At 48.6% G+C, this 144,179-nt stretch overlaps 1 protein-coding gene across 1 annotated transcript; it reads right to left on the bottom strand.

The window, feature by feature from the left end:
• Window positions 1–39,609: 39,609 nt before the first annotated feature.
• Window positions 39,610–95,474, bottom strand: LOC149353952 (uncharacterized). The gene is made up of 2 exons (XM_089575888.1): window positions 95,226–95,474; window positions 39,610–40,656 (listed from the first exon to the last, which is right to left on the bottom strand). Exons 1-2 carry the CDS (start codon window positions 95,472–95,474, stop codon window positions 39,751–39,753), a joined length of 1,155 nt encoding a protein of 384 aa, XP_089432014.1. The 3' UTR covers window positions 39,610–39,750.
• Window positions 95,475–144,179: the final 48,705 nt, after the last annotated feature.

Below are 144,179 nucleotides of genomic sequence, written 5' to 3'. Positions count from 1 at the left end.
CATGAAACTCACCGGAGCAGCCTTTGAGGACAAAGCACCGCGGTGCTCGATGGGTGGTTGGCTAACGGCCCTGCCAGGCTGAGCACTTTCCCCGACATACAGCCTCCGTGGACACCGACGTGGTGATCGGTAGCAGCGGCCGGCACCTCCTCCCTGACCCCGTGTTTGCTGTCAAAGCGCCGATACGAGACGACTAGGCCCTAAGGGACTCGGAGACCGGTGGCCGCTCAGCTGGCCCCTTCGCAGAGTCCACGTTGCGGCCACAGCTCCCGATACAGGAGCGTAGTCCTGGCCTGGCGGCGCCACGCCAACGAGATGTCAGGAGGCCCGGCGACACAAGCGACGCTCCGACTGAAGGTCCACGTAGAACGGTCTTTAAAGCGTCACTCTGCATGGCTACTCGCCGAGAAAGAAGGAACGCCCAGTGCAGTGTCTGCTTTGGAATCGCCGAATGCTGAACTAGGAAGGTGTTACGCGTACGGACGAGTGATTCTAATCCTTTTCTGGCTCCTCTTCTTCGTGGCGCTTGCGCAAGGTGCCGCAGTGGCAAGTCTTCGCGGTGCTCAAATGAGCGAGGACCTACGAAAGAGACGTGCTTACGGTAGAGAACATGGCGTAAAACAGTGAAAGTATATTTGCACAGTTTACCAACTATAATACCGGCCTCTCTACCGAAGATGAAATTGCGCACGTAATAATAGCACATCATAAACCTATCACGTGATCTTATAACAGTAGAAATCGGAAATTTTTTATGTTATTTTTGTTGCCGATATTATATTGTTGTGCTCTCTAGGATTGGCGCATACCTAAGACGGTGGTTTGTTCGCAAGAAGGAAGACTTAAAACGCTATATTTGCGAGCAGATTAATGAAGAACAACACAAAAAAATAACTTACAGTAAGCGAAAGCTCGTTGTCTGAACACAGCCACCGTCACGCACGCTGAACCACAAGCGTGTGCAAAGGTCACTGAGAAAGGCCAGAGAATGGCAGGGCGGTAAGCCGGGCTCACGTGATTTTTGGCTACGCTGCCGTTCAGAAACAAAAAAGGACCAATATAAAGACGTTTTGCCCGTTGGGCAAATTGCGAACTTTAGTTACAGGAGTGGATCGTCGTACCACATCGTCATCAGTAGCGGACTGTTCCCGTTCCCGCTACGGTGCGCGAACGCACGCGGGGCTCCAGCGTCGTCTGCTTTCATGTTCGAGAGCAGATAGACAATACGCTAGCGCGGCTGTCCTTCCGCCGGCTGACTCCGCAGTGGGCCTGCACAGCCGAGCTGTGCGTCCTCATCGCTTTAATGACACGAATAAGCAATTATGGCCGAATCTAAATTTTCCCCACATGATCGGCTTGCCCTGAATACAATGGTATAACATCGTTCCCGCTGCGAGTTGTTAATCGATTCGGTCTCGCCCCACCATCAACTGGCGGGACTGATAAGCATAGTTGGCAGACCAACCGCCTCTTAGAGGCAATGGTCCCGTGTCCAATCCGAGAACGTGGACTATTTCTTCTCCAAGCGCGAATTTCCCCTAAAATCTGTATAGCCTGACTCCCTTTGGGATGTTAAACACGATGAGACAAACATATCCTTTATAGCTGTATCGTACCGGTCGAGTGGACGCTAATGAGTAATTGCTCCGTAAGTAATAGAGGTTCCGTGAAAACGCTGGGCATCGTGGGTAAGTAAAACACAGGCTTCGATCGAGCCCTCTTAACGTAGCGCTGCGCCGTACATACCTTTTGTGCCGCATAAGAAATTAAAACGTGTAGAATGCACTGCGGAAAATGAACAACAGTTGTGTCCTTACGCATACGCTAGCCTTATACGTCAAACGATTAAAAGCTAAGAATTGCGTCGTTCGGAGATAAACCATATTTACACTCTAGAATTCTTCGTGCTTAGAAAGCGAGAGTGTCGCTGATTTCTCGCACCCTTGCTGTAAGCTACGTTTGTTTCAGCGGAAAAATCACGCTTCCTCACGGGATGCCTAACGTTCGCAAAGCGTTAGTGTAAAATACTGCATGTAAAATACTCATGCCGTCATTAAATAGCCAATTAGAAAAATTATCTTTCAATTATTTCTATGTTCAATCTATGTTCATCTATGTTCACCTATGCTCAAACACAACAGTGCGGGAAGAGAACGTAGCAAAGAATAGCTAGTTTTTTGGAAATTTGGAATGTGGTTTATAGTACAAGTAGTATGCAAAAATTAAGAAATCCCTCGATTGTTTGATTGGCTACTCTCACAATTTCGTACTTAACCGCTCGTAGTGCGTGCTTACGCACTGCTCCATACCGCCAGATCGCATTATGCGCGATGTTGCCTGGAACGCCTACGCCTTCACAAGAATACGTTTTCTCATGTGTATACTAAATAACAAGCGGGTTTGAAAGCCCCAAAAAGTGGCCTATATGCGCCTGCTCACTGTCGTCGCCTTTACAATCTTACCATGGGCCTGAAAGTTGTAAGAAAAAAGTTAATCATTTGTGTCCGTTGACGCACTTTTGTTCCATAATAACGTGCTGCTACCTATGGACAGCGTAGCTAATGAAAGTAGAAGAAGACGACGTCAGATTTTTTTAATATCGTTTAGCATTTGCATTATGAAATAATATCGAGTACGTAAAGTTGTTAGCTTTACCAGAAAATAAACTTATAAGCACGAAATTTGTTTAGTACTTTTCTGAAGAACCCAAGCACCGTTTAAGACAGTGCAAGATAAACTTTCAAAAAGCATCTTGCGCAAGATCACCTATCGAGTCCTACAACTAACCCTCTCATGTGCACTTTACCGCGTCATCACATATACGCTTGCAAAGAAAATTAAGGGGGGAATGTTGCCAGGCTTTACATGTAGGATCAAAGCTTAGGGCCACAATACGAATGCGAAGTAAAACGAATTCTAAATTTGAGTAGAACTTTTTAGTGATAATCGGTTACAAATATGGCACACTGCGACAGCGCGCTAGGAACGTTGCCGAATTTCGGACAGGGAAGGGAAGTGTAAAGCGGGAGAAATAAGGACAGACTGCTGAAAAACTGAAAATGTTTCGCTAGCACTCAGCGAACTTCGCAATTTATGCAACAATTCCAAATCTTCAGTTTTTTTTTTTTATAACCCAATCGCATCTCATCACCTTCAGGAGAAAAGTTGTGGAAGTTTAAAGAAGAGTCTTATACAGCAGTAAGTATACATGTCGCAACTATCCGATAATATTGTGGTGGAGTGCGCTGTGTAAATCGCCCTGGAATATGTCGCACACCCCTCCTAACACCGAGGGCCCCAGACCTCTCCCTGTCGACACGACAGTGCATCAGGTCATTCGCCGAAATCTAGGACTGTCCCCTGAGCATGGACCATTTGACTCTACCTCGGCGCCTGCCCCTCGACCAGTCATGCAAGGCGCCGCGTACTACACCGTCCAGAACCCACGGCTAAAAAAGTCATTTCACGGGACTCAGCTGGAAGACGTGGAAGATTGGCTCCTTCAGTTTGAACGTGTCGCCTCTTTTAAGGCAGAAGCCTTTAATGCCTCATCGTTGAAATCAGACGTTGTCGACAGAAATGTCACGCCTTTCAATTGGTCGAAACGGTCATGACGTCAGAGTGCGCGAATTTCAAAAGAGGCGAATTGTACTTTGACTAGTAACCATGCAACTAATTAAAGGGAGCGTATAGTAATGCTCGAAGTAAGTGGGAATGAGTTCAGTTCATTGCTAAATCGCTTAATTGGAGTAATTAATGTTTCTATTCAAGCTAGATAAATAAATATATCCGAGTAGGAAATTGGTCGAGTTCGGGAATCGAACCCCGGTCTCTGGAGTGCTAGACGAGCATGCTAACCACTCCGCTATGTCAGCTAGATGGTTGGGAATGAACAAAGGCGCGTCTAGTGAGTACGGTTGCTTCGTTCACTTCAATATTCCTCTCTTCCCGTTACATCGAGGTTCAGGTGTCCACCAAGGTATGCGAGACAGATATATTTCCTTTCCTTAAAAACCAATTTATCGAGGACCAAGGCGTAGAACCGAACGGGCGATGGCGTTCTATGGACTCCCTGGCAGCGTTGCAAGACGCTGTCGTGTTTCACACTTAGATGCGAAGCTTAACATCTTAACCACACATCAGTGACACAAGCAGCAACACCGCGCTTAAGGCTTTCGCCTCACCACAGTTTAGGTCAACAAAGTGCCCCCCTGAATTTTTTAACCAATGGGGTGACCCCGTCAAGCTGAGGAACGTTTTCTTTAGTTTAGAGGGCGGTGCTCGTACGTGGTACGAGAACCGTGAGGACAGTCTTTTATCACGGCATGAGTTGCGACGTCAACTGCTCGCCGTGTGCGTCAGCGCTGGTCGTCGGGAGCGAGCTGAACGTGCCCTGCAGTCCCGCATGCAAATGCCCAACGAAACGGTTACGTTGTACGTCGAAGACATGACGCGTCTCCTCCGACGGGCTGACCCAGCCAACACGGAAGCCAAAAAGCTGCACCACCTAATGCGTGGTGTTAAAGAAGAACTTTTCGTCGGCCTCGTGCACAGCCCCCCAAGCACTGTTGCCGAATTTCTAGCAGAGGCTGTCACGATGAAGCAGGTCCTCCGGCAGCGTTCCACCGCGTACGACCGGCCACTCCTTGCTGCTTCTGTTACGGAGTCTCTCCCGGCGTTAAACAGCAATGCCGACTTCCTCCGTGACATGATCCGCCCTGTCGTCGAGTGAAGAGCTAGCGAAGATCTGTGGTATGTCGCAGACAACAGCCAACTCCCTTATGGGCGTTATCCGCGAAGAGGAGCAGCAGGCTATCAGGCCTTCGTTACTACGCGGCGAACCACAGCCCATCCAGACGACTACTACCGTCCGACGTACGCTGCAGCTCTGCGACACCCTGCCCCAAATCCAGCGGCATTTCCACAACCCATCCAGACAGACTACTGTCGCCCGACATATGCTGACGCTCTACGACGCCCTGCCCCAAATGCACCGGCATTTGTTCAAACCCCGCTCGACGTCCCGCTACCCTCCGTGCAGCCAGTGGAGCACATCCCGAGTAGTGATCGACGATCCCTGCGCAGAGCATACGTCTGGCGTGGCCCCGACCGGCGGCGTTTGTGCTTCCATTGTTGGGAGCCCGGTCACCTGTTCCGTCGGTGCCCATGTCGAGAGCTTGGCCTGTAGGGTTTTTCCTCCGATGCGCCAAGACATCGATTTGGCCAAAGACGCCCTGAGGTTGAAGAGTACGTGACCCAGCTGCCCCTGTGCTCCATGGCGCGCCGTCAGTCCCGATCAACGTCACCTCGCCGATCATCATTTTCACGGAATTCGCAGAACTTCTCGCGAGCGACGGGGGATCGCTCGCCCAGCCCTCGCCGGGAAAACTGAAGACAGCGACCTCCGGGGGCATGGTCGCTGGGTATCGACGGTTTAAAGACCCCCTGACGCCGCCGACATCCGATGGTAGAGCTCTGACGACGTCGACGACAGTGGGTGAATTAAAGGACCAATTCTCACTGTACATACCCGTGCTTCTCGATGGTCACAGCATTAGCGTGTTGGTGGACGCACGAGCGGAGTATTCAATTATTAGTGGCAAATTGACTGCGCTTCTAAAGAAAGTAACGACTCCCTGCTCTGGCATGCAGATCCGACGGCGCGCGGCCATATCATTACTCCGCTTGGACATTGCACGGCTAGGGTCCAGATCACCGACTCGACGTTCATAGTGAGCTGCCTGGTGCTCCGCGACTGTTCTCGTGACCTGATTTTGGGCGTAGATTTTCTCCGTGAGAATGGTGCCATTATCGACCTGCGGAACGGAACCGTCACGTTTTCTACAGCGAAAGCCGACGACACCTACGACGTTCGTCAACGTAGCTCCGCCCTTCGTATTTTCATTGAGAGTGTTTTGATTCCGCCGTGCGCCAGTGTTTTTAAGGCGAAAACCTTTAATGCCTCATACTGTCGTTAGCAGCCGTGCCGGCAGCCGTGTCTTCAGCCGTGTCGACAGCCGTGTCGGCAGCCGTGTCGGCAGATGTGTCCGCGTTTTGACGGGTCTCCACCTAGATATGCGAGACAGTTACTGCGTATAATTGCTTTTCCTCAAATACAATTTTCCCTTTCTTCATTACGGCCCCTCTTTCTCTTTCTTCTTCACTCCCTCCCTTCCTGTACGGTGCGGTTCGGGTGTCCACCGATATGACAGAGAATTACTGCGCCTTTTCCTTTCCTCAAAAAGCACTGCATTCAAAGGGCAAGGCATCGCGCCGAACATGTGGTGGCGTTCCGTTCCGTGGACTGCATGGAAGCGCTACAACACGCTGTCTTGTTCCACTACTGTACGCGAAGTTTAAGCGTCATTAATTAGCAGTTAATTAGCATTTAGTCATTCATCAGTTATTAGCAACTAATTAGTAATTTTTCATTACGTCGTCATCAATTATGTGTTTACGCACCACTTTGACTGCCTATGTGTCACCAGTCATAGGCAGTATGTGGACGTCACCAGTGTCACATACGCAGTCAAAGTGGTGCGGAAAACGATTTCGCATCTACGCACTTTTGACAGTCAAAGTGTCCCCTGAATTTTTTGCAAGCGTTGAATGCGGTGATAGGCTACGTTATGGACCTGCAGTCACCGAGAGCAACATCTCCTTGCTACTGACACACGGCATTTGCTCGGCCCGAAGCCTTGTCCACCTCCATAACGGTCGGTCAGAGCTCCTGATTACCAATTTTACGAACTAACCTCTTCGGCTTTTCCGACCTACTGCCATCGCTTGGACCGACCAATTGGCAGATGTTACTGAGTGCTTTGCAACCGAGACCATGGTACAACCAGACACGTCCCTGGATCACATCGATATTAGCTGAGGGCTATCAGCGACTCAATAGCACGACCTACGCGTCCTACTACTCCAATACAAAACCTGCTTCGCATTCTCCTCGAAAGTGCTGCAAACGGCGGTTACGAAGCATCGAATCATCACTTTCGATGAAGCTCGCCCCTTACGACAGCCGCCGTACCGCATTTCCCCGAAGGAACGCGACGCCATCCAAACGCAGGTGAAGGAGATGCTTACAGCCGGCAGTATTCAGCCTTCTAAGAGCCCGTGGTCGTCGCCTGCTGTTCTGGTAAAGAATAAGGATGGGACATCGCTTTTGCGTTGATTACCGTAAGCTGAACGCCGTAACGAAAAAGGACGTCTACCCACTGCCTCGCATCGACGAATCACTCGACAGACTTCGCCGCGCCAAGTATGTTTCTTCGATCGACTGAAAGAGCGGATATTGGCTGATTGAGTTTGATGAACGTGACCGCGAAAAAACTGCCTTCATCACACTCGACGGCCTATATGAATTTAAGGAGTTGCCCTTCGGCCTTTGCTCAGCGCCGGCGACGTTCCAGCGCATGATGGACACTGTTCTGGCTGGCCTCAAATGGCAAACCTGTTTAGTTTATCTAGATGACGTGGTGGCGTTTTCAGAAACCTTCGGCCAACACCTTGAACGCCTACGGACCGTGCTGGATGCCCTGCGGTTGGCCGAGTTGACACTTAAACCCGAGGAATGCCACTTTGGCTACAAAGAGCTCAGGTTTCTCGGCCATGTTGTGAGCGCCGACGGTGTAAGACTCGATCCCGAGAAAACTGCCGCCGTAGCCGAGTTTCCTCGTCATACTACAAAGAAAGCGCTCAAGCGCTTCTTGGGTTTGTGCGCCAACTACCGCCGTTTCATCGCAGACTTCTCCAAGATCGCTGAACCCTTGACCCGTTTAACGCGTGAAGATACACCGTTCGTCTGGACTGCCGCGCAACAGGCTGCTTTCACAGAGCTGCGATGACGGCTGCGCACTACCGCTGTGCTTGCTCACTTTGACGAGGAGGCTCCTACCGAGATACACACCGACGCTAGCAATATTTGTCTTGGTGCCGTCCTCGTTCAACATAAAGAAGGCGTGGAACGTGTTGTCGCGTATGCGAGTCGCACACTCTCGCGCATCGAAATCAACTACTCCTCCTCAGAAAAGGAATGCCTCGCTGTCATCTGGGCCACGATGAAATTTCGGACTTATAACTACGGTCGCCATTTCAAAGTCGTCACAGACCACCATTCCTTGTGCTGGCTGACCAATCTCCGGGACCCATCACGCAGCCTAGCATGCTGGAGCCTCCACCTTCAGGAATTTGATTATACAATTCTCTATAAGTCCGGACGTAAACACGAAGATGCCGACACGCTCTCGCGCGCACCCGACGACCAAGCTGATGACAGCCCAGAGGACCACAATCGTTTCCTAGGCGCGATCAGCAGTTCGGACTTGGTGGCAAGGCAGCGTGCTGACGCTGACCTGCGGTCTGTAATGAGTCACCTAGAGGGTCATGCTTCCAACGTACCTTGACCCATTTCCCGCCACTTGCCCTCTTTTTGCATTCGCAATGGCCTACTGTACACGAAAAACTCACGTAACGTTGACCGGACCTACCTCCTAGTCGTGCCATTAGAGCTCCGCGACGACATCCTTTCCGCGTGTGATGATGAGCCCACCTCTGGTGACTTAGCATTTGCACGCACGATCGCTCGAGTGCGTCAGGCCTATTATTGGCCTAAACATGCTGCGACCATCCATCGCTACGTCAGAGGTTGCCGTGAGTGCCAGCGTCGTAAGTAGCCACCGCTAAAGCCTGCACATTTGCTCCATGCAATTGAACCACCTCACACACCTTTGGCCAAGTCGGCATTGACCTTCTGGGCCCATTGCCTGTATCACCATCTGGCAATAAGTGGATTATAGTTGCGACTGATTATTTGACGCGCTATGCGGAAACCAAGGCGGTGCCCCGCAGTACATCCTCGGAAATCGCGCATTTCTTCATACACCACATCATTTTACGACACAGCGCCCCGTCCTCCGTAATCCCCTACAGAGGCACCGCGTTTACAGCACAGCTCATGCACGAGGTGTTTCAGCTGAGTCACACGAGCCACCGCAACACTACTGCATACCACCCGCATTCAAACGGGCTCACGAAGCCGGAAGGCCTACAGACCAGGAGAGTGCCGTATAAAGTAAAATTCCTCTGTTTCGTGTTTAGCGTTAGGTATATCGGCAGTCATGGATGGCAATCGTTGACCGGCGAAAGCACACCACGCCTAAAACAAGCATTCAAAAATTCACTAACGCTTTGCGAACTTTAGGCATCCCGTGAGGAAGCGTGATTTTTCCGCTGAAAACAAACTTAGCTTACAGCAAGGGTGCGAGAAATCAGCGACACTCTTCCTTGCTAAGCACGAAGAATTCTAGAGTGTAATTATGGTTTATTTCCGAACGACGCAATTCTTAGCCCTGAATCGTTTGACGTATAAGGCTAGCGCCTGCGTAAGGACAGAACTGTTCTTCATTGTCAACAGTGCATTCTACACGTTTTGATTTCTTATGCGGCAATCAAGGTATGCACGGCGCAGCGCTACGTAAAGAGGGCTCGATCGAAGCCTGTGTTTTTCTTACCCACGATAAGCAGCGTTTTCACGGAACCTCTATTACTTACGGAGCAATTACTCATTAGCGTCCACACGACCGGAACGTTACAGCTATAAAAGATATGTTTGTCTCATAGGGTTTAACATTACGAAGGGAGTCAGGCTATGCAGATTTTAGGGAATCTTTGCGTTTGGAGAAGAAATAATCCATGTTCTCGGATTGGACACGGGACATTGCCTGTAAGAGGCTGTTGGTCGGCCAACTATGCTTATCAGTCCCGCCAGTTGATGGTGGGGCGAGACCGAATCGATTAACAACTCGCAGCGGGAACGATGTTAGACCATTTTATTCAAGGCAAGCCCATCATGTGCGGAAAATTTAGATTCGGGCATAATTGCTTATTCGTGGCATTAAAGCGATGAGGATGCACAGCTCAGCTGTGCAGGACCACTGCGGAGTCAACCAGCGGAAGGACAGCCGCGCTAGCGAATCATCTATCTACTCTTGGACATGAAAGGAGAGGACTCTGGAGCCGTGCGTGCGTTCGCACACCGTAGCGGAAACGGGAAGAGTCAGCTACGGATGACGATGTGGTACGATGATCCACTCCTGTAACTAAATTTCGAAATTTTCGCAACGGCCACAAAGGTCATTTTTTTGTGATTTCCTGTTTCTTAACCGCAGCGTAGCCAACAATTACATGAGCCCGGTTTACCTCCCTGCCATTCTCTGGCCATTCTCACTGACTTTTCTACAGGCTTGTAGTTCAGCGGGCGTGACGGTTACTGTGTTCAGACAACGAGCTTTGGCTTGTTGTAAGTTATTTTTTCGTGTTGTTGTTCTTCTTTAATCTGCTCGCAAATATAGCGCTTTAAATTTTCCTTCTTGAGAACAAACCTTCATCTTAGGTATGCGCCAATCCTAGAGAGCACAACAACATACTTTTGGGGACAAAAATAACAAAATATTTTCGATTTCTACGGGTATATGATCACGTGATAGGTTTAGGATGTGCTATTGTTACGTGCGAAATTTCATCTTAGGGAGAGAGGCCGGCATTGGAGTTGGTAAACTGTGCAAACATACTTTCACTGTTTTACGCCATGTTCTCTACCGTAAGCACGCCTCTCTTGTAGGTCCTCGCTCATTTGACCACCGCTAAGACTTGCCACTGCGGCACCTTGCGCAAGCGCCACGAAGAAGAGGAGGCAGAAAATGATTAGAATCACTCGTCCGTACGCGTAACACTTTGGGTATGTGCCATTCTGTCGTAGGCTACAACAACAACTTCCTAGTTCAGCATTCGGCGATTCCAAAGCAGACACTGCACTGGGCGTTCCTTCTTTCTCGACGAGTAGCCATGGAGAGTTACTCTTCGTAGACCGTTCTACGTGGACCTTTAGCGTCGCTTGTGTCGCCGGGCCTCCTGACATCTCCTTGGTGTGGCGCCGCCAGGCCAGGACTAGGCTGCTGTCTCGGGAGCTGTGGCCGCAACGTGGACTCTGCGAAGCGGCCAGCTGAGCGGCCACCGGTCTCCGAGTTCCACAGGGGCCTAGTCGTCTCGTATCGGCGCTGCGACAGCAAACACCGGGTCAGGGAGGTGGTGGCGGCCGCTGCTACCGATCTCCACGTCCGTGTCCACGGAGGCTGTATGTCGGGGAAAGAGCGCAGCCTGGCGGGGCCGGTAGCCAACCACCCATCGACCCCCGCGGTGCTTTGTCATCAAAGGCTTCTCCGGCGAGTTTCATGCAAAGAAACCAGAATCGAAAATCATTCGATTTCATCTGATATTTTGGTCACAATCTTATTTCTAGCTTCGTTATTACTATAACATGGAAGTGCAGCCACTGTGATAGTCTTGCCTGCGAGGCACTGGGAATAGCTTTAATAAATTAGAAAAATTAGAAAAAAGGTTGTGAAGGTATCTAGCGCATTATTCCAGTAATTAATGCCCCGAAGAGCCGTTTTGCACAGCGGTGTGGTCTGTACCAAGGATAAGGAGCGCTAAGATAGTAGAACAGACAGCTGTCGTTCTGATACCTGCAGTTTACCAAGCGCTTTGATGTGGCCACCTCGCTGCACGTCAAGGCTCGGAATACGTTGGCACGCCTAACAGGCCTGAAATGAGCTTCTGAACAACGTTGTTTTCCTGTGCGTGCATAATGCTACCTTTACACAGAATGGAAAGAACAGGAAATAAGTGTGGCCGCATATATCATACAGATAAGTTGGCTAGTCAGCATGTGGTGGCGTGGTGTAGTTGTTAGCGCGGTGCGATCGAGAGTTTTAGGTCGGCGGCCCGAATCCACATACTGTCGGGAGTTTTTATTGCATTTTTTGCTTTTGCTTGACTTTTTTTATTTTTCTACTTGTTTTGCAATACTGATCTCAATATTTGGACGAGATTTTGCAACGGACGGTCGGACATGACAGAGTCAAGAACCAATAATCAGAAAAGGATTAAGAACACACTGTAACCACGGTAGCCAATTCATTTTACCAAGCCATTAGGACTTCATTACGAAAATCACCAGAAAGTCTTGAGGCAATAATAAGGAAATAATTTCGAAAGTCACTAAAGTTTGTAAATAGAGTCGGTAGATGTTTTCTTAAGGGTGGTGTTCCGTCCTAGATTTACGCAGTGCTGTATTCCTAGTTGTCGTGAATTCCCGACATGCCCGATCAGCTACGCTCGCAGAAAGTACACGTCTTGGTGTTGGGAACCAAAATCTGTAATGGACACGGAACAACCAGAGAAACCGATGCTATGGTGTTTCATTCGTTAAATGCTAGTCTGGAGGACGGAAGATTCAGGTCAACCTAATCGAAACTGCGCGGCGGTTTGGCAGGCAGTCTTTTTAACCATGAATTTCAGCTTGTCTGTGCAGACTTCACTGCACTACTTCGCACTCCGCAGGACAACTCGAGCACTTCGGTTTGTGGCGTTTAACCAGCGCTCTTATTTATGGCCTATCTCGGAATGCTTGAAGACAGAGCATGCGGCGCACTTTGCAAATGCATATTTTCCTTTGTTAAGTGTAATGTTATGTTGGATGCTGCCGACATGCATGCCGATGAATAAGCTATGAGGGGCTAGTGGGACAGCTGCAGTGCGTTGTGGGCAGATTAGAGAAGAGTCAATGAGGTGCCGTGGACATTTGCAAAGGCGGAAAAATACAGCGGGCGCTGCGCATGCAATCAACGAACAAGACTAGGAGTGTGGAAACCGGAAGAAAGAAGTACTGAACAAAAGTAGCGCAAAAGAATTTTTTTTACAGCGCCGACCACCCTGACGTTTTCAATTTCGGGCATGACACCAGGACATGGCCACGCTGTATAGTCTAGGAGAAGTACTTTCGTATAGCTCTAGAGAGCATAAGGTCCTTTTAGATTATGTGGCAAAAAAAAAGAAGCTGACCATGAAAACGGATCAGTAAAAAACTGAGAACCAATAAGTGACAAGCGACAACCGATGAAATTTCAACTGGAAAACAATATGCCACGCGATGGCTTCGAGTTGTGAGGGATGATTTAAGAATGAGGAAGACAGTGCCTGTGATGCATCGTCAATGTTTCTTTTCGCTTCTTAGTGCCGGATTCAGAAGAAAAATATTGTCAATACTGGTAGGTTCTCTTGATTCTTTGTTCAAATGTGCAAAAACCTCCCACTCCATTCCTTCTGCTACGGTGAAAGCCATATGATGGTACTGGCGTTTTTTTTTACGACCACCATTAAGAGGTTGTGCTTAGGAGAATCCGGCTAGCGGATAGTTTTAATTTTTCGTTCACCAGGACATTGCTCTTCGGAAATATCTGAGTGGACGTGATTTATTAACGTGTGTATCAACGGGCCCAGGCTCCGCTGCCCGGCATACGTGGAGAGCGGCGTGTGTGTTGGCCTTGCCGAGTATTCACCCACGCCGAAGGCGTTATGGGCTGGGCCGTGCGCCGCCTATATCACCACCACCATTGCCTAGGTGCTCGCAGTGCTCGAACGGGCGCAACGTGGCGGAGCGGTCCCACGGGACTTGGCATACCGTGATCTCGGCTGGTTTGCCCCGCCCTCATGCGTGTGTGGCATTTCGCAGGCGCCTGCGTCCTTCTCATAATGACATTAAACTTACAGTGACAAACTTACGAGAGGGAACAAATGACAATTCTTCCACTCCGGCCAGCCTGGCGGCTCGTCAGCAGCAGTGGCTTCCCAACATTTTAAGGCGGAAGCGCTTAATTCCTCATCGTTGTAAGCAGGCCTTTACGACAGAAATGTCCCGCTTTTCAATTGGTTGACATGGCCGGGACGTCACAGTGCTCGAATTTCAAACATGGCCAGTGGTACTTTGGCTCCTCCTCCTCTATTTGTCGTCATTCGTGCGTGCGAGTCCGCTGAAACTGGAGGAGGGCATTGTGCTACCTGTCTCCTATTCTTGTCGTATTGGCAAAATACATTCTTCTTCCTCCTAACCCAGAGCGGAGACCAAACCATCTTCCTTGCCGGGGCTAGGCGTCTCTGAAATCAGCCACGCGCATGATCCCTCTGTACCAAAGAAAGTTAATTTTCTGCGACGGTCTCGTGTTAAAAATTAGCAGTTACTTAAAAAATATCAATTAAATAACGTTTATCACGATACCAATTTGTCTGAACACATAGCACTAATTGCAACCGGTGACTATGTTCGGCTTTTAGGAAACGGTAACTGTGAGCTACGGATGACGGCGTGGTACAACAACCCACTCCTATAACTGAATTCGGCATTTTACGCAACGGGCATAAACGCCAATTTTTTTTCTGACTTCCTTGTTTCTCAACCGCAGCGTAACCAACCATAATGTGAGCCTCGTTTACCTCCCTGTAGAGGCTTGTGGTTCAGTTTCCGTCGTCGTCATTGTGTGCAGGCAAAGATCTTTAGCATATTATAAGTTATTTTGGTGGCGTTGTTCTCCTCTACTATGCTCGCAAATAAAAATTCAGCGGCACTTGGACTGTCTAAAGTGCGTAGAGGCGAAAGCGTTTTCCGAACCACTTTCGCTGCTTCTGTGGCACTGGTGGCGTCACATATAATTGAGTACTAATTACTAAGTGATGACAAATCACTAATTAATGGTTAATTACTGATTAATGCCTGAATACTAATTAACTGCTAATTAATGACGCTTAAGCTGCGCTTTTAGGAGTGGAACGCGACAGTGTGTTGTAGCTCTGCCAGGGAGTCCACGGAACGCCACCACCCATTCGGCGCGATGCCTTGCCCTTTGAACGCAACGCTTTTTGTGGAAAGGAAATGGCGCAGTAATTCTCTGTCATCTCGGTGGACACCTGAACCGCACCGTAGAGGAAGGGAGGAAGTGGGAGTGAAAGAAGACAGAGAGGGCCCGTAATGAAGGAAATGAAAATTGTATTTCAGGAAAGGAAATGACGCAGTAACTGTCTCACATATCTCGGTGAACACCCGTCAAAATTCAAGGGGGCACATTTTTTACCTAAAGTGTGGTCAAGGGGGCACATTTTTTACCTAAAGTGTGGTCACTGTTGTGTGGTTAAGATGTTAAGCTTCGCCTCTAAGATTGGAACGCGACAGCATCTTGCAACGCTGCCAGGGAGTCCATAGAACGCCATTGCCCATTCGGTTCTACGCCTCGCTCATCGGTAAATTGGTTTTTGAGGAAAGGAAATGTATCTGTCTCTCATATCTCGGTGGACACCTAAACCTCTCCTGAAGGGAAGGGAGGAGGATGAGAGTGAGCGAAGACACCGTATTCACTACACGCGCCTTTGTTCATTCCAAACCATCGAGATGGCATGGCGGAGTAAGTGTAGTTTCTCTGAGAGATGTTCTCCGCAGTCAACCTCAGCCACCGGACTGGGTGGCAGTTATGGACAAATTGATCGAAATGAAAATGTTTTAATCCGTCGCCTTAGCCAAAGTCTGGCTAGCGACTTTTTATGCCTGCGCATGTATTGTTTTCCGGCAATAAAGGAAAAAAAAAAAAAGATGGCATGGCGGAGTGGATAGCATGCTCGTCTCGCACGCCGAAGACCGGGGTTCGATTCCCGAGCTCGACCAATTTCCTACTCGGTTTTGTTTATTTATATGGCCTGACTAGAAAAGTTAATTACGCTAATTGCTTAATTAAGTAATTAGCTAAGCTCAGTCTCACTTACTTGGAGCATCACTATACGATCCCTTGAATTCGTTGCATGGTTACTAGGCAAAGTACAATTGGCCCGTTTGAAATTCGCGCACTGTGAAGTCACGGCCGTTTCGACCAATTGAAAAGCGTGACATTTTCTGTCGACAACTGCTGCTTACAACGATGAGGCATTAAAGGCTTTCGCCTTAATACGTTTTAAGTTTTCCCTCTTGGGAATAATCTACTATTTTAGGTGTGCGCTATTCCTAGAGGGGAAACGACAACTTACTTTCAACGACAGAAATTACATGCAAAATATCCGATTTCTACGCGTATAAGCTCTTGGGACGGCTTTTTGTGGGGCAAGTTTTACTTGCACGATGGAACCTACAGGAAACAAGCCGGAATAGTAGTTTGTAACCTCTGCAAAAAATACCTTCACTGTTTTACACCATGTTCTCTGGCGTAGGTACGGCTCTTTCGTAGCTCTTCGATCGTTTGAGTGCCGCTAAGACTTGCCACAGCTCCATCTCGCGCAAGCGCCACGAAGTAGAGGAGGAAGAGCAGCAATTAGAATTGCTCGTGCGCACGCGTTGCGGCTTCTACGTTCAGGATTCGCCGATTCGAACGTAGACACTGCGGTGAGCGTCCCTTCTTTCTCGACGAGTGGCCATGTAGAGTGACTCTCTGCAGACCGCTCCGCCTGGACCCTCTGTCGGAGCGTCACTTATTTCGCCGTACTTCGCGACTTGTTCTCTGCGTTGCGGCGCCATGCCAGGACTGGGCTCCTGCCTCGGGAGCTGCGGCTGCAACGCGGACTCTGCGAACGGGCCACCTGAGCGGCCAACGGACCCCGAGCCCCACAGGGGCCTAGTCGTCTCCGTCCGGCTCTGCGACAGCAAACACGGGGGACAGGGAGGTGGTGCCGGCCGCTGCTAGCGATCTGCACGTCGATGTCCACGGAGGCTGCATGTCCGGGAGAGCCTCCAGCCTCGCACGGCCGTCAGCTGTCTCCCCATTCACCACCACGGTGCTTTGACATCCAAGGCTTCTATGGTGAGATTCATTCAAAGAAACATCAATCGCAAATTGCTCGATTTCTGGTGGTATTTTGGAGACGATCACATTTTTAGCTTTGTTATAACTTAACTTGGCAGAAGCGTCACTTAGCAAGTCTTGCCTGCGAGGCCCTTGGTATATATTTAAGAAGTTAGCAAAATGGAATTTCGTACTAACGTCTCTGGGTCTGCAATATGAGTTTAAAATAATTGGTGTCGGTGCAATGCGAGTTGACAAATCTGTTTTAGTGGAATTGATCTCACATTTAATTATTTCATTTTCGCCCCGAGAATGATCACCTCCCATGTTGTCTTTAAATTTTGTTTCGCCGTCGCAATTTGTGGTGATGGTCCGAGTGTTTCTGGTGGGTCCTGGCTCCTGAAGGCTGTGAGGTGGCTGCGTGGCTGATGGGTGGAGGCTTGAACTCGCCTTCGCTTTTCCGTTCTGCTGCTGCATCGGCTTTTTATAGGTGGATTCTCCTAGAGGAGTTGAGATGGTGGGTGGAGTGAAAGCTACCGAACTGGGCACATCGTCCTCTGTCGTCGCTGATACAATTTCCAGGGCTACACATGCTCGCGGAACCACGACCTTATTACTATGCTTCTCGAGCCGCCTAAGCTCGACCCTTCTTCAGGGCCTCATTACGGTTCGCACGACTGGCTCCTTTCACGAACTCATCCTCGGTAAGAGCCCTAATTGCATCCCCTTCATGGCATTTCTCTGGGCGTTCGATGCGCTCTTCTGCTGTCTCCTCGGCACGCCGTCTACGCTTGGTTTCATTCCAGCGCGCAAGTGCCATTAACGGCCCATCATCTTTCATAACGGTTCGCCTACTGACCAACCAACTGCCTCTATATATAAATACCCCCACCGGGCGGCTAGATGACGTCATACCAGATAGCGCCCGAACGCTCTTGCCGATGGCGAGCGCAACGGTTAGGTGACGTCATACCAGGCGGCGTGGCGGAGCGGGGAAGCGCAGGTGCAGTGGTTCCTGGGCAACGGCTCTTGCGGCGGCTCCGGCGGGCAGCCATCCGCCTTGGGGCAGCTGCAGCGATGGACATACGGCCCAGGTGGGACCACGCTCGACGATGCAAAGTGGCTGGCGTAATGAAGCTACCACCTTCATAATGCGTGCACACGCACGCAGGCATTCAAACACACGCGCCTCCTAGGCACATATATATGCGCCCCCCCACACACACACGCCTGCACACACATGCAGACACGCGCGCAAGCGCGCACAAAGAACCACACGCAAACACTCGTGCACACGAACACGAACCCACACACAATCGTACACACATAGACATGAGCGCAAACATGCACCCACAGATACACTTGCGCACAGGCACACACACACGAACACACACACGCAGTGCCACACACACGTCGTTCACACGCAAACACACGCGTTAACATAAACCCGCGCACACACACGCAAAGAGATAGACACATACGCAAAAACACATATGTACATAAGCATGCACACACTCACACATGCACACGAAAGCACGCAGACATAGACACACGCGCGCACACAAAAACTGGTGCTTGAGCAAGCGTTGCCAATTAAAACTTCTTCTGAGAAGACAACTACAGTAATCATGTTTAGAGGAATGTTTGCTGATGGCGACAGCTTGCTTCCCGTGTGCTGTGCGATGTCAGTGCACGTTAAAGAACCCCAGGTGGTCGAAATTTCCGGAGCCCTTCACTGCGGCGTCCCTCATAGCCTGAGTTGCTTCGGGACGTTAAACCCCAATAAACCAAACCTTTAGAAATGACTGCTGCTTGTTTTGCACGCCGCATCAGCAGTTGGTGGCGCATATCTTGCGGCCGCGGGAAGCACCCAGGCCCATCGGGGATTCTGTTTTAAGGAATTCAGTTTTAGAGCTCATACTGTTGTGCTGCTTTGGAGTGGTAGTTTTGCTTTGGTGGTCTTTTGAAGCCACAGCTTTAAGGGTCCCGTTATGCAGAAAGCCCAGTGAAAAATACGGATTGATCGAAAAAGGCTACGTCACGCGTGTTGCCGCGAGTTTTCGTACTCCTTAAAAGTTTTGAAAACTGGTGAATACAAGGTTGCAACCTGAGTCAAACGCCAGTAGCAAATCGAAGTATATGAAGTTAGGGATTCGCGGTAAAAGAAAATTCCGGTAATTAGTCGGGAACTGAACCGCTAACCATTCGACTTTGCCAATGCAGCAAACTCCTAGGCCAATCGGGGGCAGCTATTCTTCTTGCGATGGTTGTTATTTCAGAGAGCGTGCAGGAGCGCTGCTGTCGCTTAGCGGTTTTGTAATGCGGGCTTTTATCTAACTCCTTTAAAGACCAGCCTTTCTCAAATCGTTCCTTGTTGCTAAAACTCTATCGATTCCTTTTTTGAATGATTTGCAAGATTCCTGAAGTCAGAAATTAAAAAGCCAACTAATTCTTCTTAACTATCAGACTGGTCAAACAACACCAGAAAATCGACGAACTATCGACGAAGGCACTCTCAGAGCTTTTTGTTCTATTGCGTAGTACCCTCCTTCTTCCGGAAAACCCCAGTTATTTTTACCAGGGATGTCCCATATATTCTTGGTGAAATAGTAATTTACAGAGCTTCTGTGAAGGTGCCTTAACGTTTTGAGGATCAAATATGAACCTTTCATGTGTGGTGCTGCTCACAGGGATCTTTAGCACTTACCAGGTTTATTTATTCAAATCCAGAAGTGGGATTTTACATGACAGTTGGGCGGGTGGACGGCGATAAATTGTAATATGCTGGTGGTATATGGTATACACCATCATGATGAGGCAGCTTCTCCGATGGCAGTGTTCAGTCGCGCAGGGTCAACGATGAACGCCGCATGGTTGGGAAGGCGATTTCAGTCATGAGCATTTGGCACGGTGATTGACTCGTGAAGCGGAGTTGTGTGAGCATGTGGCGGAATGGCACTGTTAGCATAAGGTTATCAATCCTCCTTCTGTAAGTAAGAAGTAATAATCAGCGCGGTGGTGCTGCGTCTTTCCTTCTTCCCTGTCTTAAACTTGCGTACTGGTGTATTCCTAGCTGTCATGGATTACCAACTTGTGCGATCAGCCGCGCTGGCAGAAAGTGCACGTCTTGGTATCGGAAACCAAAATCTCTGGTGGGCGCGGAGCAGCCAGTGCAACCGGTTATTTTGTATTTGATACGCTAAACGCTAACCTGGAGCACGGAACACTCAGGTCAACGTACTTGAAGGTGCGCGGCAGCTTGGTGGGAGTCTTTTGAACGCTGAATTTCCGCTTGTGTGCCTAGTCTGTGCTGTGCTACTTCCCTCTCCGCGAGACTACTCGCGCACTGCTATTTGTGCCCATCAACAAGCCCTCTGATCGCCTCTCTCGGAATGCGTGAAGGGAGAGCATGGGGCACGCTTTTGTAAAATCATATATCCCTTTGTCCAGTATAATGATATGCTGGATTCTGCCGTCATGAATATCGATGAATAAGCGATGAGGGGCTACTGGGACAGGTGCAGTGAGTTGTGGACTGTTTACAGGAAAGGCAGTTAGGTGCCGTTGGCGTTTGAAGAGGTGTGAATTATAGCCAGCGCTGCCCACGCCATTTTAGAACAAGACTAGGAATATGTGGACCGATAGAAAGAAGTAGCGATAAAAAGTTCCGGGAAAATTTTTTTGCAGCTCAGACCACCCTGACGTTCTAAATTTAGGGCACGACACCCTTACATAGCCCAGCAGTACTGCCTAGGACGAGTACTTATGTATAACTCTAGAGAGGATAAGTTCCTGTTAGGTTAGATGGCAGAAAAAAGATGCTGACAATAAAAATCGATCAGTGATAAACTAAGTACCGATAGGTGATATACGACAACCGATGAGAGTTAAACTGGAAAAATATCTGCAAAACGATGCTCAATGATTTAAGAATGAGGAGGAAACTGAACTGTGATATACGATAAGATGATATATATTAGATGTTTATTCTCGCTTCGTAGTGCCGGATTTACCACAAAAATACGATCAATACGGGTACGTTTTCTTGATTATCATGTCCAGTGAGCTGCATCTGCTACGGGCAAAGCGACAGATTGTTAACGGCATTTCATTAAGAGGTTCTGCTTAGGGGTGTACGGCTAGCGCTGTTAAGGATGGTGTGCAACTTTTAACCGTTATTTTGCCGCCTCTAGTATTCCACTTTTAATAACTAGTTCACCACGACATTCCAGAAGAATAAAAGTATGACTCCATGTATCCTTTTCTTTCGGCACATAATTAGTGGCTAATGTGTTTTTGGGGGAAGAGAGTGTTGGGTATACCGACATTACTTTGCATTTCTTCTCGGAAATATCTGAGTGGACATCGTCTGTTAACATGTATGTTAACGACCCAGGCTCGGCTACCCGGCATACGTGGCCAGCGACGTGTATGTTGGACTTCCCGCGTATTCCTCTATGCGGAATGCGTTTATAGCTGGGCCGTGCACCGCCTTTCTCACCACCAGCACCGCAAAGGTGCTGGCAGTGCTTCAGCGGGCACAACGCAGCGGAGAGGTCCCGCGGGGCTCGGCGCTCGGTGATCTCGGCTGCTTTTCCTCGCCCGGCCTGCGTGAGTGGCACCTCGCAGACGCCTTCACACTTCTGATAACGAACTTAAACTTACAGCCGTAAAACTACGAGAGGGAACACCTCACAATTCTTCCACTCCTGACAGCCTGACGGCTCATCAGCGCCACTGGCATCCTAACATTTTGCTAACAGTTGCAGAAGCGCCGAGCGCATGTGCTGCATCCCGCCCAAAGTTTTACTGTGTGGCTGCACAGACACGTAGTGTCCCGCAGTTTCGACCATCCTGTTCATATTCTCTTCGACTAGATAGCCGACGGGAAAGACACTAGTTTTTTGTCTGGATTTAAGGAGGTATAGTAGATTTGGCACAGAAGAACTTTATTTATTGAAGTTGTTAACTAGTTTTAAAATCTCATTTTCGGCGCCACATGTTAAAAAACAGGCACTAGTAAAACAAACTGAATTTTATTTTATGCCTCTGCATCTCTGTGGGATGTGGTTTGGTTGCCAACTTGTCTCCAATAGCAGGTTTTATTTGCACTTCGTCCTGCTTGTGGCTTTCTGGCGAGCGCTCGTCGCTTTTCTTCATAGCGGCCCCGTTATTACCACTGGTTGCCACTGTTCTCAGAAGCTATTCGGAAGCAGGGCAGAGATAGTTTGAAACTGGTATTTATCGCTCATGCGTAATCAAGTGCGGTAAAGTCTGAACCATAAGGAACATACATTTGTTCTATCGTCGGTTACATTCCATCTGAGGCTGCCAGCCATACGGGAATGCGTTTACGTTCCTTGCAGAGTCACGTGTGTCCCTGCAATAGTCTTTTAGAGGAGGGCGGGAAGTTCGTTGTTTAATTATGCCAACAGTGTGTAAACGACCAGACTATCATCGCTTGCGCAAAATTTTTGAAATGAAATATACTCTGCCGGATGGAACTACGGCAAACATATCGTCAAGCGGGCGTTTGATTTGGATGAATGAGGCCTAGGCTTCTCCGTGTTTGCTGCATCGGTAAGATGAGACAACAGCTTTCGCAAGTATCGTCCCCCCAGACACACTTTTTTTAGCATTCAGGTGACAAGGTCTTCCTGCAGTTAACAGTTTACATAAGCAACTTAGACTTGATGGTCCGCAGATTTTAAGGTGAAAATAAAAAAGATTCGTCACCAATTGGATCCGAGATTCTGAATTCCGGTTTTTCCTGAAGCCGAAAGAGATTGCCGAATGGTGATGAGTTCGTCGCCTGTCTGTGGGGTTCACAGAAAAACTACGGTGCAGTAAACAAATATTCCGGTGCGATATTTTTTTTTCCCACCCGCAATATATATATATATATATATATATATATATATATATATATATATATATATATATATATATATATATATATATATATATATATATATATCGTACCCCACAGGGCCAGATGCATTACAGAGATCTAGTGGGAAAAACGCAGGAATAAGCTTAGAAAAATACAGCAGAGAGACAAATTTAAATAACACCTGTGTGTACAATGCCAGCTGTAGCTTAGCGGAAATTCTCGTAATTATTGATGTCGGCAATATCTATTGGTAGCTGATTTCAGGTTTCAGAATTTTACGCAGATTGTAAAATCGATTTAATGAGGCCGCGGCCTCTGTGCCTGTATTCATTGTAATTACTGTCTTAGGCGAAGCGAATTTACAGTGTCTTAACTCTTTTTATTTTGCCTCATGCAGTTCTCTATTTTTTTTTATGCAGGTCGCTTCCGCTTCCGGGCCACGGTGTACTGCCCGTATGGTGAAGGCGGTACTTCGGGGGATATTTTTTTCCAACCTTTAATTTTCTGTTAAAAATAGAGTGTTTTAATTGGAAATGTACTTGATAAAAAGTTACGTGTTTGGCTGTGATATGTCTCAAGACTTTTAAATGATACCATAGCAGCGTTTTGCGATGATGTAGAAACATGTCTGAATTGCAATGCGCTCATGCTCTTTCTTTGCTTTGTTCCTCTCAAAAAAGCAGCAACAACAAATGAAAACAGTGTCCAGTGCTGATAAGAGAGAAAAATGTCCTCAATTAAGGAAATTAGATTAGAAATTACAAAATTGCAAGCTCCATTACTACACAGCCTTCGGAATCAACTCTAAGAAAGCAGTTTTAAAAGGAAACATGAGACGCTGAAAAGTAAATCGTATAATTGACAGTAGGCTTGTTTAAAGTGTAGAACTACATCAGTGCTATTTAGCATGGGTGGCCTGGCTGCTGACGCTTTCTGTTTCAATTCGAGCTTTGAAAACGCAGGCTTTCGCCGATGGCTCGCGCTGCAAAGGGCGCTGCGCCGCTTGGATAATGCTGTATTATGTTACCGCTTAGCATAATGGCTTTAACCTCTTATAAAAAAGTAGGCAGCGGCTTAGCTCTGGTTAATCCTGGATATACAAGCGAAAAGCTGCCGTTATGCTTGGTTTGACGTCATGGTTGTCGCAGTTGGCGCACAATGCACTGGGAGCACCACGATAGCGGTGGAGGCGTTCGGCCGTCCACACACTTTCTGTACGGGACCCGAGGAGGAGACGCGCGTGTAGTGAATATGGTGCTGTTTTAGAAGGTTGCTTTAGAGACATGTACTGTGGTGTCCATTCCTTTCGGGTGTACACCAAGATATGAGAGAGAAGCATTACCTTTCTTTAAAACCAATTTTCGTTTTATTTCATTTTCCTTAAGGCCCTTACGGCGCGGTTCGGGTATCCACCGAGGTATCAGAGAGACAGCGGTCGTTTGCTTTCCTTAAAACCAATTTTCTTTTCATTTTCCATCTCTTACGGCGCGGCTCGAGTGTCCACCGAGTTATGAGAGTTTCCTGGCGCACTGTTTGTCTTTTATTTTTATTTTTTTACTTGTGCCGCGTGTGACGTCACTCGGTTTCGTGCATGCGCAGCTGTGGCTAATCTTGGCTCCGACGGCTCAGGCGAAGCGCGGCTGTGGTGCGGGGAGTGAAGCTTTTCGCTTCAAAAGACTGCTTCGTAACACGCCCACATAGGCGCCATTGACAGCGCGCGCCTGCGGCTGTCTTGTGGTGACATCACCAAGCACTAAAGTCACACATGTCTCCATGGAAGGAGATTATTAATTGTGCACTTTGCAAGTCTGCGCAGCGAGGGGTTCGAATTCGCGAGTCATCTGCGCCAAATTCAATGTTGCAAGACTTTTTCGCATCGTCTAGATTGACGCAAGTCCACAGAACCTACGTCCATCAACAGCGGATTTAAGACACCGTTGCGCCACCTCTTTCTGCGCATTTGGCTACTACGTAAGAGTATAAACAACAACAGCATGAGCGGTTTCCGACGTCATAAGCCTTCGGATGGGTTATAGGGACACCTCTCCTTGTAGTAACCCGGCAGCAATAGAAAAAACGGGTGAACAAATGTGGATTTCTAAGCCAGTTCTTGCACTTCAAGACGATCGGGCGCGTGCGGCATAGGAAGGAAGCTTTCACGCGGTCCTCCCCACCTGCCATTCATTACGATCTTTGTTTTGATTTCTTCAGTCGTATACGGTTTATTGGCTTTCAGGCTTGGATTAAAGCTTCTTGCTAGGCCTTGAGAATGGCGCTTACTTTGCCTCATCTGCGCCCTAAAGCACTACCAGTCAATTATGAGTCGGAAAATAGTCCATAGGTGAGAAGGGTCCCTGGAGGGGTGTTTTGAAAACTAGCTTCCCGGTCGTTGGTCTTTTAGTACCTTCGGTATTTTGGGTCAACGAAAATGTTTAGAAGAAGCCGTTGCGGTGCTCTCAGTGTGCGGATAATGAAGGCTCTTTACGTCTGTGTAGATGCATGCTGAATTAGGCGGGTGCTGTAAGCTTTGGGTAAATGTATGAAATATAGACCAATTGCAGGAGGATTGGCTTCACCCGAGACTGCGTACTGGCAAGGTAGGCGATGAAAGGCGTTATTTTGTGTGCAGTTAAGAACGCCGTCAGATCTCCAGGCTGACATTCAAATTTTTTAACGAATCTCGTTTCTCACGTGACACCTATAATTTAACTACCTCCGAGAGTTCCACTAGACTGAACCACTCCGAAGTAGTACGCCTGTATTTCGCCAGGACGAAACTTTACCAACACTTCAGTGGAATGTTTGCCTTCTATTATTGTTGAATGTTTCAATGAAATTATGTTGCCTGAATTGTTACTGCAACACATGTAACCCTCTCCTGCTTGGGGAGCTTTGCTGCCTGCAGTACAGTAAAAGAAATAAATGCGCCGCGGTGGCTCTGTGGTTATGGGACGTTAAACCCCCATAAACATAAACCAAATAAAAGAAAATGAAAAATCTCATAAATCTTCAAGAACAGGCACTGAGTCTTGTTTCGGAAAGCCGAGATGGCTAGTGAGGGCGTTATGCAGTATGCAGCTGGCGTAAAATTGGAACTACTTTGCTTGCAAGTGTCCAGGCATGGAATTTAAGCGAGCTTCATGATTTTTTGTTTCCTGTAGTACATAGGTGCCTTGATATGTTCGTGTCTATTGCTCAGCTTTCCGTCTATTCAACGTGGAGTCACATCGAGTGATGGTTGAGCGGTCAGGGAGCATCGAATGTCTCACTGTGAGGAAAATGACAACTGTTGCAGTGATCGGTTGAACAGGAGAAATTTAATACAGACGAGGAATATAAAACCTGTGCCGCTGCCAGATGCAATTTTTTCATTTACGTTGCTATTAACGTCCACCTATCACTAAAGTGAGAACTCTAACGGATCTAAGACCAGTAAGTAGAGAATAACCAATGACGCAAATGTGGGCATTCACTCATTAAATCTATCGCGTCATACCCTTAAGACGAAGCTTAAGTGTTTCCTCCAATTTTCTATGCAAAATACTCGTGCGTGTGCGCCCCAATGCACGAACCATGCGCGAAATGGTTCGATTATGTGCCATTCTCCGAGAGAAGGCAAAAGACAACTCCTATGGCTGCTAAAAATCAAGCGCCACAACTGGCAACGTGCGGACAGATCCGTGTGTGTCGGTTGTAATGTTTAATGCATGGTTCAAGGTAGCTGTAATTTTCGTGAGTTTAATGGCTGCGTTCATTCTTTTCGTTTCTTCTTCTCTTCCACTTGCGTGTGCAAATGTAGGTTAATTTCTATACGACGCAAATGTTTAGCTTTTAGTCGTTTGCTGTATATGGCTAGCGTCGGCGTAACGACATAACTGTTGTTTCCTCATTATCAACAATGCATTCTACACATTTTGATTTTTCTAAGGTGAAAAGAACGTATGCACGCAGCAGCGGTACTTTCAGAGGGGCGATCGGAGCCCTTTTTTCACTTCCTCTCAATGCAAATTTTTTTCACAGACACTCGGTTAGTTCATCATCCTTATGAACATCACAATCAGCCTGACTACGACCACTGCAGGGCAAAAGCCTCTCTCATGTATCTGCAATTAACCGTGTTCTTTGCCACTTGGGGCCACCGTGTGCCTGATTATTTCATCTCATCCTAACTTTTTCCCTCCACCTGGTCCGCTTGCCTTCACTTGGAATCGACTCCGTTACCCTCAAGTACCAGCGCTTATTTTCAAGCGCTTGTCAAGCATCCTTCAATAATCATCATCAACTCAATTTCCCTCTACAAGATTGAGAGCACAACTCAACTGTGATGAAACGTTGCGGCGATTTTGGGCACCAGATATGAGGTGGCAATCAAACTGGCCAGACCCTTTTTTGATTGGTTGGACGTACAATTCGAACTTAATTTTCATGTACTCGGGAAAGGGATATAAAATAGAATGGCTCTGAGTATTGTAACCGTTTCGCTCGAGAAAAAACTACAAAAGAAAAGCAGCACAAGCGAATAAAAGCTAATAAGATTAAAGCTAGAGCGACAGTTTTCGTTTCACCTAAAATTATCCTGTAACCGAGTGCTGCTGTTCAAACTGCCAATACCGAGATGGCAGCGGAGAAAAAAAACGTCCGATGGACGCCACAGCCAAAAATGTGACCAGAAGAGAACAGAAAACTGAGGGTGTCGGGCGGAAGAGAGGCCAGCAGCTTTTCATAAACAGGTCGAAGAGTGCCGTCATGTTAGACGTTGGACTGCGCTCGTGGAACAGGAAAGTGCTCAAAATTAAGCTCCCCTACGCTCTCCGCGAAGTCAAAAAAGAACATTTTTTTTGTGTTCAAGGGAGTCGTAGCTCGAAAAAAAGACAGGGGCGAGAGAGACACAAGAAACAGGACCGGCGCTAACTTACAACTGAAAAACATGAAGCGAATTCCCGAGCTTGAAGAACCAAACGCGCATGCCAAGCAACAACTGATTAGATTAGGCGGAAAGATAAACCTGACCTAGCACGACTCAGCACGACCTAATCAGCATGACGAGAGCTGGACAGCCCCGTGCCAAACCTACGAGCAGTAACGGGAAAGCGACTACTTAAAATTTAAAAAGATGGATTCCTTTCGAAGCAGAACTACCGATGTTTCACTGATGCACTTATCTCTTCCCAGCTTATGAATGATTGAAGCCTCAACAACCTCCCTTGCTAGCTGTTCTTTAGAGCGACCAAGAACTTTATTTTTCCCGATAAACCTGACCCGGTAGGTCAGGTTTATCTTTCCGCCTCATCTAATCAGTTGTTGCTGGGCATGCGCGTTTGGTTCCTCGAGCTCGAGAATTCCCTTCATGTTTTTCAGTTCTAAGTTAGCGCTGGTCCTGTGTCTTGTGTCTCTCTCGTCCCTGTCTTTTTTTCGCGCTACGCCTCCTTTAAACATGCTTTACTAACTGGCTCAGAACACCACTATGCTCATTTTTTGTGGTCATGAAAAGGCTCTCGTTAGCGTCATATAAGCGAAACTCCATCACTGGCAATTTGAGCGGCGGGGTGCAGCCCTGGCAAGTCAACAACTGCATACAAGCTTCCGCTGTACGTGTGCAAGGCGTGGTTCTGATTTGTGGCGCCCAATCTTTGGCACTGGGCGAGTGAAATTGAAATGAGCTTGTGAAATTCCATTTTGTATATTTTTCGCGTTTTCAGTACAGTAAGTAGATTAACTTCAGTTCACACGCACCGATTTCAGCAATCCTACCCGCACTGATATCAGGACAACATGAGGTATCGTTCGAGCCGGATAGTACGATTTCCTCTAAGAACTTCTCAAAAGCGCTATTTCCCAGTAAAGTCCCATTGTTTCAGAAGGTTGTCCGCTACAAAACGGCACACAAGTTAGCTGCATACGCATTCTTCCGCGAACTGCGTTGGAAAATAACGTGGTGCAATGTAAGCACCCCCATTACCACGCAGATACGGACGTCGTCTCCGCACGCACTGGCCTCAAAAACATTGCGCTGGTTTTAAAACCTCCTTCAGACAGGCATTATGTCCAATGCAGAAAACAACGTTCTACACTGTTGACATGTCCAAAGATCAGTCACAAAGATCAGGCAGCTTTGGAGGTTTTGTAAGTGAATTTATAATGGCAACTCCCCTATAGCATTGTTTTTACGCGGGGAAATCTTACTTGCGGCCTATTCCAGGCATTTCCTTTTCCGTGAGCAAATCATTCCATCGTTTGAAAAAAAAAAACGGTTATTTTCCCATGCCGCGAAAAGTATTCATAGTCGACACTTGACTCCAATGTGTTCATGTAGAGTCACGGAACGACATTGTCAAGGAAGACCAAATATTCGTACTTAGACGCCATCCAAGACTATTGTTAATGTAGACGTATGATTGTAACTTAGACACAAACATAGGGGCGCGCACAAAGAAGGGGGTGGGTGCACCCCCCCCCACCCCCACCCCTATTTGTGCGCGTGCCTATGATGGTGTCTAACCCCCAGTCGTCTAAGCTCCTTAATCGCCAAGTCTTCCCCACACATTTACTCTGTCGAACCTGTTCCGTCATTGTTTACAGTGCAGTGCTGTGACCAAGCAGGTTTTTTAACGGCCGAACACCCATGATGTTGCCTTGCAAGAACTGTTTACTTGGCAGGTCATTTTGAGGCAATCTTTCTAGGTTCTTTCTTGCATTGAGTGTAACCAAAAAACAAATCTGTCACATTTTCTGGGGTCTATGAAGCGCGTTGTCACATTAATGCTTCAGCGACGCGAAGATTGCTTTCGTCTGCCGGTGCTCACGAGGCGAACAATGAAGGGGAAAGCATCAGGGTGCTGGCGAACGTTTCAACAAGAAGACTGTCTCCGTCTGGGTGAAAACAAGACCTCTTGTGGAAACCCTGGCCAGCAACCTGAGGCTTTTCCCTCCCTTGTTCACATTTTGAGTGTCAAGACATCAGCCCTTTATCCTATCTTTACCATATATTCCTCTGCCGATATTACAGATTAAAATAAAAACTACTGCTGAATAGTATTTTCTAGATTTTGCAATTCCATAACATCGAAATAAATGTTGTATAATCATTCCTCATCTCTGCAGCTCCATTTTGGCCGCAGGGCCCTAGGTGTGCGGAGATTGAGGGTGGGGCGGGGGGCACTGAGCTGAAACTTGGCTCGTTCTCATGAAGAACCTTATGCACGCCAGTGGACACCGTTCAGAAACTTGTCTAAGCATCTTAGCTGACGCTGAACAGGAACTCATTGTATCAGCAGCAAGCGTGGGAGCACACGTTCATAGCATTCGGCGCATGGAGTATGCGTGATGAGTGACCACTTGAAGTCTTCGAGCATCGAAACTGTGAGAATTAGCCATCTAGCTCTTTAAAGCCTGGGCAGCGCACCACCACGTCTTTGCGACACAGGCTATGGTAGGGGAGCAACGAGGGCAGTCGGCCGCGGCAGTAAATCTCTCATCTCCTTCGTTGTCAACAAACAAGGAAAAGAGCGAGTGAACGTGAATCAGAGTGAGTGGACATGACGGCGAGTTAATGGTTGTGAGCGCGAGTGAGTCGTGAGAGCGATTTGTCAAGATTGTGAGTGGTTCTGAGTGTGTGTGCGAGCAGACATGATTGCGTGTGAGTGGTTGTGAGTGCGAGTGGTTCTGAGTGTGTGTGCGAGCAGACATGATTGCGTGTGAGTGGTTGTGAGTGCGAGTGGTTATGACTGTGAGTAAGTGGTTGTGAGTGCGAGTGGTAATAAGAGTGAGCGTGAGTGAGTGATTGTTAGCGCGAGGTCATGAGTGCGAGTGCGAGTGAGTGGTTGTGAGTGTAAGTGGACATGAGTGCGAGTATGAGTGAGTGGTTGTGAGTGCGAGTGGTCATGAGTGTGAGGGAGTGGTTTTGTGTGCGAATGGCTAAGAGTGTGAGTGCGAGTGGTTATGAGTGTGAGTGCAAGTGAGTGGTTGTGAGAGTTAATGGACATAAATGAGAGTGTGAATGAGTGGATGTGAGCGCGAGTGGCCGTGAGAGTGAGTGTGATTGAGCCACTTCTCATGGTGCCGAGGTATGCTTAGAGCTAAGCTAATCAAGACGGCCAGCTGATGGTAGGGCGAGTCTTAATAGATGAACAACTCAAAGCCAGAACGATGCAGTCCAGCGTATGTAGGGTAGGCTCCTGATGTGAACAAAATTTCGATTAGAGCGTAATTGCTTATTCGCATCATCAAAAACCAGTGAGGACGCATTGCTCGGTAAACAGGACCACTGCGGAGGCTGGCGGCAGAGGGAGAGCAGCGCTTGCATACCGTCATTCTGCTCACGGACATGCAAGGAGATGTTGTTGGAACTTTGCGTGCGTGCGCGCCCCAGAGCTGAAACGGGAATTGCGAGCGACGGGTGACGATGTCGTACGTCGACCCACTCCTATAACTGAATTTCCCAATTTACGCAATGGGCATCAACGCCAATTTCTTTTTTGCATTTTCTGGTCTCTCCACCAGAGCGTAGCCAATTATGATGTGAGCCCCGTTTGCCTCCCTGTCATTCTCTTAACTGTCTCACTGACTTCACTGTACAGGCCTCTGGTTCCGTGTGCGTGGTCGTTACATTGTGGAGACAACGAGCTTTAGCTTATTCGGTTACTTTTTTTAGTGTTGTTCTTCCTTTCTCTGCTCACATGTACTACACTTTAATTTTCCCTTTATAGACCAATCTACCATCCTAGGTATGCGACATTCCTAGAGGGAACAACAACAAGACACATTGAACAACAAAAATACCATGCTAAATGTGCGATTTCTTCGTGTATAGGCTAACGGGATGGTTTTTTGGGGTTCTGTTATTAAGCCCACAATGGGACCTTCAGGAAACACTCCGCCATTGTAGTTTGTAACTTCTGAAAAAATCCCTTCACTGTTTTACACTATATTCTCTACCGTAGGCCTTTCTATCGCAGAGCCTCGCTCATTTGAGCACCGCTAAGACTTTCCACAGCTGCGGCAGCTTGCGCAAGCACCACGAAGAAGAGGAGGCAGAACAGCAATTAGAATCGCTCGGGCGCACGCGTTGCGCCTTCCACGTTCTGCACGCGGCGATTCGAACGCAGACGCTGCGCTGGGCTTTCCTTTTTCCTCGAAGAGTCACCATGCTGACGGTCTCTTTGAAGACCGCTCCGCCTGGCCCTTCGTTCAGAGCGTCGCTCATGCCGCGTATCCCGACTCCTCCTTGTTGGCGTGGTGCCGCCAAGGGAAGACTGGGCTCCCTCCTCGAGAGCTGCGACTGCAACGTGGACTCTGCGAAGGGGCAACCTGAGCGGCCACCGGTCTGCGAGTCTCGCAGGGGCCTAGACGTCTCGATCCGGATTGGCGTCAGCAAGCGCGGGGGACAGGGACGTCGTACCGGCCGCTTGTACCGATCTCCACGTCGATTTCCACGGAGGCTGCATGTCCCGGAGAGAGCCCAGCCTCGCAGGACCGTCAGCCGACCACCCATCGACCAACGCGGTGCTTTGACATCCGAGGCTTCTCCGGTGAGTGTTATAGAAAGCAGCATCGAAAATGACTCCATTCCTTCTGATATTTTGTTCATGATCTCTTTTCTAGCTTCTTTATTACTCTAATTTGGAGGCATAGCTACTTAGTGGTCTGCGAGGCAATAGGAAAAGCTCTAGGAGGTTAGCAAAATGCAGTTTCATGCTGGCGCCTCAGGTTCTTCAATATCCGTGTAACAAAAAACTGACAGGTGATGGTGCATTGGATGGGACAAATCTGCTCTAGCAGCATTGATTTTACATTTTTTTTAATTTTCGGTTTTAGAATGATCGCCTCAAAGTGCGTCTTTAATTTTAATTTCGCCGTTGCACTTTGTTGATCACCTCACATTGCGTCTTGTAATTTTAATTTCTCCGTTGCACTTTGTTTATCGCCTCACATTGCGTCTTTAATTTTAATTTCGCTGTTGCACTTTGTTGATCGCATCACATTGCGTCTTTAATTTCAATTTCTCTGTCGCTCTTTGTTGATTGCCTCTCATTGCGTCTTCAATTTTAATTTCGCCTTCGCACTTTGTTGATCGCCTCACATTGCGTGTTTAATTTTAATTTCGCCGTGGCACTTTGTTGATCGCCTCTCATTGCGTCTTTAACTTTAATTTCGCCGTTGCACTTTTTTGATCGCCTCACATTGCGTCTTTAATTTTAATTTCTCTGTCGCACTTTGTTGATCTCCTCACACTGCGTGTTTAATTTTAATGTCGTCGGCGCACTTTGTTGATCGCCTCACATTGCGTGTTTAATTTTAATGTCGTCCTCGCAATTTGTTGATCGTATCACACTGCGTAATTAATTTTTATTTCGCCGTCGCACTTTGTTGATCACCTCACATTGCGTCTAATTTTAATTTTGCCGTGGCACTTTGTTGTGAGGCTGCGAGTGCTCTGGTGGGCGCTGTCTTTTTAAGTGTGGAGGCGGCTGCATCGGCGATGGGTGGAGGCTTGAACTCGCCTTCGCTTTTGTAGCGTCAGCTGCGTGGGACACAGTCTCGCCGTTTCGCGTGCTTGTTTGCTCAACCATACTGCGCATACGCGAGGAGCAAGTAACGTCACCATGGACAGCTGACATGCCTCGCCGCGCGCGCTCGGCGTCCATTGACCCAGGGAGCCATTATGTGCACTTCCTTTACTTAAAATGATCGGAGTGTAAAACCTAGTCAACGCCAACGCCAACGAACACAACAAACACCGACGGCCTACGACTTCATCGCCGCATTTCTGGCACAATGTTCCCATGCCAACTGATGCAGCGCACACGTGTCAGTACCGCCACTTAGCTTAAAGCCGTATTGAGGTGTCCACTGTTCCATGACGGCAGTTACGCGCCTTCCCTCTGGTTCAGGTGTCCACAGAGATGTAAACACCTAACCACTCGCCGCAGCGGGCTACTGCGCATGCGAAAGGAGATTGCGCCGCGTGTATAAATGTGGAGGGATACACAGCTACTGCGCCGTGTTCCATGGAGGAAAAAGAGAGTCAGGCTGCAGCTCAGCGGCGCAGGAGATTTGAACAACTGATTTCATCGACCCCGAGGTTGTCGCGTGGCAGTTAGCAATTGAGCTTAAAGGGAAGCTGAAACGGTTTTTTGAGAATTCGAGGTTATTCAAGAATTCGAATCTATCAAGCTTCAAGATAAACCATGGAAAGTATTCTTGCACTAGCATTTAAAATGGTGACATAATCGTCGATTAAAACCGCGACGATGTTAAGGCTTCTCCTCACTGCGGTGGAGGAGTGCGAGTAAATGCGGCAGTGACGTCATTATCGCCGAAACTACAGATGTCCGCTGCTTACGCCTGCATGCTGCTGTGCGTCGTCAGATGGCGCCAAACAATGCATTGTGAGCTTCACCTTCGATGGCGCCGGTTTTCTTCCACGAAATAACCCTCTATTCGCTGGAAACGTAGTGCCGTCATACGTGACGTCATTATCAGGGCCTTTGCCCGTCGCTGTGCACTTCAGAGAAGCCTGAACGCCGACGACGACTTTATTCGGCGATTACGTCACGATTTCAGATGCTAGAGCAAAACGATTTCGCAGGCTTTACCAGCACATTTCGCACATTCGGCAACCTTAAACTAAAAAAATTCCAAAACCGCTTCAGTTGCCCTTTAAGAAAAATGATACCAACCTGCGAATTTCATTGCCAATGACAACTGATACTGCAAATTGTCTCGTCTTTAATTTAGTTCTAGTTGCACGTACCGGATTTTCAAGGTTTAAGAGGTGGGAAACCAAGCTAATAACAACAAGCTTAACCAAGATATACTTCACGCTAGATATCTTCACGCAGATATATCCTGGCATAGCAGAGCTAAGCCACTGCCAATTTTTTCGTTCCGGTGCTGCACACTAGAGCACTGCACGGGCCTCAATCTGAGGCCCAAGCCCGGCCCGGGCCCGAGACCTGAAGCCCGAGCCCGGCCCAGGCCCGCGGCTTCAAGCCCGGGCCCGGCCCAGGCCCGCTAAATTATCGCTCTAGCGAGCCCGGCCCGGCCCGTGAATCCCGAAGTGAAGCCCAGCCCGGGCCCGGCCCGGCCCGTTTGCTCACTCTGAGCAAGTAGACTGCTACTCGACCGATAAGAAACTGGTCGGCAAAGGTTCTGAAACCACAGTTTGGCTTGCAGAAAGTTGGTTCTTTTTAACCCTGAAGGAAGTGGTTAAGATAGTGCTCGCCAGGCCCGTCTTTTGGACAGTGATCTCGTGAAAGTGCGCAAAGATAAACTTGGAAGTTCCGAGAGCCAAATAAAAATTGCTCCAAACGGGCGTAGTAGACTACTTTGTATTCCCCCATGGTTTTAATCAGTTATATTCTGCCACCCGGAAGTATAAACATTAAAGCTGCCTAGCAAGCAGTGGGATGTCATTTTTTAGTGAACGCGATCTCACAGGTTGAATTCGTAGCCGAACTGGTCGCCTTTCAGCAGAAACGAAAAGCTAAAAGGCTTGAGTATTTCACGGTGTGTGTTTTGAATACTATAAGCGTCCTAAACTAATATGTTCTTCCCGAATGCATTTCTAATAGTGGATAAATATGTTTTGGGATGATGAAGGATCAATGACCAATTAAGACCGGGTGAATTTTATTCTTACTGGTGGAGCTGAAGATAACGCGCGAATCACGTGATAACTTACAGGGCAAAAGACTTGTCATGACAACCAGGCTGAAGAAGCAAGGAGGGATATATGTGGTTTCGAGATGAACTTTACAAACTCTCGCGATCTTTCGTGGCTGTTTCATTTAGAGACGTAGCGGTCAGCTGATCAAAAAGAAAACCAAACGCGCTTTAGTTTGCGAGTTTTCTCACATGAGAAAAATATAGCTATAAAATAAAAGTTCTGTTTTTGGGGCTTAAGGACACAAGGGTAGTCGGGCTGTGAGAGACACCGAAGAAGAGGGCTCCGGATAATTTTGACTACCTGAGTTTCTATACAACGAGCGATGATACTACAAAGTACATGGCTGTCGTGTCTGCCACCGAAATAGAAATGCGGCCGCCGAGGCTAGGAGCAAACCCTGGTTCCCCGGCTCAGTAATCAAGCGCCTTGACCACTAAGCCACCGCGGCGGGGAAATAAAGAAATAAATATGTCAATGAATAAAGCTTAGTTTTTTTCTCAGCGCGTACTATAACCCACAGCTCACCCGTGTCGCTGCTCCAATGCCGCAGTTGTGTACTTCACTGCATTAGTGAATGAATAGTCGGACACCAGCCGTTTCTGAACGGACCCATGCCCGACTCGGGTCCGCAGCTGTAAGCCCGAGCCCGGCCCGGGCCCGCAACTCCAGGCCCGGGCACGGCCCAGGCCCGGCAAAACAGATCATGTCCCGGCCCGGCCCGGCCCGCGGGCCGGGCCGGGCCCGGGCTTTCGGGCCGGCCCGAGCCCGTGCAGTGCACTACTGCACACGCTTCTGATGGGTGGAGGTCCCTGGACGAATAGAGTGGATGGGTGGAGCTTCTGGAGGTGGGAAGTGGGGGTGGAGAGCGTAGGTGATTGGTCGGGTGGAGGCTCGTTGGTGGGATATATTTTCTCTGCAGCGTGTAGGCGTCATACGCGTGCACTCACACACACACACATACGCGCACACGCACGCGCACACCGATACACACACACGCGCGCGCGCGCTCAGAAAACTAGCGCTTGAGCAAACGCTACCCATTGAAACTTCCTGCATGACAGCAACTACAGTCGTCACACTTAGAGGAGTGTTTGCTGGTGTTTCCGATTACTAGTTTTAGAAATTACTGACGTTCGATTTGCATGACGCGTAAGCAGTTGCTGGCGCTTACCTTGCGGCCACAGGAAGCAAATAGTCCTATCGTGGGCAACTGTTCTCTTTTAAGGAATTTTGTTTTTAGAGTGCGTACGAGTGTGCATCTTCGGCGTGGAAGTTTTTGTAATTTGTTTTCTTTAAAGGCTGCGTTCTGCAGAAAACCCAGCGAAAAATCCGAATTGACAGAAAAGGTGACTACGTCATGCGTGTTTATTTATTTATTTATTTATTTACATATACTGCAGCCCCGATGGGGCTATTGCAGGAGTGGGGGGAAGAAAAAAAAAGGCAGAGAGGGACAACATATTCAGAAGTGAACACCATTAAAATACAGAACACAAATGGAACAGACTAATCACAGATTTGCAACAACATTGAAAAATAGGTTTGGTTCCAGGGAGCGTATATCACCGGGTAAAGAATTCCATCGTTCGATAACACGAGGAAAAAAACTAAATTTGTACATATCAGTGCGCGCGTGAATGGGTGTTACATTCAAAGGGTGGTAGCTCCTTGTAGATGAAGATGCTGAAAAATGCAAATACTCAGACAGTGAAGCAAAGCGGGATGAATTAACAATACCATGAAAATATTTCAAACACTCATTGTCGCGGCGGGTACAAAGGAGGGAAAGGCCTATGGCAGGAAGAGTGCATGAAGGTGAAAAATGTCTGTCATACCGTCGGCAAATAAACCGTACTGCTTTCGGTTTGGTTTTGGTTTTATGGGGTTTAACGTCCCAAAGCGACTGAGGCTATGAGAGACGCCGTAGTGGAGGGCTCCGGAAATTTCGACCACCTGGGGTTCTTTAACGTGCACTGACATCGCACAGTACACGGGCCTCTAGAATTTCTCCTCCAAAGAAATTCCAGCCGCCGCGGCCGGGATCGAACCCGCGTCTTTCGGGTCAGCAGCCGAGCACCATAGCCACTGAGCCACCGCGGCGGCCGTACTGCTTTCCTTTGGACGGATTCCAGCTTACTGATTTCGGACTGTTTATGAGGATTCCAGATTATTGACCCATACTCCAAAAGTGGACGAATTAAAGCTTTGTATGTTACCAGTTTAGTTTCTTGTGGGGCAACACTTAGTGTACGTTTTCGATAACCGAGCCTCCGCATTGCATTATTGGATATTGTGTTAATATGCTTTGACCAGGACAAGTTAGAAGAAAAAAGACCTAAATATTTGTACTCGGACACTTGATTCAGAGAGTTATCTTTGAATGAGTAGGTGTACGAAGATGGTATTGTGCGATTACAGAATGACATGTATACAGATTTACGAAAGTTTATTTGCATTTGCCATGTTTCACACCATGAGCAGAATGACACGAATGACTGATGTAGTTGCGCGTGATCCTCAGGGGTGTTAATTGAACTGTATATGACACAATCGTCTGCATACAACCGAATTTTAGAAATAATATTTTCTGGCAAATCATTAATGTATAATAAGAACAACAGTGGCCCGAGCACGGATCCTTGCGGTACACCGGATGATACATTAACAGTTTCAGATGAACAGAAGTTGAAAGAAACATATTGTGTACGATTAGAAAGAAAGCTTGATATCCAGTCTACCAGTAACGGGTTTTTGAGTATTGCATTAAGTTTACAAAGAAGTTTGCTGTGGAGAACGGTGTCGAAAGCTTTAGAAAGGTCGATAAATAAAGCGTCGATTTGTGAGCCGGTGTCGAGGGAACTAGCAATGTCGTGCGTGAATTCTACAAGTTGTGAAATGGTACTGAGCCCGCGCCGAAACCCATGCTGAAATTTGCACAAGATATTGTTAGCTTCAAGAAAGTCTGTAATGTGCTTATGAATGATATGTTCTAGTAATTTGCATGAGTGTGAAGTTGACGAAATGGGGCGATAGTTGGACAAGATTTGGGTGCTGCCAGCTTTAAACAGGGGAATAACTTTTGCAAGCTTCCAGGCTACGGGGACGGTTGCGGATGATAGCGATTTCTGGAAGATGGTAGTCAAATAGCGGCTGGTCCAAAGAGAGTAACGATGCAGAAATACATTAGGGATATCATCAGGACCACTGCTTTTTTTCACATTTATGTTCAGAATAAGGTTCAGAACACCTTCGACGCTTATTGAAATATCTTCGACAGAACATTGAGAGTTGCTAGGAAAAGTAATCATTTCAAGGTTATCTCTTGTAAATACCGACTGAAAATATGTGTTGAAATTAGTAGCTATAGCTAATGAGTCACAGACCGGCTTATCATCAATAATGAAGGTGTTGGGACTAGTGCTCTGTGGCAATATGGATGCCCAAAATTTGCGGGGATTGTGTTTCATTAATTGCGGCAAGGAATTTCTGTAGTAAAAATATTTTCCCGAGTGAACTTTGGCACGGAGTTCTTCTTTAGCGTCGCTGAACTGTTGCAAGAGTTCAGGGTTACCATTGCGCTTGGAAACGCGTAGTCTGGCAACACGGCGAGAAAGATGCAGTATGTCCCTTGTTATCCAGGGCATACTGTGGTTTTGCTTTTTAGTTTTTAATGGAACAAAACGCTGAATACAGACCTTCACAATGTTTTCGAAAAATGTTACTAAAGAATTCACGTCACCTGATATGCTAAGGTGCTGAAACTGTTCAAATGCGTCACTTAATAAATCCAGGATAGCCACGTCGTCTGCTCTACTGAAATCCGGAAATGTTGAATAAGTTAGTTTTGAGGAAGGAATAGAACATGGGATCGAAACAAGAACAGCGTTGTGATCGGATATCCCCTCGACGACTTCGCATGTAAAATTCGTCGCGAAAAGAGAAGAGCTTAAAAACACCAGATCCAGTATTGTCGAAGACCTCGTGGACTTATCAACTATCTGTTTTAATCCAAATGACAAAGAAAAATTGACAAGTTCATTACTGATTGCAATGTCGTGACCAGTAATGGATAATGTATGCCAATGAATTCCGGGAAGATTGAAGTCTCCTAGGATAATTATATTTGGGTTGCTGATATGATGAGAATGCAAGAAGTTACTTAAAGAATGCACGTGGTCTATGGAAGTGCCTGGTGGTCGATACACCGCACCGATAACAAATGATTTGTTACCTACGTAGAGTTTGCACCAAGTTGACTCTATTTCGACAGGGACCGAAATTTCAACATATTTCAGACTAGACTTAATGAAGAGAGCGACACCGCCTCCTTTCCCATGCTGCCTGTTCGCCCTAATTACAGCGAAACCTGGAGGAGTTATTTCAGAGTCAATTATACCATCATGTAGCCACGTTTCGGTGACCGCAATGACATCAGGCGAATGAGTTAGGATTAAAGAGATAAAATTTGGAAGCTTGTTTACTAAACTTCTGGTATTAATGTTCAGAACACGAAGGTTGGCGGCGGTGTCCCGTCAGTCAGAATCTGCGGGTGACTTGGCAGCAGTAGCATTAGCAGCAGCAGTGTCCGGGGGCGTTGATTTCGAATCTTTGACCAAACTTTTCTCAACATCATCCCAGTTGTACCGCACGCTATCAATAAACACGTGGTCATAACGCAAATGAACCTTCGAGCCACTGTCACGATAAGATTGCGTTGCATCCCATATTTTTTTCCGGATCAATCGAACGTGAGCAGAGAAATCCTCGGATAAGCTAATGCCTGAATTTTTGAGCCTATGAGCATTTTTTAACGCTTGAGTTTTTTCCCGAAAGTCGAGAAGCTTAACGATGACAGGACGAGGGCGCCCTTCCTGCTTTCTACCTAGCCGATGATACCTTTCTATTTTAGGACAATCCAACTGAAGGTTATCGATGAATACCTTAGTCACCGCAATGAACAGAGCTTTGTTAGTTTCTTCATCTTCTTCAGCAAGACCGTGAAATATAAGATTGTTTCTGCGAGAACGGTTTTCCAGCTCATTTCTTGAAACAAGCTTGCTAACAACCTCAGACAACGAATTCAACTGGTGTTGCATGGCCCCGTCGCTTGTGTCGCCGTTCGAGGTTGGCGGGTTTGACTCAAGAGCAGAGATTCGTGATTCAAGTGCCTCAAAACGAGAGTTCACTCTCTGCTGGAAACGCTTTATATCTGCAATATCTTCGGCCATTTTTCTCTGGCCCGCAAGCAATTCGGCAAGCATTTCATTAATAGCTGGCTGATTGGAAGTGGAGCAAGCGTCATCAGTGCTTGCTACTTGAACATTAACGGAAGAAAATGTAGAACGTGTGCCTGGTTTTGAACCGGGATTGCTGTGAGAGCGTCCAGGATTAGTTTCCACATCGCCGCTTAAGAGAACACTAGCAATGCAGTAAACAAGCTGTGTATACAACGATACAGACACATAACGATAACCGCGATTGTGTGGGCGAGGAAACAGCATCAAAAATCTGTCATCAGAGCGGACGCAACGTGCGTTTTCAAGAAAACGCACCTGCGTGAAGAATAAGAAGCGGATCAGCATGCTGCCGCTTTCGCTGTCTCCTAGCCCACTGGCAGACCGCTGTGTAGGCATTGCTTTTATACTATCCGTGGGTGACGTCACAGAACTTGGCTTTAAGATGACCGGTAGATCGAAGATGACATCTTCGAAGGGAGATGCTCGGCCAGGTTGCGCAGTGGAGGGAACACCCGTGCTGTCTTTTACAGGAAAGGTAGGGCAGTCCACGCTCGCACAGATGTCATCCACGTGTAGGATTGGTGATGGCGATGGAACTGAAGTCCGTAGCGCAAGGAAGCAAGGCGCCGCTGTAGTCCCGACGAAGGCACCAGCGAGGCAGGCGCAGAACTGCGTGAAGAATAAGAAGCGGATCAGCATGCTGCCGCTTTCGCTGTCTCCTAGCCCACTCGTGCCACTGCCACGTTGTGGCAGGTTTGCAAATAAAGGAGTCGCTAAAAGAAAACTGGGGAAATTAGCCTGGGATCGAACTCCTTGCCATTGGGCTTTGAGAACACGGCAAACTAATTGGTCCATTAGGGGCAGCTATTCTGCTTGACATAATTCAGTTATTTTGGAGCGGGCACAGAGCGCTGCGGTGGCGTGGCCGTTTTGTAATTCGGGTCTTGCATATAACTCCTGTAAAAAGCAGCCAACCTGCCATAAAGCGTTCCTTGTTGCAAAAGCTCCATTTGTTTTTTGAAGGATTTCCAACTTCACTGAAACGAGCAGTTCAAAAGCGTGCTAATTGTTCTTAACTATTGAACTGCTTAGACAACACCAAAAAATCGATGAAAATTTTAGTAGTCACTATTTTCTAGTACGGTCTTTCTACCACAAAACGCAGGTTACATTTCCTGGCATGCCCTATATGTTCCTGCTGAAATATGAACTCATGGTGCTTTTTTAAGGGTGGCTTTCCGTTTTGAGAATCAAATATGAACCTGTCATGTGTGGTGTTGCTCACAGGCATCGTTCCCACTTACCTTGTTTATTTATTTTACTCCAAAAGTAGGACTTTAGATGAGAGCAGGGCGGGTGGGCGGCGATAAATAGCTTCAGGCTGGTAGTATACACGGTTATGATGAGGCTGCTGGTAGTCTTGAGTAGTGCAGGATCAACGCTGAGCGCCACATGGTTGGGAAGGACATTCCAGTCATGAGCAGTGCACACAAAGAATGACTTGTGAAACGTATACCTGTGCGGGCACGTGGCGGAATGATGCTGTTCGCACAAGTTTATCAGTCCTCCTCCTTTAAGTCAGACGAAACGGCCAGCGCGGTGGTGTTCCGTCTTTCCTTCTTCGGTGTGCTAAATTTTCGTTGTGTTGTACATCTAGCTGCCATGAAGTACCAACTTGCCGGATCAGCCGCGCACGCAGAATGTACACGTGTTGGTATCAAGAACCAAAATCTCTGATTGACTTGGAGCAGCGAGTGCAGCCGATGTTATGATGTTTCACCCGCTAAACGCTAGTCTGGAGCACGGAACATCCAGGTTAGCGTACTCGATGTTGCGTGGCGGCTTGGTGGGCAGTCTTTTGAGCAGTGAATTTCCGCTTGTGTACGTAGTCTGCACTGTAATACATCCCTCTACGGCAGAAAACTCATGCACTCCTATTTGTGCCCATCAACGAGCGCTCTGATGGCCTATCACGGAACGCTTGGAGGCAGAGCATGCGGCACACTTTTGCAAATGCATATCGTCTTCTGTACAGTATAATGTGATTCTGTACTCCGCGGACATGCATCCCGATGAAAAACCGATCAGGGGGTAGTGGGACAGCAGCAGTGAGTTCTGGACAGATTAGATTAAAGGTACTCGGGTGCCGTAGACGTTTTAAGAGGTGGGAATAATAGCCAGCGCTGCGCCTGTCATTGGAGAACAAGACTAGGAATGTGTGAACTGGAAGAAAGTTAGATGTACCGATAAAAAAGTCCGCAAGAAGATATTTTCAGCGCAGACCACTCTGACTTTCTAAACTTTGGGCACGACACCCTTACATGAACCAGCAGTATTGCCTAGGAGGAGTACTTATGTGTAACTCTAGAGAGGATAAGTTCCTGTTAGGGTATGTGGCAGAAAAAAAAAGATACTGGCAATGAAAATTGCTTAGTGATAAACTGAGAAAGGATAAGTTATAAGCGACAACCGATCACAGTTCAAATGGAACATTGTGTGCAAAGCGATGCTCTGAGTTGTGAAGGATGATTTCAGAATGATAAGGAAACTGAACTGCGATATATCGGCAATGTTTATTTTTGCTTCGTAGTGCTGGATTTACAACAAAAAATCCGACCAATAGGGGTAGGTTTTCCTTATTATTCTTGCGAGTGTGCTGAACCTGGCCACATGCTGCTTCCGCTATGGTCGAAGCGACATAATGGTAACGGCATTTCATAGGGAGTTCGTGCTTAGGGGTATCCGGCTGCGCTGTTAAGGATATTGTAGAACATTTGATCGTCATTTTTGCCTCTAGTATTAGTTTTAATATTTCGTTCACCACATATTAACCACTATTTATGTGTCGAGGGAAAAGGACCCATGCAGTCACTCGAATAAAAATGTGACTGCATGGGTCCTTTTCTCTCGACACATAATTAGTGGTTAATATGTTTTTGGCAAGACAGTGTTGGGTATGCCGACATTGCTTTGCATTTATTTTCGGAAATACCTGAGTGGACGTCGTCTATTAAAGCCTCTATTAACGACCCAGGCTCGACTACCCGGCATTCGTGGACAGCGACGTGTGTGTTGGCCTTCCCGCGTATTCACCCACGCGGATGGCGTTATCGGCTGGGACGCGACCCACCTCTCTCACCACCACTACCACTGCCAAGGTGCTGGCAGTGCTTCTGCGGGCACAACGCAGCGGAGAGGTCCCGCGGGAGTCGGCGCTCGGTGATCTCGGCTGCTTTTCCCCGCCCGCATGCGTGAGTGGCATGTCGCAGACGCCTGCATACTTCTGATAACAACCTTAAGATTCAGTCGCAAAAGTACGAGAGCGAACATCTCACAACCATTCCACTCCTGGCAGCCTGGCGGCTCATCAGCGCCAGTCGCTTCCTAATATTTGATGGCAGTGGCAGAAGCGCCAAACGCATGTGATGCATTGCTGCCGAAGTTTTACTATGGGGCTCCGCTTATACGTAGTGTTCCGCAGTTTCGAGGATCTTATTCGTATTCTCTTCGACTAAATAGCCTACGGCAAAGACGCGATTTCTTTTGTCTGGATTTAAGGAGCTATAGTACAAGCGGCACAGCAGAACGTAATTTAGTAAAGATGTTAACTAGCTTCAAAACCACATTTTGGATGACACATCTTAAGAAACAGGCACTAATGAAACAAACTGAATTATATTTTAAACTTCTGCGTCTCTGTAGGATGTGGTTTGCTTGCTTATTTGTCTCCAGTAGCAGGTCTTATTTGTACTTCGTCCTGCTTGTCGCTTTCTGGCGAGCGCTCGTCGCTTTTCTTCATAACGACCCCGTTATTACCACTGGCTGGCACTGTTTTCAGAAGCTATTCGGAAATAGGTCAGAGATAGTTTGAAACAGATATTTAGCTCACATGCGTAATGAAGTGCGGAAAAGTATGAACAATGTCGAACACACTTTTGTCCTATCGTCGGTTACATTCAATCTTAGGCTGCCAGCTATACAAGGTTGCGTTTACGTTCATTCCCGAGTCACGTGTGTCCCTGTAATGGTCTTTTAGAGGGGTGCGGGTGTATTTGGTAGTTCGTTGTTTAACTGTGCGAACAGTGTGTAAAAGTAAAGAGTATCATCGCTTCCGCAACATTTTTAAAATGAAATCCTGTGCCGGATGGAATTAAGGCAAACACGTTGCCAAGCCAGCGTTTGATTTGTAGTGTCCCAACCATGGCGCAAGCCCTCGCCGGCACAACTTAAGCGTGTTTTCCTACGCATCCGGCAACATGAGGTGAGCGCTGCTGTGGTCGAAATCTGCAGTGTCACTTGAAACGATCCAGACCAACCAGAAGCACCCCACGCGCCCCGAATCTGGCGCGCTCTTTCCTTCTCCTCTCTTTTCCCTCTTGTAGCGGCGGGGCACGCCTCCCGAGCTCCCCGCCGCAGCTCCGTGACCACTAAGAGAATAAACGGTTGAATAAACAGTTTTTTTCCGCGCACTGTGGAGAGTTGGAATTCTTTGGATGGTAACATTCGTGCACTATCAATCTCTGATTTTGCGTCGGCAATTGAGTCGTAGCATTGTATGTTGTTTTTCTAGCGTTTATATTTGTAATGCTTGTAATGTACTCTTTTATGCGTGGAATTGTTCCACATTTTTGTACCCACTCCTGCTATAGCCCCTAGAATGGGGCTGCAGTATTTTCAAATAAATAAATAAATAAATAAATAACTGCAAAGACGTCTCGTCTTCTCTGAGAATCTTCAAGCAGCTTACGCCCTACAATTGGTGACCCGGTTTTTAACGAACCTTAGTAACGTTGAGCCAAGCCTTTCTCCAAGCTAACGAAGACACGACGTGAACTCACGCTGCTGAAATGGAAGCGAATCAACCACATACGCCCAACCTCAGCCAGACAACGACAGATGTGCCCGGCGAAGCCGTCTCTGCTGTCACTGTCCGTTTCCTGCCGTACTGGGAACGCAATCTGGCCGCGTGGTTCCTGCAAGTGGAATCCCAATTCCAGCTCTCAAGGAACACATTTCAGCAGCAGAAATGCCACCACGTGGTCGGCGCGCTGCCATCAACAGCTGCAGAAAGGGTGTCCGACATACTCGACCTCGTTTAGCACCAATCCTCCGGCACATTCATCCGATGACCTGAAGGCAGCCCTACTGCAAAGAACAGCCACGTCCGAAAGAACGGGAATACAACAGCTACTCTCCGCGGAATAGTTCGGTGACCGACGGCCAAGTCAGCTCTTTCGGAGGATGACGCAGCTTCTCGGCAATAGTGCGCAGACCATGGACAATGCTGTGCTACATAATATTTTTCTACCACGCCTGCCGTCCAACGTCCAAATGGTGCCTGCCACAGCCACCACCATGGATTTGACATCACACTATGGATTTGACATCACAGTACCCACACCACACTTCACCGTCACTGCCATCAGCGGGCCTACGCAGTGGTAGCCGTTGGCCGTTCCTATTACCACTCCTCAGCCGTCTCATCTTGCATCCATCACCGATACGCCTTCCGAAGTTGACCGCCTTTGTTCTCAGCTCGAAAGCCGCCTCCATACCGTGGACGCCAATGTCACCACTCCTCAACGCCTCGACAGCGCGGACAGCGTGAGTGAAGTCAATCCTCAGGCCCAAACACCTGCTACTACCATCCCCGCTTCGCCGCCAACGCTAGCCACTGCCTCCTGCTTGCAGTTGGGCGGAAAACCTGCCGGCCGACCACTAGCGGCGGCGGCGAGCGGTCAGTGCCAAGAAGAATGTCGCCTCTTCCACGTCTACAACAGAACCACCAGTCAGAAATTTCTCATTGACACCAGGGGCCATGTGAGCGTTCTCCCAGCCACAAAAGCATAGAGTGCTTCAGCTCCAATTTCCTACCTGCAAGAAGTGAAGGGAACGCGCATTCCAGTATACAAACAGCGCTTTGTGACGCTCAGCCTCGGGCTTCGAAGAGTCTTCCGGTGGGTGTTTTTAGTCGCCGACGTTGGTTCTGCTGTGACGTTTGTGCCTGTCGGGGGTCGCTCACAAAACAATCCAATTAGTTGCTTTCTTCGGGTCCTGCTGAAGCGAGTAGAATTGACCCAACGAGGCGGTAACCTGGCAAAACATAATTTCTCTGCCTGAAGGCGAAACTGGGAGTCCGCTCAACGCTGGCTTTAAGGAGAACTGGTTGTCCTTCCAGCAGGTCAGGGCTTCACTTCGCTCATCTTGCTTCATCAGGCCGCGGCTGCTTCGGCGCCCCCGTGGTCTGTCTCTCTTCCCGGCGCCCGGCTCTCATCTCTCCTGTCCGTTGTGTTCTGGCGCGACCACCGCATCTCTCGACCATCTCGGCTTCTTCTCTCCCAGGGTCCTCTTCTCCCAACGGTCTTTTCGCTGTCGCTGCTTTTGCAGCCAGCCAAGGGCCTACGCCGAATTTCCATGATGCCGCGGCTATTACGACGGGAAGGGCGACAGCCTCGTAGGGGATGTGTCGCGGGGATCAGGTGTCCCTCGTAGGGCTGCGCTTTCCTGCAGCCAACGCCTCGCATCCTCCTCTGACAGCCCGGCCCGTTCCCGCCGCCGACTTTCTTCGCCACTTCGAGCTGTCACGCGGTATGTTGAGTCTGCTGCTGGTAGGGTCGCTTGCCGGCCGCACGCACACACAAACGCGCTTGTCTGCCCGCGCCCGAAGGAGGGGAGGGGGAGAGCACAACCGCCCAAAAAACCACAGGAAATTGTGGTGAGCGTCTGGCACCGCACGTGGCTTCTCGTCTTCTCTCCTCTGGCTCTTTGTGGTCGTCTGTCCTCTGTAGAGCCCGCCGCCTTCCACAGTGGCGCCTTCGAATACATGTCCTCGTCGATAGTTCTGGACACAGACACAACGTCTCTGGCTCTAGCAGATGGAGTAAGTTCGTTTGAGCAATGCATAGACGTCACGTACGCAGTCAGTCTTTCACACTGCCATTATTGGAGCCGACTTTTTAACCAAGCACAAGCTCCTCATTGACGTCAAGCGGAAACGCCTCATTGACTCCGCATCCGTACTCTTTATTCGTGGCATTGCCGTGTGGGCAACTACCGATGTAGCACCACGAAGCGCTGCAATTGCCAAGGAGTCGTTTGCAGCCCTGATTAATGAATTTTCCAAGCTAATGTCAGCCCCGGATTGAACTCAACCCGTCTGCCTCGACATTCAGCACCACCTTTTTTCTCTCGCCCACGACGCCTGGCTACGTACAAACTCAAGGTAGCCCGTGCATATAATCAGATCGCCGCAACACAAGAAGGCATCCCCAAAACTGCGATCACGACACCATTCGGATTGTTCGAATTCTTAAGAATGCCATTCGGACTTCGCAACGCTGCGCAGACCTCCCAGCGTTTCATCGACTCCGTCGTACGTTACCTTCCCTTCGTGTTCGCCTATGTGGATGACAATCTCGTGGCAATTTCATGTATTGAAGAATACCTGCACCACCTCCGCCTACTTTTCGAGCGTCTTTCTTCTAACGGCATTGTTGTCAACACCGAAAAAAGTGAGTTCAGAAAACCAGCTCTGGAATTTCTCGGCCATGACTTGGACAACAACGGCATCCAGCCGCTTCCCAAAAAAGTGCAAGCAATCATCGAGTTTCCCAAACCCACTTCAAGCACGAAGCTCCGCCAATTTCTCGGCCTCGTAAATGTTTACCGCCGATTCATCAGAAATTGTGCCACCCTGCTTGAACCACTTGACCGCATGCTTTGCGGCAAGCACTCGGCGAAAACACTACACTAGGACACCGCTGCGGACGATGCCTTTAACGCCATCAAGCGCACTCTGGCCGACGCCACTCTACTTGCCCACCCAAACCCCGATTATCCGCTAGCACTCATGACAGACGCTTCCAATATCACGCTCGGAGCTGTCCTTCAGCAGCAGGTCAGTGGCATAAGGCAACCCCTCGCCTTCTTCTCAAAACGCCTGACTCCTGCCCAGACAGGATACAGTGTTTTTGGCCGTGAACTTCTCTCCATATACCTGGTAGTGCGTCATTTCTGCGACTTGCTTGACGGCAGAGCATTTACCGTTTTCACAGATCACAAGCCTCTTACTTACTCAATTGGCCGTTCTGCATCCATACACGCCACGGGAAGTGAGACAACTTTCCTTCATTTCTGAATTCACAACAAACATGTGACAGATCAGTTGTGTCGACAACACCGCTGCTGACGCCCTCTAGTCACATCGATGCCGTCACAGGCAGTCGTTCACAAACTTGAACTTCATCCTCCTTTCCCTTCGACATACATGAACTGTCTGCAGCATAACCAAGCGACTCCGAGCTGTTCCGCCTACGCACAGCGGAAACATTCCTGAACCTCGAGAAAGTCCTCATTGAAGACGTGCCAATCGTTCGTGATTCCTCTACAGGTACGCGAAGGCCGGTTTCGCACATCGTTTTCCGCAAGAAAATCTTGGAATCCTTGCACACCTTTTCCCATCCTGCAATTTGTGCAACTCAAAACCTGATGAAATCCCGCTTTGTCTGTTCCCGCATGAACACCGACATTCGCGACCGGGTCCGCGCTTGTGCACCCTGCCAGCGTGCGAAAGTACACCGGTGCCCTGTGCCCCCAACCCACCGTTCCCTGCAGCCCGACCAACGCTTCGCAGTAGTCCATATCGACATCGTTGGCCCCCTACCCCCATGTCCGGGTACCGCTGTTTATTGACATGCGTCGATCGCTTCACCCGATGGCCAGAGGCTACGCCAATCGCCGACATTATACCAGCTACTGCCTCTACTTGTGTTGCGCGGTTCGGCTGCCCCACAACCATCGTCACTGACCGCGGACTGCAGTTCGAGTCGTCGCTTTTCACAGCACTCCTCAAACTGCTTGCAGCAGCACGGCTACGGTTTGCATCTTACCGTCCACAAACAAACGGACTCGTAGCGAGTTTTCAACGCCACCTTAAAGCAGCGCTCACAGCGCACGGTCCCCCGCAAAGTGGGTCGGTGATCTTCTGCTTAGCTGCTCGGAATTCGATCTGCCTTCAAAGGGGACCTTTCGTGCGCCTGTGCCGGGGATGGGGCAGGTGGTAGTTTTATAGTTGTTTTCTACTATTCTACTAGGGCATAAATATTTAATATCCACAATTCCAGGGGGGGGGGGGAGCAATCGCCCTCCCCCCTTGCCCCTTTCGGGACGCCCATGCGCCCTACCGATTTTGATGAATGAGATCTAGGCTCATCCGTGTTTGCTGCATCAGTAAGAGGGAACAACAGCTTTCGCAAGTATCGTCCCCCCCAGGCATGTTTTTCAGCTTTAAGGAGAGGAGGTGTCTCTGCATTTAACAGTTTTCATCAGCAACTAAGACTTGATGGTCGGCAGATTTTACGGTGGAAATAAAAACTTTTGTGACCAATGGGAGTCGGGATTTTGAATTCCGGTTTTTCCTGAAGCGGTATAAGATTGCCGAATGATGATGAATCCGTGGACGGTCTGTGAGGCTCACAGAAAAACAACGCTGCAGTAAACAAATATTTCGTGCGATATTGTTTTCTTTCCTACCCGCAATCTTTATTTACTCTGCACGCAGATTGTAGAATAGATTTAGGAGGTCGGGGCCCCTGTGCCTGTATTAATTATAATTACTGCTAGGCGAAACGGATTTGTAGTGTTTTATCTGTCTTTATTTTGCCTCATTCAGTTCTATATATTTTTTTACGCAGGTCGCTTCCGCTTCCGGGCCACCGTGTACCGCCCTTGTGGTGAAGGCGGTACTTTGGAGAATTTTTTTTTACCAACCTTTAATTTTCTGTTAAAGATAGCGTGTTTTAATTTGAAATGTATTTAATAAAAAGTTACGTAATTTGCTATCAGGTGTCTCATGTCTTATTAATGGTAACATTACGGCGTTTAGTGAACCTGTAGAAACATGTTTGAATTATAATGCGCTCATGCATTCTCTTTGCTTTGTTCCTCTCAAAAAGCAGCAACTACAAAAGAAAATTGTTTCCTGTGCAGATAACTGAGAAAAATCAGCTTAGTTACCCAAATGAAATTAGAAATTACAGAATTTTCTTTGTGGTATGCACCTAATTTTGTGATTTAATAGCGGCTCCACGGAGGATCGCCGCACAATTGTGTGGAAATTTAAGATCGTACAAAATTAAATTTTCGTCCCTATAGCATTACTGCTTTTACAGCGCTTTCGAATAACGACGAAAAGCTACTTTACTACAGAGCCTTCGGAATCAATTCTAAGAAAGCTATGTAAAAGGAAACAAAGCAGGCTGAGAAGGAAGACGAAGTATTGACATGATGCTTCTTTAAAGAGAGATAAAGCAGTTTTTGTTAAAATCGGGCTGGCAGCGTCGTCCTGTGGTTTTTCATGCTGTATACACGAATATCAAACCCAAATAAGTCAAAACCAAGCGCGAATAGCCTTTTCTAGCAGAAATACTCTGCCTGTGCCGCGGACCACAACTTGGGGCGAGCCGCCGCCTGTGATTGGTCAAAGAGGTCGTGACGACACTTTGAGGACAGGACAAGCTGCCCATATGAATCCGGCGCTGCGCTGAGTACAGATCGCAGCTTTCCGTGGTGTTATAAAAGCAAATATGCCGACTATTTTTTTCCTGACCACCAAAGGATACTACAGTGTGTCCATTCCAAGTATCACCTGAAACCAAAAAGCATACCTGAAACCTGAAACCTGAACCTGAAAGCACAAGCATACGCCAGCATGAGAGATGCGTATGCATTACATGCGGAAAAAAGTGCCGGCATTCTCGTATTGTCGGAAGTACAATTCTCAAATCGTTCCTTGTTCGGGGACAGCTATTCTTCTTGCAATGACTGTTATTTTGGAGCGCGTACGGCAGAGCTGCTCTGGCATAGCGCTTTTGTTACTGCGGCTTTGGTCTAGCTTTTTAAAAACCAGCCTGTCTCAATTCATTCCTTGTTGCAAAAACTCCATCTATTTCTTTTTTGAAAGATTTCCAAATTTCCTGAAGTCAGAATTTAAAAAATTGGAGGCTTATCAAGGTTAAGCCCAGTGGATGCGAAGCATGTTATAAGCGTTCTTCGCGTTCTTCATCAGTTTCCGTAGCACGCTGCAGCCTTCGTTTTCCATTCCTATTATTAACGTCCGTACCGTTTGGAGGCATCTTGACCGCATACACGCCCGGCGCAGAGACGCTGGCGCGGTTGCGGGCACAGAGACTGAGGCGACGGCGGGCGCGCGCCGCTTCATCCCTGGCGTGACGTCACATATCACGTGATGCAGCGATGGTGGCGCCGCCGCCGCGTCGCGCAGGACGGCGCGAACCGAAGCGTGGAGGCCTCCGCCGGGCGACGTCCGACGGCGCGATATGAGGCCCCATTTGCAGCCGGTGTGACGTCATCACGTGACGTCACATCATGTGATCTCACTTCAAGGTCAATGGTGGTCACCGCCGGGAGGCGACCGACGGCGCGATATGAGGCCCCATCAGCAGCCGGTGTGACGTCATCACGTGACGTCATGTCACGTGACCTACTTGAAGGTCACTTGAAGGTCAATGGTGGCCACCGCCGGGAGGCGACCGACGGCGCGATATGAGACGCCATCTGCAGCCGGTGTGACGTGATGACGTGACGTCATGTCACGTGACCCCACTTCAGGTCAATGGTGGCCACCGCCGGGCGTCGCGCGAAGGCCCGAAACCTACGTTAATATGCTTCGCATAAAAGCCAACTAATTGTTCTATCAGACTCCTCAAACAACACCGAAAAATCAATGAAAACTATCGACGAAGGCACTGTCAGACTTTGTTGCACTATTGCGTAGTGCGCTCCTTCTTCCGGAAAGCCCGGGTTACCTTTATCAGGGATGTCCCATATATTCTTGATTAAATAGTAATTTACAGTGCTTCTGTGAAAATGCCCCCGGGGTGTTGAGTCAAATATGAACATTTCCTGTGTGGTGTTGCTCACAGGCATCGTTAGCACTTACCTTGCTTATTTATTTAACTCCAAAAGTGGGACTTTACATGAGAGCTGGGCCGGTGGACGGCGATAAATTGTAACATGCTCGTGGTATACACGATTATGATGAGGCAGCTCCTCCGATGGCAGTCTTCAGTCGCGCAGGATCGACGATGAATGCTACATGGTTGGGAAGGCAATTCCAGTCATGAGCTATGCGCAAGAACAATGACTCGTGAAACGTAGTTGTGTGGGCACGTGGCGGAATGACGCTGTCAAAGCAAGGTTATCAATCCTCCTTCTGTAAGTCAGAAGTAACGGTCAGTTCGGTGGTGTTCCGTGTTTCCTACTTCCGTGCGTTAAACTTGCGTATTGTTGAATTCCTAGCTGTCAGGAATTACCAACTTGCACGATCAGCCACGCACGCAGATTGTACACGTGTTGGTATCAAGAATCAAAATCTCTGATTGACATGGAGCAGCGAGTGCAGCCGATGTTGTGGTGTTTCACCCGCTAAACTCTAGTCTGGAGCACGGAAAATCCAGGTACACGTACTCGATGTCGCACGGCTGCTTGGTGGGAAGTCTTTTGAACGGTGAATTTCCCCCTGCGTGCGTAGTCTGTCCTGCGCTCCTTCCTTCTCCACGAGACAACTCGCGCACTACTATCTCTGCCCATCAACAAGCCCTCTGATCGCCTCTCTCGGAATATGTGAAGGCAGAGCATGCGGCGCACTTTTACACAATCATATCTTCCTTTGTCTAGTCTAACGTTATGCTGGATTCTGTTGTCATGCAAACCGATGAAAAAACAATGAGGGGGTATTGGGACAGGTGCAGTGAGTTGTGGACTGATTAGAGGAACGGCACTTAGGTGCCATTGACGTATTAAGAGGTGTGAATTATTGCCAGCGCTGCGCATGCCCTTGGTGAACAAGACTAGGTATATGTGGACCGCAAGAAAGTTAGAAGTAGCGATAAAAAGTTCAGGGAGCAGTTTTATGCGAAGCATACTACTTTAGCTACCACTTCAGCCCTTCACCGTGGTTATGCGCCTCCAAATCACGTGAGACATGACGTCACACCACGTGACACGATGACGTCACGACAGTGGAGAAACGGGGGCCCACCTCGCGCCGTCGCTGTGGTTGTGCGCCTCCAAATCACGTGACACGATGATGCCACACCACGTGACACGATGACGTCACGACAGTGAAGAAAGGGGGCCCACCTCGCGCCGTCGCTGTGGTGGTGCGCCTCCAAATCACGTGATACATGACGTCACACCACGTGACACGATGTCGTCACGACAGTGGAGAAACGGGGGCCCGCTTCGCGCCGTCGCTGAGGTTGCGCGCCTCCAAATTACGCGACAGGATGGTGCTTCGCATTCTCCAGGCTTAACCAAGTTAAGCCTCAGCCATTTTTTTTGCAGCGCAGACCACCCTGACGTTCTAGACCCAACAGTATCCCCTAGGAGGCGTACTTACGTATAACTCTAGGGAGGACAAGATCCTAATAGGTTATGTGGCAGAAAAAAAAGATTACTGACAGTGAAAATCGATCAGTGATAAACTTAGAACCGATAAGTGATAAGCGAGAACCGATGAAATTTCGACTCGTGAAGTATGTGCAAAGCAATGCTCGATGATTTAAGAATAATGAGGAAACTGAACTGTGATATATGATATGATGATTTATATTAGATGTTTATTTTCGCTTCGTAGCGCCGGATTTATAACAAAAAATTGGCAGTGGTTTAGTTCTGGCTAAGCCGAACAAATTGCGTTAGCAATGGCAACCTCGGTAATCCGCTGTTTTTAGAGTCCTTGCGCGCGTTCTTCTCGCGATTCTTTGGCGCGTTGCCTTCGCCTGGTAGCATTGCGGCATTGCTGAGCAGTCAAGTGTTGAGATTCATCGGTGAGCGATGACGTGGAACCACTCTGCAAGGTAGAACGTTGTCACCGAGCTGAATACTTAGCACGACGCTTTGCAAGACGTTCTTCACGCTGTTCTGGCGTCTCTTGTGCACGTTGTCGCTTTCTCGCTTCTTCCTGTCGCTGCCACTTCTCTTTAGAGCCAAAGCAAGCGCGTATTTATAGACGCTTAACAGCGCGGGAGCATGGGTGCCGCCATATTTGGTCACGTGACCATTCTACCACGCTACCAGGGAGTCCACAGAACACAATCGCCCGTTCGGCTGTTGTTCGCCTTGCTCGTCGGTAAATTGGTTTTTGTGCAAAGGAAATGTAACTCTGTCGCATATCTTGGTGGACACCGGGACCTGGCCGTAACGCGAAGGAGGGAACATGGGAGTGAACGAAGAGGCCGTATTCACTAGACGCGCCTTTGTTGGCATGGCGGAGTGGTTAGCATGCTCGTCTCGCACTCTGGAGACCCTGGTTCGATTCCCCAACTCGCCCAATTTCTAACTCGGTGGTATTTATGCTGTCTGACTAGAAATTGGTCTAATTTCTTTAGTATTATTACTCAATTATTAATTAATTATCATGCAAAACAGCTAAATTAATTCAACAATGCGCATTACATCGGTATCACAGCTGGGTTGTTTAAGAGTCACTTGACGTTCCCACAACAGCTGCGCAGCAGCGTTTTGCACTGCGCGGCAGTGCTACTAACGCCAGCTTCGAAGACCAGACGTGGCGGACATTCTAGTGGCGCCATCTGTGGCAGACAGCCAACTGCTCCCGCCGCTGCCGCGGGGCGGGCGGGCCAGACGGCGCTGCCATCTGGCGGAGCGCGGGTGCAGCAACGGTGCGCCACCTGCTCGGCGCAGCGGCTGTTGACGGTCATCTGTCCCTACCGACCGGGGCTACGCGACGAGGCGAAACCTACAGTAGTATTAATAACGCAATAAAATGGTACCAATACTGGTAGGTTTCCTTCAATATTCTTTCGAGTGTGTTTTACCTGGCCGCTCAGCTGCTTCTGCTACGGTCGAAACGACATAATGGTAACATAATTGTACATAATGGTACTTAATGGTATACGGCTAGCGCTGTTAAGGATGGTGTACATCGTTTATTCGTTATTTCGCCTCCAGAATTCCAGTTTTAATTATTCGTTCAGCAGGACATTCTACAAAAATAAAAGTGTGACTGCATGGATCCTTTTCTTTTGGCACGTAATTAGTGACTGATCTTTTTTTATTGCGAAAGCAATACTGCTCTCAATTTCGAGCCATTAGGGTGGTCGTGGCGCTTCCACAATTGACCTTTAGCTGACCCCTGTTGTGACGTCACGCCAGACCAAGAGAGACTGTGCCCCAGTTCGCGCGGTTAGTATGGGCGCGGCGGAGCTGCCCCAGCGCACTGCGCAGCTGCAGGGAAGGGCGCGCGCACACACCATTGTCACGTGACCATATGACGTCGCGCCAGACCGAGAGACAGGGCCCCAGCTCGCGCGATTAGCATGGGCGCGGCAGAGCTGCAACGGCGATTTGACCGAAGGCGCTTTGAGTCGTCGCGCAGCGGCAGCCGGTAGCCACGCGTGACCTGTAGACGCGGCGCACTGCGTTCCTTCAGATGGAGGCGCTGCGCTTTTGCTTTCGCAACCTACCAGGCTTAACCAAAGCTAAGCCCCGCCAATTTTTTTGGCAAGAGAGTGTTGGGTCTACCGACATCGCTTTGCCTTTCTCTTCGAAAATACCTGAGTGGGCTTCGTCTATTAACGTGTCTATTAACCGCCCAGGCCCGGCTACCCGGCATACGTGGACAGCGACGCGTATTTTGGACGTCCCGCGTATTCCACTGTGCGGATTGCGTTGTAGCGCCACCGCTTCGGCACGAGGAAGACGACGAAGCGGTGGGCACGCGCAGGAGAACGCCGGCTCGCGCAGTGGAGAACGCTCTGGATTTCGGCCTCGCCGGACGCTGCCGCCGCTGCTCTGTCGCTACCTCTACTCAGGCAGCCTCAAATAAACGTGGCCGTGGTCGCCTCCTGGGCGACCCCAACACTGGCCTCCACATCGTGGTGACCCGGAGAGCCGCGCCTTCTATCCCAGCGGCGTCCCAGCATGGCAGGCTGGCAAGACCTGGATTTCAACCCCCCGCTCCCAGCGTTCAGGCCTGCAGGCGTCGGCGGGTGGTTCGCCCAACTGGAGGCTGCGATGTACTTGAACGGCATTACCATCCAGCCGTTTAAACACGCAGTCCTTTGCGACATTCTCCCGCCTGACCTCCTCTGCCGACTCGCCTGCCCTGCCTCGGGATGCCGGCCCTACGACGAGTTGCGCTACAGCGTTATGGGCTGGGCCGTGCACCGTCTATTTCATCACCATCACTTCCAAGGTGCTGGCAGTGCTTCAGCGGGCACAACGCACCGGGGAGGTCTCGCAGGAGTCGGCGCTGGGTGATCTCGGCTGCTTTTCCCCGCCCGGCCTGCGTGAGTGGAATCTCGCAGACGCCTGCACACTTCTCATAACGATCTTAAACTTGCACCCGGAAAACTACGAGAGGGAACACCTCTCAATTCTTCCACTCCTGGCAGCCTGGCTGCTGAGCAGCGCCAGTGGCTTCCTAACATTTTGATAACAGTTGCAGAAGAGCCAAACGCATCTGCTGCATTGCGGCCAGTTTACCATGCGGCTCTACTGACGCGTAGTGTCCCGCAGTTTTGAGGATCCTATTGGTATTCTCTTCGACTAAATAGGCGACGGTAATGACGCGAGTTCTTTTTATCTGCATTTACGGGGGTATAGTAGATTTGGCACAGTAGAATGTGAGCGATTACTAGTGAGATGTTTACTAGCTTAAAAATAGCATTATGGACCGCACATGTTAAGAAACAGAGACCAGAAAAACAAACTGAATTGTGGTTTAAACATCTGCGTCTCTGTAGGATGTAGTTTACTTGCTTACTTCTCTCCAGTAGCAGGTATTATTTGCACTTCGTCCTGCTTGTCGCTTTCTGGCGAGCGCTGCTCGCTTTTCTTCATAGCGGCCCGTTATTAACATTGGCTGGCACTGTTTTCAGAAGCTATGCGGGAGCAGAGGCAGAGATAGTTTGAAACAGGTATCTATCTCTCATGCTTAATTATGTGCGGAAAAGTATGAACCATGTGGGACACTCTTCTGTCCTATCGTCGGTTACATTCCGTCTTAGGCTGCCAGCTTTACGGGATTGCGCTTACGTTCCTTCCAGAGTCACGTGTGTCCCTGTAATTGTGTTTTAGAGGGAGCGGGTGTATTAGGTAGCTCGTTAGTTAACTATCCAAACAGTGAGTAAACGACCAGAGTATCATGACTTGCGCAACATTTAGACATTTAAATATACTGTGCCGAATGGAATAAAGGCAAACGTATCGCCAAACGGGCCTTTCATTTTGATGAATGTGATCTAGGCTCCTCCGTGTTTGCTGCATCGGTAAGAGGGGAAAACAACTTTTCCAAGTAGCGTCCTCCCCGACACTTTTTTTAGCATTAGATGAGGAGGTGTGTGTTGTTAACAATTTACATCAGCAACTAAGACTTGATGGTGTGCAGATTTCAAGGATAATATAAAAAAAAGCTTCGTGACCAATGGCATTCGTGAGTTTGAATTCCAGTTTTTCCTAAAGCCGAATGAGATTGCCTAATGGTGGAGTACGTAGTCTGTCTGTGAGGCTAATAGAAAAACTGCGCTGGAGTAAAAAAATATTCCGTGCGATATTTTTTTCTTTCCTACCCGCAATCTTTAGTTACTCTGCACGCAGATTGTAGAATTGATTTAAAGAGGTCGAGGCCTCTGTGCCTGTATTAATTATAATTACTGTCTTACACGAAGCGGACTCGCAGTGTTTTCAATTTTTTTTTTAATTTTTCCTCATGCAGTTCTCTTTTTTTTTCTTTTTACGCAGGTCGCTTCCGCTTCCGGGCCACGGTGTACCGCCTGTATGGTGAAGGCTGTACTTTGGGGGAACTTTTTCCCCCAACCTTTATTTTTTGTTAAAATAGCGTAAAAATGTACTTGATTAAAAATTACGTATTTGGCTATGAGATGTCTCAAGACTTTTAAACGGTAACATAACTGCGTTTTGTGAAAATGTAGAAACATGTTTGAATTGCAATGCTCTCATGCATTTCATTTGCTTTGTTCCTCTCAAAAAAGCAGCAATAACAAATGAAAACTACTTCCTGTGCTGATGACTGAAAAATGAGCTCAATTAAGTAAGCAAAATTAGAAATTACAAAATAACAAGCCACTTTACTGCACAAACTTCGGAATCAATTCTAAGAGAGCAGTTTTAAAAGGAAACAAGACAGGCTGAGAAGGCAAACGTGTAATTTACAGGAGGATTCTTTAAAGTGTTGAACTACGTCAGTGCTATTTAGCATGGGTGGCCTGGCTGCTGACAGTTCCTGTTTCAATTTGAGCTTGGAAAACGCGGGCTGCTTGCTGCTTTCTAGTGATCGGTACGGGCCGGTGACTCGCGCTGCAAAGTGCGCTGCGCCGCTTGGATAATGCTGCATTGTTACCGCTTCGCCTCAGGGCTGTAACACATAACAAAACTGCTTCGTAGCACGCCCACATCGGCGCCATTGTCAATGCGCGCAGCTGGCTCTCTGGCGGTGACATCATCAATTCACTACAGTCGCACGTGTGAGCCTGGAAGGAAGGCATTACCTGTGCAATCCACAAGTCGGCGCAGCAAGGGGATCGAATGCGCGAGTCATCTGCGTCAAATTCAATGTTGCAAGAGTTTTGCGCGTCGTCAAGAGCAACGCAAGTCCGCAAAACTAACGACCATCAACACAGTATTGAAGACGCTGTTGCGCCGCCTCCTCCTGCGCCTTTGACTACTATAAACCAGTATATACAGCCACCGCATGAGCGGTTTCCGAAGTCATAAACCTACGGGTGGGTGAGGGGAACACCTCTCCCTGCAATAACCCAGCAGCAATGGAAAAATGGGTGAACAAATGTGCAAGGCCAAAGGCAGTTCGTGGGCTTCAAGACGATCGGGTGTGTGCGGCATAGGAAGAAAAGTTTAGCGGTCCTCCTCGCCTGCCAATCATTACCATATTGTGAGCCTTCTTCATCGTCTTGACCTCCATGCATCATCATCTCTCACATGTACATATCATCGTCATCTTCTACGCATCATCTTCTTTCACTTGGACGGATCATCATCATCATCCCGGGTGCTCTGCCGGTGGCTCGAGCCTCTTGTTCGTCGGTAGAATAAACGCCGGACACGGCCGTCTTCCTCAAGCGTCTTGCCGTCTCGGTCTAGCTTGTCTTCACAAGTGGTGGAGGTGAAACTCGATCCCCTTGCTGCCTTCTACACTGCCTCTCGCTGGAGTTGCGTTCCGGTCGCCGTTTCGGCCCTACCACCGTCGTCATGTGAACCGAAGGCCACCCCGACCCTGCTGGACCCTCTCCACCGACTACACCTGCACCGCCTCCTCCGACCACGCCCACCCGGCAACGCGATCCGCCTATATTCGCTGGTCGTCGAGACAAAGACGTGGATGACTGGCTCGACACTTATAAACGCTGCAGTGCCTGCAACCGGTGGGACGACGCTTTAAAATTCCTCAACGTTTCTTTCTAATTCACTGAGGTTGCCTGAAACTGGTTCATAAATCGTGAACCCCACACTACCAATTGGCCTACCTTCAAACAGCAGCTCCGTCAGTATTTTGCCGACCAGGCTGCTCGGATGAGGTCGCGAAGATAAAGCTCGCTTCCCGCATTCAAGGTACGGATGAATCTTATGCCTCTTACATAGAAGACATACTAGCGCTTTGCCGGCGTTTTAGTCCCACCATGCAGGAAACTGAACGCGTGTACCACATCTTGAAAGGAATCAATTCTGTGGCTTTCAACATCCTACTTGCCCAAAATCCATCAGGTGTTGATTCCATTATTTCCACCTGCCAACACCTCGACCAGCTACAATCCTCTCGATTGCAGCCCGGCCTCGCACAGCCCGGCCTTGCTCTGCCAGGCCTTGCTACCACCCAAACCTTCGCTGGCCTCGATCTGCGCACACTGATTCGATCGATCATCCGCGAAGAGCTCCAAGTTCTCAGCCCTTTCTGCCGCCACGGGTGTGATCATCCTCCCGCACCTTCTAATGACACCGTTCTCCGCAACATCATTAAAGAAGAGTTGGCCACAATCTGCCACCCTCCACCGCAATCTGCCGCATCTGACCCACCTCCTCCCCGCCAAGCTCCAACTTACGCCCAAGTCGCTGCATCATCCCCTCCCTATATGCTCCCACGCCCACCGGCTCCGACATAGAACCACATCAACGCCATGGCGACGCCTCCAACTCCGCGATCTTATTACGTACCTTGGCGCCCATCCCGACCAGTGTGCTACTACTGTGGTATCAGAGGCCTTATCTCCCGCTTCTGTCGTCGACGCCTTCAGGACGAACGCCGCGGTTACGCACCCTTCGAGAGTGAGCTACCCTCCTCTTCTTATTATCAGCGCCAAACTTCTTCCAGCCCTCCTCGCCGCTCCTCTTCGCCACAGATATCCTCGTCTGCACCAAGTGAGGCCCATGTTTCCTGACGACGGTCTCCATCTCCATATCGCCAATCAGTGTCCACACTCCAACCTGCAACCGTTCTCCCTGGCGCCCGTTCGGAAAACAAGGCGATGGAGTTTCCGGAGGTGAAACTGCACTTTGCGAACTCACTAAAAGTCCTCCAGATCGCCCGTCCAATACGATTTCTGTTTTAGCTGAAGGCTTACCGGTCGAAGCTTTGATTGACACAGAGGCTGCAATTTCTGTTATTCACGCTGATTTGTGCTACCGTTTGCGGCAAGTGACGACTCCATACGATGGGCGTGAACTTCGTGGAGCAAATAATGTTACCCTGCGCCCTTTTGCGAAGTGCACTGTGCGCGTTGTTATCGATGATGTCCGCCACCATGTGCAGTTTGCTGTGCTCTCCTCTTGTGCGCATCTGATGATTTTGGATGGGATTTCTTTTCTGGAGCTTCAGCTTTAATATCTTGTGGTGCCCGTATCATCCATATGACAGACAGTGATTTTTCATCTGATTTTTCTGCCCTACCTCATCCGCTCATTGCCGCAGCTGATACTGTTCTGCCTCCTCAGAGCGAACTCCTTTTCGTTGTTTCTGACCGCATCACAGATGGGGACGTACTCATCACACCATCTCATCGTCATTTTGCACGCGGCATCGCCTTCCCGTCAAGCCTTGTACGGTTCTGCACCGGCTCCGCGATCGTAGCGGCCATGAACACTTCACGTGAATCCCTCGTGTTGCCTAAAGGAACGTCACTCCCATGCGTAGTGGATGCTCAGCCTTTGTCCCTGATGGTGCTCACCGCCCCTCTGCCTCAGCATCCCGTGTCCTCAGACGTCACTCTTACTTCCCTATCCAAGACGATTAATCCGGACCTCACGCCGCATCAACGTCAGGCATTGCTCACCTTGCTTCGCAATCACCAAGCCATTTTTGATGCTACTTCCCCACCGCTGGGACGGACTACTCTTGCCCACCACCGCATCTTTACCGAGGGGAACTCGATAGTACGGCGACGGCCTTATCGGGTTTCTCTCTCCGAACGAAAAGTCATTGAAGAAAATGTGCAGGATATGCTCCACCGAAATATCATTCGTCCTTCCACAAGCCCGTGGTCGTCTCCAGTAGTGTTAGTTAAAAAAAAGGACGGATCGGTACGATTTTCTGTTGACTGCCGTGCACTCAACAAAATTACCCGCAAAGATGTCTACCCGATCCCACGGATTGATGACGCCCTTGACTCTCTCCAAGGTGCCGTATATTTCTAGACCTTGGACCTCTGCTCAGGCTACTGGCAAATACCCATGCACGAGGACGACAGAGAAAAAACCGCTTTCGCCACTCCCGATGGACTTTACGAATTTAATGTTATGCCCTTCGGCCTTTGCAACGCTACAGCCACTTTTGAAAGAATGATCGATACTGTCCTTCGTGGCCTGAAGTGGAAAACCTGTTTATGTTATTTGGACGACATTGTTATATTTTCTTCAAATTTAACGACCATCTCACACGCCTCAATGAAGTTCTCACGTGCCTCGCTTTAGCAGGCCTTCAGCTCAACACCAAGAAGCGCCACTTTGCACACAAGGAAATTACCATTTTGGGGCATCTAGTTAGCCACGACGGCATTCATCCAGACCCTGACAAAATCATCGCGGTTCTAAACTTTCCTCGTCCTCAACGGACTGCAGATTTGCGCAGTTTTCTTGGTCTGGCGTCCTATTTCCGGCGTTTTATTCGAAATTTCGCTACTATTGCAGCCCCACTTCATGAACTACTTAAAGCGCGCAGCACTTTCGTGTGGACTGACCAGTGTGATACTGCTTTTAACGACCTCAAGCACGCCCTGACATCGGATCCTACCCTTGCCCACTTCAATGGCACCGCTCCAACCATCCTGCATACTGATGCCAGTGGTCACGGTCTCGGCGCTGTACTTCTGCAGCGCGACGCAACTTCGCGTGAGAGGGTGATTGCGTTCGCCAGCCAGACCCTGACTACAGCTGAGAAAAATTACACAATTACTGAGCAGGAATGTATTGAAGTCGTCTCGGCAGTTCAAAAATTCCGCCCTTACCTATATGTTCGCCACTTCACAGTTGTGACCGATCACCATGCCCTGTGCTGGTTGTCTTCGCTCAAAAATTTGACCGGCCGCCTTGGCCATTGGATTCTGCGCCTCCAAGAGTACAACTTCGACATCACTTATAAACCGGGTCGCCAACACCAAGACGCCGATGCCCTTTCCCGCTGCCCACTTTCGGAACCAGCAGGCTGTTTTTCTACGCAACGCCTTTCCTCTTCTGAGCACAGTCGACCCTCTCTCCCTCCGACGCACATTACAGCAGTTTCGTTCGACGACTCTGACACCAAACCCTCTCTCTGCTCGCAGCAACTAGCCGACGCCTACTGTCGCCCCATCATCGACCACCTTGTCGGCGCTTCGACTTCACCCAATGCTAGGCTCCGCCGACAGCTGCGCAGCTTCAAGGTTGAAGATGGCATCCTCCGCCGCTACGTATATTGCCCTGATGGAACCCGCTGGCTCCCAGTCGTGCCGCGAGTGCTTCGCCGCCATATCCTAGAGGCTCTCTACGATGACCCCACTGCCGGTCACCTAGGTTTTCACAAAACCTACGACCGCATAAAGAGACGTTTCTTTTGGCCTGGCCTGTCCACCAGCGTCGCTAAATACGTCGCTTCCTGCCACCTGTGCCAGCGTCGCAAACGACCGACTTCTCCACCCGCTGGCCTCCTACAACCCCTTCCCTGTCCCGCCATTCGAAGTCGTCGGCATCGACTTATATGGTCCGCTGCCTCTCTCCGATCGAGGAAATCATTGGATCATCACAGCTGTCGACCACCTCACGCGCTATGCTGAGACAGCACCCGTGCCCACTGGCTCAGCTCAAGAGGTCGCAACTTTCTTCTTGCGATCTATTGTATTGCGGCATGGTGCTCCTCGGGTGCTCCTAAGCGACCGCGGGAAGACCTTTTTATCTAAAGTCGTTGCCGACGTTCTCCACGCCTCATCTACCCTTCACAAGACAACCTCAAGCTACCATCCTCAGACCAACGGTCTGACTGAGCGATTTCATCGCACCCTGTCGGATATGATCTTCATGTACGTGACACCGGATCATCGAAATGGGGACGCTATTCTACCGTTTGTCACATTCGCTTATAATACTGCAGTACAGCGCACAACCGGTTACTCTCCGTTTTTCTTCGTTTACGGCCGCCCTCCCACCACAATTCTCGACAGTTCTTTCTTCTCTTCGCCCGAGTATTCCTCCGTGTCCGTGCCTGCCCAGTTCGTCTCCAGTGTGGCCAGATGCCGTCACCTTGCTCGCCTCAACACTGAAGCCTGCCAGGAAAATCGCAAGAGTCGATACGATTCTACTCATCGTGTGGTCCATTTCCGTCCTGGTGACGAAGTTCTCCTTTATACGCCACTGCGCACCCCTGGCCTTAGTGACAAATTTCACCACCGCTACCTTGGTCCCTATACGGTCATCAACCAGACTTCTCCAGTCAATTACTCCGTCACACCAGTTGTTCCCCCAGCCGATAGACGCCACCGCGGTACTGAAATTGTCCATGTTCCCCGTCTGAAGGCGTTTGTGCGCCGCGGTACATCGGTTCCTTAGCAGCGGCCAGGATGGCCGCTTCCGACCCCCCTGGCAGATTGTGTGAGCCTTCTTCATCGTCTTGACCTCCATGCATCATCTTCTTTCACATGTACATACCATCGTCATCTTCTACGCATCATCTTCTTTCACTTGGACGGATCATCATCATCCTCCCGGGTGCTCTGCCGGTGGCTCGAGCCTCTTGTTCGTCGGTAGAAGAAACGCCGGACACGGCCGTCTTCCTCAAGCGTCTTGCCGTCTCGGTCTAACTTACCTTCACAATATTTGTTTTGCTTTCCTGAGTCGTATATGCTTTATTGGCTATCAGGGATGGATTGTGAAGCCTTTTTTTTCTATGCAGCTTAAATTGGGCACAGACCGTAGGGGTCACCTACGAAAGGATGGCCTTTTAATAACTCAAGAAATTAACGCTTCTTGCTCGGCATCGAGAATTACGCTTACTTTGCCTCACCTGCGCCCTAAAGCATTGACAGGCAAATATGACTCAGGAAATAATCCAAAGGTGAAAAGTGTCTCTGGAGGCGTGTTTAGAAAACAAGCTTAACGGTCGTTGGTCTTTTAGTACCATCGGTATTTTGGGTCAGCGAAAATGTTTTGAAGAAGCCGTTGCGGTGCTCTCAGTGTGCGGATAATGAAGGCTTCTTACGTCTGTGCAGATGCATGCTGAATTAGGCGGGTGCTGTTAGCATTCAACAAATGACTGGAATATAGAGCAATTGCAGGAGGATTGGCATCACCCGAGACGGGATACTGGCAAGGTAGCGAAAGAAAGGCGTGATCCTGAGTGCAGTGAAGAAAGCCGTCAGGTCTGCAGGCTGACATTCTTTCAAATTTTGTAATAAATCTGCTTTGTCACGTGACACCTATATTTTCGCTGCCCCTGAGAGATCCACTAGACTGAACCACTCCAAAGTAGCAAGCCCATACTTCGCGAGGACAGACAATACTTTACCAGAATTCGTACTTTCCCCTCACAACACATGAGTGGGACTATTTGTCTTCATCTGTTGTTGAATGTTCCAATGAAAATATGTTCTGAATTATTACTGCAAGACATCCAACCCTCTCCTGCTGGGAAAGCGCTCCTGCCTGCAGTATTGTCAAAGAAATAAATCCGCCGCCGCGGTGACTCAGTGGTTATGGCACTCGTTTGCTGACACGAAAGACGTGGTCTCGATTTTCGCCACCGGGATCGAAATTCTATGGAGGTGAAATTCTAGAAGCCTGTGTACTGTGCGATGTGAGTGCAGAGCACTTTAAACAACCCCAGGAGCTAAAAATTTCCGGAGCACTTTACTGCGGCGTCCCTCTTATCCTGAGTCCTTTTGCGACGTTAAGCCCCCCATAAACATAAGCCAAATAAAATAAATTATGTAATATAAGCTAGGTTCCCGACGCATCGTGAAGAACAGACATTGAGTCTTGTTTCGGAAGGCCAAGATGGATAGTGAGGGAATTATCCTGTGCGCAGCTGCTGTAAAATTGGAACTTTTTTGCGTGCAAGAGTGCAGGCTTGATATTTAAGCGAGCTTCATGATTTTTGTTTTGTGTGGTAAATAGTTACGCTGATATGTTCGTGTGTATTAAATCTGGTTTCCCTCTATTCTAATGTGGAAAGTTACGCCGAGTGATGGTTGAGCGGGCAGGCAGTATCGATCGTCTAACTGTGAGGAAAAGGACATAACTGTTGCAGTCATCGGTTGAAAAGGGTGAATTTCATACGGATGACGAACATCAAACCTGTGCTGCTGCCAGAGGATATTTTGTCATTTACATTGCTTTCACGTCCACCATGATTGTTAACCAGCAAGAACACCGCAGGAAATCTGCCGGTTTAGAATATGAAGAAGCGAAGTATACGGTCTTTGCCATCGGTAACCAAGCGAAAAAGTTTGCTCCTCAGCCATATAGCTGAGCCTCTACGCAACTCTAACACCAAAATGTCTCGAAAGGTAAGGAGAAGGTTCTTCTGACCTTATAATTAGAGCTTAAAGTGCGCCATCAGTGCTCCGTTACCCGCCTAAGAAACAAGCCCCATTGCTTGGTTATTCTAGTCCAGGAATCGGACATTAACCTCAGCGCACCTTGGAGTTTGTTTCATCCCAGAGTACATGGATGCATACGACTGTCTCGGTTAATATCAGGCGTCTATATGAAGGCACAACGCCACATAAGTTCAGATGAAAATATCTTCCGCATGACCACATCCTCGGGCTTTGTCCAGGAGCTTAGGAGGTAGGACGGGGAAGACAATGTTGAACAGAAAAGCAAATTGAGCTCATCCCTGGGAAATGAGCGAAGGGCAAAAACGGAGGGAGTGACACTAATAATTCGAGAAAGATTAAGAAAGGCTGGGGAAATAATAGCGCCTCGCAAAGTTTTAGGTGCAGTGAGATGGCTCAAACTCCTGAGACGAAACCGAGGAAGCGAACTGCAGCGCTTCCAACTTCTCGGTCGATCAGAAGCGCTTTGCTTATAAGCTGTGTAGCGCGGCTTTGTATCGTCCCTTGAAATTCTAATCTTCAGAGGCTCGAGATAGACAGTCTATCTCCCCGTCGAGAGACTGACGGTGAGACGCTGACGTTTCAAAGCCAGCCACACAGCGAAACCTAGAAGTGAACACCACGGCCTGTATATTTTTCATAAATGCTGTGTGTGCTGTTTCAGCAATCAAGGGCGCCGTTTATTAAATGCTAACGCATCTTACATATTCAAAACTTAGCCTTTCTCTCATTGTACCCGTACTCAAAATATTGCACTTAGACTTGGTGTAGCACCCTAAAACTTAGTTCGCGCAAAGTTTTAGCAGCTACAGTTCCGATTTTATGTCACGATGTCTCTCGAAATTCAACGGCTATTCAGTCTCTAAGTTTCCTTCTGGGTAGCGTATGCACATCACAAATGTGCCTCATTTGTTAGCAAACGGTTGATGCCCTACTTCTCCAGTTGCAGATGAAACGGCCCTCGGGGAAGAAATTACCTTCCAAGGAGCGTATAATGCACAGTGATAATATTCTATTTATACCTCATGTCATCGCAGAGTATCCCTGATAATACGTCGTACTGAGCCTTTTGCTGGCGTACTTTAGCTTTCTCATAAGTTTTTTTGGAACAGGTTTTAGTTCCAAATAAAGGCGTACATATAGATCCACTGAATAGTAGATTGTCAGCCCGAAAACAACATTGAATAGTAGATTGTCAGCCCGAAAACAACATTCCTGGGCTCAATATCAATTTTTTTATCCATGACATTCGCAGCATAGTTTGTTGCCGCGCTTGTTCCAGTTTTCGCATTTATGCGAGACCATGAGCCGTTTTCCGGGTGCAATTTTCTCGTTGATGCTGATTTGTTTATCAAGAGGGGTTAAAATAGGAGTGCCCGAAAGCTGTAAGGTCAACTGCATCCAAAGAGACCGGGGCCGAACTTGGAGGCCATCTTTTTTTGCGCATAACAACGAACTCTCTATTCCGAAGTGGGGATATATTGTGACGGAGAGCAGTTTTCACGTTTTATCGACGCACCTCTCTTTTCTTGGTGAGCAGGCGTCAAGTCAGTATCTAAAAAAGAACTTGTTTTCCAGCTTTTCTGTTGTGTCTCCTGTTAGTTTTGTTCGTCTGCCCCTGCCACACTTTTATTTTTCCGTACTGCTGCCTCATTTTGCTTCCTTCTCTCCTTTGGTTGAGCTTGAACTTGGCGTATCTCGAGTATAGAAAGATTGTTGAACAATAAAAAACTTTCTGCGTAAAAAACTGTTCAGTGGAAAGCTTTGTTTTCCACGGTGCTTTCTCTATCAAAGCACTGAATTGGACCGACAGAGACTATGTCCTTTCTATCTGACTTTAGGAGACAACCTACCTTAATTTCAAGCTCAAGCTTGACAGGTGACAGTTATAATAAATGCATTCTGGTAGCACACTATTAGCTTAACCTAACCAACTCACTCGTCAAATTTGTCGGCGACCGTGCTCATAATGGCGAATTGGGATAATAGCACTTGGATATGCGGTGGTCCTTTGTTGTCTCCCACTCCTGCTTGGCACATGGCGTTCTCTATGCCTTCTCTGTTTTTATAGCACTGCAGAGGAAATTCTTAGATTAGTACCCCAATTTAATTCGGTGCAGACATGCCGATCAAGGACATTTTTTAGCACATGGCGTTCTCTATGCCTTCTCTATTTTTATCGCACTGCAGAGAAGATTCTTAGATTAGTACCCCAATTTAATTCGGTACGGGCAGGCCGATCAAGGACACTTTAACCGTGATAAAAGCATGCTTTTCATAATGCTGTTTCACTTATTTATTTTTTAGAACACCATCAAGTGAAGTATGGACCATGAAACCCAGAGTCACTTTCGAAAGCTCTCAGACGCCGGTATTCCACCTGCGTCTCACAATGTGGCAATGCCAGCGCTTCCAATCTCTGCGGATGAAAACGATTTTTCTCCTCGTCCTTTTTAGAATTTCAGGTTTTGAAATGTCAGCGCTGCTGTTCAGTCTTCACTGTAAAGCAGATTAGCAAGGCCCGTGGTCACGTATATTTTTGATGTTTGTGGTACCTCCAATAATAAATGAGGATGCCCATGAATGATTTGATATCGGGCTTTGTGCCGTCTTGCCTTAAATATCGTGTGGTGTGAGATTTATATGTGGTAGCTAAAGATGTCCGCTTCTTGTTAAACTACTAGTGCAAAAGCAAAGTCATTTCCGTTCGCGTAAGCTGACATTCGAACCCCTTCAGCGTCACGACTGTAAGCCAAAGGCATCAGCACTGCCGGCGGGTGTTGAGTGGCCGCAACGACATAGTTAAATATTTCTACATCGGCTACAAATTAAAACACTACTGGTTCAAGAGCCCGTAGGAACTTATCCACGAAACCTGAAAAGCAGAAAATGGATTTTCGAAGGTGACATTCAGATCTTCCGAACAGAATGTCCGCAGAGCTGACACAAACTTCGCGTGCTGAATAGTAGTCACCTGACAAAGCAACACCTGAAATTACGTGTTGATAAAAAGTATGCACGGATGAATGAGTTGAGTTTTACAGACCTTTTGGTCATATTTTGTGATCTGGTTGAGCATCATACAGTCAATTCTCGGTCTTAATTCTTGCTTAGTATCAGGAAATGCGCGTTTTTTAATACGGCGTATGCAACTTACTACTTTTGTAATAGAAGATCGAATGTCGAATTATGAAGCCCATGTGCCTTCGTGGGCGACCATATCTCCGGTCGCAGCTCGCCATGCCTGGACACACACCCTTTTGTGCTCCGCACGCCTAGCTTCAATTACGGGGATGGATTCCTAGGTCAAAACTGGCACCGAAATGAGCACAATGGTTGCTCCGCCCTGGAATGAACATGATGGCAACATGAGAGGCTCTATCTGCTCACCACGAAGGGATGAAACTCGGATACATGCATCCAATCTCCCGCTTTCGTCTGTTAGCGGTTCCGAGGCGAAATTATTTATAATGGCATTTCAATGACTGCTGTCTAAAAGTAACTTAATACAAAAATGGAAAAAATTACAGCTGAAACTTAATCACCTTAAAGTTCTAACGCAAAGTCACAGATCCGCACAGATCTTCCAGAAAACAGCGCTGTTGGTTTGCTCACAGTCGATCGCAGCCTTTTGCGTTTCTTCCATGGTTACTTAATTGCCGCTTACACGCACGCGCACAAAAAAAATAAACAAACATATGCGGAACGCAAGGTCCGCGCAAGCTGGGTTTCTTCATCGTCGCAAAGGACCGAAAGTTTATGCAGGCCTCTCTGTCATGACTTGAAACCAGGAGTCGCTGCAGAATGCGTGCTTCGATTAGGGTTTCGATGCTCTGGCTTTGAACCGAAGCGGTCTCTTAACCCTCGGTCGTTATAGATTAGGAGTCCTCACAGCGAGAGAGGGCTCTTAAAAAGAAAACTTGTGTTTACGCATCGATAGGCGGTTCCACGGCGACGACCTCCAATCAGGTACGCAAAGTAGAGGCGCCTGCTTCCTCTGTCACCTATTTGTCCTTACTCGTGCGTACGACTCCGCTGACAATGGAGGGGGGCATTGCGTCTAACACCTCTCACCTCACCTGTCTCACTTGTCTCACATTTTTTTTCGCTTCAAGAAATATTTTCTTCTTCCTGACAATCTAGGGCGGAGGCTAAATGCCATTTTCCTTGCCAGGGCCAGGCCTCTCCGAAACCCGCCACGTGCAGAAGCTCTAAAATCCTGTCTATTCAAAGAAAATATATTTTTGGCGTGAATCTCATGTTAAATAATTTCCAGTTACTTGGGCATACGTAGTAGGTAACGATTATCACGATTACAGTTCGCCTCAAGAGATAACAATAATTGAAACCAGGGTCTACTTCACTTTCTAGGGAGTGAGGACGTAACATGTTCCGCCTTCGTAGCTTTGGCAACATTGTGATGGGAAGTTGTCAGCGAGTGCCGTCTATGCGCTTACCACGTGAACAACAATGACGCAAACAATGCAAACATTCACGTACAGTGAATGCGCCTGTCGTGCTAAGGAGCATTAGCTGGACGCAGCCATATCCCTTCCAATTAAAGCAGTGTTGTGGACACACCTGCGGTACGCCACCAGCACAGGAGAGCCGCGCGCGCAAGTAGCAGGCAGTCTTCGTCACGCTACAGGGCACCGTAATGAAGGGCAGTGTGGTACGAGTAAAAACAGGTTTCTCACCACAGTGTCTGCGGTGCCAAAAGGAGTTCCTGCAGATATCACTGCAGAGCATCCAACGTATCGTTTGGGGAGTCCCTAATTTTTTTTTTCTATTAGTGCAGGCAGAAGCTTTACACTTGCTGTGTGACGAATCGATAACGCGCAGCTCCCAACTGTTTACTTATCATTAATAAAAGCTTACTTTTTTGCTTTTTTGCAAAGAAAATTAGGTACAGATATCTTACCAACAACGTAGGGTACACTCACGTTCTCGACCATCATATGGACGCCAGTAAGTGCTCAGACGGAGGGAACGAAGGCGCTCACGCCACAGCCTGCACATTACACTCCCAGGCATCCCTGAGCTCCGAGGATACCACACTGGATCCAGTGGTTGGTTACAGGGACATTTTCTAGCATTTTCCAGATTCCATTATATCGGGGAATGACTGCAGTTAATTTTATATCTCTGCTTGAATTTTATCTGAACATCACGTTTATAACTTTTGACAATAGTTTCTACCTCCAGCGTCGCGGTATATGCATAAGGTCGTGTGTTGCCCCTGTCCTGTGTAACATTTTTCTGTCTTATGTTGACCGTACCCTCACAAACATCTTTGACGCCGCGAAAGTTTTAAAAATGTTTAGATATGTCGACGACTTTTTAGGCCTTTTAAAGGAACAGGTTATCATTAACTACATTGACTTGACGAATGAGGTTTTAAAACTTTTAGACTACATGGTGAAGGTTTAATCTTTACACATGAGGTACGAAATGATAACTGTCTACAGTTTTTGGACATCAAAATGTTTGTATCAAAAAATTACCGACGATTACGTTACTTCGTAATGCGAAATTTGAGCGCAGCAAATAAGCTGTTTCACCTTTTCGATAGATTGAGGCAAAGAAATCGAGCAACACATGTATGCGCTATCACAGAATTTTTTTTTTTTTTTTTTTTTTCACACGTATTCCTTTAACAAAGACTCCATAACAGTTCTTGACAGTCATGAAGGAAGCTTTGTGGTCGGAGAAATAGACTGATATATGTTCGACTTGGTACGCCAATGCTTGATTCTCAAAGACGAGATCTATACAAGTGCCTCGCGAGGATGTCACAGCCGTGGGACGCGTTACGAGCGAGAGGAACGGGATGTTCTCCCGCATAAGTGTTAGGAAATTGCTGTTTGTCTTTATGTCAACATTAAAGTCCCCCACTACTAACATCGGTGTGGATCGATGGACGGTTAATGCGAGTTGCAGGAAGTGCACGACGTCTTTCGTGAGTGCGGTAGGGGCGAAGTAGGCAGCTACTACCAGCAAGCCGTTGGGCAACTTTGCGGCGCACAGTTCGCCAACTTCATGTGACGTGCCAAACATTTCGACTGGTATTGCAGAGAGACCTGTGCGCAAGTAGATAGCGACTCCCGCCGCTCTGTTGTGGTCTCTGCGAGCACCACAGCAGTATAGGAAATCTATGATTTCGAGAGGCTCTTCGGGATCCATCCAGGTTTCAGCAAAGCAAAGTACAGAGGAATGGCGCAGAATGTGATCGTGGTGTACGTCCTTGGCATGTGCGGCAAGGGAGCGTACGTTAAGAATGTGGTTGTGAATGATGAATCAAGTGCTGCCAGCGAATGACGCGTCCATTGGCTGTCTGCGTGTGTTACTGATGTGTGGTTAACATGTTAAACTTCGCCTGTAAGAGTGGAACGCGACAGCGTCTTGCAACGCTGCCAGGGAGTCCACAGAACGCCATCGCCAAATCGGCTGTACGCCTTGCTGGACGGTAAATTTATTTTTTGAGGAAATGAAATGTATCTCTCTCGCATATCTGGGTGGACACCTGCACCTCGCCGTAAGGGAAAGGGGGAAGATGGGAGTGAACGAAGACGCCGTATTAGCTAGACGCGCCTTTGTTCATTCCAAACCATTCAGCTGGCATTACGGAGTGGCTAGCGTGCTCGTATCGCACTCCGGAGACCCTGGTTCGATTCCCCAACTCGACCAATTTTGTTCTCGGTTTTATTGATTTATGCGGTCTAACTAGAAAGGTTAATTAGGCTATTTCATATTTATATTCTTGTATTTCTATCCATCGTGTTCTGTCATTAACCTGTCAATTGTTGGAACTGTCTAGGATGTTCGACACAACGTATATGAAACGAGCAACGTCTTACTGAGTGGGGAAGTGCGTGGTTGTGGAGGGAACGCGGCTTCGTACTTATCTGTTTTTTTTTTCAGCAGCGTCTCCTTCCGCGGACGCTGTTGTCGCTGCGGCGCGCGTCTTTCTTTTCTTTTCTTCTGACCTCTTCATTCTCCTCTATATTAATTAGGCTAATTGATTAATTAAGCAATTAACTAAACTCAGTCCAACTTAGTTTCAGCATCACTATACGATCCCTTTGATTGGTTGCATGGTTACTAGCCAAAGTACAATTGGCCCCATTTGAAATTCGCGCACTGTGACGTCACGAGCATTTCGACCAATTGAAAAGCGTGACATTGGGGGCGGAGCTGGTTACGAGGCCGACGCCGACGCCGACGCCGACGCCGACGACGACGCGAAACCCAGGAACGGACGCCAAAGAGCTGCGCTCTAAAAAGCATCTTTGTTGGATATATCATCCCAGAGTTCCGAAAGACCTTATGCCGTATGGGTGAGCGCAACCGAAGACAGTGAAGAGAGGCGTTGCTGCAATGTGTCTCGAGTCTGCGTTCACGAAGTCGTGTCCGTACAAAATGGGTGAGAGTTTCTTAAAGCAAGTGTCCCGGTTGGACAATGCGGGCTACCCCTACACGATACTGACAGCGGTGAGAGAAACTCTCATGCAAAAATTAAAAGGAAAAGCGCGCTAAAGGGCCCCAAAGGAAGGTACGACGCCTGTAGTAGTACCTTATATACATAAGGTGGCACATAATTTGAGGAAGGTGGCCAATAGGTACGGAGTGCCCATGGTGTTTTCAGCCCCCCTGAAGTTAGGCCAACTTTGCACAATCACGGCAAAGTAGAGAACCAGGCCGACCGGATGCGCCAAAAGCATTTCAAGCCCTTTGTTAAATGCGTGAAAGGCGTTGTGTATGAGATCGGACTAACAGGTGGAAAGGCCTACATTGGCCAAACAGGAGCATGAGCGCACGTTAAGTAACAAGGAAAGTGGCCCGAATTTGGCCGAACATTGCCTAAAATGCCAGTGCAGGCCGCGACTGAATGAGATCAAGATTTTTTACCAGGGTATCAAAGCTGTGGCGCGAAAAATAATGGAATCCTTCTGAATTAAGATTGCCGTCCTTACTCTATCTGTAGCGAATTTCTTTCCTCGTCATGCGCTGCAAAGGCATTTTCTTAGCTGTCTATTTATGCCTCCATTTCAGCGCACTGCACGTCACGTGTCGGCATGCATTTTTCAGGAGGTGAACTAAGGTTGCAACGAAAATTTATCTGCCGGTTGTCTGATAGCTTGTAGTAAAACGGATATAACTTTTATGCCTTTCTTCGCAAGATATTTTTCCGCTATCATTTGTTAGCAGCCTGACCACTGGTATATTCTTAGCAACAGAGGTTTGGTTCTTTTAGCGTTGTGAGCAATGTTAGTCGAAAATAACATTCTTTGGCGAGCTCATTTCACACTTGACCGAGACTATATCTTGTGAACCTGCTTGTAGAGAGAGGCATGGTGTGACCGGCCTCCGTCCGTCGCGCGCAACGTCAAGTGCAGAAATAGGCACGGTTTGTAAGCTAAGCTGTGCGAAGTTTAAAATGATAGCAAACTTTACGAAAACACAGCTATAATGAACGGACTTAAGCAGGCGTGATTTATACGCCGACTTAATTTTTTAATGCTCTAGATTTGCAAATCGCAAAATTGAGCCAAGATTTTCTGTGTAAAAATTGCAGAGCATGTGAAGCAATGGCCAGCTCACTTGTTTTCTTCAAATTGCTTTGTGTGGACCTGTTCCCGCTTAAACTGAAGCCCGTGCGGATGAAAAATTTTCATATGACCTCCCACTTCCGCTTCGTAGTAGTAGGGCCCTCAAGCGCCCCAACTGAAAGAAATATTACAGGAACAACTATTTTTCAACGTATCTGAGAATCACGCGGGCCATGGGGGCACCCCCCATGGCCCGCGTGATTCTCAGATACGTTGAAAAATAGTAGCGCAGAGCGCAGAGCTCCGGAGCAATTTAGGGCAGGTGGGGTTCTTGGATGTGCGCTGGCATCAGACAGCACACGGCCATTTCTATCGGCTCTGTCGAAATGCAGCTGCAACAGCCGAGGTTAGATCCCACGAACATGACCTCAGAAACCGAACGCTGTAGTCACCAAGCCACCTCAGTGGTATCGTGTTGTGTAGCTATAAATTAAGACTATCTACACCCGGCTAGGTGTGATGGCTGAGCCGTCAACTACTATCCATTGACACCGTTCACAAAGACCGTGCTTGCCACGTAGCACCTGCACTATGTTGCCCTCTCCCTGTGCTCCCCCCATTCGCGACCGCTTCCTTTACGAAAATAATGAACCTTCCAGCTCCTGCCCCCGGTTCGGGGTGTGCCGCCTCTGCCAGGCAACTATTTGAGCTGTTGTGCAAAGAAATTTCCATGTACCACCGCTTACATTGTTGGTACCGATGAATATGCAGCCGATACTCTGGATAGAACATACAGGCCGTTGGCTGTCGGTTTTCCTTGGTCCTCAGCCTCGGCACTTCTAAGTAGAGTAATTTCCTAGCTTGGCAGTTCCTGCTGTTAACAGATTACTGAGTCGCTCTAAGCTAGGCGGTGTTATTCTACTCAAGTACTTGATGCAGGGCTTGTTGGTTCATGCTACAAATATTTTCACGGCGCAAAAACGCACACCACAGGAAAAGACAGAATGAAATGGACAGAAAGAGCGCCATTTTCTCTCCTGCCATTTTACATTTGCTGGCGCTCTTTCTGTCTATTTCTTTCCGTCTTTTCCTGTGGTGTGCCTCTTTGCGCCGTGAAAATATTTATTCTACTCCACAACATTAACTACCTCCTCCTCTTATGCGCAGGGTGCACAGCGGAGCTCAGCCGACCACCCAGAGCGCATGAGGCGGTCCCTGAACTGGCGCAGCGCCCCGCCGGTGTTGATATTACTATACTTCCTTTGAGAAATTTTCAGTGATATTTTTTTGACATTGCTCAATAAAACATAACGGGACAAAAGACGTCTTTTCGCTTCTAATGTAAAGGTAGCAATGTTTTCTGAAGAAATACCCACCATGATTAAGCCACTTCCTCGATGTGAATTTTAAGGATCGATGTTAACTGTGGCAATAGAGATAATTGTAAGGCCGCTTGCTATGATCGCAAGAGTGGAATGATTATTTACCGTTATTTTTGTACTATCTAAGAATGCGGTTTAAATAATTAATGCTGAGGAGTACGTAACTCAAGTAAAGCGAAATTGAAATGATTGGTTTTGTTCATGAGTGTGTAAAGTCCAAAAAAACTGAGGGTATGAGGATGCCGTAGAAAAAGACACGGTAATATCGACCACCTGGTTTCCTTTAACGCTACTTTGCGCTGACTTTGCAGAGCACACGGGCTTCTAGAGTTTAGCCTACATCTAGCTGCGACCGCCGCGGTGTACCAGTGGTATGGTGCTCAGGTGCTCACCCGGAAGACACGGGTTGAACCCCGGTCTCCGCAGTCGCATTTCGAAGGCGGCGGACTACTAGAGGCCCGTGCACTGCGCGATATTAGAGCACGTTGAAGAACCCAGGTGGTCGAAATTCTCCGGAGCCCTACACTACGGCGTACCTCATACCTTTAGGTGCTTTGGGACGATAAACCCTAAAAAACAAATTTGAAGTGGAACATTTGCGCACCATTTCGTTGTCACTTTATTGTTTTTTTTTCTACGGACAACTCATACCGGCGCAAAGAGGTGCCGAAAAATAAAATCGAATACAGTAAAAAAAAATCGCCCAGTAAAGATGCTGTCGCGGGAAATGTATTTACTACAGTGACGGCGACGACGTCGCCATAAATGTGCTCAAGGGGTTCAGTGCCGCCCCTTCCTGCGCAAGGTCACGCCTGGAAGCTATGTGTCTCGCATCGTAGTGGCCGCTGGTTGTGTGTTTCAGGTGGGTTGAAAGGTAGCTTAGAAGGCAAAGCGGCAGGCCTGGAAGCGCCGTCAGCTTGTGTCCTACGGGGGGAAATTTGTTCAACTAACATCCTTATTTAGCAGATTTTATACACGTTTTCTGTGATTATGTGGTCTCTCTCGGCCACCTAAATTCGTGTCCCTTGCTTACTTCGTGACTGCCGCCTGTCTGCCCGCCACCCTTTACAGTCCCGCTTCCAGGAAGGTCCATGTGTTCATGGAAGTATAAGGCGCATTATGCGTCAATTTATACATCTGAGCTAAGGGACATTTAGAATAAGTCTCACTTGCTCTTGAGAACATCGTAACTATTTGACAGGTCACTCTAAGGAAAACAAATATTCGGAAGTTCGTGTAGACATAAGGACGCACCGCGGAAGCGAGCCATACGGGCACATGGGAACAAGTATTGCTAGGAGCCTTCCTAGGGTAATGGGAATATTGAAGAAACAAGATTCTACTATGCTGGTAGACAACAGAAAGCAGCTTTCAGATTTAAGCGAGTGGCACAACCTGCTTAAAATGTCAGCTGCGGACTCATTGAGCTTCTTTACGGTAACATTTGTCTGGAAAAGAATGCAATGTGTCTCTTTGTACTAACGGAGTGTTTGCGTGCCTGTAAGGGACAAGCGTCTATCTTAATCGCTATGCAACTCTTTGTGCTGGTAAAAAAAAATATCGAGAAAGCTACATTTGTTTAGCTTCTACTACCATAATATTCCTTGAGTACGTATCTCGTTTTAGCTTTATGAGTTCGATAAACAACTTATACACAGGAGACCAAGTAAGTGGAGCCAAAAGTGAACAAATTCCTGAAGAAAAAACTAAGCATGATTTTGTTTTCTGCCAAATAATTTGGTCCAAGACTTGGAAAATTACTGGGAAACCTCGCATGAGTTCCAAATCTATTGGGAAAATTTGACAAGACACTGTGCTGTGGAAAGTTGTGCAGGAACGCCACCTCATCGCAGAAAGCAAGGTTTCTTATTCTCGCATTGAACCTCTGTAATATAAAATATACTCCTAATTAAAAAAAACATGAATTACAGGAAGAGAGTGCACCACAATTTGAAGAAAAAAAAACTGGGCAGACTCACGACATTGTGTGCACAAATAACGGATCGACCAGAGAGCTAGCGGTAATTGCAACTCTCGAACTAATGCTCGACACGCGTGGGCGTCTGGTGTATTCGCCAAGGCTGGGCGGATGAGGCGGGCGAGCACATAACGTAGCTTGCTATTTCGAATGCGGTGTAGTCACGTTCCACCTAGTTAGAAGGACTTGGGGAGGGAGCAACATGTTGGAGTCGGAACGAGGCGGGAGAAGGGGCCTTTTGAGAGAATAAGGGCACAGGTGTTTACTCTGGGTGAACATATAAACACTCTACACCATCGGTAACCTGTAGGTGTCGTCCGGCGAAACTGTTATTCGGTGTTATTCGGCGCGTATTCCACAGCTTAAACTGTGGGCGGGTAGTTAGCTGAGAAGGGGGGGGGGGTAACTCTGCACCGAATCGAACACGAATAGTGTGGCTTCGCTACCGAACCATATACCAACCGTATTGTGATAGAATCTAGTCTGATTCAAACGCTGTATATCTACTAATCTGACAGTTATGTAATAATTTGTACAAAGCGAACAATAATGTGGAATCTTCAAGCGCGAGTGCTGGCGCATCGGTATGATGCTGTTACTTATGAAGTTTAAGCTATGGCTGTTAAAAGACGCAACAGCAATCTCCACTGCAGAAATGCAGTATGGAGTCAGTTTATTAACTCTATGGCCGACAAATTGTATTAAAATTGCGTTTTTTTAAGGTTTTCGTGACGAAGGAGGATGAACAAGAGCCGTCCCTCAGGAGGTAAGACGGGTCACAGTCCCAGTCATACCTAACTGAAGCATTAGAATCAGTACAAAGTAGCACAGCCTGATTTATTTCTTCATACAATGATCGAAGGACCAGTGTTTCTGGCATAAAATTATCGCTTGACATACCGCCACTGCATTTTCGCCGTAAAAATGCCCAAGTCTGCCTTTTCTACAAGATATACTGCAGTTTGCCTCAGTTGCACTGCACACTTCTACTCCCTCGCAATACAACATTTCGTCGCCTATCTATCTAGCAGTCGGAGCTTACTGCGTTTACATGGTTCCGCCAATGCCTTTCCAAAATCATTCCTGCCTCCGCCAATGAACAGTGGAATGAGCTGCCTGAGGCAGTTGTAACTGAGCGCGATCCAAATAAATTCAAAAACCCTGCTTTTATCTTATATTTCTCCTTAGCGCGCTTATAGCGTAATGCCCGACACTTTTTATCAGTGTTCTCGTTTCCCTCCTCTTGATATAGCGTGATGGCCACAATCTACCTGTGATTGTTCCGTTTTTCATTTTGTAATCCTTTTTTAAGAATTATTTTGACTTCTTCACTGTTATATTCCAAATGTTGCTATTTGTGATTTCGTTTTTTTGCTCCCCCTTTATGTATTGCCCCGCCTAGGGGTACTTAAGAAAAAATAAATGATGGAAATGATGCATGTACACAAAAACCAAACTTCACCTTCTTCGTAGATGAGTCGCCCTACACTGCAAAATTCGCCTAAAAAAGATCAAAACTTTCACACATTATGCGCAGCAGCAGCCACACACTTTACAAATCGGCCATTTTGATTGCGTTCTTTATAAACTTTTCGAGTACTTCTGTCTTCGACTGATTATGAGCCATTTCACTCGATAGAACAAAGGGATAGAGGGGGTCAAGAAATTCATCCGTAATATTTTTATACATTCTACTCCTCGTCCTCATTTAGATATCAACGGTGCTGAAGCGAGCGTTTTTAATTTTCTTCCAGCAGTGATGCTCTCTCCTGGATAATGGGTAAACATGTATTTAAATTCAGCAGGTGCGTTTTTAAATGCCTCCCAAACAATATGTTCCTAAACGAACAACACTCCTTGAGGTACTGCATGGATATTTTCACTTCTAATTGGCCTGGAAAATAACAAGAAGCTCTCGAAAATAAGATGTATCTTGTTGTGGAGCTGGAACGAACGAGTTCTTTCAGGTTTCCAAGGGAGACCAACACACCTTTCGAAATCTAAAGGAGAAAACTTTGAATGAAATGGTTACGGACGACTGTAAGAAACCGAGCTATGGTACATCGTATCATTTGAGAAGGGGCAATGGCAGGCAGCACCATGTCGGAATTTTTTTTCTCGTTTGAACCTTTTGCTTGACCTCAAAAAGTGCTACTACAGAACGCATATTTCTTTCCCGCAGAAATTTTCGAAACTTTCACACAGTACAAAATTTAAGTAAAAAAAAAATCAAGCCTTAGGCAATTCCTTTGCTTTTCACTAGCTTTCCTTCAACCGTGGTTTATTGAAGTCGACAGCATACGCCGGAATGACCAGCGGGGCGTTGTCCGCTAGACGATGTCTAAGGGCCGTAATTTTTCGGTCATTCGACAAGAACAGAGACAACAAAGTTTGGTCACTTCTTTACTAGTTTTTTTTTTGCATGATTCCAAATGGAATAACTGGAACTCAATGGTTGAAAATGCTTAGTAGGGCGATTTCTTTGGAAATTTAACATCGTCTGCTTTGAAACCGCGCTTGTATATGCTGAATTATGAGCGTGTGTCGCAGCTCTTACCAAGAAAATGCGAGAATAACACGACATATAGCTTGCACCTCTGTTCTTTTTTCGTTCTGCGTGGGCAAGTGTGAGGTCCTTTGAAATAGCAATTGTTAAGTTGGTTGACATCAAACATTTGTTCTTTTGAAAGGATGCAAGTAAGGAGCAGGGTGACGAAACTTTGTAGTGGGACACTCATAGATTGTGTTTGTCCTGAACGTTTTGATATATTTGTAGAGTCAAGGTGTTCCTAAAGAGGTGGGGGATTTTCAGAGGCAAAACGTTGTAGCCAAAAAACGGATTTTGCTGTGGTGGCTTTTTGTGGATGCACAGCACGAACTGATGCGCGAGTTGGATGGCTTTACGAAGGTTGAAAGCTGGACGTCTTTCAACCTTCGGTGTAGTTGCATTACCACTTCTTACTACATAATCTTGTTTTCAGCTTGTTGGCATGGGCGGTATTCCCAGAGGTGCAATGCTTTTATGTTAATCATTGTCTTCTTGTTTGTACAATGAATGCTATTACTTGTCCATCGGGTGAATGAACACCTGAACTCCTGTTGTGAACAACACTTGAAACTTATTCCTTTCCGTAGAAAAGCGCTTGCACAGAATTTAGATATCTTGTTTCCGAGACGGAACATTAGTTGATAAATATAGGCTGCGTAAGATCCGGTTTTTTGGACGACACAAGCCGTCACAGGGAACTGAAATACTACGGTGCTGCTTATTCAATGCGGCCTCCAGGTCTTAAGTGATTTGAATCATTATTTTGGACGAAGTATTGAGGACTTGTAAATATCTTTTGCCGAAAGAATATGTTTCGAAGGAGTAACCTGAAGCTTACTGCATTCCTTGACATCATTAGAGAAAAACAGAAATGGTTTTCTTTCTTCTACATGATGCAACAGAGGAAGTGATGCCACCCGATGGTCACATCAAAGCGTACGCGGTTTCTATTTGCCTTTCTTGCCTACTTGCATATGGCGGCGAGGTGTAAGGTCTCTAGAATAAGTTGATGAGACGCCAAATGTTCCAACAGCTGCAAAAACAGCCGGACTTTCTGCTAACTTTAAGACCGGTGGCTTCTATACTCTGTTATTTCAATTGGAATAACTGGGCCCATAAACTTTAAGAGTAGAAATCTATAGCGTTATCGGTCCCCCGCTTTTTAAAAGCAACTACTAGCAGACACTTGTATGCATAGAAGTGAAGGGGGTGTTGCTCGTTCGATGCTTAACAGCAAGCCGCCATCGACCGCCACGCAAATGGAAGGAAAGGAAGTGTGGTGCCGATACTGTGCGTTGACAGCGATGACGGAGAAGCCATCAACAGCTGCTAAAGGCAAGATGGCGACACCATCATTTCCGCCTCACGAGCCCTTTAACGCTTTTGCGTTAAAAGGAAGTCGCATGAAAAACGCCCCCGTGCGGCATACAAGGTGACGCTGCTTGGATGCCTCCCCGCTTGAATCCAATGCTGCCTATGCGCTACACTTTCATTATACTGTCAGCGCCATTCCAGCGCGAGATACATGTCCTTCAGGTGCACACTTGCGAAAGAGCATCTGTGTATGGAGTGTGTCTAACTGCTCCGAGCCACGTCAGTAATTTCGCTGCTCTTTAACACTCTCCGTCACTGTTCAAAAAAAATTTCCCTCTACAGGATGTATTGGGAATGAATAGTTTTCTTTTCAATAGCGGTTTTGATTGTATTTTCAGGCTGCTCTCTGCGTCTGTGTAAATAGGTGTATGGCGATAAAATCAATATAGCGGGAACGAAGGGGCGGCGAAATATTCATTGCAAATTCAATTTATTAGCGTAGACTTTTTAAAATGAAAATGCGGTAACTACACATTCCACTGCGGCGTCAACCGTCAGACACATCCACTATAAATGTAAACCTTAAGAATTCGCCGGGAGGGTGGCTGAATCACTACGGGTACGTGTTCGGAAAATATGGCTATCGGATTCTTAAAAGGAAAAACACGCGTTGTTTTGTGTGTTTTATTAAACTGTGAATAAAAATTATGACTGAAAATTTCTCGAAGGAAGAAAGTGAAACAAGGACCATCAGCTCGCTGCGGCACCTCAGAGCCACCTCAATCGCCGCGGGTGGTCGAGCCAGTTTCGCCGTGCACCCTGCATAGAAGAACGAGAGATGCTCACGCTGTGGAGGAAAATATCAACATCGCTTTGCTGAGAGCGACTCAGTAATGTATAAGGACCAGGCAGGGGGGCCATTTGGTTGATATGCCAGCTGTTTAGCAATGTGTGTCGAAGCTAGAAAATGCGCTTTGAGACTTGGTGAGGTGTAGAATCCTCGCAGCAAAAAATGGTTTTTGTATTTCATTTCATAATTTTGCGAACTTGTCTCTGGTGCAGCACATAAGCATCAGAGCATCAGCCCATCAGCTCCCCCCCCCCCTCTGCCCGTTAACTTTCTGAAACTCATGATTACTAAATTAACAAAGCTAAATACAATCATTCTGTCCTTAATTATTTCCCAGAATCTTGAATGCACATCCTGTTGAGCATGTCGAGAAATGCCCGCTTCGGTAATTTTCCTCAAAAGAACTCCATCGTGGTTCACGACTTGGGAAAAAAAACACAAAACGTGAGACTTCAATGGATGGATGACGCATGTTGTTGCGTCTCATGACGTTAGCACTCTTAAACCCATCCTAACTTTAAGAAGGCACTGGCAAAAAGCCGCAATTAGCAAGTAAGCCTGTGGTCATAATGACGGTTCCACGGTTAGCGTCAACATCACTCCATTACAATCGTGAACGCTGCTGGAGAACCACATTGCCGTCGCTATTTCGCCGTATTGCACATATTCCTTGTAGTTCAAGGTCATCAAGAATATGCATCGACATCACGACGCTACCAACACGAAGTTCCCGCTCTAATCGCCGTACCCGCCCCGCCCTCGGTGAGCACGTGTTTGTGTAAGAGATTTCTTTCAAGCCGATGCGATACGTCAGTGTATTTGAGCCCAGTTGCTGATCTCATGGTGCCTGCATTGAATCCAGGCCGTGGTAGCCGCATTTCGCTCTCATGTGCATATTAGGTGTTCGAACGTCTGTTATTTTGCAAATTTGAAGCGCGCCGTAAGGCAAGGCCCAAAGGGAGCAGACCAAGCTGGGGACATAGCGCAAGTATTACCTAACATGCGAGTTCTCTAGACTCTACACTTCCGCGTACCGCATAGCCTATGTGTCCATCTGCGGAGTTGAACCCCACATATTAATATAATATTTATTTCAAGCGGTACGCGTTGGAGGCCTACACTACGGCGAAGCAAGGCGCCCCGGTGGTTCAGTGAGTATGGCGCTCGGCGGCAGAGCCGAAAGACGTGAGATCGATCCCGGCTGCGCCGCTCGAATTTCGATTCAGGCGAAATACAAGAGGCCCGTGCGCTGTTCCATGTCAGTGCACGTTAAAAAATGGCTGTGGCTCAACTTGGTTAAGCCGGGAAATCGCGAAAGCAATACCCATGGCTACGCCCTCGCTCACATGATAGTTGTGCTGTTGTGGTGCTTGTGTGAAACTTGTTGTATACCTTGGTGCTGCTGTGGTGATCACTTGGCTATTCGATGTGCAACTAGTAGTGAAACTATAATCGCTGCGCTGTGAGGATATACTTGGTTGCTGGTGATGTTAATGCAGACTGTAGAACTGCTGTTCCTGCACTGGCTACAACGGCATGCTTGGCGCGCTTTTTGAGGAAAGGAAATGGTCTGTTATTCTCTGTCATCTCGGTGGACACCTGAGCCCCACCGTACAGGAAGGGAGGAAGTGTGAGTGAAAGCAGAAAGAGGGGCCGTAATGAACAAAATGGAAATTGTATTTGAGGAAAGGAAATTACTCATTAACTGTCTCACATATCTCAGTAGACACTAGTCGAAAATTCTATTTGAGGAAAGGAAGTTGCGCAGTAAGTGTCTCACATATTTCGGTGGACACCCGTCAAATTTCGCGCGCGGTGACGCCACGGCAACTTGGGTCAATCTGAAACGCGGACAAATACGCCTTGCTCGTCGGTGAATTGGTTTTTGAGGAAAGGAAATATATCTGTCTCTCATATCTCGGTGGACATCTAAACCTCGCCGTAACGGGAAGGGAGGAACATGGGAGTGGACGAAGACACCGTATTCACCAGACGCACCTTTGTTCATTCCAAACCATCGAGCTGGCATGGCGGAGTGGTAGCGTGCTCGACTCGCACTCCGGTGACAGGGGTTCGATTCCCGAGCTCGGCAAATTTGTTACTGGGTTTTATTTAGTTATCTGGTCTGACTAGGAAGGTTTGACTAATTGGTTAAGTAGGGAATTCATTGAACTCAGTCAAACTTACTTGGAGCATCACTAAACGATCCCTTTAATTGGTTGCATGGTTAGTAGCCAAAGTACAATTGGCCCCGTTTGATATTCGCGCACTGTGACGTCACGACCGTTTCAACCAATTGAAAAGCGTGACATTTCTGTCGACAGCTCCTGCTTACAACGATGAGGCATTAGACGCTTCCGCCTTAAAAGCGCGCTTCGATCGCGGAGGCCACGCCGTGGTGGCACCGCCGTGGCTTGCGACGGCGCGAGTCGGTCGCCCTTCTCTTCGGCGTGACGTCACAAAGCACCTGTTGCGATCCTAGTGGAGAGCGCAGGCGTTAGGCGCCCGTGGTGGTGGCACCGCCGCGCCACGCCAAAGGCTGAAAGTGCAAGTAGTAAAGCTTTCGCTTTAAAAACTCTAGGCGTTATAAATTTCCGGAGCCCTTCTCTACGGCGTCCCGCATATCCTGAGTCGTTTTGGGGCTCAGGGCATGCTTAAGCGAAACCATAAACTTATTCTACTGCGAAGCGGAAGCCAGTGGTTATATAACAATTTTTAGTCTCAGCGGCTTTAGTTTAAGTGCGAAAAGGACCACACGTATGCACTTTGAAGAAAACAATTGAAGTACACATATATATATATATTGCCACACTCTACCAGCGCCCCCGTGCGGTTTGTCTTCGACCTTTGTCGCGCGCCGGACTTCGTCCTCTTCTGCTCGGTGCTAGGGTCGGCCGGCTGTGCTCCGCCCAGTGTGCTCGCCAGAGACAGAACGTTCTACCGGCGCCCGTGACATTTTGGTGGAGGTGCGGGGTACGATCCATGTACGAAGAGGTCCCAGGAACCTCCAGCGCTCCGCCACACCCCCTGGACACGACACCTGTCCACAAGTCAAGCCGCCGCTTGAAAGGCTTAGCTCCCGAGTACAAACCCCTCACCGCGCCATCCCGCACGATGACCTCTACGGTGGCCAGCCAGACCTTCCAGCCATCTGTGAGTTCGCCACCGCTACTTCTTCATACGCCTCGCACGCCTGCGTCGTTTCATGGTGACAAGTTTGAGGATGTGGAGGACTGGTTGGACGGGTATGACAGGGTTGCTGAATTTAATCTGTGGGACGAAGACCGCAAGCTTCGGAACGTTTACTTTGCCCTCCAGGACGCCGCCAAGACGTGGTTCGAAAACCACGAGTCCGCCATCCACACCTGGCAAGACTTCCGGCGGCAGTTGCTGCATACCTTCAGCAGCAACGAACGGCGGGAGCGTGCTGAATTGGCCTTGCAATCGAGGGCGCAGCAGCCAAACGAGAGCGTGGCGATGTTCGTGGAGGACATGACCCGGCTCTTCAACCGCGCTGATCCTTCGATGTCTGAAGCCAAGAAGGTGCGCCATTTGATGCGGGGAGTGAAGGAGCAATTGTTCGTTGGGCTCGTGCGCGATCCTCCGGCTACAGACGCCGATTTTGCGAAGGAAGCGGCAGGCATGGAGCGCGCCCTGCAACAGCGGTTTGCGCACTACGGCCGTCCATCAAACATAGCTGCTGTGGAGTGCCACATTCCGAAGCCCGGGGATGAGAACACCTCCCTCCGAGAGGTCATCAGAGCTGGACGGGATAGGAGCACGGGACAAGCAGTCTGCATCGCTGTGTTTGTTGCCCGACTTGTAGACAACTGTAACGTCAAATTCTTGCAAGCGAAGGCTCCAACGAGCTAGCCGGCCCGAGGGGTCTTTAAGATTCGCGAGCCAACACAGTGAGTGGTGGTCACTCACGACCCGAAACGGGCGACCATACAAGTAGGGCCGGAACTTCGTTATCGCCCACACAACAGCTAGGCACTCCTTTTCAGTGGTTGAGTAATTTGCCTCGGACCGTGACAACGTGCGGCTGCCGTACGCAATCACGCGTTCAACACCATCTTGCCACTGGACGAGGACTGCACCGAGGCCAATGTTGCTGGCATCGGTGTGAAGTTCCGTGTCCGCCTCGTCGTCAAAATGGGCAAGAATGGGCGTTGTTTGTAGGCGTTCGCGGAGCTTTTCGAAGGCGTCCTGCTGTTCCTGTGCCCAGACGAAAGGCTGATCGTCTTTTGTCAGCCGTGTGAGAGGCTCAGCCAGCCTGGAGAAGTCTTGCACGAAGCGTCGGTAATATGCGCAGAGGCCAAGAAACCGACGCACAGCTCGCTTATCAGTGGGAGTCGGGAACGAAGCTACAGCGGCCGTCTTGTCAGGGTCGGGGCTGACGCCCTCAGGTGTCACAACATGGCCCAAAAACTTCAGCCGTTGGTACGCGAAGTGGCATTTTTCGGGTTTTAGAGACAGACCGGCTGATCGGATTGCCGTCAATACTGCACTCAAGCGTTTGAGATGTTCATCGTAGGTCGCAGCGAAAATAACCACATCATCAAGATAGACGAGACACGACTGCCATTTGAGGCCAACCAGGACAGTGTCCATCATTCTTTGAAAGGTGGCAGGAGCGGTACACAGGCCAAAGGGGAGCACCTTGAACTCGTACAAACCGTCGGGGGTTACGAAAGCGGTCTTTTCACGGTCACGTTCATCGACTTCGATCTGCCAGTACCCACTGCGTAGATCAAGAGAGGAAAAGTAGCGGGCATGACGCAGGCGATCGAATGAGTCGTCAATTCGGGGCAACGGATAAACGTCCTTTTTAGTAATCTTGTTGAGGCGACGATAGTCGACACAGAATCGGAGAGTGCCATCCTTCTTGGCAACCAGCACAACGGGCGAAGCCCACGGGCTTGTTGACGGCTGGATAACCTCGTCGCGGAGCATTTCCTCAACCTGCCTCCGAATCACCTCCCTTTCTTTCGCAGACACTCGATAGGGGTGGTGTTGTATAGGCCTCTCGCCTTCATCAACTACAATGCGGTGTTTAGCGACCGATGTTTGCCGAACTTTAGAAGTGGTCGCAAAGCAGTCGCGAAAAGAGTCGAGGATCATGTGGAGGCGGTGTTTCTGATCGGCGGTTAGGTCGGGGTTCACGTCAGTCAGAACGGGGGCGTCAGACGTCGATTCATGGGTATCGTTGAGGGTCAAGGCGCAGTGGGAGACTGAGTCACTAATTTCATCGAAATAGGCTATGGCTGTTGCTTGCGGCAAGTGGCGGTATTCGGCGCTAAAGTTGGTAACAAAAAGCTGCGTTCGCATTCCGCGGAGGGAAGCAACACCACGCGCAACGCAGACTTGTTGACTCAACAGTAACGACAGGTTACCTTCCGCAATCCCGTGAGGCGTGCGTGGGTTGGAGCATTCCACCGTAATAAACAAACTGGAGCGTGGTGGTAGCGTGACATTGTCATCACACACGCGAAAAACAGGCCTGTCGGGCTCGCTGCTGCCGGCTGTGGCACACTGAGGTGAGAACGTCACGACAAGTTCGCGGAGGTTGATTATCGCACCGTGTTCTCGAAGAAAATCAAACCCGAGGATGAGGTCCTTCGAGCAATGAGCCAACACAGCGAAGCAGGCAATGAAGGTTACACCGCGGATCTCCATTCTAGCGGTGCAGACACCTAGCGGTGTCACCAGATGGCCTCCGGCTGTCCGGATGTGCGTTCCAGGCCAAGGTGTCAGGACTTTCCTCAGGACAGTCGCCAGACCACGACTCATGACGGAGAAGTCGGCGCCGGTATCTACGAGAGCAGTCACGCGGCGGCCATCAACGATGATCGGGATTTCAGCCGAAGCTTGGTCACCTTCGGAAAAACGCTGTGTGGGGGTGGTCGGACTTGGGGATCGTTCTCGCGGTCGAGTTGGTGCGTCAAGCGGAGACGTCTCTGGGCGTCGAAAGGTCGTAGCGGCGTGAGGTCGGAGGTCGGGTGGCATGCTAACGTCGGTGAGCGGAGGATGTTCGTCATTATGTCCAGTGACGGCGGCCCTACCTCCGGGGGTCGCCGTACTCAGTTTTCCCGGCGCGGGCTGGAGGACTGCCGGACGTAGGACTGGCGGGCTGGTGAAGACAACCGTCGAGGTGACGGTGACCTGGACTGACGTTGGGCAGTGGGTGCAGGTGGGACGTTGGCCGCTAGGTACTGATCGATCTCGCGGGGTCGTTCACCATAGCGTGGCAGGGGTGCGTCTGGCGAAAAGCCGCGCAGGCCAATCCGGCGGTACGGGCAGTGACGACGGATGTGGCCTGCTTCGCCGCAGTGGAAGCACAAGGGCCTGTTGTTCGGCGTGCGCCACATGTTTGCCTTCGTGACGGGTGGGCGGTCGTCTGGCAGCGCTGCCGTATACGGGAATCGGCGGGACGGCGCGGTAGGGGCAGGAGAGTAGAACGCCGGCGGTGGTGGCGCAGTACTTCGCAATGCCTCGCTGTACGTCATCACGTAGGGCGCTGGCGGTTGGGGAGGCGGAATGGGCTGCACCGTGCGGCGTATCTCGTCACGGACAGCATCCGAGATGGCGGTCACACTAGGAGGCTGCTCCACAGAGCGAAGCTTCTGCAGCTCTTCGCGCACGATGCTCCTGATGAGCTCTCGAAGATGACCCTCTATTTATTGGTGCTCTGACCACGTCCGCCCTCGCTCAACAACAGAGAGACGACACGGAATTGCGCCCACTCATCGATTATCTCGAGGGAACCGCCTCGTTACCACCTCGTCTATTCGCGCGTGGCTTGTCGTCGTTTTGCTTGCGAGATGGCGTCCTCTACAAACGAAATTACGGCCCGACGGACTCTGGTTACCTGCTCGTGGTTCCAACGGCGCTCCGCACTGACGTTTTGCAGGCGTGCCACGACGAGCTTCCTTCCGGCCACCTCGGATTTTCTCGAACGATGGCACGAGTTCGTCACCGTTATTACTGGCCCAGGCTTTCTGCGGCTGTCAAGCGTTATGTGCGCACTTGCCGCGAGTGTCAACGTCGGAAGAAACCACCTTTCAAGCCGGCTGGCTTGCTCCAACCCATTGCTCCGCCGAGAATTCCTTTCCACCAAGTCGGCATGGACTTGCTGGGCCCATTTCCCACGTCATCATTGGGTAACCGGTATATTGTGGTTGCCACCGACTACCTCACCCGGTATTGTGAGACGAAAGCCCTTCCCCGCGGTACTGCTGCTGAAATTGCTGACTTTTTCATCATCAGCATAGTCCTCCGCCATGGCGCCCCTTCTGTTGTTTTAACTGACCGAGGCACAGCGTTCACGTCCACGCTTACTCAGGAAGTTATGCGGCTCAGTGGCACAAGTCATCGTAAGACCACAGCTTACCATCCTCAAACCAACGGCCTAACCGAGCGCCTCAATAAGACTATCGCTGATATGATTTCTATGTACGTTGACGATGACCACAAGAACTGGGACGCAATACTTCCGTACGTCACGTTTGCCTACAACACTGCCCTTCAAGAGACGACGGGGTTCACGCCATTTCGTTTGGTACACGGTCGTGAAGTCGTGACTATGTTGGACACGATGTTGTTGCCCGATATTGCGCACCCATCCGTTGCCGACGCTGATGCATTCGTTCGCCATGCAGAAGCTGCCCGCCGGCTGGCTCGGCAACGAACCCGCGTGCGGCAGGAAGTCGATGCTCACCGCTATAACCTTCGTCATCGCGAAGTCATTTTCCAGCCTGGAGATCAAGTGTGGGTTTGGAGCCCCATCCGTCACCGCGGTCGCTCGGAGAAGCTTTTGCGCCGTTATTTCGGTCCCTACGAGGTACTCCGCAAACTCAGCGACGTTACGTATGAAGTGCTCCCGCAAGGGAGTGTTCGTTCTTCAAGACGCCCGCCGACATCCGAAATTGTGCACGTCGCAAGGCTCAAGCCTTACCATGCCCGCTAGAACAACTCTCACCACGTTCCGCGCCCGGGACTCGGTTCACGCACACACGTGGCTCCCCCTCAATCCCAGCCATCGAGTCGATGCCTTTCCAGAGGGGAGGGGCAATGCCACACTCTACCAGCGCCCCCGTGCGGTTTGTCTTCGACCTTTGTCGCGCGCCGGACTTCGTCCTCTTCTGCTCGGTGCTAGGGTCGGCCGGCTGTGCTCCGCCCAGTGTGCTCGCCAGAGACAGAACGTTCTACCGGCGCCCGTGACAATATATATAGCCGCCGCACTGGCTCAGCGGTTATGGTGGTCGACTGCTGACCCAAAAGACGCGGGTTCGATCCCGGCCGCGGCGGCTAGAATTTCTTTGGAGGAAAAATTCTAGAGGCCCGTGTACTGTGCGATGTCAGTGCACGTTAAAGAACCCCAGGTGGTCGAAATTTCCGGAGCCCTCCACTACGGCGTCTCTCATAGCCTTAGTCGCTTTGGGACGTTAAACCCCATAAACCAAGCAACCAAGTTCACATATATCCGCATGCTCTGAAATTTTTACATCAGAAGTTCTGTCCTCAAGTTCGTGATAAAATATGTGGCTGCTTAGCAAATCTAGCGCATTAAAGAACGAAGCCGATCTAAATTCCTGCACTATTCGAACCTACATCAAGCGCGCTGGATATTAAAGCTCGGCAGAATAAGCTGACACAGCCCTGACTTTTCCTGAACTTCACGGTCCGCGCTTAGGAAGGAACTCTGCCACATTATCCCTGTGTCCGGAAGCAGGCTGGCAAGAAATATTGCGGGCACATGTGAAAGCTTCTCGGCTCTACTTGTATTCAACGAAATTTCTTCCCTGACCTTAACCTTCATGCCGCCGTTGCTAATCAAATGAGCTGGTCACTGCAATGTTGAGGCTGGACTGGAGAGGAGTACGAGACGTGGAACTCACGCCGCCGCACGCCAGAAGCCGGAGCGAATCCCATGTGAGGCGGCCCCTTTGACGATGGCCCCGCTGCGGCCAGACGCTTTCAGGGCTGCAGCAAAACCAGCGTCATCTTGGATATAGGCCTCACCGCTGCCACGGTTGTCATCGCACGCCCGCAAGGTACAGATGCGTGGAGCGCAATGAGGATGCACCGCTCCTCAGGATACTGTCGGCCACGCCTCGGTACTTGTCTGCATCAGACACGAAAAGAAACAATGCTTTCAGCAAGTGGTACGCAAGAAAGGTGCGTACAGCTTGGAGTTCGGTTTACGGTTATTCAAAGGAAAATTTTAGGGGCGCATTTTTTGTGTATGTAGGGAGTGTTGTTATTGTGATCAAATTTTAATATTTTACTCTGGCAGTACACATATCATGACGTTTATCGGACCCGTGGATAAACCTATCGAGAATTTGATTTAATGCGGCAGAATTGTTATATGCGAGAGGTTATTAGATGTTTAATGCTAGAGCATATGAACACTCATACAAAAACACAAAACCCCGCCGTCATCGAAAACCCGCCGAAGAAACGCGGCATGCATACGACATCATCACCCCCCCCCCCCCCATCAGCAACAAGCCGCCGGAGTAACAGCGTGCTCACCCCGGGAGAAGAAAATCTGCGAGGCGTTTCGAATCGGAGAACAAAGGCGGTGGGGGAGCGCTCGGCATCAGAAAAAATTGATTCAGAACCGAAAGCCGACGATTCTGCCCATCGGACCACGCCTTTTGAACGTCATGCTGTTTACAACCGGGAGAGGTCTATTATGTTACTCTCGTTGCCGAATGCTATGCATCGATACATCGCCTTCGGCCTTCTTCCTGGTTTATCCACTCCGGCGCTAATTGGTTTCTTGCACGTTTAGGGGAGAGAAATCAAAGAATAATCACAATGCCCTCTCGTGTACACGCCTTCGCAACATGTCCTTACGTGCCGAGATAAGTCGCGAGTTGCCTTAGCGAAGTATCAATTAATGCAGGAATGCATTTAATGGTCACTTTTTAATCCCCCTTGTTCCACAGAGTTTTGTCTTTTTGTCCACATCAAGAGAAAACTCGAGAAAATAAACACGCGATTCTAGGTGCAGGTTTCAATTGAGATTCCAGTCAACGCCTCTCAGCGTCCAATATGTATAGCGTTAGTGGAGCGCACTGTGGCCGTTTCCGCTGATGGGACCCGACGGCGGTTGTGCTACTTCACCTGCTGCTGTTTGGTCGAAGGAAGAATGAAGGGAATGAGCACAGGCCGGTGCGGCTGGCTACAACAGGGAATATATCACTCCCTAGTGTAGCCAAGGTTAAAAAATACGAGAGGAAATGTTCGTTGAAAATACTCATGTCGCCGACGCCGCATCTGATGCACCAATGGTTCCATCACTAACAGGTGCTCCATTTTCTCACCCAGCTCACGTGGTATGATAACCGGAGATGCTTATGCAAAGACGATTTGCTCACTCACTCACTTATTGTCTTGTGTGCAATGCGTCAAGAAAAATAACGAACCTACCGTACCCAGCGAAATACAAATGGAAAGCAAATATTTACATAAAAGGCATAGTACGAGAGGAAAATTTCATTCTCCTATGAATTCCGGATATCATCCTTTATGACGTTGCTGCTTTTTCATAGCGAGAGGCACATCTGCGAAATTTCCCAAAAATGCCCTTGCACACAGTCAGTGCCTCGGCCAATCTGCCACCTTCGTTGTCATCGCGTAGGTCATGTTGTCGATGCTGTCAAACGCTTAGAAATTCTTCTCGAGTGCTCTGTGGCCAACTAGACCGCTGTTAATAATCTTTGGGTTTTTGTTTCATACGTTAGACGCCGCCAGAGTTCGAAACGCTTTCAGCTTGGGGCGGCGTTCTACGAAACGCCAAGCAAATGTCGCAGCACGGGCGCCTGGATCGCACCCGTGGCGGGGTCCGCGTCCAGTCCGTGTGGCGGCGTGACGAAGCCGCACTACACGTGCAGATCTCCAGCAGTCGGGCGCCGGAGCAAAGGTGGGCGGACTCTCAATTTGTCCAGCGCCTAACTGTCTCTACTTCTGCCAATGCTGGTCCGCGTTACACCGTCGCAAAGAAAATAAAAATCTATTCACAATAGGGCGCTTACACGCAGCAAACAGGCAAGAACTCCTATCAGAGGCGACGTAGATGCTAGCTCAACTATTGTAATGAGGGCACATCAGCCCTGCGATAAGGAAAAGAAATCAGGTGAAATTTACTTACGCAGCTGATTTACGAAAAGCGCCGAATCATCAGAACTTGCAGGCAACAAAGTAATGACGAATATTTCTAGGCAAAGGTGTATATGATGGGGGTGGGATTAACTCAACCCTCAAAGAAAGCTTTTAGAGTGTCAGCTCCACTGGTGTCGTTCCGAGCCTCGGAGATATGCTGATTCGATTAATAGAATGCAAGATGGCGTCTCCATATTTAGAACATTAATTAAGCTATGCTCCTGTTGCGCGTCATAGCGTTATGCGTTACAACGCAAAGCGCAACCCAGGTTTTGCGATGAAAAACGATGTGCTTATACAGTGGAATAAAATCATGGCAGGTGGCAGCGCGATGACAGACCACCACAAGTAAGTAATAAACTAGATTGATCCGGTATATATATTCCTGTCTGGTAGGTGTCAAAGTAGGGCCAATTAGTCGCATCATTCGTGTGAAATTTGTGGAGAAACCATTTTCTGCAGATTGTTCCCTATGGTGTCCTACGAGTCAGCGCTTGGCGGAGCATAAATTTACTTGTTCAGTTAGAGCCTAGCTCGTGGCAGGGATTCGAACCGGCGACCCATGTTAGGTGTGTTAACGCTCGATATTCGATCGCTGCCTGAGTGTACGCTGATTTTTCATGTTAAAATTTTGGGCAAAACTTTTTTCCTTCGAACAGTCTTAAAGGACTGCATTGCGCACACAATTCCCATGCAGTAGTTAAAAAATCTCTCCTCTCTGGCTTTATTACGGGGTTTCTAGGAATTAATCAGCCATCTTCAACCAATACCGTGCCTACAAAAAAAAACTTTTCTTATACGTTCGATAGATCGCCGAGCCGAAATGAAAGCGAAGCAATTACGGCAGTAGTCTGCGGTAACTGGGTTCATATACCTACCTGACCCGAAGCTCTTATGATAGGGAACGCGCCAGGGCATCGGGAGCCGTTGAACTTGATAGCGGTGGCCGTCGGAAGCAACTCTTTGCCAGCTTGCGCCACCGGAGTGTCGGCTTGAGGCGATGAGGCGCTGGGCGAGCTCGACGACCGGTGGCCACCCAGGTCAGTACGTCTCACTGGGCTCGATGTCAGCAATCCCTTCGCAGCAGACGGCCATTGATTGTCCGACGGCGACAAGTCAACTTCCATGGTGGATTGAGGTACCAGATGCTCGGTGGCACAGGGAGGAGCCAAGAAGCGGTTGGAAGTCCCTGGGTAAGCAGAGAGAGGGCATCCACAACCATTGAAGCAACTGTACCTCTTCATGGCGATTCCTCGAAGCTTCCAATGACTTGAGGTTTTAGCCTGAATGAAACGAAAATCTCGTGCCATTCTTCTTTGTCTTTTACCTCTGGCTCTGCCAGTGGTTCGTGACCCCACATCTCGCGCTGAACTCCGCGCTTGGTTTAATGCGGGCCGGAATGGAACATCGTTTCTTCGCGGACTTTCTTCTTTTGACTATTTGCCACCTGCTAAGTTGTGTAGTGGACAAACCCCCCCGGGTTTATTGCTAGGTGCCGTGCTTTATGCGCCGAGAAATCCGGCACAAATAGTTGACTTGACAACTTTCATTGTGCAACTGAAGGACAGTGAAAGAAAACCATAGCGAGTAGGGACATTGGTCCGATAGACAGATAAATTGAATGAAATGAAGGCAAAGGTTTCGGCCAGAACTATTTAGTCCTGGCCTGCGACTGGATATAGGGGTAAAGAAAGAGTGTCGCGATGGAAGGCGAAGAACATAAACTTTATTTTCCATCAAAAAGATGGGGGAGACGTGGCTAAAAGCTGCAACCGCAACATGACTGGTCCTCACCCCCGTATGTGGTGAGAAGAGATTATGTGCACGCAGATTTGTTGGCATCTGAACCGCGATTCGAGGCACGTGTCACTCACAATACATGAAAATGACTGATTTCCAGGGCTGATTGCCAACTATGCGCACAAGCGCCTAGCAGCGGAGCAATCATTGCTACGTACTGCAAAGGTATGCGGCAAAAAGTGGAAGTTCAACCCGGTAGTTGCTCTTGTGACCGGTCGGATAAAGAAACGCTGGTCGTGCGTTGGAATAAATGCGGTCTTTTGTTTCAGTGGGCTGAACATAGTGAGGTTCCCGTCACCATTGAATGAAATTAGGTATTTAACAGTGACGACCTCCAAGTAAACAACAGTCGAATTTTTTTTAAGCGGAGTACATGAAGCGTGACGCTGGCTAGTGTAGAAATTAGAGGTGTAGTTCACCCAGCAACGAGTGTAGATTTCGGCATTCGTAGGTCAAGTGGAAGAATTGCAACGCTTCACAACAGCAGCCTTTATCGCAAAACGCGCAACAGCACTCTACGTCCAGTCTTTGTCAAAAGTAACAAGGCTCCATGGTTTCTTTCTCATTCGTATAGAGAGCCCTCACGGCTTCCCTACAGATCAAAAAGTTCTTTGAAGGTGAGAACAGGGGTTCTTCTTACCAGACAGAGATTAGAGCTTGAGGGCTGGCATAACAGCTTTAATATACGACTGAGAAGAAAAACGTGCAGCCTGGTTAATTTTGACCAAGGCTGAATGTCAAAGTATCAATTCAATATCCCTCTCTGAAAAGTGAGTTCGTTCAAAGCCAAATAAAAAATATTTCAACAGCTACCTGGCCTCTAAACGTGGCCTTCCCACAATGGAATGGAAGGCTGCCTTTCCTCTCTGCTGCATCCATTTCTTTTGTTATCCTAACACGCAACTAAAAATTAAACTAGGTGTGAATGATCGCATGATTCTCGCAGTGGAAAGAACATTTGACGCGATTTTTAAACACTTGAGAAATTTAGCGCTCAGGCTTCCAAAATGAACAAGGCTTTGAAAACAGAGCTAAAGTGGCTGAACGTCTTGCTATGAGCGGCGGTCGATACGTCGATGGGAGACCCACTCCTTTTTCCTGTAGGTGTTGACAACACCGTGGAGACACTTATCGGATCCCAATGAGCAGAACGACAAGGCAGGCTCCGAAATGCACGCGCAGATGGAGTGCTCCTTGAAGAAGTAGGGCACCCGGCGAAAGACTCCGCGTTACCATCAGAAACCGGTAGCCCTCTAGACCTTACGATCGGAGGGAAAATACAAGTAGCGCCAATGCGAGGGAAAATGAACTGTGAACAAAATACGAAAAAGAGGCAAGGCCTACTTGAGGCGCTGGAGCAATATTTAGAGGAGATATCTATATATCCTTTACGCGCACGTCGCAAGCTACCTGGACAACCAGGGTGCCATGAACATAGCGACCACGAGCCGGACCGGCGACAAGCAAATCTTAGGCTCAATATATACGTTCTCGAACAGAACAACGGAAGAGGGAGCAAGTGACCTTGCCATCCGCTCGACCTCTGTCGATCCGCGGATTGAGAACATAAAAAAATTCACCGCTGCAAAAGTCTTACGTCGTCGTCATCGTTATCATCATCATCATGAACATGACTAAGCCCAATGGAAGGGAAAGGCCTTTCAACATCTATTTAACACTGCCCTTTGCGATCTGCGGCCACCATATCCCCGCAACCATCTTAATCTCATCCGCCCATCTAAATTTCTGCGTCTCCTTCTACGTTTGCCTCCTCTCGGAATGCGTTCCGTTACCTTTACGGACCAGAGGTTATCTTGCCTTCGCAGTACATAACCTGCCCAAGCCCATTTATTCCCACTGATTTCGACTAGGATGTCGTTAACCCACTACTTTACCGTCAACACTCTGCCCGCTTCCGGTCTCTTACAGTCATCATTTTTTTCCATAGCTCGCTACGTTCTCCTTAACCTCTTTTGAACTTTTTTCGTTAGTCTCCACGTTTCTACCCAGAGGGAAGTACCGGTAAGATAAAGCTGCTCTATACCTTTCTCTTGAGGGATATTGCTAAAGTGCCATTGATGATCTGAGAGAACATGCCGTACGCGCTCAACTCCAATCTTATTTCTCTAGTGATTTCCCTCACATGATTCGAATCAGCATCCACTACTTCACTCCAGCAGACGTATTCCCTTACCACGTCCAGCACCATGACACCAATTGGGAACTCCAGTTCCCTCGCGAGACTATAGAAAATTGCTTTCGTTTCCTGCAACTTAATCTTTAGATCCACTGCTCTGCTTTGCCTACCTCGAAGGCTACGCGGAAATCCACTGAGCCAGTGACAGTATCCTCGGGATGCAGCTAGCATCGCGTGCGGTTGCAGCCGCGCTCCCTTGTCATCTTCCGCGGCAGGCGCACGGAAATCCGTCGTGCCTTGCTTGCTGCTGGACTTCTGGTTCCAGGCAGTGAAAGGAGGTTAGCAAACACGCGCTCTCGTCACTCCGCCCCCCCCCCCCTTCATTCCCCAGCAAAATGCTAGGGACAACTCAGCTCCAAGTATGCGGACCGCACGAAAAAATCAGGCCACCGATACCTAGGGGGCGTGCGGGCCTCGAACTCTTTTGCTGAATCAAATTTTACCAACGCGACCCCAACTATGGAAGGTGGCATGTTAAATTTTTAAATGGTCGCTAGAGGCTATCGGGAAAAGCAATTTGGGTCGCATGGTTGCAGCACCTGCCATGCTATGGCGTCCGCTATGGTGCCTGCTCTGCTGAAGGACTTGTGTGTGTGTGGGGGGGGGGGGGGGGATGTGGTGCTCTGGCGTATTTACTGTTCGAGGGTGCGTGTGTGTGTATGTTAGACGTTCTTTAAGTCGCGATGTTGCTGGGAGTACATTTCTTCTATGATTCCGTGGCCAGATGTTCTGCGCTCTCTCTCTCTGATGCCCGGCTGGTCAGGTGTAGGGCGACCGCATTGGCGCGATCGTTACCAGGAAGTAAAGCGTGGCCTGGTGCCCAGACGCTTAGAATTAGGGAGACACCTCTTTTAATACCCATACCTCCTTTGTAATAGGACAGAGGCATACGCCAGAGAGATGGGACATCCCGCAGTAAAGAAAGAGGAAGTATAGAAAGCCTTGGAACTAGTGCAAAGGATGAAAGCAGCTGTTGAGGATGAGCAAACAGCATATCTGTTGAAGGTCGGATGGGAGATTGCTAGAAAATCTATCCGCCTTCTTTACGCAATGCTGTATGACTTCGAGTGTACCAGAAGCTTAGAAGAACGCTGATATTACTTAACTAAGATGAAAGGAGGAGTGACGGCCTTGAAAATATTACACACCAATCACCTTACTGTCTGCTGCCTAAAAGGTATTGGATAAAGTTATGGGTGATAGAGTAAGGACAACATTGGACTTCAATGAACCCAGAGATCAGGCAGGCTTTAGTAAAGAATCTCCGACAATAGACCATATTCACACTATCAATCATGTGATAGAGAAAAACGTCGAATATAGCCAATCCGTATATATAGCCTTTATTGATAACGAGAAAGTATTTGCCTAAATGGAAGCCGTAGCAGTGATGCGGGCATTGCGCAAGCAGGGTGTAGAAGAGAGTTGTGAGAAACTACTGGAAGATATCTATAATGACTGCACAGCTACCATAGTCATTCATAAATGAAGCAATAGAACTAAAATAATATTGGCGTCAGCCAGAGAGAAACTCTCTCTCCAATGATATTTACCGCCTGTTTATAGGATGTGCTCCAATGCCTGTATGACAACAGTTGGGAATAAATTTTAATGAAGGATGAAAATGATTTGCGATTCGTAGATGACATTGCCTTCATAAGTCACTGAGGAGATGAAGTGCAAAGCATGATAAATTAGTTGTGGAAATTTAGGGGAATACCCTGCCCCCCGCGCTCCTACTCCGCGGATGCAGCGTTTCCGCTCGCTAACCGCGGAGGCATTTCGTGCTCGAGGGAACAAAGGGAAGGACGACAAAGCGTGAACATTCATATGCTATTCATTACAATTGCAAATAATGCACATAGCAGGCCAGCCAGCTACAGAACATCAACGAGGCATTCCTCGTAAGTAGAAGGCTACGTAAAAAGGGCTTCCGACTTACCAGCACTGGCAAGGGCGTGACATCAGCGATATCGGCGGGAAGCGTATGCACGAGCCGACAACGGCGGCCGGGTTTTTTCGTGCGGTCCGCATTCTTGAAGCTAAGCCATCCCCGAGCATTTTGCTGGGGGGAGGGGGGGGGGGGGGGGCGTGACGAGAGCGCGCGTTTGCTACGCTCGTTTCGCTCCCTGAAACCAGAAGTCCAGCAGCAAGGCACGACAGATTTCCGTACGCCTGCCGCGAAAGGTGACAAGAGAGCGCGGCTGCAACCGCTCGCGATGCTAGCTGCATCCCTAAGACACACTCACCGGCTCCGCGGAGTTCCGCGTAGCCTCCGAGGTAGACAGAGGAAAGCACTGGGTGTAAAGATTAACTTGCAGGAAACCAAAGCAATTTTCTACAGTCTCGCGAGGAAACCGGAGTTACCAATTTGTGTCATGGTACTGGAAGTGGTAAGGGAATACGTCTGCTTGAGGGAGGTAGTGGATGCTGGTTCGGATAATGTGAGGGAAATCACTGGAGCAATAAGATTGGAGTGGAGCGCGTACGGCATGTTCTCTCAGATCATAATGGCAGTTTACCAATATCCCTCAAGAGAAAAGTATAGAGCAGCTTTATCTTACCGGTACTCCCCTATGGGTAGAAACGTAGAGGCTAACGAAAAAGTTCATATCAGGTTAGGGAGAACGTAGCGAGCTATGGAAAAAAAATTATGGCTATAACTTTAAGAGACCGGAAGAGTGCAAAGTGCTGACGGTACAATAGTGGGTTAATGACATCCTAGTTGATATCAGCAGGAATAAATGGGCTTGGGCAGGTTATGTAATGCGAAGGCAAGAGAACCGCTGGTCTGTAAAGGTAACGGAACGGATTCTGAGAGAAGGTAAGCGTAGAAGGAGACGCAGAAAGTTAGATGGGTGGATGAGATTAAGACGGTTGCGGGGATATGGTGGCCGCAGATCGCAAAGGGCAGTGTTAAATAGATGTTGAAAGGCCTTTCCCTCGCATTGGGCTTAGTCATGTTCATGATCATGATGATAACAATCATGGCGACTTAAGACTTTTGCGGCGGTGAAGATTTTTATGTTCCCATTCTCCGGATCGCCAGAGATCGAGTGGATGCCAAGACCAATTGCTGCCTCTCCGGTTTTCTGTTCGAGAACGTATATATTAAACCTAAGATTTACTTGTCGCAGGTCCGGCTAGTGGTCGCTATGTTCATGGCACCCGGGTTGTCTGGGTAGCTTGCGACGTGCGCGTAAAGAATATATGGATCTCTCCTCTAAATGTCGCTCCAGTCCCTCAAGTAATCCTTGCCGCTTTTTCGCATGTTGTTCACAGTTTATTTCCCCTGGAACAGGCGCCACCAGGGATTTCGCTCCATCGTAAGGTCTAGAGGGCTACCGGTTTCTGATACTAAGGCGGAGTTTTTCGCCGGTGCCCGACTTCTTCAAGGGGCACTCTATCTGCGCGTGCATTTCGGAGCCTGCCTTGTCGTTCTGCTCTTTGGGCTCCGATAAGTTTCTCCACGGTGTTTTGAACACCTGGATAAAAAAGGAGTTTCGTAGACGCAGGAGGTGGGTCTCCCATCCACGTGTCGACCGCCGCACATAGAAAGACGTTCAGCCGCTTTAGCTCTGTTTTCAAAGCCTCTTTAATTTTGGAAGCCAGAGAGCAAAATTACAGAAGTGTTTAAAAATCGCGTCAAATGTTCTTTTCATTTCTAGAATCATGCGGTCATTCACACCTCGATTAATTTTTAGTTGCGTGTTAGGATAACAAATGAAATGGATGCTGCAGAGAGAAAATGCAGCCTTCCATTGCATTGTCGGAAGGTCACGTTCAGCCGCCAGGTAGCAGTTGAAATATTTTTATTGAGCCTTGAACGAGCCCACTTGTCAGAGAGGGATATTCAGTTGATACTTTGACATTCAGATACGTAGGGTGCAGTTGCGCGTTTTCCGATAACTGCTGCTGTTCTGAAGCGTTGCATTTCTTCCCCTTGGCGTATAAATACCGACATCTACACTCGTTGCTGGGTAAACTACACCTCAAATTCACACATTAGGCAGCGTCACGCTCCATGTACTCCACTTAAAAAAAAATGGTCCGTTGTTTACTTGGAGGTCGTCACTGATAAATACCTCATTTCATTCAATGGTGACGTGAAGCTCACTATCCTCAGCCCACTGAAAAAAAACCACATTCATTCCAACGCACGACCAGCGTTTCTTGATCTGACCGGACACATGAGCAACCACTGGCTTGAACTTCCACTTTTTGCCGATTATCTTTGCTTTACGCAACAAAGATTGCTCCGCTGCTAGGCGCTTGGGCGCACAGTTGGCAATCAGCCCTGAAAGTCAGGCATTTTCACATATTGCGAGTGACACGTGCCTCGAATCGCGGTTGAGATGCCATCAAATCTGCCTGCACATAATCCCGTCTCTCTTCTCACCACATACGATTGAGAGGACCAGTAAAGTTGCGGTTGCAGCTTTTAGCCCCATCTCCCCCCATATTTTTGATGATGATGATGATGATGATGATGATGATGATATCCTCAGGCTTAATGGCACATACCCAGTGCGGGGATTGGCCATCTTCTTGATCCAAAATAAAGTTTATCTTCTTCGCCTTCCATCACGATAATCTTCTTTCCCCCTTTCTCCAGCCCAGGCCAGGACTAAATATTTCTTGCCGAAACCTTTCCCTTCATTTCATTAAATTTATCTATCTATCAGACCAAAGTCCCTGCTCTTTATGGTTTTCATTCACGGTCCTTCAGTTGCACAATGAAAGTTATCAAGTCGACTATTTGTGCCGGATTTCTCGGCGCATAGAGCAAGGCACCTGGCAATAAATCCGCGGGGGTTTGTCCGCTACACAATTCAGCAGGTGCCGAATAGTGAAAAGGTCAGAGTCGGTGATGAAACGATGATCCATTCCAGCGCACATCAAACCAAGCCCGGAGTTCAGCGCGAGTTGTGCCGGCACGAACCACTTGCAGATCCCGAGGTAAAAGAGAAAGAAGAATGGCACGAGATTTTCGTTCCATTCAGGCTTAAACCTCAAGTCATTGGAAGTTTCGAAGAATCTCCATGAAGAGGTACAGTTCCTTCAATAGTTGTGGACGCCCTCTCTCTGCTTACCGAGGAACTTCCAACCGCTTCTTGGCTCCTCCCTGTCCCACCGAGCATGTGGTCCCTCAATCCACCCTGGAAGTTGACTTGTGGCCGTTGGACAATCAATGGCCGTCTGCTGCGAACGGAATGCTGACGTCGAGCCCAGTGAGGCGTACAGACCTGGGTGGCCACCGGTCGTCGAGCTCACGCAGCGCCTCGCTGTCTCGGACCGACACTCCGGTGGCGCAAGCTCGCAAAGCGTTGCTTCCGACCGCCACCGCAATCAAGTTCAACGGCTCCCGATGCCCTGGCGCGTTCCTTATCATAAGAGCTTCGGATCAGGTAGGTATATGAACCCTTTTCCCGCACACTACTCAAGTAATTGCGTCCCTTTTATTTCGGTTCGGCGATCTATCGAACGGTCGCTGGTATAAGAAAAGTTTTTTTTTGTAGGCACTGTATTGGTGTAAGATGGCTGATTAATTTCTAGAAACCCTGTAATAAAGCCAGAGAGGAGAGATCTTTTAACAACTGTATGGGAATTATGTGCGCAATGCAGGGCCGAGTTTGACACCTACCAGACAGGAATATATATGCCGAATCGATCTACATAGTTTGTTAGATGATTTTTGGTGGTTGGTCATCACGCTGCCACCTGCCAAAATTTTTTTTCTCCACTATATAAGCACATAACTTTTCATGGCAACGGCTGGGTTGCGCTTTGCGTTGTAACGCATAACACTATGACCCGAAATAGGAGCATAGCTTAATTAATGCTCTAAATATGGAGACGCCATCTTGCATTGTATTCATCGAATCAGCATATCTCAGAGGCTCGAAACGCCACCAGTGGAGCTGACACTCTAAAAGCTTTCTTTGAGGGTTGAGTTAATCCCACCCCCTCAAATACACCTTTGCCTGGAAATATTCATCATTACTTTGCGGCCTGCAATATCTGATGATTCGGCGCTTTTCGTAAATCAGCTCCGTAAGTAAATTTCGCCTGATTTCTCTTCCTTATCGCAGGGCTGATGTGCCCTGATTACAATGTTTGACCTAGCATCTACGTCGCGTCTTATAGGTGTTCTTGCCTGCTTGCAGCGTGTAAGCGCCCTAATGTGCATAGATTGCTGTTTTGTTTGCGACGGTGCAACACGGACCAGCGTTGGCAGAAGTAGAGACAGTTAGGCACTGGACAAATTGAGAGTGCGCCCGACTTTGATCCGGCGGCCGACTGCTGGAGATTTGGGCGTGTATTGCGGCTTCGCCACGCCGCCACGCGGACTGGACACGGACCCCGCCTCGGGTGCGATCCAGGCGCCCGTGCTGCGACATTTGCTTGGCGTTTCCTAGAACGCCGCCCAAGCTGAAAGCGTTTCAATCTCTGGCGTCGTCTAACGTATGAGAGTTAAACCCAAAGGTTTTAACTGCAGTCTAGTTTGCCACAGAGCACTCGAGAAGCATTTCTAAGCGTTTGACGGCGTCGACCACACGATCTACAGGAAGACAACGAAGATGACGCATTGGGTGAGGCATTGACTGCCTGCAAGGGTATTTTTGGGAAACTACGCAGATTTGGCTCTCGCTATGAAAAAGCAGCAACGTCATAAAGGAGTCTCACTTCGCAAGGATGATATCCAGAATTCATATGAGAATGAAATTTATCTCTCGTACGATGCATTTTATGTAAATCTTTGCTTTCCATTTGTATATCGCTGGGTACGGTAGGTTCGTTATTATTCTTGACGCATTAAACACAAGACATTAATTGAGCGAGTGAGCAGCTCTGCTTTGCATAAGCATCTCCGGTTATCATACCAGGTGAGCTGGGTGAGAAAATGGAGCAGCTGTTACTGAAGCAACCGTTGCTGCAGCGGATGAGCCGTCGTCGACATGAGTATTTTCAATGAACATTTCCTTTCGTATTTTTTTAAAACTTGGCTACATCAGGGAGTGATATATTCCCTGTTGAAGCCAGCCCCACTGGCCTGTGCTGATACCCCTTCATTCTTCCTTCGATCAAACAGCAGCAGGTGAAGTAGCACCACCGCAGTCGGTCCCATCAGTGCAAACGGCCACAGCGCGCTCCACACACGCTACACATACTGGACGCTAAAAGGCGTTTACTGGAATCTCAATTGAAACCTGCACCTTGAACCACGTATTTATTTTCTCGAGTTTTCTCGTCGTGTGGACTAAAAGAGAAAATTCTGTGGAACAAGAGGGATTAAAAAGTGACCATTGAATGCATTCCTGCATTAATTGTTACTTCGCTAGGGCAACTCGCGACTTAGCTCGGCAAGTAAGGACATGTTGCTAAGGTGTGTATACGAGAGGGCATTGGGATTATTCTTTCATTTCTCTCTCCCAAACGTGCAAAAAACTAACCGGCGGCGGAGTGGATAAACCAGGAAGAAGGCTGAAGGCGAAGTATCGATGCGTAGCATTCGCCAACGAGAATAACATAATAGACCTCTCCAGGTTGTAAAAAGCATGACGTTCAAAAGGCGTGGTCCCGTAGGCCATATTGTCGGCGTTCGGTTTTAAACCGATTTTTTCTGATGCCGAGCACTCCCCCACCGCATTTTTTCACCGATTCGAAATGCCTTGCAGCCTTTCTTGTCCCGGTGTGAGCCCGGTGTGACGCCGGCGGGTTGTTGCTCTAAGAGGAGTGATGATGTCGTATGCATACCGCGTTTCTTCCGCGTGTTTTCGATGTCGGCGGGGTTTTGTGTTTTTGTATAGGTGTTCATATGCTCTCGCATTATACATCTAATAACCTCTCGCATATAAAAATTCTGCCGCATGAAAGCAAATTTTCGATAGGTTTATCCGCTGGTCCGATAAACGGCATGTAATGTTTAGTGTTTTATAGCCCAGCACGGGGAAGGTTTGCCAGAGTAAAATATTAACATGTGATCACAATAACAACACTCCCTACATACACAAAAAATGCGCCCCTAAAATTTTCCTTTGAATAAATGTAAACCCATCTCCAAGCTGTACGCAACTTCCTTGCTTGCCTCTTTCTGAAAGCATTGTCTGATTTCATGTCCGATACAGACAAGTTCCGAGGCATGGCCGACAGTATCCTGTGGAGCGGTGCATCCTCATTGCTCTCCACGCATCTGCACCTTGCAGGCGTGCGATGACAACCGTGGCAACGGTGAGGCCTATATCCAAGATGACGCTGGTTCTGCTGAAGCTCTGAAAGCGTCTGGCCGCAGCGGGGCCATCGTCAAACGGGCCGCCTCACATGGGATTCGCTCCGGCTTCTGGCGTGTGGCGGCGTGAGTTCCACGTCTCGTACTCCTCTCTAATCCAGCCTCGACATTGCAGTGACTAGCTCATTTGATTAGCAACAGCGGTAGGAAGGTTAAGGTCAGGGAGGGAAATTCGTCGATTACAAGTAGAGTCGACGAGCTTTCACATGTGCCCGCAATATTTCTTGCCAGCCTGCTTCCGGACCAAGGGATAATGTGGTAGAGCTCCTGCCTAAACGTGCACCGTGAAGTTTAGGAATAGTCAGGGCTTTTCAGCTTACTTTTGCTGAATTTTAAAATCCAGCGCGCTTGATGTAGGTTCGAATAGTGTAGGGATTTAGGTCGGCTTCTTTTTTTAATGCGCTAGATTTGCTAAGCAGCCACATTTCTTTATCATGAAATTGAGGACAGAACTTGAGATGTAAAAAGTTCTGAGCAAGCGGATATATGTGTACTTTAATTCTTCTATTGAAAGTGCATACCTGCGGTTCTTTTCGCACTTAAACTAAAGCCGCTGAGATTGAAAAATGTTAGATGACCACTGGCTTCTGCGTCGCAGTAGATTAAGTTTATGGTTAGGTTTACGGGGGTTTAACGTCCCATCCCAAAGTGACTCAGGATATGCGGGAAGCCGTAGAGAAGGGCTTCGGAAACTTAGAACACCTAGAGCTCTTTAACATGGATTGACATAGAACAGCGCGCGGGCCTCTTGTATTTCGCCTGAATCGAAATTCGACCGATGCGGCCGGGATCGAAACCACGTCTTTCGGGTCAGCCGCTGAGCGCCATAACTACTGAGCCACCCGCGGCGCCTTGCTACGCCGTAGTGTAGGCCTCCAATGCGCCCTGCTTGAAACAAATATTACAGTAATATGTGGGGTTCAACATCATGGAGGGACACATAGGCTATGGGGTTCGCGGTAGTCTAGAGGTGAGAATCGATTTACACCACCTGGTGCTTTTGGAAGGGCGCTGACATACATCGCGCAGCACACGGTCGTTTATGTCGCTTCCATCGAAATGCGGCCACCACAGTGGGGGTTCGATTGCAGAACCTTGGACTCAGATGCCGAACGCTGCAGCCACTGAGTTACCAAAGGGTGTATCGTCTAGTGTTACATTCCGTCTTGACCGTCTGGTTTGGTTTATGTTTGGTTTATGGGGTTTAACGTCCCAAAGCGACTAAGGCTATGAGAGACGCCGTAGTGAAGGGCTCCGGAAATTTCGACCACCTGGGGTTCTTTAACGTGCACTGACATCGCACAGTACACGGGTCTCTCGAATTTCTCCTCCAAAGAAATTCTAGCCGCCGCGGCCTGGATGGAACCCGCGTCTTTCGGGTCAGTAGCCGAGCACCATAGCCACTGAGCCACCGCGGCGGCCATGACCATCTACGCTCGTCTAGGAGGTGTAAGATGAGTCATCTACTACTGCCCACGGAGACTCTTTACATCGACCTCGCATGTTACATAGTACTTGCGCTATATCCATCACTTGCAGTGCTCCCTTCGAGCCTTGCCTTACGGCGCGCATCATATCTGCAAATAACAGACGTCTAAACACCTAATGAACAGATGGGGGCGAAATGCGGCTACCGCGGCCTGGATCCCATGCTGTCACCATGAGATCAGCAACTGGGCTCAAATAAATTGGCGCATCGCATAAGCTTGAATGAAACCGCTTACACCAACCCGTGCTCACCGAGGGCAGCGAGGGTTCGGCGATTAGAGCTGGAACTTCGTGTCGGTAGCGTCGTGATGTCGATGCATAAGCTTGATGACCTTGAACTACAAGAAATCTGTGGCATACGGTGACATAGCGACGGCAATGTGGTTCTCCAGCAGCGTTCATGATTGTAACGCAGTGATGTCGCCGCTCACCGCAGAACCGTCATTCTGACCACAGGCCTGCTTGCTAATTGCGGCGTTTTGAAAGCGACGTCGTAAACTTGGGACGGTTTGAGAGTGCTAACGTCATGAGGCGGAACCACATAACGTCATCCATCCATTGAAGTCTCACGTTTCTTGTTTTTTTTTACAAATCGTGAACCACGATAAAGTTCTTTTGAGGACACTACTGAAGTGGGCATTTCTCAACATGCTGAATAGCATTTGCAACAAAGATTCTTTGAAATAATTTGCGACAGAATTATTTTATTTCGCTTTGTTAATTTACTAATCACGAGCTTAAGAAAGTTAACGGGAGGGGGGGGGGAGGCCTGATGGGCTCGTGCTCTGATGCTTATGTGCTGCACCAGAGACAAGTTCGCTGAATTAAGAAATGAAATACAAAAACCATTTTGCTGCGAGGATTAATAAACCTACGAGGTCCTGTTCAGCAGCGGCGCGTATGAACGGTGGCGGGTATGTCGCCACTACTTAGGAGCTGCTATCTCAGCTGTTTTTTTTTTACAAAATTACCAAATACCGCAGTTACTATTTTGGGTAGCGATAAAAATGCGGTCCGTACTCCGAATGATCTTTGCACCCCGCTGGCTCTTTATTGTTCTTAATGCTACTCCTTACCACGTCTCAAAGCGCATTTGCTAGCATCAACACACATTGCTAACCAGCTGGCATATTAACCAAATGGTCCAACTGCCTGCTCTTAATACACTGCTGAGTCGCTCTCAGCAAAGTGATATTGTTCCCCTCCACAGCGTGAAGCTTCTCTCGTTCTTCTATGCAGGGTACACGGCGGAAATGTCTCGACCACCCCCGGCGATTGAGGTGGTTCTGAGGTGCCGCAGCGGACTGATAGTCCTGGTTTCAGTTTCTTCCTTTGAGAAATTATCAGTCATACTTTTTATACATAGTTTAATAAAACATATTGTTGCGGGAAAGAATATATTTAGAAATATTTACAAATAGAAAAGAACAGCTGCGGCGGCAACCGAGAACACAGTCCGAACTTCGTTGTCGTCTTCTACTCTTTCCACGCTCTTGGTCGTCGTCGTCGTCTACCTGCTTCAGGACCCCCGGCTGCTGAAACGCCGTCCCGGCGTTAGGGCGGCGACGTATGAGCGTCGTGATAAGGTTTAAGGCGACAGACGTGGACGATGTCGGTGGTGGCGCCAGAGGACGATGGCGAGGTTTCAAGGGCAGCAATTTCATAGTTCACGTCGGTAACACGGCGCACGACACGGTAAGGGCCACGGTAGTGCGAAATGAGCTTCTCGGAGAGACCGACGCTGCGAGAGGGCGTCCAGAGAAGAACGAGTGATCCTGGGGTAAATTCGACGGCCTGGTGACGGCGGTCGTAGGCTGACTTTTGGGAAACTTGAGAGGCTTGGAGCCTACTACGTGCTATTTGGCGCGCCAGCGTGGCCTGGGAGATAGCGTCCCTAGCGTAAGCAGTGGTGGGGGCTGAAGAAGGCGGCATGAGTGTGTCCAAAGGCAAGGTGGGATGCCTACCAAACAAAAGGTAGAAAGGAGAATAGCCTGTTCTGTCATGAAGAGAAGAGTTATATGCAAATGTCGCATAAGGCAAGGCTGCGTCCCAATCTCGGTGGTCTGGCGATACGTACATGGCTAACATGTCGGTGAGCGTGCGGTTGAACCTTTCCGTAAGCCCATTGGTTTGTGGGTGGTAAGCTGTCGCGAGCTGGTGCTGCGTGTCACACGAACGAAGAATGTCGTGAACTACTCTGGATAGAAAATAACGACCGCGGTCGGTGAGCAGTTGACGAGGGGCGCCGTGGTGAAGGATGACGTCTTGCAGAAGAAAATCGGCGACATCGGTAGCGCAGCTGGACGGCAAAGCACGCGTGATGGCGTACCGAGTCGTATAATCAGTTGCGACAGCGATCCACTTGTTGCCGGAGAGGAACGTCGGAAAAGGGCCAAGAAGGTCGAGGCCAACACGGTGAAAAGGTTCCGGAGGTATGTCGATGGGTTGGAGCAGACAGGCAGGCAAAGTGGAGGGCCTTTTCCGACGTTGACACAGGTCGCAAGCGGCCACGTAACGTTTGACGGAACGATAGAGACCAGGCCAAAAGAAGCGATGCCTTACCCGAGCGTACGTGCGGGACACGCCAAGGTGACCGGCTGTCGGCAGATCGTGCAGTTCTTCAAGGCCAGAAGAGCGTAGACGAACAGCCCAGCCACTACACGCCCCCTCCAGCCCAGCACAGTGCTACAGTCGACGGCCCCTACGGACGCTCGCAAGCGGAAAACTAGACGCTGCAGTGTCTGGAGGTGATGCTGCAGTACAGCCCCAGTCCCAAAATCCTCGATTAGCCCTTCGCGCACACCATAATTTGCTCGCCATTCCTGTCGATGGAGTGCCTGTGAGAGCCCTGATCGATACAGGCGCGCACGTATCCGTCATGAGTTCAGCCCTACGACGCCGCCTCCGAAAAGTACTGACCCCTGCACCCAAAGCCGTTCTCCGCGTTGCCGACGGCGGAACGCCTCATGTTGTTGGACTATGCACAGCCCGTGTGACCATATCCGGCCGCCATACATCCGTTCTGTTCTCTGTTCTGGACCAGTGCCCTCATGAAGTCATTCTTGGCCTCGACTTCCTGTCTGAGCATTCAGCCCTCATTGACTGTGCCACTAATGTTGTGCAGCTTGACCTTCCTCTTTCTGCTGAGTCGCCGTCCCCAGTTATACACCGTCTTTGTGCTGTCGACTTTGTCCGTCTACCGCCTCAAGCCGCAACTTACATTTCTTTCTAATCTGTTCCCCCTGTACCTGATGGTCACTATATAGTCACTCCGGAACTTGACGTCGCCCTGACGCGCAGCATTGCGCTTCCACACATTGTATTTACAATGTCGGCCAACCGAGCGTACCTTCCGGTCCTCAACTTTGGTTCATTCATCCAACCGCTCCCGCAAGGCATCTCACTCGCCACGCTGTGCCCTGCTGCCGAATGTGTGATATCAGTGGTGGACAGCTGCTTACCTTCCACTCAGCAATGCCGGTTGCCTGCAGCCCCATCAACAGCGAACCCAACGGGCGACTACGCCGACATGATCGCTTCTGACCTACCGCCGATGCAAGCTCGCGATCTTAGGTGCCTCTTATCATCTTTCCGCGACATCTTCGACTTTGATAGCCGTGTTTTGGCTCGGACCTATGTGGTGACGCATCACATAAACACCGGTGATTCCGCTCCTCTCCGCAGACGTCCGTACCGAGTGTCCAGCGCCGAACGCACCGTCATAAATCAAGAGGTGGACAAGATGTTCGCAAAAGACATCATCGAGCCCTCGTCAAGTCCTTGGGCTTCACCAGTCGTCCTGGTGAAAAAGAAGGACGGCAGCTGGCGCTTCTGCATCGATTATCGGCACCTCAACCGCATCACAAAAAAAGACGTATATCCACTCCCAAGGATCGATGATGCCTTAGATTGCCTCCACGGCGCAAAATATTTCTCTTCAATTGATCTTCGATCGGGGTACTGGCAAATTGCCGTTGATGAAAAGGACCGCGAGAAGACCGCCTTCGTGACGCCTGATGGCTTATACCAGTTTAAAGTCATGCCGTTCGGCCTCTGTAACGCCCCGGCTACCTTCGAACGAATGATGGACTCCCTTCGTGGCTTTAAATGGTCCACCTGCCTCTGTTACCTAGACGATGTTGTGCTTTTCTCGCCTACTTTACCCCGCACCTCCACCAAATATGTTGCGGGAAAGAATATATTTACAAATATTTACAAATAGAAAAGAACAGCTGCGGCGGCAACCGAGAACACAGTCCGAACTTCGTTGTCGTCTTCTACTCTTCCCACGCTCTTAGTCGTCGTCGTCGTCTACCTGCTTCAATATCAAACAACGCGTGTGTTGCCTATTAACAATCCGATAGCCACATTTTCCGCACATGTATCCATAGTCATTAAGTGATGCTCCAGGCGAATTCTAAAGGTTGACATTGTTAGTGGATCTATCTCGTTATCGTCGTACAGCGGCTTCCAATCGACGCTGCACTGGAAAGTGTAGTTACCGAATTTTCATTATAAAAAATCTACTGTAATAAATTGAATTTCAAATGAATATTCGTTCACCCGTTTGTTCCCGCTATATTGATTTTATCGCCACACACCTCTTTACACCGACGCAGAGAGCAGCCTGAGAATAGAATCAAAACTGCTATTCAAAAACAAAACTATATATTTCGAAAACCTCCTGCAGAGGGAAATGTGTTTCCAACAGTGACGGAGATCGTTACAGAGCAATAAACTTGCACACGGGTCTCAGAGAAGTTCGACGCACTCCTTACACAGACGCTCTTTCGCAAGGGTGTGCTCCAAAGACGTCTAACTCGCGCTGTTATGGCTCGTGAAAGTCTAGTGTTATGAAAGTGTAGCGCATGGCAGCCATAGAGGCAAGCGGGGAGGCATCGAAGCAGCGTCACCTCTTGTGCCGCACGGGGGCGTTTTTTCATGTAACTTCCTTTTATCGCAAGAGTGTTAAAGGGCTCGTGAGGTGGAAATGACGGCGTCCCCATCTGGCCTTTAGCAGCTGTTCATGGCTTCACCGTCATCGCGGTCGACGCTCAGTATCGGCAGCACACTTCCTTCCCTTCCACGAGCTAAGGCGGCCGATGGCGGCTGGTGTTAAGCGGCGAACCGGCAACACCCCATCCACTGCTATGCGTACAGGCGTCTTCTAGTAGTTGCTTTTGAACGGTGGGGGTCCGAAAACTCCACCGACTTCTACAATTATCCTTTTATGGGAAGCATATTACTAGAGCTACAGTACAGCGCGTCGAGCGCGGCGATGGAGCTACCACCGTGACCACGTGACAACATGACGTCACCGCAGAGGAGAGATGGGCTGCAGGCTCGCGCGGTCGGCCGCGGCGGTGGAGGCTCCACATCAGAGGCGCTGCCTGCTGCTGCTGGGGGTACATCAATACAGACTATAGAGAATGGTGGCGGTGGTGGAATAACTAAGGGTGTTTCCAATGTATTTTCCATGGGTGCCAAGAATGCTGTTGTAGCTGGTGCTGGGGCAGCGGTTGTACACTCTGCATTGAATTCACCGATGATCCCGTATATAGCTGCCACGGCAATCCTTGCTACACTTATAGTGGTTGTATTAAAATAACCAAGTATTCAACCAAGGAAAGCCATGTATTACCAAGCCTAGCCATCAATATGCTTCGCATATGACTAGGCTTAACCTTAGCTAAGCCTCAGCCATTTTTTGAGGCCCAGTTATTCGAGTTGAAATCACCAAGTTTAGAGACCACCGGTCTTCAAGTTATCAAGAAAGTCCGACTACTTTTACAGCAGTTCCAACACTTAGGCCTTCGTCAACTATTTTTAAAGGCCTCTCACCTCGCCGACATACGCAAGTAGGTAAGAAAGGCAAATAGAAAATGCGTACGCTTTGATGCCATCGGCTGCTCCTCTTCATCTCTTCCATTGTGTAGAAGAAAGAAAACCATTTCTTTTATTCTCTAATCATGTGAATGAGTACAAGTAAGCTTCAGGTTACGCCTTCGAAATATATACTTTCGGTGAAAGACATTTACAAGTGCTGAATACTTGACACAAAATAATGATTCCAATCACTAAGACCTGGAGGCCGCATCGACTAGGCACCGCCGTAGTACTTGACTTACGTGTGACTGCTTGTGTCGTGTATGAGCCGCATCTTACGCAGCCTATATTTAACAATTAATGTTCCTTCCTAGAAACAAGATATCTATATTCTGCGCAAGAACTTTTCTACGAAAGGAACAAGTTTCGAGAGCGGTCCACCACACGTGTGGAGGTGTTCATTTATCCGATGGACAAGTAATAACTTTCATTGTACAAAAAACAAGACAAAGAATAAGATCAAAGCATTGTACCTCTGGGAACACCTCCCATGGAAGCAAGTTGAAAGCAGGACTATGCAGAACCAAGTGGAAATGCAACTACGCCGAAGGTTGAGAGACATCCAGCTTTCAACCTTCGAGAAGACAGCCAACGTGCTGTGAATCCAAAAAAGTCACCACAGGAAGAACTGTTTTTTGCGGGCGACTTTAGCCGCTGAACAAGACAGAAATCAAAAATACGACCCCCACCTTCTGAGAGCACCTTCACTGAACAAACACATCGAAAGCTTCTGCACGTATCGAATCCATGATAATTCCCCATTATAATGTTTGCTCACCCTGCTTCTTACTTGCAGCCTGCCATAAGAACCACTGCTTGCTTTCATTCAATTCAAGAATTGCTCTTAAAAAGGACCGCACAATTGCCCACGCAGAACAAAAAAGAATAACAGAGGTACAAGCTATGTGTCATGTTATTTCCGCGTTTTCTTCGTAAGAACTGTGACACACGCCCATTATAGAGCAAAGACAAGCGCGGTTAAAAAGCACATAATATTAAATTCTCAAAGAAATCGCCCTACTAAGCATTTTTGAACCACTGAGCCCCAGGGATTCCATTCGGAATCATGCATAAAAACTTTTAAAGAAGTGACAAAACTTTGATTTCCTGTTCTTGTCGAATAAAGCGCCTCCTAGATTTGCTAATCTCTGGAGATAAGCATGGCCCTGTATAGATGGAAAAAATTTAATTCTGATAGAAGTCGCCTTAAGCGATTTCAAAAGGTATTCTTGTATTGTATGAAACCAGAGCAAGGCACTTCAGAGCATGCGCCAATCAAAAGAAGTGTGAAAAATATGATTATTCATAAGGAGTGTCGGGTAAATCTGAAGGGACAAGCATATTGTGATTGAAACTTTAACTAGACGAGATGCATCTTTTTTTCGAGAACTTCTTGTTCCTTTTTTGGCCAATAACAAGTGAAACTTAACGTGGAGTACCTCAAGGAAGTGTTGCTCGTTTAGGAACATATTGTTTGCGAGGCATTTAAAAACGCGCCTGGTGAATTTAAATACAAGTTTGCCCTTTTCTTGCGTCCCAGCACTGAGATTATTCAGCAGAGAGCATCACTGATGGAAGAAAATTAAAACACTCGCTTCAGCACCGCTGATAGATAAATCGGAACGAGGAGTAGAATGCGTAAAAATATTAAGGTTGAATTTCTTTACCTTTTTATCGCTTCTTTCCATCGAGTGAAATGGCTTGTAATCAGTCGAGGACACAAGTCATCGAAAGGTTTTGAAAGAAAGCACTCAGAATGGCCGATTTGTAAAATGTGAGGCTGCTGCGGCGCAAAATATGTGAAAGTTTTCATGTTTTCTGGGCGAATTTTCAAGTGTAGGCAACTCATTACGAAGAAGGTTCATTTTGAGTTTTACGTACATGCGGAAAATCTTTCTTGTTCTATGCCATGTGTGGATTATTAGTGGGCTCATCTGTTTTGTTATATTTCGCGTGTAGTGGTGCCTCTGAAATCCTCCCAGTAGGATTCCTAGGGAAAGCTCCCCGAAGTAGAGCTGGAGCACAATGGAGAATCGCTGCCACATTTTCGTTCTGCCTCCCTCCTACCAGTCTCTAGTACGGCGAGAATTCTTTCTTTCCTGATCAGTGGTCATGTATTGGGCTCCTCTCAGAGGTGTTCCCACTGGTCCTCCCCTGACCAAATCGGTCTAACGGCAGCGGTTTCTGCCTGCAGTACGTTGGCGTGAAAATGCCGAGCAAGGATTGGGGTCCTGATGCGGAAACTAAATCCCTAGCGCGGCCTCTTCGAACTGGTCAGCCTCACGGTACAGGTCATCAACTCGGCCAGGGGCGTCATTGTCTCAGTTCGGCTCTGCGACGGAGAACACCGAGGACAGGGAGGAGGAGAGGCATACCGGTGCAGCGCACCGGTATGCAAGCTTCCAGGCTGCAGCTTCCAAGCACTGCAAGCTTCCAGGCTGCAAGCGCGGGAAAGCGCCCATCCTGGCAGAGCCGTCACCCACGCTTCCTGCAACACACACGAGGATTTGCCACCCAAGCTTTCTGCGGTCAGTCTTCTAAAGGCTTGAGACTCACCACGTTTTGACGAAATTGCGTCCGCGACCGTCGTTGTTGAGCCCGAGAGATAGTCCCAAAAAGATGACGTCACCGCAGCCGTCGTCTAGCCACCGAAGCGAGTGGGACGACGGCATGCGTAACAGATACCACGAGTAGCCACCACTTCCTCTGTACCGCTCCACCCACCATCTCCCACGCGCCATTTGCTCGTACGGCACAGCTGACGGACATCCATGAGCCACCAGTTGTCTTGACCTTGAATCAATATTTTAACGGATCACAACGTATACAGCGTTCCGAGTGATGTCATACGACTTTTGGTTGAGCATAGCGTACATCTCCTAGGCAAGTTTGAGGCTACTTTGAGACAGGGATTCCAACGGATGACATCTCGGTGGGCGGCTGTGGTGCCCACCGAGATTTGACACAGTTACTGCGCCATTTGCTTTCCTCAATAACCATATTTCTTATCAAAATTTTGATGCAAGCTTTCATCGTACAGTGTTCCGAGTGGTGTGATATGACTTCTCGTTTCATATACGATTCTTCACTTAGTCAAATTTCAGGCTAGCTCGCGACGGGAATTCAACCCGACGACATGTGAACCCCCTTCGCCATAACTAACCTAACAGCAGGTTTTGTCTTGTGAACCATATAATGTAGGTTTTACGGCGCCCCTAAAGACTGAAAGGTATCAGATTTTGAGCACAAAGGTTCACCCTACTTTACACATATTCACAGCATAAGAGCTGCCATAAGTGCTTCGTTACGCGTCTAAAATACAAACCACCGTTGTCCAGTTTCTTTTGGCAAAGGCGTTACCTTCAGGCATATGCCTTTTCCGACTTTCCTTTCCTTGTCACAAACCGTTCGTCGTACAGCAATCCAGCTCGTGTCAAACGATTTCTCGTTGCAGATAACATACAGCTTCTAGTCATGTTGGAGGCTAGCTCGCGACAGGGCTTACAACCAACGAGATAAAAACTCACGATGAGACATTTATGCCTTTGCCTTTACAGCGCAAGCTGCCCTTCGTATTACTTCTTAACGCGCACAAACAAAAAGAAGTGATTAATTCTGGCATTTTTGGGATAGTGTTTTCACAACAAGGCAAATTAATCTAAAATGCCAACATGCTGGAGTAATTAATATGTGCTCTGCTGTAGCGTGTTTTCTTGCTTTATAAGCCATTTCTGCTCCCTCTGCTCATCCACAGAAATGTTATAAGCACTCACTTGTCTCCGTCAAACCGATGGCCTTCACAGACGGGCAAAATCTGCTCGCTGAAGCCCTTTTTTATACTTCTGACAGCTGCTGCTGCTTTAAGTAGTTTGCCCAAACTGTCGGCGTCAGCCTTTCATCTCTGATGCCACTGACACGTAAGAAAGCCCTCCGTGCATTTTTCTCGACTATTTCCTGGGTATCGGTGACGCATCTGACAATACTCCTCCTTGCAGACTATCTTCGACTCGAGAAACCGCCTAACAGCGTATTGCTGTCATCCGTAGAACGCATACTGAAGCGCCCTCAGTATGGTTTGGCTTATGGAGGTTTAGTGTCCCAAAGAGACGCGGGCGATGAGGGACGCCGCGGCAGGTGGGTGGTCGCGGTAATTTGGACCACCTGGGGTTGCTTAACGTACACTAACGTCGCACGGAACACGGGCCGCTAGCATTTCGTTGCCATCGGAACGCTACTCCCGCAGGAATGCTGGTCGCCCCCGGCGCTGTTGAACAATGGCGAAGCTATCGACGATCTCGACGGCATCGCGTTTGGATCCGCCACGCCCCAGCCCCCAAGTACGATAAAAGTAGGTTTTTTGGGTACGAGAAAAAAACAGATAAAGTGCGTGGAATGCGCTCTTTTAATACAACCACTGATCCTAGGCAACGTTAAAAAAAACTCGGCGTCGAAGCACGCCCGCCGAGCTAGCCGAGGCGCTCGATACCTCCTCTCTTCATCGACAAAAGGTGCTGAACAAATCCTGAGCAGGCTGAAAAGGCGCTGACCAATTCCCTCGAATCTGTTCAAAATAGAGCTACTCGTTTCATTCATTCATCTTACTCTAATGCCATCAGCGTTACCTACTCAAAAAGAGCATCCCGATTATCACCCTTATCGCTCCGCCGTCGCGTTACCACCCTGTGTTTATTTCAGAAATTCTTCCAAGCACTATGCACATCGCACCTTACCTTCTTCCTCCAGCACTCATATCTCATCGCACTAGCCATAACCTAAGAGTTGCCTGTCCACGCTCACGCACCGTCACTTTTTCGAATTACTTCTTTCCTCGTGCAGCCGCAGACTGGAACAGCCTTCCAAACAACGTTGCCCTCATCACTTGCCGAAGTCTTTTCGCAGATAATGAAAAAACATTGCTGTTATTGTGAATTTGAGCTTTCAATTCTTCCCACGCCTTATGTGACACAACTTTTTGGAGCCTTTAAGATAATAAAATGAAATGAAACAAATGCCGGCAGTAGCCTAAGAATGACGGGACCGATTCGCGGCTGAGAGAAAGTGCACCCACTATTAAGGCCCGGGTGACGGCCTCTGCTTCTAACTCGGCAGCCCAAGCTGGCTTTCTCCGGATGGTGGAGATCAGGGTAGACTGGCTCCAGGGTATAGGTGTCACATAGCTTGCAGCTTTGTACGCGTGCGTATAGCTCTCTAACGTTTCGTTGAGAAATAGGGGATGAGGATGAGAAGACGACGACTACACCAAAGAGAACGCGAAACCGGGAAGCTAGGTCACTGCAGCCACTCCCAAGAAGTATGAAATGCGATGTAAGCATGATATACGACGCACGCTGCTCCCAGAAAGCTCCGAGATGAAGCCAACACCATAGGCCTTTATCAGAGTTACACTCGCTGTACTATTCGGCGTGTTTATTGAGCCACATTTCTACCTGCACTATTTTCAAACAATTAACGAGAAACCGGCAATGAGGCGACGAGCAGCCGTGCATAGTGCACTACAGTATCTCCTGTTGTACCACCACTGTGGGATATGTCAAAATACCTCCCATGGCAGCAAGTTGAAAACATGACTATGCAGAACCAAGTGGAAATGCAACTACGCCGAAGGTTGAAAGACTTCCAGCTTTCAACCTTCGAGAAGACAGTCGACGTGCTGTGCATCCAAAAAAATTCACCATAGGAAGAAATGTTTTTGCGGGCAACTTTATGCCGCTGAACAAGATAGAAATAAAAATTACGACCCCCACCTCGTGAGAGCACCTTCACTGAACAAACACATCGGAAGCTTCTGCATGTATCCAATCTAAGAGAATTCCCCATTATAAAGTTTGGTCACCCTGCTTCTTACTTGCAGCCTGCCAAAAGAACCATTGCTTCCTTTCAACCAATTCAAGAATTGCTCTTACAAAGGACCGCACAATTGCCCCCGCAGAACAAAAAAACAACAACAGAGGTACAAGCTATGTGTCAGGTTATTCCCGAGGTTTCTTGGTAAGACCTGTGACACACGCCCATTATTCAGCAAAGACAAGCGCGGTTCAAAAGCACATAATAATAAATTCTCAGAGAAATCGCCCTACTAAGCATTTTTCAACCACTGAGTCCCAGGGACTCCATTCGGAATCATCCATAAAAACTGTTAAAGAAGTAACAAAACTTTGATTTCCTGTTCTTGTCGAATGAAGCGCCTCCTAGATTTGCTAATCTCTGGAGATAAGAATGGCCCTGTATAGATGGAAAAATTTTAATTCTGATAGAAGTCGCCTTAAGAGATTTCAAAAGGTATTATTGTATTCTATAAAGCCAGAGCAAGGCGCTTTAGAGCATGCGCCGATGAAAAGAAGTGTGAAAATATGCTTATTCATACGGAGTGTGGGGTAAATCTGAAGGGACAACCATATTGTGCCTGAAAGGTTAACTAGACGAAGAGAGATACGAAGCTTTATTTAAAACACAAAGCAAGCGCCCGACAGATACGTCGCAAAGACTTATCGTCTAGCGGGCAACGGCCCGCTGGTCATTTCAGCGTAACGCCCTTATACCTCCTCCCCCCTACAATACAAGGAGCACCGATTACCGCCGCAAGGCTGGAATTTCAACATTTAGCACCTTATCAGAATTTCAGTCCTTCTTGCATCGTGCTTCATGGGAATGGAAGCACCTTCCTGCTGAAACTGCCGACATCAATGATAACCAGCATTTTCTCAACGCACTAGATTACATTGAATAAAAACAGCAAATTTTTGTAATACTCGTTTTCTTGTCCGTATGTTTCTTTTTGTATTTTTGTAGCCGGTGCCCTCCTCAATGCCTCTGGCACTTAGGGTTCAATAAATAAATAAATAAGAAATTAACGTACAGCTAAGGAGGTAGGGAAGTTTTTAAAACTCGTGGAAGGGAAGAAGTGGGCGTTTCACACCTATAAATTCACGGAGTTGATCTCACTGATGATTAGACAAGGCTGGTTGTTTCAACCATTATTTTCGATCTGTTTTCAGGGCTTCTTTTTGTGCAGAACTTCCTGAAACGACTCAGGTTACTTCTGTACCTATGCCACCAAACACTTGCATACAACGGCATTTTGAAGCAACTGCAAGCCCTTAATGTTCAAACAGCTAATGATCTCGATTGTATCCCGCCTTTCGTTTTGGAAACATGCGGTGAAGTTGCAGCCAGTTATTTCGTTACAATTATGCAAAATCGTTGTACTCGGGTTTCCACTCTGCGCAATGTGATTTGTCTGTGCGCAATTCTCGCTAGCAGTCAGCTAGCGAGGAATGCACTTCTCCTGAAGCATCAAAAGTGGTGCGTTCGTGTTTTCTCTTCTCTTTCACAAAAGCAAGCTCCTGAAAATCAAAAATTATCTTCAGGAATGACAACATGAGGTACCCCACTGGATAGTACCGCTTTGATCGGCGTTGAATCCAAAACATAGAATGAATACTTACCATAGCGTGCAAATACAATCATAACGGGTTGTATCTGTTACTGTCCGCGAGTGAAAACGCTTTCAACAAGGCACAAGTCAACCTTCAGCACAAAAGGAAATTATCTAAGCATGCTGGCACCTTCAATTCCTAGCGGCCAAGGCAGCAGATCGATCAGTTTACGGCCACTGTCTTCCGTTAACTTTATCCGGAGGTGTACGCACGTGGTAAGAAATCGGATCGAATGATTTACACAGGCGTCGCCATTATTTAGCACCAAATGGAGGACCTGTCAAGAGTGCAAAGGCTCTGTTAAGACTATCACTACTACACTTCTCTATAAAATGCATTTGTTTGTCTCCTCCTGTATTTTTTCTTCTTTTTGTTGAATTCATGTTTTAACAGCTCGCGCTATCCAAAGCTATAAAAAGGCTGTGTTGCACATGCCAAACAATGTGAGGAAACACTGCCAAAAAGCAAGCAATTAACGCACCCGTAACTGAAATGCGACCCTCTGCTCACTGGCAGAGCTTATCTACAGGTTGTCATTTCACAGGGTAATTCGAGGACGAGAAATTTTATTAGGAATTTGTTTCAAAGGCAACGTTTCATCTCATTTTATTTATCATCAGAGATGTATTGATAAGCCGAATACAGGAGTGTGTTTCCCTACCAATACGGCGGAGAGTTTTAACCAAATACCGCTAGCCAGTTAGATAATAAGACAATTTCGCACTTTAATTTCGAGAGGTGTTGTTATCTGCTAGTGCGCGCTGTATATAAACCTTTACTGAATATTTCTCAAAAGGATCGTGTCCAGAGAAGTCGTAGGGCCAACCAAGGGCCACCAGATTTATCATTTCTTGTCCAGGGCTACTAGAGGTCGCTCAAGGTTCGACATAGATCGACCTCTTGCGTGCGCTGTAGAAGAAAAAGGAGCATGTGAGGCTGCAGAATAGACCCGTGTTATGCAGGCCAGGTGCAGCGGAATATCTGGTTCGCCGCTGCCGTGGCTCAATGGTTACAATGGTCGGCTGCTGACCCGTAAGGCGCCGATTCGATGTCGCCCGTGGCTGTCGCATTTGGATAGAGGCGAGATAATAGAGACGCAGATACTGAGCGAAGTCAGTGCACCATAAAGAACCCCATGTGGTTTAAATTATCGGAGCTCTCTACTACGACGCCCTTCATAACCTGACTCGCTTTGAGATTTAAAGCCTCTAAACCATAAACAAATATTTGGCTCCAAGGGCCAGAATATAATGAGGAAATGCAATTAGACTCGTACACAACTGTGGACCCGCGAGAGCCAGCGTGAACTGGCGGCTGGCGGTCATCTTCTGCATTGCACGTGTTTATTGGGATATTATAAAACTATCTGGCTATTCGTTTGCATAGATAAGAGCTCGTAAGTACGAAGAGAAGTCCCTCAAACCAGCAGTGTATTGTGCCCGAACATGGGCTTCTCTTCCAGGATTCATTACCGGCGGTACCTCGAAACACATCCTTGAACACGCGACAGCGGTGGCGTTGTCGGACACGGAGAAGCAGTATATCTCTTGTAAAGGATAGACTGCGTATACAGGATTTACAACCGCACAGCTAATGTGCGTAAAGTATGGCCTTTGTTAAATGCGCATCCACTCACCCTGACTGAGGCTCAACAAAAAACGAAGCCTTCACTATCTGCTAAAAATTCAGCGCGAGTGTCTCCGAAACAATGCTGTTCATAGGGAGTCAGGATTTTGTCAATTAACAAAGCGTACTGAGAATGGGCGTATGAGCAAACCGACAAGACGCCGTCAACGAAAGCGACCGCAAGGAATACCTCCCAGAAACACCAGAAGTAACGAGAATTAGCGCATAGCTGCGCTCATGAGAAACCAAGAAAAATTAACAGCAGAATTGCTGGGCTACGCACGTTTCACGCAGTGACCGAGGTACCTACTGCAGCTACGAGATATTGGCTTTTTTTTATAATGGTGGAAATGGCATCATGCAGCATTGTTTGTTGTGTTGTGGTAGGTTTACTGGTGCATAAGCACCTAAGGCTACCATGCGCCAAACAGAAGCATAAGAAAGCGACCCTCTTGTATATACAATCTATTTTGAATCTGTTCACGATTTGGCATCCTAGCTTCTGAAGACCCTCAGACGACAGTGCATTGTTACCAAAGACTGCTTACGATACGGCCGCAGTAACTAAGAAGCTGATATATTGACCTGCGAAACTGTGGTGACATTAGTGGAGAAGAAAACAGAGGTACATAGCGCGTGCGTCTACTTTAGTGCGCATTCCTTGTACAATCTGTTCTGCACGCAATGCTAAGAAAGCGACGAAGAGTCGTTATCCACTCGCCTCCGACTTGTGACAAAGAAGAGCGCTGCCATCTGCTAAGTACCAGGCGGTGCTGAGTTTTTTCTCGAATTTCTGCTTGATTTCTTGTGTTCTCTTCCTATTTTCCAGGGTGACTGAACGCGGGAACGGGTACTGATGTCCACAAACTCTCCAGGCCAGGGGAATTCCCCCTGGTCAGCTTGTCTTTCCCCAGACGAGCTGCCTCTTGATTGTTTCTTCCGTGGCGGAGTAAGCAGTATACCGGTTGCTCTCGTCCCCGCGGATGAGGGCTCCATCAAGCTGAATAACCCCGAGGCTGTTCAGGCTGCTCTTAAATCTACCACCCCCCATTACATGAAGATCACTGACGTCCGGCAGTTCGGCCGTGGAGGGATCGTTTGCAGATCGCCAGACCAGGCATGCATCACCGAGCTCCTCAAGTGTTCGTCGTTTGCCAATCACCCGGTGAGCGCATTCATACCTCCTCATCTGGCGTGTTCGAAAGGGCTAGTCCGTGGCGTAGACGCACGGCTAAGCGCGTCTGAGACATTAGAAAAGTTCACTTCGCCTCGCGTGATCGCCACTCACCGATGCAGTCGTGTGGTGGATGGAACTAAGATACCGACGGAGACTGTTATTGCTACATTTGCGGGGCTGTCCTGTCCATCTGAAGTTAAGGTGTGGCCTTTGATTTTCCGTGTGGATCAATTTACATCTCGGCCCCTTCAGTGCCGTAATTGCTGGAGGTTTGGCCATAGCGCCAAGGCCTGTAAATTGAGTTTTCGTTGCTGTGGGTGTGGAGAGAGAGCCACGGCCCCGCTGGGTGTTCTTCTCAACACGAGAAATGCTGTTTGTGTGGCGGTGGACACTCAGCAAGCCATTCCGAATGCCCAGCGCGCGCTGAGGAAGTTCAAGTACTAGAGTTGATTGACAAGCGCAGGTGCTCAAGACGTGAGGCAGTTGCAGTCATCAAAGATAGGACATCTGGCTATGCAAGTGTGGCAGCGCGGCATGCAACCGTTGTGGATTCCTCCTTGTCGCAAGCGATTGCGGCGGCGGTGGAGAAAGCAATGGCAAGTGCCATGGATCGCATAGTTGAAAATCTGTCCGCGTGTATTTCGCAGGTCATGGCATCCCAAATGTCCACTTTATTGCAAGCTTCTATTGCCCCTCTTTGTGGCACAATCACTTCTCCATTGGTTGCACCTCCCCAACCTTCTGTGCCCGTGCCTTCCAATCCACTGAGTCAGACTCAATCACAGCCTTCGTCTATCCCTACAACCAGTTATTCACATCACAATGAGACAGAACTCTCATCTGAAGAGTGCGTTGATATGGAGACTGAGATGCGTGCTCAAAAGCGCAGTGCGTCTCCGATAGGTGGTGCTAGTCCGTCTTGCTCTCAGTCGAAGAATAAAAAGAATCACCCTAGATCTACATCCAAAGGCAGCATTTTGGATCAGGCGGTCTCCGCTGCGCCCCTTTCGGCGACATAGGGTGGTTGAAGGTGTTGCAGTGGAACTGCCGGTCTATTCTTTCTGCTTCAACAGATTTAGTTTGTTTAATCAGTAAATTAAGTCCAGATTTAATTGCTTTTCTGGAAACATAGCTCACTAAAGATTCTAGGTACAGTTTACAAGATTATCGCTCTTTCAGGCTTGACCGGCCCTCAAGAGGTGGTGGGTTGCTATTGTTCGTATCCACAAAATTTTGCCACAGGGCAACTGTGTCATTTCATTATATGGACAGGCAGTGCGAAATTCAGGCACTTGATCTCAATATTCCTCGATATCAGCCACTCACTCTGGCTAATGTATATTTTCCAACAGGTGTGCATGACTTTCGGCCTCTTGACTCGTTTTCATCTAGTTGCAAGAAACAGGTTTTAATTGTTGGAGACTTCAACCCGCATCATGTTTCGTGGGGGTTTCGAACAGATCGCTGCGGTACGCTCTTATGGGACTGGGCTTGTGTAAATAACCTCATCTGTTTAAATTCGGGTCTCCCCACATTTGTCCGCGGTCAGTCTCGCTCAGCGTTAGACTTGTCATTTTCTTCCCCCGGAATAACTGTGTCCTCTTGGGCGCCAGTTGACTATGCCTCCAATAGTGATCACCTTCCGATTAGCTTCCAAGTTATGTGCCAGTTGACCTCTCCTAACAGCACACGGCGCACATTCATAAATTACGACAGTTTTAAAAAATGCACTCAAAGCAGACCTTCAGGAATTATCTCATTCCAACAGTGGAGATAATGCCATCCGCATTTGTTCAATTTTGGATGGAGCTCGTAAAAAATCGGAGTTCTTGGTTCAGGCACATAAGGGAACATAGCCGTGCCTTTGGTGGAACGCAGAGTGCGCTCGAGATTATAGGCGCCGAAAGGCTGCTTGGAAGAAACTTCTCCACAGTGTCCCAAAAACTGGATCGATTATAAGTTCGTTGCAGCTACGTTCAAGCGCACCGTATCTCGTGCAAAGGAGTTGCACGATACTGAACGCTACGAATTCCTTTCAAAATCTGGAAATAGGCGCGCTTTATTCAATTACCTAAGATCCAGGAAACTAATCTCGTCCACCATGAACGCTGTCTCCCTAGTTCAGTCACCGGCTGAACTTGCACAGTCCCTGGAAGAGATAGGCAGAGGCCTTGAGCGCCAGTTTACGGCTCTTCTTCCTTCTCCTCAGAGATTTCTTGCCACTTTGGACGATTTCGAGGAGGTCACCCTCACTGAGCTCTCGGACACTGTATCCGCCTTCCACCCGCGGCCCCTGGCCCTGATGGTGTGACTTCTTCTATGATTAAAATTTTGTTTGAGGAATCTCCCACCGACTTACTGGCACTTATAAATTACTCTCTTAAGGGGTCATGGATTCCAAATGAGTGGCGTTTAGCAAAGATTATCCCGTTGCTTAAAAAGCAGGGAGTTGGTTATGTGTTAGACAATATAAGGCCAATTTCTTTAACTTCCAATCTCGTTAAGTTAATTGAGAGGGTGGTGCATGGCAGAATAATGTCTGTTATTTCATAGACTGGGTTGTTGAACCCTTGCCAGATTGGTTTCAGACCAGGATGCTCTATATGGTGTGCCCATACCGACCTGGAGAGCCGCATACAGTTAGCTCGTCGCCGAAACCAATACGCAGCGCTTGTTACTTTAGATGTATCTAAACCTTATGACAGCGTTGAGCACAGGACGCTCTTGCAAAGACAACAGGCAGTAGGACTTCCGAGATACTTTGTGGCTTGGGTTGCTGAATTCGTTGCAGGGAATTTTACTGCTTCCAGAACGGTGTTTCATCAAGCAAATTTCGACAAGCGAGAGGAGTGCCCCAAGGGGCGGTCCTCTCCCTTGTACTTTTCAACATCTTACTCAGCAGTATTCCCTGCAGTCCTCAGGTGTCCACCTATGTGTATGCTGATGACATCGCCTTTTTTGCTTCAGAGAACGACATTTCCTCTTTGTACCAGTCCTTAGAGTCCTACCTGAATGTCCTAGACCAATGGTTAGGAGACATTAATCTGTCCTTTAATGTCAATAAATGTGCTTTATTGGTTTTTCCGCTCTCTCGTCCAGTTAATATCTCTGTTGTTTACAGGAGCCATGTAATTCCTCAAGTGCAAAGTGTCAAATACCTCGGAGTAATTTATGATCCTTCTCTTTCCTGGGGGGCCCATTTCGAGCAGATCACTGCGAAAGGAGTCCGAGCAGTCGGTATGCTGCGCAGGCTGAGCAGTGTTCGTTCTGGCATGAGAAGGCACTCACTTCTTATGATTTATAGAATGTACGTCCGTCCAGTCTTAGAGTTCGGCTGTGTTTTATTCTCTGGTGCGCCAGCGTATAAACTTCGCCCCTTGATTCTCTTGGAGCGGGAGGCGTTGCGCCTTTGTTTGGGCCTTCCAAAATTTGTGGCGAATTGCGTTTTGTACCTGGAAGCGCGTATTCCATCATTGACTTCTAGATTTCGTCTCTTAACAGTGAAAACGTTAGTAAGAATATGCGATTCTTCGCTTCATGCCTCCAATTTGATCTTCCTTCGTCAGCCTCGGCCATTTTTCAACGAATCCTGGTCTCGTTTCCGTACCCCTCAGATATGTTTTGTGCAATCCCTCCTTGACCCCTTAAACGTCCGCATTTCGGACATTCGTCCGGTGTGCGCCAACTCTTCATCTATTCAGATTGTCTTCGATGACATCTTTCCAAAACATGCAAAGTTAATGCCTTTTCATTTGCTCAGCGGTTTATTGCAGGATTACCTGCTGTGCTTTAAATCTCATGTGCTCATAGCGACAGACGCCTCAGAGTGTGAAGAAATGGCCGGTGTTGGCATTTTCTCCGTCTCCCTTGACTGGTCATTCTCACTCCGTCTTCCCGATTACACCCCTATTTATTCGGCCGAATTTCTAGCAGTTGTCTTAGCGTTGCGCAAATTAAACAGCTCCTTGTCTTCTGTCATAATTATGACAGATTCATTATCGTTGTGTTCCTCTCTCACCGCGCCTACAACATCTCAGGCACTTCGGTTACTCAAATGCTTGGTTCCACCCCACGTGTGTTCATTACGGTTGGTCTGGGTGCCTGGGCACAGAGGAATCCATTTGAATGAGGTTGCCGATACCCTGGCGAAGGCATCTCTTCAAGGCCCAGTCTTATCTGTGCTTCCACCCAGCGCATATACATATTACGGCGGCCAGGTTTCGCAGGTATCTGCTCTTGAAAGAATTCGCAGCATCAGCTCTGAGCTCCTCTCCCGAATTCCGGCATCTCCTTTACCCGTGGTGCAGTAAAGGATGGCGATCACGCAAGCTTGAGGTTTCCTTCACGCGTCTACGTTGTCGCGTGCCTCACTTAAACTTCTACCTTTATAGATCTGGTCTGGCGGTCTCCACATTGTGCCCGTTCTGCGGAGAACCCGAAACGATAGATCAATTCTTGTTGACCTGCCGCTGTTTCTCATCTTTACGCAGCCGCCTGCTGGAGCTTCCGTTACGACAGCTTGATCTAAGTCTGTCAGCCGCGGTTGCTCTGTCTCTTGGCGCTTCCTCCCTTGGGCACAGCAACTGGAGTGTGCTCTCCGCCATGCAAAACTTCCTTACAGACACTAAACGGCTGCCGTCTTAAGCTCTGCTCTTTCTAATGATCAATATTTCTCTGGAATGAAAGCTTTCTGAAACGTGGAATATTTAGCCCCGTTCTCTATTTCAGTCACCGATCTCACAGCATTTGTTTAGCCTATTTCAATTACACATCTGAGAACCTTCCATTTATTTCCTAATTGCTATTATTATCATAATTATTTTATTTTCACCACCATTATTTTCTTGTTTAACATTTTGTGCACCTATCAGTTGCCGCCTGCGTCTTGGCCAATCCCCCGCAGTGGGTACGCGCCATTATCTAGAGGACAACAACAACAACAACATAAATCGCCTGATAACCTCGAAAGAACCCAAGGGTGCATTCGAGTGGCTGCCATAAGGCTTAGCAGAACTGCACGTCTAACTCTGCAACTTGCCGCACAACACACATACCTTAAAGGGAGACTGGAGCAAATACAAGTTATCCTGTTTTCATCAGGGCATTCAACTACAAAGTCTACGCTTCAACTAAAACTGCTGCTTGATAAGTAAGGAAAGACGAAAGGATACAGTACAGTCTGGCCATTATCGCCAAATTTCGGAAGTAAACTATGGTGCCTGGACACAGTTCCTTGGAATCGGATCGCGGAGGCTAGGTCACACTGCCATTTACATCGTCATGGTGCTCACGGAATTCTTTTTCTGCAGAAACCGAAGCAGAAGCATTAAAGAAGCAGAAGCAGAAGCAGAAGCATAAAAATATATTCTTGTTACTTTAAGCCAATTACATTCTTGTTACTTTAAACGTTCAAACCAGATACTACGTGAAGATAGAATTTTGATAGCAACGATATGCATGGTTCTTAATAAAGAAAGTCTTCTTTCATTAACATTATTACCACTCCTCTTTGGCGCCCCCTCGCCCTCTCCATGAATATGTTATAACATTAGCTTGAGCTTGCAGGTCTGCCTGCCGCGGCACCGGTTACAGCACTTACCAGCTCAAAGTTTTCGTTTTCACAGAGGTCAAATCTAAGTGATTGCAGTTTGGTCGCTGAAATAACCCCGGTTTCTTCCTACTTGATACCTGGTTTTAGATTAAACTACGGTCTATTGGTGTTGCTGTGAAAGATGGCTGCTATGACCGGATTCTGTGCGCTTCATTTGAAAAATGGCATGACAAGGGCGTGGTTCTCCCGGAAATGGTTCACAAGACTGAGCTAGAATACTGGCGTGCATTGAGAGACTACAATTACGAGATTGGTGACCATGTGGTGCCAGCGTTGCAAACAGATGAAAACATTTTTTAGCCCCTGCTAAAGCAGTACGCTCCAGACTACTTTTTCGTGAAAGTCGCCCTGCTTTCTAATGTACGTAAACGCGAAGTTAGATTGCGGCATTGAAGCCTGACTTCCAACTGAATATACCTTTTTAAACTACAGTTGTCCAGAATATTTGCCTAAATATACATGACGAACAACTGGAATGTGATGCTAATCGGCTTGCAACCCCCATACTGAATGGTGCTTGTTTCCAAGCGGTAGCTTTATTGATAGTTAAAATCAAACTAAGACGATCAATTGGATTGATGAGGAGCAAATGCTTTACAACTCTTTTTTCCCCAATCTTTTAGTAAAGAAATCACAACAAATTAGTAAAATAGCACTGTAGAAAAATATTTTTATCACAGTTACAATTACCTTGAAAGCCCGCCTGCATCGGAATTGCGGTACTAGTCTAAGGATTCTCTCTGCAGTGCGATAAAAATAGGCAAGGCAGCGAGAATACCATCATCACGGGAGTGGCGATATCCCGTGGAGTGACTCTTAAATTAGCAATTAGGTGCATGCCACCGAGAAAATTTTGCAATTTCTAAACTCGCTGCCCTAACTGAGCTCGTTTTTTCAGTTATCACCAGGTGAAACTGTTGTCAATTGTTGTTGCTCCTTGTTTGAGAAAGAGAAAGCAAATAAAATTCGTGAGCGCATTTTAGCTGAAACTTGTTTCCTACATGTTCGCAAAATGCCTTGATGTTGCCATTTAAAAGTCTTGAGACAGCTGATAGCCGAATACGTAACTTTTATTCAAGTACATTTCTAATTAAGTCATGCTATTCTTAGCAGAAAATTAAAGGTTGCAAAAAAAAATTCCCCCAAAGTACCGCATTCACCACACGGGCGGTACGCGGTGGCCCGGAAGCCGGAGCGCCCTGCATAGGAAAAAACAAAAAACAGAACTGCATGAGACAAGGGAAACAGCCACTGCAAAATCCGCATAGCCTAATTCCGCAATTAGAATAGAGCCGCAGAGTCCACGACGTTTTTAATCCATTCTACAATCTGTGTGCTCTATAAATAGATTGCAGGTAGAAAGAAAAAAATATAGCACGGAATATTTCTTTACTGCGGCGTAGTTTTTCTGCGAGCATCGTGGACAGTGCGCGTACTCATCACCATTCGGAAATCTCATTCTACTTCAGGGAAAAGCGGATTTGAAATTCCCGGCTCCCATTGATCATGAAACATATCTATCTGTACCTTAAAATCTGGGGACCATCAAGTCTTAGTTGATGATGTGAACTGTTGACTGCAGAGACCTCCTCACCTGAATGCAAGAAACGGCTGTCTGGGAGGACGACACTTGCGAAAGCTGTTGTCTCCTCTTATCAGTGCAGAAACCCCGGAGGAGGATCTCATCTACGAACATTTACCCGCTTTGGGGCATGTTTGCCTTAATTTCATCCGGCACAGTATAATTTTCAATATGCAGCGCAGTCGTTAATATTCTGAGCGTTTACACACTATTTGCGTAGTTAAAAGCCCACTATCAACCCCCCCCCCTCTAAGAGAGCGTTATAATCAAATCAAATCAAATCAAATCAAATGCAGTTTATTTTCCGTCAGAAAGAAATCAACGGAGGAGGCTCGAGTGAAACATGTTGACTTGATTGCGCTCAAGCCCCCTTTTACATGGCATGCAGTGACGACACACGGGTGGACATTATTTAAAACATACTCGTGGAGTATGGAAATATGGTACAAAGCAAACAAAAACATACATGGTTAAGCAATATAGAGTGGTTTTGCAAAGCTCTCTTGCGGGTATAGGGACATACGTGACTCTGGAATGAACGTTAGCGCAATGCCGTATAGGTGACAGCATAAGACTGAATCTAACCGACGAGATGAAAAAAGTGTTTTCCACGTCGCTCACATTTTGGCGCGTTTCATTGCCTATGTGAATGAAAAATGAAATACCTATTTCAAACTATCTCCGCCACTGCTTCCGCATAGCTTCTGAAGAAAGTGCCAGCCAATGGTAATAAAGGGACACAAAGCGAGGAAGCAGGCAGAAAGACAAGGAAGCCAGATAGCCACATCCGACCGAGACCCAGAAATTCAAAATATAGTTCAGCTTTGCTTTACTATTGTGTTTGTCTCTAAACTTACGTCCAAGGCGCCATTTTAAATGCGGTAAACATCTTTGCTAAATTGCGCTCTATTGTTCCAAATCTACTGCACCTCCTTAAATCGAAACAAAAAGAACTCGACGTCTTCGGCGTCGGCTACAAAGTCGTCTAAGAGAATGCGAATAGGATACCCCGAACTGGGGACAATGCGTATCGGTGCAGCCGCTTACTGAAACATTGGGTGCAAATTTGCACATGCGCTTGGCGCTTCTTCAACTGTTAGCAAAATTTTCGGAAGCCACTGGCATTGACGAGTCGCCAGGCTGTCCAGGAGTGGAAGTGTTGTGAGGAGCTCCCTCTCTATATTTTTCAGCTGGAAGTTTAAGGTCGTGATCAGAAGTGTGCAGGCACCTGCGAGATGCCACTCACGCAGGTTGGCGGGGAAAAGCAGCCGAGATCACCGTGGACAGACTACCACGGGACCTCTCCACTGGGTTGTGCCCGCTGGAGAACCGCCAGCGCCGTGTCATGGGTGGCGGTGACAGAGGCGGGGCACGGCCCAGCTGATAACCCATTTGGCCTGGTGGAATACACAGCAACACCAACACAGACGTCGCTCTCCACGAATGCCGGGGAGCCGAGCCTGGACAGCTGGCTGCAACAGACACGTTAGTAGATGACGTCCACTCAGGCATTTACAGAGAGATATGCAAAGCAATGTCGGTATGCCAATCACTCTCGTGTCAAAAACATATTAGCCACTAAAACGTGCCGAAAGAAAACGGTCCATGCAGTCACAACTTAACTCGTGAGAAATGTCGTGCTGAACTTAATATTTAATCTGGGATACTATAGGTAAGGGTATAAGCTTTGTGCAATAAGGCCAGGACTAAGGCTACGCTTTCACCCTTGCACTATGAACCAACAATCCCAAACGTCTACCTTTCTACAGAGTAAGCATAATGATTAATATTGGTTCCTTATCCTTAACCGCGCAAGCCAGAATCCGCTAAGCGCGACCCCTTAATGATGGGCGCAGAAAAAATGGTGGTACCATTGAGTGGATTTCGCTGTAGCAGAAGCAGCGGAGCGTCCAGGTTTAACAAACACCCTAGAAGACGCGCAAACTACCCGTACTGATCAGTTTTTTGTTGTAAATCCGGCCCCACGAAACGAAAATCAACATTGCCGATATGTCACAGTGTAATTTCGCCATCATTCTTAAATCGCCTTTCCCAACTCGGAGCCATCGCTTTGCACATACTTCTCGAGTTGAACACTCATCGGTTGTCGCTTAACACTTGTTTTTATGCGAAGCATATTACTAGAGGTACACTACAGCCCTTCGCCGTGGTTACGCGCCGTGCACACCACGTGGTACAGTGACGTCACACCACGTGACATACCACGTGACACATGACGCCACGACAGAGGAAGACGGAGGTACACTACAGCCCTTCGCTGTGGCTATGCGCCGTGCACACCACGTGGTACAGTGACGTCACACCACGTGACATACCACGTGACACATGACGTCACGACAGAGGAAGACGGAGGTACACTACAGCCCTTCGCCGTGGTTATGCGCCGTGCACACCACGTGGTACAGTGACGTCACACCACGTGACATACCACGTGACACATGACGTCACGACAGAGGAAGACGGAGGTACACTACAGCCCTTCGCCGTTGTTACACGCCGTGGACACCACGTGGTACAGTGACGTCACACCACGTGACATACCACGTGACACATGACGTCACGACAGAGGAAGAGGGAGGTACACTACAGCCCTTCGCCGTGGTTGCACGCCGTGCACACCACGTGGTACAGTGACGTCACACCACGTGACATACCACGTGACACATGACGTCACGACAGAGGAAGATGAGGGTCCACCTCGCGCCGTCGCTGTGGTTGCACGCCGTGCAGACCACGTGGTACAGTGCCGACACACCACGTGACATACCACGTGACACATGACGTCACGACAGATCGCCGTCACGCGCTGGGAGAGGGAGAACGATGCAATCGCACAGACACCGGAATGTCCTCGAGCGGCATTCCCGCGCATTTCGAACGCGCGTTCACACTCAGTGTAGGTGAAACGCTCGCTCCACCGGGCAGGCGGACGCGGCTTCCGTGCCAATCCAGGCGCCCACCCAACGCGCGTCTCGGGGTTAGTCGGCGTTCCTCTGTAGCCATGCCGTTGTCTTCCCCCACGACGAAGGCTTCTAGTGGTTGTATTAAAATGACCAAGTATTCAACCAAGGAAAGCCATGTATTACCAAGCCTAGCCATCAATATGCTTCGCATCTGACCAGGGTTAACCAAGTTAAGCCTCACACATTTTTTTTTTGTTGATCAGTGATAGATTTTTTTGTAATCTTCTTTTCTGCCATATAATCTAATAGGAAGTTATCCTCTCCACAGCTATTGGAAAATACTCCTCCTAGGCTATACTGCAGGGCCATATCAAGGCGTCATGCCCAAAATTTAGACCACTAGGTGGTCGGCGCTGTAAAAACTTTTTTTCCGCTACTTTTGTGTGGTACTTCTTTCTTCTGGTCCACACATTCTTAGTATTGTTCTCAGATTGCACGCGCAGCGCTTGCTATAACCCCCCCCCCCCCCCCCCTGAAACGTAAAAGGCACCTCAGTGAATATTCTCTAATCTGTCCACAACACAATGCAGCTCTCTCACTAGCCCCTCATCGGTTATTTATTGGTACGCATGTCGGTAGCATCGAGCATCACATTACACTGAACAAAGAAAGATATACATTTGCAAAAGTGCGCCGCATGCTCTGTCTTCAAGCATTCCGAGATAGGTGATCAGAGCGCTCGTTGACGGGCACGCATAGGATTTTGTGAGTTGTCAGTTGCAGAGGGAAGTATTCCAGTGCATAAGCACGCAAGCGGAAAATCAGGGATAAAATGAATTCTCACCACACTGCCGCGCAACTTCGAGTACGTTAGCCTGGATCTTCCGTGCTCCAGACTAGCATTAAGTGGGTGAAACGCCATAACATCCGGTTGCACTGGCTGTTCCGTGTACATCAGAGATTTTGGTTCCCGATACCAAGACGTGTACTTTTTGCGAGCGTGGCTGATCGGCCAAGTTGGTAATCTATTACAGCTAGGAATACGACACTAATTTACTTTAAGACACAGAAGAAGGGAAGACGGATCACCACCGCGCTGAGCGTGACATCTGATTTACAGGAGGAGGATTGGTAACATTGTGCGAGCAGCGTCGTTTCGCCAAGTGCCCGCAAAACCACGTTTCACGAGTCATTATTCGAGCGCACCACCCATGTCTGGAATGGCCTTCCCAACCACCTGGCCCTCACCGGTGATCGTGCACGACTCAATACGGCCATCGCAGAACCTATCTCATCATAACCTTGTATACAACAAGCCTGTCCCAATTTATCGCCGTCCATCCGCCCAGCTCTCATGTTATGTCGCACATCGGGAAATAAATAAATAAGTAAATAAATAAACAAGGTACGTGTCAACAATTACTGCTAGCAACACCACATATGGAAGGTTCATATTTGATTCTCAAAACTCTAGGGCTCCTTCACAGAAGCATCGTGAATTCATATTTCACCAAGAACATATGCAATATCCCAGGTAAAGGTATTCGGGATTTTCTGGAAGAACGAGCGTCCTACACAATAATGACAACTGAATTTAGAGCGCCTTGGTCTATAGTTTTTATCTATATTTCGGTGTTGTCTAAGCGTTGCAATAATTAACAACAGTTTGCTGGCTTTTGAGCTTATGGCTTCAGGGAAGCTTCTGGATTTAGTGCGCGCGCCTGTGTGTCCGTGTGTATCTTCGTGTGCTTATATGCATGTGTGTGTGTGTGTGTGCGTGTTTGTGTGCGTGAGTGTGTGGCTGTTTGTGCGTGGGTGTGTGAAGCCTCAACGCTGTGGAGAAATGTATCCCCCATCAACGAGCCCCCACCAACCCAAGGAGCTGCGTTCGCCAGCCCCACTTGCACCGATACTGAATCTACACCCACCCACACTACCCGTCTAAAAGGCTCCATCCATCAGAATCGTATGTAGCAGCGGAGCGCAAAACCGAAGGGGAATCCAAGCCTACACCCATGACCCACGATACCACCTCACAGCCTTGAGTAGCCATGACCCACCAGAAGCACTCGGAGCATGACAACAAAATCCGACAGCGAAAGCAAATTCAATGACGGCATAAGAGCCAATAGTTCGAAAACCGAGAATAAAAAAATGAAAAGTAAAATCAATCCTGCTATAGCAAATTTGTCACATCTATTGCACCACAACGCGTCAGTTTCATGCCACACGGGTTCTGAGGAACCTGACGCTAAGGTACGAAACTGCATTTTGGTAAACACATAGAGCTATTCCTAGTGCCTCGGAGACTACTAAGAAACTTCGCTTCCAAATTAGGGTAGTAACAAAACTAGAACTAAGATCATGACCAAAATTTCAGAACAAATCGAATGATTTTCGATGCTGCTTTCTTTCTATAAAACTCACCGGAGAAGACTTCGATGTCAAAGCACCGCGATAGTCGATGAGTGGTCGGCTGACGGCCCTGCGAGGCTGGACTCTCCCGGACAAGCAGCCTCCGTGGACATCGACGCGCTGCTCGGTAGCAGCGGCCGGCACCCTGTCCGCCGCGTTTGCTGCCGCAGAGCCAGACCGATACGACTAGGCCCCTGTGGGACTCGGAGACCGGTGGTCGCTCAGCTGACCCCTTCGCAGAGTCCGCATTGCAGCCGCAGCTCCCAAGGCACGAGTCCAGTCCTCGCTTGGCGCCGCAACGCCAACAAGGAGGAGTGGGAAGGAGCGGCGAACCAAGCGACGTTCCGACTGATGGTCCAGGCGGAGCGGTCTCCGAAGAAGCACGGTGCATGGCGACTCGTCGGGAAATAACGAACGCCCAGTCCAGTGTCTGCGTTTGAATCACAGAATGCAGAACAAGGAAGGTGCTACGCGTGCGCATGAGCGATTTTAATTGCTGTTCTGCCTCTTCTTCTTCGTGGCGCTTGCGCAAGGTGCCGCAGTGCCAAGTCTTCGCGGTGCTCATACGAGCGAGGACCTACGAAAGAGACGAGCCCACGGTGGAGAACATGGTGTAAGACAGTCAAGGTATTTTTGGAGATGTTAAAAACTACAATGCTGGCCTGTCTCCTGAAGGTGCCACCGTGCACCTGATAATAGCACCTCAAAAAGCCTTCCCATGAGCTTGTACACGAAGAAATCTGGCATGCTTTGCGTTATTTTTGTCGCTAAAAATATGTTGTGCCCTGTAGGATTGGAGAATGCCTCAGATGGTAGATTTTTCCGAGGAGGGAATGCTTGGAGCGTAATATTTGCGAACAGAGTAAGGAAGAACAAGACGAAAAATAACTTACAGTAAGCTAAAGCTCCTTCTCTGCACACAGTATCGACCACACACTGAACCAGAAGCCTATAAGACAGATCAGTGAGAGAGGTCAGAAAGGTAAACCGGGCTCACGTCATGGTTGGCTATGCTGCGGTGGAGAAACATGAAAGGGCAAAAAAAATGGCGTTTATGGCCGTTGCATAAACTGCCGAATTCAGTGATAGCAGTGGGTTATCGGACCGCACTATCGTCCGTAGGTCACAGCTCTAGTTTCCGCTAGGTATCTTGAGAGTACGCACGGCTTCAGCGTCCTCGCCTTGCAAGTCCAAGAGCAGCATGACGATACACAAGACGTGCGCTCCCTCCGCCATCAGCCTAAGCAGTGGTCCTGCTCACCCAATCTTTAGAGAAATATAAAAACTACAGAGAAAGTTTACTACCTTCGAGTCGCAGCGCAAGTACGGATTCGTGCTACGTAGAAGACGACAGTAAAAAGGCAGTGCTTCGAGGCGGAGCAGATGGATTTTGATGACGACGACGGTCTCTAATGAGCAGCGCCAGAGTCTGGTGCAGTTTTGCACTAGCCGTATTGGCTGCGGCGATGGCCTAGTAGTATCGCTGAGCGGCCCTTAAAGGAGATCTATTCGCGCTACCGCGGATTCTACTCCCAGTCATGAATATTCATTCATTTTTTTTTCTCTTTTTATGGTTGGCGTCTTACTCAGCTGAAGGTCAATTGTACACGGTCCGCGATTGAAGGCCCAGGTGCCAAAGTGAAGCTTTCGGTTCAAAAGCTAAGCATTTGCGTCCTTCAGAAATGACCATATTTACGCAGGAAGGCAGAATAGATGAAAAAACGCAACGAATGAATTTAGTTAGCAAATTCAGGCTCGTTAGCGCTAACTTGAACCATGCATAATGTAATACATTCAACACACACGAATCTGTCCGCCGGTTCCTAGTTCTGGTGCTTGATTTTAACAAAGAATAGCTGTCATCTCCCGGAATCTCACGGAGCACGACACATTACCTAACAATTTCGCGCATGTTTCGTGCAATGGGGCACACAGCCTTAGTATTTTGTTCAAAAAATTCGAAGAGACATTTAAGCTGCACCTTAAGGGTATGACGCGATAGCGTTGACGGGTTGGTGCCCATATATGCGGAATTGACTATTCTGTACTTTACATTTATAGATCCCAGAGAGTTCTCATGCTAGTGCTTGCGCAATGGTGTAGCGCTTAACAAGCGATGCACACTGCCCTGCGATGGACATTGTTGTCATCGGTGTAGACTGTGACACCAAGGTTACCCTTCCTGCGCAAGCTCTAGCTACCAATCATTAATTAAAGGGTCATCTACCGCAGTGGACAGGTCGTGATGACGCAGCATGGTTACGTGACGTGCCGACTTTAGTGCGAAAGCATCACTTAATATTGATAGAGCTTAGAAGTGGACGAAGAAGAAGTGGTCCGCCATCTCGCTTGTGACGAGGAAGAAGTGCTTCGCCTGCTTGCTGGTGACCGCTCGGCAGACTGGAACAGTTCTTGGGTATCTAACGGTGTGCCGTGTAATATTCGTGACAAATCTGGTGGAGGTGCGGGGTACGCTTCCAGACCCGCGTAGGCTACCGACCAATACGGATCTAACCCCAATTCACCAGCGCCGCGGCCGCCGCCTCCGTGGAGCATCCCCTGAATTTGGACTCCTTCCGGCTGCAACCAGGGCGACGCAACCCCGGCCTTCGGAGGCACTAGCTGCCATGGCAATTGAAACCACGCTACCGGCGCACATCCTCTGTCATCAGCCACGAACACCTTGTCGTTTCATGGCGACGTGTTCGAGGACGCCGAGGATTGGCTCGAGATCTTCGAACGGGTTGCCCGTTACAACGGCTGGAGTGACAACCGTAAGCTCCACAATGTCTATTTTGCACTTGAAGAGTCGGCTCGGACATGGTTCGAAAACCATGAAGCTTCCTTTACGTCCTGGGAAGCTTTCTGCCGCAATCTTAAAGCCACTTTTCCGAATGCAGACCGTCGAGATTGAGCAGAAGCTGCGTTACACTCGCGCAACCAGCGCCACAACGAGAGTGTACGCATGTACTACGAGGACATGACTCGCCTTTTTAAGCGCGCGGATCCCAACATGACAGAAGACAAGAAGCTTCGCCACCTCATGCGGGGTGTCAAGCAAGAGCTCTTCGCAGGACTCGTGCGCAGCCCACCAAGCACTGTGGCAGAATTCCTCACCGTGGCGGCAACTATGGAGAAGACGCTGGAACAGCGAGCCCGCCAGTACAATCGCGATGTCAACACCTTCGGGCCTGATCCCATCTCCATGCCTCCCGGTATCGACGCGGCCTTTCTACGCGAGCTGGTCCGATCTGTCGTCAGAGAGGAACTGCAGGCCTTCCGTACGCCGTCTGAGACGCCATCTTTCACGCCTCTGAGCGAAGTCATCCGGGACGAGGTGCGCCTGGCAGCACAACAGCACCAGATTTCCGAGGTTCCTCGCCAGCCTGATGCAAGGCCCACATATGCGTCCGTCCTGCGCCAGGCCCCTGGGTACGACGTCACTGCCGCGACTCCAGCAGTGCTCTCGTCGAGCTCCCCTCGTGGTGACGCTCCGCCAGCCTATCAGCGACCGCGAAAGAGAAGTGTGGCGTGCCCCGGATCGTCGGCCCCTCTGCTATCACTGTGGCGAGGCGGGTCACCTCTACAGGGCGTGCCCATACCGCCGCGTGGGCCTGCGTGGTTTCGCGCCGGACGACCCGTGCCCTCAGAACGGGGAACGACCGCAGGAGATAGCATTCCATCTGTCGTCGCGCCAGAACCACATCACGTCAGGCCACCAGGAGGCTCGATCACCGTCGCCGAGACGCTACCGTTCTCCAAGCCCCCGTCAAGCCGCAGGCTACTCCGGACGCCGTTCTCGCAGTCCACGCCGGGAAAACTGATTCCAGCGGCCTCTGGAGGCAAGGCCGCTGATGCCGCGACTTGTGAAGATCCTCCTGCGCCACTACCACGCGACGATGTTTCTCCGGGAGCGAGTAGCGACAGCATCCGACGCGCTACCTCCAATTTGTGCGTCAAAATTGACGGAATCGACGTGACCGCTTTGCTGGATACTGGTGCCGACTATTCTGTCATGTGCCTGGCCCTTGCCTTACAACTGAAGAAAGTATTGACGGGGTGGTCGGGGCCTAGCATTCGCACTGCTGGGTGTCACCTGATTATCCCCGCCGGCAGGTGCACAGCTCGTGTCGATATCCGTGGTTTTGTGTACGTCGGCGAATTTGTAGTCCTCCGTGAGTGTTCGAGGGACTTGATCCTCGGTCTCGACTTTCTCCACACGAACGGTGATGTCATTGACCTCCACGAAGCACGGGTCACGTTCTCGGCTAAACGGGCCGTGGCGCGCACTGACACAGACGACTCACGCTTCACTGCTCTGCGACTTGTTGACGACGACGTAATGGTGCCACCCCGGTCCAGTGTGCTAGTTCTCGTAAGGAACGATTTATTCCACGACTGCGAAGGTGTCGCTGATAGCCACGTACCCCTGCTGCTCGAGAAGGGAGTAGCCGTCGCTCGCGGGCTCGTCCAACTACAAGACGGTTGTCCTAGTGCGCTCCTTACAAATTTTGCCAACGAGTTGCAGCACCTCGCCAAGGGCACGGCTGTCGCCTTCCTGCATGACTTCGCCGTGGTGCCTCAAGTGTGCGCCCTGGAGACAAGCCCTCAAGACCAGGCTCCACCATGTCCTGTCCTTCCGTCCGTAAGAATCAATCCGGATTTGGCGCCTGAGCAGAAGGCTCTCCTCTCGGCGCTTATAACCGACTTCACGGATTGTTTTGCCACAAGCTCCAGGGTCGGTCGTACGCCCGTCGCAAAGCATCGCATCATCACCGACGAGACTACACCACCCGTATGCCAGCGCCCATACCGCGTTTCTTCGACGGAACGCGAAGCCATTAAAAGGCAAGTGGACGAAATGCTCGCCGACGATGTCATTCAACCGTCGGCAAGCCCATGGGCATCACCGGTGGTCGTCGTGAAAAAGAAAGACAACCCCTTGAGATTTTGTGTTGATTACCGCAAACTGAACAACGTGACCAAAAAGGACGTTTACCCGCTCCCCAGGATTGATGATGCACTCGACAGACTACGTGATGCCAGGTTCTTTTCCTCCGTAGATCTCAAAAGTGGCTACTGGCAGATAGAGATGGACGTGCGAGACCGCGAGAAAACTACTTTTGTGACGCCTGATGGTCTATACGAATTTAAGGTGCTCCCGTTTGGACTGTGCTCAGCGCCGGCCACTTTCCAGCGCATGATGGACACTGTCTTATATGGGCTCAAGTGGCAGACGTGCCTCGTATACCTGGACGATGTCGTCATTTTCTCGCCCACCTTCGAGCAACACTTGGAGCGGCTGCGCACAGTGCTCCGGGCGCTCCAATGTGCGCAACTTACGATCAAGCCTGAGAAATGCTATTTCGGTTTTGAGGAGCTTCGTTTCCTCGGCCATGTTGTCAGCGCGCGCGGTGTTCTCCCAGATCCCGACAAGACCGCTGCTGTCTCCAGTTTCCCGCGTCCCACTGACAAAAAGACTCTTCGACGTTTTTTGGGATTGTGCTCTTACTATCGACGATTCGTCCAAGATTTTTCCAAAATAGCTGAACCCTTAACAGCGCTGACCAGAGACGACACAGCCTTCTTGTGGGGAAGCGACCAAGAGGATGCTTTCGTGGAGCTCCGCCAAAGCCTGCAACGTCCACCGATACTCGCCCATTTCGATGACGCCGCAGCAACCGACATACACACTGATGCTAGCAACGTAGGCCTTGGGGCGGTCCTGGTACAGTGGCAGGATGGGGCTGAACGAGTCATTGCTTACGCAAGCCGTACACTTTCGCGCTCGGAATGCAACTATTCAACGACTGAGAAATAATGTCTTGCGGTAGTCTGGGCCATCAGTAAGTTCCGCCCATACCTATACGGAAGACCCTTTCGCGTTGTCAGCGATCACCACTCGTTATGCTGGCTGGCCAGCCTAAAAGATCCATCTGGGCGGTTGGCGAGGTGGAGCCTCCGTCTGCAGGAGTACGACGTAACGGTCGTGTACAAGTCGGGGCGGAAGCACCAAGATGCGGATTGTTGATCACGCGCGCCAGTGTACCTGGCTTCCCCGGAAATCACTGAAGACTTCTCTTTCCTTGGTGCTGTTAGCGCAACCGATATGCCGCAGCTTCAAAGGGAGGACCCAGAGTTAGCGCCGCTCATCGCGTACCTGGAAGGCTGCGATGGTCCCCGCGTTCCTCGCGTTTTTCTTCGTGGGCTCAAATCTTTCACTCTGCAGAACGGCGCCCTCTACAAGCGCAACTTTGAGAGCAACACCGCAACATTTCTGCTCGTAGTCCCGTCCCAGTTGCGACCTGATATCTTGAGCGCTTGCCACGACGAACCATCTGCCGGCCACCTGGGGGTCAGTCGTACCTTAGTGAGGATTCGGCAGAGGTACTACTGGTCCAGATTACTTCCATCAGTGCGGACATACGTCAAAACCTGTCGCGACTGCCAGCGCCGTAAGTCTCCTCCCTTAAAACCCGCAGGATTTCTTCATCCCATAGCGCCTCCGAAGACGCCTTTCCAACAAGTGGGAATGTTCCTACTCGGCCCTTCCCGAAGTCATCCACTGGAAAACGTTGGATTGCTGTCGCGACGGAATATTTGACGCGGTACGCTGAGACAACGGCGCTTGCAAACGGAACTGCTGTCGAAGTAGCTACGTTTTTTGTACACAACATCGTGCTGCGTCATGGGGCTCCGGCGGTTATCATTACTGACCGTGGAGCTGCTTTCACGGCCCGCTTGACTCAGGCAGTCCTAGATCTGACCCACACCAGCCATAGGCGTACAACACCCTCAGACAAATATATTGGTGGAGCGCCTTAACAGAACCCTGGCCGATATGCTCTCCATGTATGTGGATGTGGAGCATAAAACGTGGGACCAAATTCTCCTATACGTAACGTTCGCTTATAATACGGCCCTGCAGGAGACAACGCGGCTCACGCCCTTCCAGCTTGTCTTCGGTCGTCCAGTTGTTACTTCCTTGGATGCCATGTTGCACGTCGACCCTTAGTGTGACCTAGAGCCAGATCTTGACGTCGCCACTTTCGTTGAGCGGGCTGAAGAAGCACGTCAACTGGCCAGGCAGCGAATACACCGTCAACAGCACGTCGACGCTGACCGCTACAATCTCGGACGGCGATTTGTTACGTACGAACCAGGCGACCATGTGTGGGTTTGGACACCAGTTCGTCGCCGTGGGTTGTCCGAAAAATTACTGCGCCGATACTTCGGACCTGACCGAGTTCTCCGCCGCATTAGCGACGTGACGTACGAAGTTTCACCGACAACCCCAGGCTACCCATCGCAGAGACCACCGCTTCCGGATGTTGTGCACGTCATTCGTATGAAGCCGTACTACGACCGTCCTGCTGATT

Source organism: Amblyomma mixtum, chromosome 3 (assembly GCF_055824585.1).
Source record: "Amblyomma mixtum isolate Tamu chromosome 3, ASM5582458v1, whole genome shotgun sequence".
NCBI classification, from domain to species: domain Eukaryota; kingdom Metazoa; phylum Arthropoda; class Arachnida; order Ixodida; family Ixodidae; genus Amblyomma; species Amblyomma mixtum.
This window is presented reverse-complemented; position numbering and strand designations above follow the sequence as displayed.

Coding starts and splice junctions, on each gene's coding strand:
- LOC149353952 (XM_089575888.1), bottom strand. CDS start 95,474: ATGGAAGTTGACTTGTCGCCGTCGGACAATCAATGGCCGTCTGCTGCG. Junction 40,657..95,225: donor TCATAAGAGCTTCGGGTCAG/GTAGGTATATGA, acceptor TTGTATACACAG/CTTGTTTACTGCATTGCTAG.